The 144,179-nt window shown below is 42.5% G+C and overlaps 4 protein-coding genes across 7 annotated transcripts; 1 reads left to right on the top strand and 3 right to left on the bottom strand.

The window, feature by feature from the left end:
* Positions 1-24,784: 24,784 nt before the first annotated feature.
* Positions 24,785-24,946, bottom strand: LOC137758957 (small ribosomal subunit protein eS27-like). Its single transcript, XM_068534906.1, has one exon. The coding sequence runs from the start codon at positions 24,944-24,946 to the stop codon at positions 24,785-24,787; it is 162 nt and encodes a 53-aa protein (XP_068391007.1).
* A 24,947-nt stretch (positions 24,947-49,893) lies between these two features.
* Positions 49,894-68,406, bottom strand: BNIP1 (BCL2 interacting protein 1). The gene is made up of 6 exons (XM_068534630.1): positions 68,283-68,406; positions 65,450-65,542; positions 61,265-61,356; positions 57,657-57,758; positions 56,728-56,846; positions 49,894-50,522 (listed from the first exon to the last, which is right to left on the bottom strand). The coding sequence occupies exons 1-6, from the start codon at positions 68,364-68,366 to the stop codon at positions 50,326-50,328; spliced, it is 687 nt and encodes a 228-aa protein (XP_068390731.1). The 5' UTR covers positions 68,367-68,406; the 3' UTR covers positions 49,894-50,325.
* Positions 68,407-76,840: 8,434 nt separating this feature from the next.
* On the bottom strand, positions 76,841-134,230 carry CREBRF (CREB3 regulatory factor). Of its 4 annotated transcripts, none has more exons than XM_068536371.1 (9): positions 134,125-134,230; positions 108,516-108,712; positions 106,329-106,454; positions 103,761-104,847; positions 95,747-95,941; positions 93,909-94,098; positions 92,620-92,693; positions 84,186-84,308; positions 76,841-78,198 (listed from the first exon to the last, which is right to left on the bottom strand). In XM_068536371.1, the coding sequence occupies exons 2-9, from the start codon at positions 108,522-108,524 to the stop codon at positions 78,083-78,085; spliced, it is 1,920 nt and encodes a 639-aa protein (XP_068392472.1). In that variant the 5' UTR covers positions 108,525-108,712; positions 134,125-134,230; the 3' UTR covers positions 76,841-78,082. The 4 variants fall into 4 exon arrangements, with proteins under 4 accessions (XP_068392472.1, XP_068392473.1, XP_068392474.1 ...); XM_068536372.1 differs by lacking the exon at positions 134,125-134,230 and adding an exon at positions 132,597-133,124; XM_068536373.1 differs by lacking the exon at positions 134,125-134,230 and adding an exon at positions 111,377-111,561.
* Positions 91,646-92,150, top strand: LOC137758602 (small ribosomal subunit protein uS12-like). The gene has a single exon (XM_068534629.1). The coding sequence runs from the start codon at positions 91,664-91,666 to the stop codon at positions 92,093-92,095; it is 432 nt and encodes a 143-aa protein (XP_068390730.1). The 5' UTR covers positions 91,646-91,663; the 3' UTR covers positions 92,096-92,150.
* Positions 134,231-144,179: the final 9,949 nt, after the last annotated feature.

Raw genomic sequence — 144,179 nt, 5'->3', positions numbered from 1 at the left:
TTACACTCGTCTACAGTAACATTAGAGAGAAAAAAAATTTTTTCACAACGTTATACTGCTACGGTTTTTCTATGATGCCTCCCTCTCCGTCTTTGTCATCCTTCAGGGACCAGCTGAGTGACCCCAAGGTCTCTCACAAACGGATAACAATGGCTGGCTGGCTTTGGGCTCACCGAAAGCCAGGACTCCCGGGCTAAATGCTTACCGGGGTTCTCTAATCTAATCCATCTTAATTTGCAAGCCAGGAAGCTGAGGACCAAAGGTTAAGGTAATGGTCAAGGTCATACATTCCCTAAGCGCGGAACTGGGAAACCCACCGGGCAGAGGCTGAAGGGCGGGGGTGGGGGTGGGCGTGTTTAAGAACCGAGAGCCCGTTCACGTCCCTCTTCAAGATGCAGCGGGACACTGCTCCCCGCCCCGAGCGAGCCTACGCTCTCACCAGTGGGGTGAGGATCTCAGGCTCGGTATCCAGGCTCATTATGGAGTCAACTGTAGTGCGCAGAGCCCTGGCAAGCGGCACACGGCTCTCGCCAGCCGAGGGTGTTGGGTCCGGGAGCCAGGGGGACGAGGGTCTAAGGGTCATTACTACCTTAAACTAACGACGCCCGCCTTCCCATAGCGATCCCTTCGCAAATCAAATCGGCAGTATTTGTTTTGTTTTTCAAGTATTCCATAAACGAAGCGTGCAGAGTGAGAAAATTCAACCAGGACAGAAAAGTGAGAAATGCTGGGGGCCTCCGAGGTGGCAAAGCCCGCGGAGATTAGTGCGGTGCAGGCAGACTCCTCCGCATGCCCGGAGTGCCAGGGGCGCACCTAGGGAAATAGTTATACTTAATAATTTTTTTAAAAAAATCAGCCACCCACCGCGGTTAAAAATTAATGAGATGATAAACCGTGACATTAAAAAGAAAGAAGCTGGCTCCGCAGGCTGGGGTGGAGTGGTTCCCTCAAGAGCAGCGCCGTCCTGCACAAGCCGGCGGACCAGAGCACCGGCTGAGGGTCCCCAGAACAGAGGCGGGCCACCACGCCTCTCCCCTTTCCGCCGAGCTCTTGCCCAGAAGTCCTCTCGCTTCCTAGCGTTATTCCCAGCGAACAGACACAGGTTTGGCCCATTTTATTTTATATAGATTCCCCATTAAATCGATGTCATGCGGTGTATTTCAATACCTGTATTTAAACGAACGCGCAGAACACTCAGGGTTCCCTGGAACTTTACGACTTGACAGCGGCCGGGAACCCTGGCTGCTCCTTGGCAGGCACGCCCTTCATGGGCCTGCCCCTCGCTTCCTCTGGGAGCTATTCCCGGCTCAGGCCGCGCGCGCTCCACTGCGGGAGCCAACAGCCCGGCAGCTCCGGGTCTTGCTGACCTCCCCGCTAGACTGGGCTCATGGAAAAAGGGACCAGTGGCTTAGATTTCATTTATAGCTCATGGAGCTTACTGCGGTACGAGCACTGTCCTAGCTCTTTACAATAAACCCGGGACTTCCCTGGTGGCGCAGTGGTTAAGAGTCCGCCTGTCAATGCAGGGGACACGGGTTGGATCCCTGGTCCAGAAGATCCCGCATGCCGCAGAGCAAGTAAGCCCCTGGGCCACAACTACTGAAGCCTGCGCGCCTAGAGCCCCTGCTCCGCAACAAGAGAAGCCACCGCAATGAGAAGCCCGCGCACCGCAACGAAGAGTAGCCCCCGCTCGTCGCAACTAGAGCAAGCCCGCGAGCAGCAACGAAGACCCAAAAAGTACAATAAACCCATCTAATCCTATTTTACACCTCTGAGTTCTGCTGAGGAAATAGATGAAGAATGAATCTTAGGCCCAAAGAGGAGGAGTAACTTGCCCAAGGTCGCACAGCTGATTAATGCCAGAGCTTGGTTTCAAACCCAGGCAGTCTGATTCCGGAGCCAAGAGCAAGGTAACATCTCATCCCCAGTTCAAAGAGGAGGCACAAAAATGTCTGTCAGCCATCCCACTCCTGGGCGTATACCTGAGAAAACCATAATTCAAAAAGAGACAGGTACCCCAATGTTCATTGCAGCTCTATTTACAATAGCCAGGACAGGGAAGCACCCTAAGTGCCCATCGACAGATGAATGGATAAAGAAAATGTGGCACATATATACAATGGAATATTACTCAGCCATAAAAAGAAACGAAATTGAGTTATTTGTAGTGAGGTGGATGGACCTAGAGTCTGTCATACAGAGTGAAGTAAGTCAGAAAGAGAAAAACGAATACTGTATGCTAACACATATATATGGAAGCTATAAATAAATAAATAAATAAATAGAAAATGGTTCTGAAGAACCTAGGGGCAGGACAGGAATAAAGACGCAGACGCAGATGTAGAGAATGGACTTGAGGACACGGGGAGGGGGAAGGGTAAGCTGGGACTAAGTGAGAGAGTGGCATGGACTTATGTACACTACCAAATGTAAAACAGATAGCTAGTGGGAAGCAGCCAAATAGCACAGGGAGATCAGCTCGGTGCTTTGTGACCACCTAGAGGGGTGGGATAGGGAGGGTGGCAGGGAGACGCAAGAGGGAGGGGATATGGGGATATATGTATACATATAGCTGATTCACTTTGTTATACAGCAGAAACTAATACAACATTGTAAAGCAATTATACTCCAATAAAGATGTTAAAAAATGTCTATCAATTGATTAAAGAGTACAGTAATAATATTAGCTAACAATTCTTCAAAGATTTCTAGGTGCCAGGCATATCAAGCATATGAGGTAAGCACAATTACTTCTCACTGAGGGCAGAAGAGGAGACTGAGGCACACAGAAGTGGCCCACCCCAGATCTCACAGTGGGGAAGCAGGGCAGCTGGGATTCCAGGGGGCCCATCTGTCCTCCTTGCACCACTCTGCTGCTTCTCAGGAGAGCTTACTGCAGAGGTGGGTAGGAAGTGAGCAGGCCTGGTAGGCTGGTCACCCGGAGCCACCACGTACTCCCCACCCTGCTCCAACCCACAGCTGCCAAAGATAACAGTGGGGATTATTGCCTAATATCTGTTCTTGCTTCCTTTGTGCCAGGCACAAGGCTAAGTGCTGAACCTGCAAATCTCATTCTGTCATTTCCCAAGGAGGAAACTGAAACCCAAAGGAGTTAAGGACATTGACTACCAGAGGTCACTCTGGTAGTGTGGCCCGGGGAATCCTAGACAGGAGTCTAGATGGCTCCGCTAGAGCCCTGGCTCTTTGAACCACTCTCAGCAGTTCCCAAACTTGCCTGAAGACATAAACTGCTGGAGGCTAGGACAAACCCAACCAACCCCCTGCCTGCCCCAGCTCCCCTGAATTGGCCTCCCTGGGGACGTTGCCTGCAAAACCGCGTTTGTAAACAGGTGATCCTCATCATCTGGCAAGTTGGAGAACTGCATCTTTCCCAGAGGCCCCAGATCCTTCAGGCTCCTCTCCTGATGGCCTGGGAGAAACTGGAGTCAGATTTCCCCTCTCCAGGCCCTGCTTGTCCATCTCAGGGTCTCTGTGTGTTTGCTGGGATCCAGTGGCTACAGCACAAACCCAGCAGCCTGGGGACCCTGGGAGGGGGGAGGGGGGCAGAGGGAGGGAAAGAGGAGTGGGGGGAGGTTAGGAGAGGTACTCTGGGACCCACTTGTCTTGACCCAGACCACAAAACCACCCCTGTGGCTTATGCAGCCCAGTACCTGCCAGCGCTGCATAGAAGAGAAGATGAATTTGGGGGGACTCTTCAGAGACAGTCTATCTGTTCTGCCCAGATCCTAAGCTCCCCCGTGAAGCCCCACAGGAAGGTGAGTAGGGGCGAACCAGCCTCCATAGGGGTTTACAGGGTGCCAAGCTTTCATCTGGCCCTCTGTCTACAGGAGGCTTAAAAGGTTTTTGTTATTTACCCTGTTCCACACTTAAGAAGCAGCCAAGCTGAATTCTAAAACCAAACCCTCTTCTTTCCAGCACACCCCAGCTAACCCTACCCCACCCAAACTCCAGCCTACAGAAATCTCAATTGCTGCTCTGGCTCACATTAACTCTGCCACTCACCGCAAAGAAGTTTCCTTTGTCCTCAGCTTCTTAGGGGAGGTTTGCCACACAAGCCTGGCACATTCCTGCCTCAGGGTCTTTGCACTGGCTGTTCCCTTTTCTTGGAATGACCTCCCCAGATATCTGCCCGGCTGATGCTTCATCTGTTTCAAGTCTTTACTCAAATGTCACCTTATCATGAGGCTCCTATTTAAAATTGCACCCCCTGTGGAGAAAAGGGAACCCTCCTACACCGTTGGTGGGAATGGAAATTGGTGCAGCCACTATGGAGAACAGTATGGAGGTTCCTCAAAAAACTAAAAATAAAGTTGCCATGTGATCCTACAATCCCACTCCTGGGCATATATCCAGAAAAGACAAAAACTCTAAAAGTCGAAAAGATACATGCACCCCAATGTTTGTAGCAGCACTATTTACAATAGCCAAGACTTGGAAGCAACCTGAATGCATATATATATAATAGAATATTATTCAGCCATAAAAAAGAATGAAATAATGCCATTTGCAGCAACATGGATGGGCCTAGAGGTTATCATACGAAGTGAAGTAAGTCAGACAGAAAGACAAATACCGTATGATATCACTTATATGTGGAATCTAAAAAAATGATACAAATAAACTTATTTACAAAACAGAAATATTCTCACAGACACAGAAAACAAACTTATGGTCACCAAAAGGGATAGCTGGGGGGCAGGAAGGGAGAAATAAATTAGGAATTTGGGATTAACATATACACACTACTATATATAAAATAGATAAACAACAAGGACCTACTGTATAGCACAGGGAACTATATTCAAGATCTTGTAATAAAGTATAGTGGAAATGAATCTGAAAAAGAATGGATATATGTATAACAATCACTTTGTTTGCTAACACAACATTGTAAATCAACTATATTTCAATTAAAAAAAAGAATTAAAACAACTGTAAATACAATATTTATTGACTATAAGATGAATTTATTTTCCTAATTTTTCATTGCACTTTCTTCAAGACAAAGTCCCAGACTAATTTTTCCTTTTTTTTTTTTTTTTTCTATAATTTGTTTTCACATTTTGTACTCTATTTTAAATAGCCTTTTTTTCTGGCTTGAGTTTTCTTTAGAAAATGATCATCCCCTGTTTTGTCTTAGGACAGAACTTTCTCTTGTAGTCTTGTATTTGAAGTTCCTCCTTTCTATCTGGTGAACTCCTACTCATCCATCAAGGTCCATGTCATATGGCCCACCCTTTCTGAGAGCATCCTCCACTGTTAGATAATGAACTTTATAACTTGGTAATCACTGTTGTATCTGATTCATCTCTATGCCCACAGTGCTTAACAAAGAACATGCTACATAGTAGGTGCTCTCATCTGACAAATGAATGATTGAGTAAGTGAATGAATAAAGCCTGCAGGTGGGAAGCAGTACACCCACAGATTCATCATCTCCTGTACTTCTCTTCTGTAACAGTCATGGCATTTGTAAGTCCTGTTGTAATTCTCTCTTCACTGCTAAACTGTGGGCTCCATGTGGGAAAGACAGTGTTTGTGTGCTCACCCTGCACAGAGGCTGATCATAGCAGGCATGTAATAAATGTGCACTGCCTGAATGAACAGATTTATTTATTTTGATTTTCAAGATAAAGAAATGCACTTCTGGAAACAGAATTTTAAAATATGCCTGTTCGCAATTACTCATCACCTTCCCAAACCCCCCCTCCTCTGCTCCTCCCTGGCAGCCGTGAAATTCATTCAATACATACTTACTAAATAGTGCGCAAGGCACTGGGGAACCCCCCAGAGAGTAAGATCCCTGCCATCATGAGTTTCAGTTCTGGTGGGGGGACAGACAATAAACAGATAAATTCATATGTAAGACCATTTGAGATTGTTATCAGTATTGAGAAGAAAATTCAGCTGGGTGATATGACAGAGGGGGCTGGGGGGTGGAGTAGCTAAGGGGGAGGGGGGAGAGGTGTTTTAGACTTTGTGGTCTGGCAAAGCCACGCATTGAAGGCAATGTTTAAGTTTTGAATGTTTAGATGCAGCAGCCATGGGAAGATCTGGGGAAGAGAGTTCAAGGCAGAGGGAGCAGCTTGTGCAAAGGCCCTGAGGTAGGAATGACCTTGGCATGTTCAAGAAACAACAAGTGTGGTCAGAGCTTAGTGAGCACTTGGGTGGTTAAGTGGGTGTGTGGAGGAATATGACATGGGGTTGGAGAGGTCAGCTTCGTAGGCATGGGACAGATTGATTTATTGGTTATAAGTCTCCACTCCCCTGTATAGTATTTCCACCCATACCCAAACTTCTCTGACTCTTGACTTTGAACTTGCCCATGGGAATTGCTTTGATGAATAGATGTTAGCAGATATGACACAGGCAGAGGCGTGACATGTGCTTTCAGGGTGGGGCTTGCTCTCTTGTGTTTCTGCCATCATCATGGGAAGAGACTGCTCTGCCAGCCCACTGGTCCAAGGAGGAAGAGAGACACCTGGACGTGACCTATGGGCCAATCCCCCAACCTCTGCCAAACTCCAGCCAACCCAAAGATGTGTGAACAAGAAAACCTGATGTTTTCAAGCCATTGCATTGGTGGGCAGGGTTGTTTCACAGCATTATTGTGGATGCAGTTAACTAATAGAAGGCCATTGCAGGAGGTGGGAGTGTAGTTCAAGGGTAATGAGAAGCCAGCTGGGGATGCTTCCTTCCACGGCCCGTAGATGGCGTCAGGTGGGCGGCCATGAGGGCAGTTCACTCACTCTATTTGTCCTCCTGTGGGGCACAGAACGTGACTTCATTTCCCCACTACCTTAAAGTTAGCGTGGCCATGTGACTTGTGAGCAGAAGAAATATTAACATGTCACTTCCAGATGAAAAGCTTTAGGAGCCAGAATACTGTTCCATCTGTCATTCTTCCTCTGTCAGGGCAGCCAGTAAATCTCGTCCAATTCCCCAGACTTCGCTCCACTTCCACTGCTCCCAGCTTGGTCCGGGCTACCATATGTCTCACCTGGGTGACCACAGTGGCCTCCAGCTGGTCTCCTCCTTTTCACTCTTGTTCCCTGTGTTAAACAGAATAATGGCCCCCAACGATGTCTGCGTCCTAATCCCCAGAACCTGTGAATGTGCAAAAACAAAAACAAAAAACAACCAAAAAAAGACAACAAAAAGCAAAAACCCTTGCAGATGTGATTAAGTTAAAGGTCTTGAGATGGGGAGGGTATCCTGGATTCTCTGGGTGGGCCCCATGTAATCACGAGGGTCCTTATAAGAGGCCAGACAGCGAGAGTCAGAGGAGACGTGACGATAGTAGCAGAGGTTGCAGCAATGCAGCCAGGAGCCAACGAATGCAGGCAACCTCTAGAAACTAGAAAAAGTAAGGAACAGATTCTCCCTGGAGTTCCCAGAAGGAATGCAGCTCTGCCAACACCTCGATTTTAGGACATCCGACTCCGTTACTGTGAGGTAATAAATTTGTACTGTTTTAAGCCCCTAAGTCTATGGTAATAGAAAACAAATGTACTTCCCTACAGTCTGTTCTCCACTCGGCAGCCAGAGTGATCTATCAAAGACCAGAAATCGGATGCTGTCACTTCCCTGCACAAGGCCCTCCAGGGGTCCGTCCCCCTTGCTTGTAGGGGATTCTGAACTCCTTGCCTGGGCAACTGGCCTTGCCCACCGCTCCAGTCCTGTCGTTCACTCCTGGTCACCAGCTCCTGCCACGTTGGCTTTTCCTCAGCTTCTTCCTACAGATCTCTCCCTTCTGCCCATGATATTCCTCGCTTCACTTGTAGCCTGTATCTCCTCCTCTTCCCACAGGACTCGGCCTGAATGCAGCTTTCCCAGAGAAGAACTTTCTGAGTCCCAGTCTAAACTGGGTGGTCCCGTGCCCTTTATTTTAGCAGCCTTATTACAGTCTGTTGCTACACGTTTGCAGGTACATTGTGTACTGCCTTCCCTTCTAGACTGTAAACACCACAAGGGCAGGGACTTTGCAATCACAGCCAGTACTTACTGAGCAATTACAAAGTGTCAGGATGCACTTGCCACATCATATTGAATCCTCACAATAATTCTGTAGCTGGACACCGTCCTTACCTTTGTTTCATAGATAAGGCCCAGAGTCTTAGTGCACAGGACACCAGGAGCAAGGGGCAGAGCCAGGACTGAACTCAGGACCCAGACAGGCTGGTCCACAGCCCATTCTTTAATTCACTGGACTCTACTACTTCTGTCTGATTCCTCACTACCTGACACACAGTAGGTGCCCAATAAATACGTGGCAAACGAATGCCTGTTATCTAGAGGTGCATCCCAGGGCTGAGAATGTATGTGCCCTTATTAAAAGAGTAGGAATGCTGGACAGAACACAGCTGCATTGGTTAAAAGAAAACACACAGATGAAAAGCAAAAGATGACAACGCCAAACTATTTGGAGGCATCTATGGCCCAAATGCCCTCTGCCACCTTGTCTCCATTAAGTGTAAAGCTCACAAATGTCAAATCACTATGTAGTATACCTGAAACAAACATAATATTGTAAGTCAACTATATTTTAATTTTTTAAAAAGGTGTAATCCTGCGATAAACCATAATGGAAAAGAATATAAAAAAGAATATGTATATGTATATATATGTATAGGTATATACATATACATACACATATAACTGAATCATTTTGCTGTACAACAGAAACTAACACAACATTGTAAATCAACTATACTTCAATTAAAAAAAAATTTTTTTTAAGTGTAAAGCTCAAGGAGTTTCATCTTGTTAGAACTGAAACCAAGCCGCTCCTTAAAAGTGTTTACAGACAAGGAGAGAGCCACCCAGCCTCACTGGAGAATGATGGCTTTCAAACCTGACGGCGTTTTCCCTCAAGGAAATGCACTGTTTGGTCCTGCAGGAATCATATTCAAAGCCAGAGAACCTGGTTTAAGCACTGCCTTTAGAAGAGGCTAATCATGCCCCTGACTCCCACCAACCAGATGGCTGGGCCATCTTCCCCTGGTGGAATAAGGGGCCTGCTGTCCAAGATGGGGGCTGACGTGAAGATGCCGGAATTCATCCTCTCTGCTCTTTCATCCGCAGCCTCTGGGGCCTGTGGTCCGGAGTCAAGTGTGGGGTGAGCCGCAGAGGCTGCAGCAGGTGAGGCCTCGCCAGCAATTAGCTCCCATGCCCAGACACTTACTCCTTTTTACGTTCTTAATCTTTTTACCAGAAACACTCCGGATTTTGTTCTGAGCTGTTCTGGGAGCATCACCCTCTTCAGAGGGCACTGGGAAGTCAGGTGTTTTCAACACCAAGATCCCCTTGGAGAATGGCCCCCACTGTGAATTAACAAGTTCCAGAAACACCACCACTAGAGAGAATGGGCGGCGTTAACAGAGGACTCCTAAACAACCGGTTAAGAGAGAATTGTTGCAACAAGAGAAAAAAATAGGTAAATTGGACTTCATCCAAATTAAAAACATTTGTGCATCAAAGGGCACCATCAAGGACTTCCCTGGTGGCACAGTGGTTAAGAATCCGCCTGCCAATGCAGGGGATGTGGGTTCGAGCCCTGGTCCGGGAAGATCCCACATGCCGCGGAGCAATTAAGCCCGTGCGCCACAACTACTGAGCCTGCGCACCTAGAGCCCGTGAGCCACAACTACTGAGCCTGCGCACCTAGAGCCCGTGCTCCGCAACAAGAGAAGCCACCACAATGAGAAAGCTGCGCACCGCAACGAAGAGTAACCCCCGCTCGCCGGAACTAGAGAAAGCCAGTGCACAGCAACGAAGACCCAACGCAACCAAAATAAAAGAATAAATAAATTAATTAATTTTTTAAAAAAGGCACCATCAACAGTGTAAAAAGGCAACCCACAGAACGGGAGAATATATTTGCAAATCATATGTTTAATAAGGAATCGATGTGCAGAATATACAAAGAACTCCTACAACTCAACAACAAAAAACAAACAACTGGATTTTTAAATGGGCAAAGGACTTGAATAGACTTTTCTCCAAAAAAGATATACAAGTAAGCCAATAAGTACATGAAAAGATGCTCAATATCATTAATCATAGCGAGATGCAAATCAAAACCACACACACATTAGGATGCCTACCATCTAAAAGGAAAAAAAAAACAGAAAATAAGGGTTGATGAGGATGCAGAGAAACTGGAACACTTGTACGCTGCTGGTGGGGATGTAAAATGATGCAGCCTTTGTGGAAAACAGTATGGCAATCCCTCAAAAGAATGAATCATAGGGCTTTCCTGGTGGCGCAGTGGTTGAGAGTCTGCCTGCTAATGCAGGGGACACGGGTTCGAGCCCTGGTCTGGGAAGATCCCACATGCCGCGGAGCAACTAGGCCCGTGAGCCACAACTGCTGAGCCTGTGCGTCTGGAGCCTGTGCCCCGCAACGGGAGGAGCCGCGATAGTGAGAGGCCCGTGCACCGCGATGAAGAGTGGCCCCCACACCACGATGAGGAGTGGCCCCCGCTTGCCGTAACTAGAGAAAGCCCTCGCACGAAACGAAGACCCAACACAGCTAAAAATAAATAAATAAATAAATAAATAAATAAATAAATAGAGTAGCTATTAATTAAAAAAAAAATGAATCATAGAATAACCATATGATCAGCAATTCCACATCTGGATACACATCCAAAAGAAGAGAAAGTAGGAACTCAAATAGATATCTGTGCAATGTTCATAGCAGTGTTATTCACATTAGCCAAAAGGTAGAAACAACCCAAATGTCCACTGCTAGATGGATGAATAAATGAAATGTGGAATATACACACAATGAAATATTATTCAGCCTTAAAAAGGAAGGAAATTCTGACATATACTAGAACATGAATGAACTTTGAAGACTTCATGCTAAGTCAAATGAGCCAATCACAAAAGGACAAATATTGTCTGATTCCACTCATATGAGGCACCCTAGAGCAGTCAAATTAATGGAGACAGAAAGTAGAATGATGGTTTCCAGCGACTGGGGGTAGTAGTCATTGGGGAGTTGGTATTTGATGGATACAGAGTTTTAGTTGGAGAAGATGAAAAAGTTCTGGAGAAAGATGGTGTTGATGGTAGCATAACAATATGGATGTACTTAATGTCTCTGAACTGTCCACTTTAAAAATGGTTAAAATGGTACAGTTTATGTTATGTATATCTTACCACAATAAAACAAAAAGAAAGAATTGTCCTCCCAACAAATGAACTACAGGATCACCCTTGACATTGTCCTCCTCCTCAGCCCCAGCGGTGAACACATTAAGGGTTACAAAGTTCTGTGTTTACATCCTTGATGCCTGTAGTAGAGTGATTGTAAAATAGCCCCAATTATCCACCTCTCCCCACATCCATGTTGCTTACAATGTGACTTTGCTGCTCCACCCATCAAGCAGTAGAGTCTATTTCTTTATCCCTAGAATCTGGGCTGGCTTTGCGGCTTGTTTAGAATCTCGTGGAATTGGCAGTGTGCCAGTTTTGACCTTGTCCTCAGGAGATCTGCTTGCTCTGCCGGAATCCTGTCTCTGTCATTAGAGAGAGCCAGAGGTAGCCAGCTGGAGGATGAGAGACTCTGTGAAGAGAGCCTTACATAATATTGTAAGTCAATATTATGGGAAGAAGGGAAGAGAATGATTTGCCAGCTCTGGTCTCTCATTGGTGGACGGTTTGCTCCATAGAGTATCAGTTATCCAGCTGAGTTATCAGTTATCCAGCTGAGGCCAATCCCAAACCATCCCACAGCCAGCGGGGCCCCAAACACGTGAGCGAGGCTAGCCAAGATTGGCAGAGCTCGTCTAGATGACATGTAGCTTGCTGCGTATGCATGAGTAGACCCTACCCACACCAGAAAAACTGCCCAGTTGACCAGTAAACTCAAGAGCAATAGTACATGTTTATTGTTCGCAGCCATTCTTGGGGTTGGGGAGGGATGGTTGTTATGCAGCAACAGCTAACTGATACATATAGTACAGAGACCTCAGAGATATTGTGGGTTTAGTTCTAGACTATTGCAATAAAATGAATATGGCAATGAAGTGAGTCATTGGAGTGTTTTGTTTTCCCCATGCATAAAAAAAAAAGGTTCTGAAGAACCTAGGGGCAGGAGAGAAATAAAGATGCAGACATAGAGAATGGACTTGAGGACATGGGGAGGGGGAAGGGTAAGCTGGGACGAAGTGAGAGAGTGGCATGGACATATATACACTACCAAATGTAAAATAGATAGCTAGTGGGAAGCAGCTGCATAGCACAGGGAAGTCAGCTCTGTGCTTTGTGACCACCTAGAGGGGTGGAATAGGGAGGGTGGGAGGGAGACGCAAGAGAGAGGAGATATGGGGATATATGTATATGTATAGCTGATTCACTTTGTTATAAAGCAGAAACTTAACACACCATTGTAAAGCAATTATACTCCAATAAAGATGTTTTAAAAAAAGTTATATTTACTCTATACTGTAGTCTATTAAGTGTGCAATAGCATTATGTCTAAAAAAATCTACATACCTTAATTCAAAAATACTTTATTGCTAGAAAATGCTAACCATCCTCTGACAATGCGGGGTTGCCACAAATGTTCAATTTGTGAAAAAACACAATATCTGCAAAACACAATAAAGCACATGCAATAAAAAAAGGAGTGCCTGTACATTTTTCATCCATTCCCTCTGTCTTTGTTGCTGCCAATAACCTCCTTTGGACTTTGATTAACTTATGTATTTTTTGTTATTAATTTCTGCTTCTTACGTGCTTTAAATTTTTTTTTCTTCTCCTTGAATTGGAAGCATGTAATATTAATTTTTAGCATGTTAATTGTATGACTCAGATCCTCTATATTTTTTGTCTACTTTGTTAGACAACCCCCAATAAAGTTTTGTTAAAGTCTTTCACGAAAATTGTGATTTTTGCCAAATTCTTGTATTTTTGAGAGTTCTTGTGTTGTATATTTAATGGTTTGTTCTTTGGCATACAAAGATTCATAAATGTTACATACTCATATATCTTCACTTCCTATGTGCCACACAATATTCTAATATATTGTTTAATTAATGTCTCAATTTACAAATTAAGGTGCACAGAGAGGTTAAGTAACTGACCATGGTCACACAGGAGAGAAGTAGCAAAGCTGGAATTTGAACCCAAGCAGTTCTGGCTCCAGAGCCTACCACTTAACAACTACACTCTACTGCTCCTCATTGTGATGGGTAGAATTTTTCAACATGAATGACTTTGTACCATTTACTCCTCATTGCCTGAATCTACTTTGTCTGATATTGATGTTGGTTTTCCTTGCATTTCCCTCAGGTTTTAGCCTCGTTCCTCAGAAAGCAGAGCTGAGCTCAAAGTTTACTACTTTGCAATGCAATAGGAGACCAGCTGGAGTGGGGCAAAGGAGGTGAGGTCAAGAAGGAGGGTGAGGTCATGGGAAGGTGGTTTCCAAGCTGGTCACCATCTGGTACCCAGCACAGTTGATCAATGGACTTCGTGGGATTGTCTTCCAGAGGTTGTAAGCACAACTGCATCTCCGGACACCACATGGGGAAGAAGGGAAGAGAATGATTTGCCAGCTCTGGTCTCTCATTGGTGGAGGGTTTGCTCCATAGAGTATCAGCTCCCTGCTTTTCCAGCTTTGCCTGCATGGGGACCAAGTGGTCCTCGAGCATCTCACACCTCAGCAGCAACAGGGAAATCCCAGGACTGGAGGTGAGAGGCGCACAGCGTGGGCATGAGGCTGCACTGCCGGGTTGTGCCCACAGGAATTTGGGTGGAGCTCACAGAGGTGTGACTGGGGTGACCTGAAGACAGGTGAGGCGTATGAGAAGTCTGATACACCTTGTCAGCCATCTCTATTTTCAACTTTCCATGTCATTTGATTTTAGATCTGTCATACTGTTTATTATTTATAAGGGGCTGATTTAAAATAAATAGAATGACCCAAATGTTTTTTAACCTTATCTGAATCTCTGTTTTTCTTTAGAGAATCTAACTTATTTAAATTGTTTTCCTGTCTTTTAATATTCTGATCAGTCTCTCTGGTGATCTGGAAGTTACACATTATATCCACACTTTGCTAAGTAGGTACATTATATCAAATTCACAAACATGACACACGAACTTATTTTTCTCTATTAATGCCCAGAATGAAACAGATTTGTCGATTCTTATCTATGAAGGGTAAGAAATTGAGTGTACTCTTATTTAGTCCTTTCTTCTCATTATTCAAGAATTACATTTGACATTTGCATTTAACATCAAGATTACATTATCAACAAGTATTTAGATTTAATTTCCATTTTACTGCTGACTGCCGTTTGCTTTACACCATATTTTCCTAGTTTTTGTGTCCTCTATTTTATATACTCATTAAATGACAGAATTAAAAATGGAATATCTCGTGTAATTTTGTTTCAGGAAGAGTATGTAGGTGGTATACTTAACTTGGTTTTTAATTATAAAAGCTCTGCCAGCTTGTGAAACGTCAAACAGAATATCAATATACAACTCAGACAAAGAGGATACTTTCTGAGTTCCTGCATGTCTGAAAGTGACTTTATGTTGCCCTTGAATTTGAAAAATTGCTTGATTGAATATGGGATTCTTGGGCTATAATATTTTCCTTTCAATGTTCTGTAAACATTGCTATTTTCTAAGGAAGCAGTCTGACACCGACCCTAGTTTTCCCCCCTTTCTGAGAACCAAATTTTTTCAATGGCTAATGGGCAGGATCCTTTAAATTTAAAAACTTCACCAGGGTATATTCAGACACTGATTAATTTGCCCTCATTTTTTTTTCATAGTTTTTGACCTTTGATAAGTGAAGTATTTTTCAGGTGAGAATTAGCGTTCTGTTATCTCTTTGATTCCTGCTTCTGTTCCAACTTTTCTTTTATGCTTGCTTCTCCTTCCACTGCACATAAACTGATGGATGATGGGTCTCTGGGGGTCTTCACCATGTTTCCTGTGCTCTCTCCCATTCATGTCCTTCCTTCAATCTTTTTCTCTGAGTTTTGGGAGCACTTCTCTTTAATTCCCCAATTCAATATTTTGTAGGACCCAAATTCCTGTCACTTCCTCCGTGACATTTTAAATTTCTGATCATCATAATTTTCACCCCCAGGAATATTTTCCTGATTCTCAGATTCCTTTTCATGACTGCTTAGCTTTGCTTTCCAGAGGCTGTATCCTCTCAAATCTTACTAAGAAGATAAATGAGAGTTTGTTTCCCCTGCTCCCCACACCCGTTTCTTAATTATGTTTGAAGAGAGATAGATAGATAGTTGCTTTTATTTATTAATTTTTTCTTTTTGGTCATGTTGCACAGCTGGCAGATTCTTAGTTCCCCAACCAGGGGTTGAACCCAGGCCATGGCAGTGAAAGTGCTGAAGTGCTGAGTCCTAACCACTGGACTGCCAGCCCAGGAGATATTTGCTTTAATTCCTCCAGGTAGGCCCTTTCTTTTGATCTATTCACTTCTTTCCATATCCAGGTAATTTTGCTGTTTGCTCATTACTATAGGAATGGTGGTTTTGATAACTGCAGTGGAGTGGTGATGGTGCTGGTGACGATGAGGATGGTGGTGGTGGTAGTGGTGGTGGTAGTGGTGGTGATGGTGGTGGTGGTGGTGATGGTGGTGGTGGTGGTGGTGGTGATGGTAATGGTGGTGGTGACGATGGTGGTGGTGGTGACGGTGGTGGTTGTGGTGGTGGTGATGGTGGTGGTGGTGGTGATGGTGGTGGTGATGGTGGTGATGGTAGTGATGGTGGTGGTGGTGGTGGTGGTGATACTGGTGATGGTCGTGGTGATGGTGGTGGTGGACAGGTGGTGGTGGTGGTGGTGGTGATGGTGGTGGTGGTGGTGGTGATGGTGGTGGTGGTGGCAGTGATGGTAGTGATGGTGGTGGTGGTGGTGGTGGTGATGGTGGTGGTGGTGGTGGTGGTGGTGGTGGTGGTGGTGGTGGTAGTGATGGTGGTGGTGATGCTGGTGATGGTCGTGGTGATGGTGGTGGTGGACAGGTGGTGGTGGTGGTGGTGGTAGTGATTGTGGTGGTGATGGTGGTAGTGATGCTGGTGGTGATGGTGGCAGTGATGCTGGTGGTGATGGTGGTCAGGTGGTGGTGGTGGTGGTGGTGGTGGTGATGATGCTGGTGGTGATGCTGGTGATGGTCGTGGTGATGGTGATAGTGGACAGGTGGTGGTGGTGGTGATGGCGGTGGTGGTGATGGTGATGGTGGTGGTGATGGTGGTGGTGGTGGTGGTGATGGCAGTGGTGATGGTGGTGATTGTGGTGGTGGTGGTGATGGTGGTCTCACCCCAGGGTGTTGTCAGTCTTTATTGGTTTCTGCAGAGCTGCCTTACCTTGATCCTATAGGAAATGTTCCTGAGGACTGTGGTCACCTGGTCTCTCTCCAGCTGGGCTTGGCCAGCATGGGGGTTATTCCCCTCCCTAAAAGCTGCCCAGCCAGCCCAGCCCAGCAGTGTCCATCCTCTTACCGCCACAGAGCCCAGCCTTGGGTGGGAGGACCAGCCACATCCTATGGCCACAGGCAAGCAGAGCATGTAACTGAAACAAGAAGTCCTGTGGGACATACAAGGATTTGTCTGGGGAACCACGGGGGTGGGGGAAGGGCAGGGAGGTCTTTTTCTGGAAGGGGCCATGGGATGGTAGAAAAAGCACTGGTTTCAGCACCCGCTGACCTACGTTATTATCCCAGCTTTGCCATCATGAAACCTTGGACAGATTGCTCCACCTCGCTGAGCCTCGATTTTCTTGACTGTAATATGGGACTAATAATGCAGGTTCTCAAAAAATGTTACTTTCCTTCCCCACTGTCCATGAGTCTCTGTCTCAAGCAGGAGGCTGGGCCTAAGGCAGTCTCAGTCTGAGATTCCCCACAGACAATCCCAGGCCAGTAGAGTTGGAGGTGAGGTATAGTGTGGTTAGAACACAGGCTTTGGACACAGACAGCCCTGAGCACTGCTTACCAGTTGCATGACCTTGGCCAAGACACTTCACCCCTGCTGCACCTTGAGTTCTTCTGCATTGTTGGGATAATGCTGTCCTACCTCATGGAGATGCTGTGAGTGGACACTGGGACACGGAAGCACTCACTGAACGGTGGTTGTTAAAGGACTTGGGAATCCTTGAAGTGGATTTTTATAATGTGGTTTGAACGGAAAGACACAGTGTTTGCTGTGTCTGCTCACTGGCCAGGAACCAGCTGGTCTGACTGCTTCTTGCAAGAGGGATTGCCAAGGGCACACATCCCCTCTGCTGTCACAGTGTCCCTGGTCACCTTGGCCCCATTCAGAGTAGGCACGATAGGCCTGGAAAGGGGCGAGTTAACAACCCTCGCTTGGTCATATCTGACCATCACACAGTTAGAAAGGAAGGGGCTGGGGGCACTGCTTTGGTGTTGTTCTATATATACCCCCCATTGGCCTGTCTGTGGGACCGGGTGTGTGCTAATCCCTGCCCAGCGCCTCCCTGGCTCCCAGGGGCATTGTTATCACTGGACACAGACACCTTATCTCCTGGAAGGCTCAGGCGGCAATTTGCTTTCAGGTTGAAACCTCCTCAAATCAATATCGGATGCTTTCTATGTGACAGCCTGTGGCTGCGGCCACTTCCCTGGTCCCCACTACTTTGGTCTCTGCCCCTCCAGAGTGGTTCAGAGGAGCTTTTGGAAACTTTTAACCCCTCCAACAAGTCATCATTCATTCATTCATGCATTCATTCATTCATTCATCCATGTACTCAGTCAATGTTTATTGAGACATTGTGTTGGGGGCCGTGGATATAAGCGCTAGTAAGAGGTATATAAGGACGCTGCCCCTCCTGGAGCTTACAGTGAAAAAAATAACGACAGGGTAGTGAGTGCTCCTCTATGAAGAGACGGCAGAAAAATATTAAAAGGGGGATCGCCTTTGGATGGGGTGGTAAGCTCACGATGTAGCTGATGCATTGGGGTCCCCAGAGGCCCCCCCGGGGGAGTAGTGTGGGTGCGCCACTGGTAACTTGGTGAATCCCCCCAGTCTTGGTTCTCCACCCCCCTTCCTGCTGGCTCAGAGGTTCTTTTTAAAATTTATTCTTTATTGAAGTATAGTTGATTTACAATGTTGTGTTAATTTCTGCTGTACAGCAAAAGTGACTCGTTAACACATGCACACATTCTTTTTTATATTCTTTTCCATTATGGTTTATCACAGGATATTGAATATAGTTCCCTGTGCTATACAGTAGGACCTTGTTGTTTATCCATTCTCTATATATGATAGTTTGCATCTGCTGACCCCAAACTCCCAGTCCTTCCTCCCCTACCCACCTCCTCCTTGGTAACCACAAGTCTATTCTCTATGTCTGTGAGTCTGTTTCTGTTTCATAGTTAGGTTCATTTGTGCCCTATTTTAGATTCCACACATAAGTGATACCGTATGGTATTTGTCTTTCTCTTTCTAACTTACTTCGCTTAGTATGATCATCTCTAGTTGCATACATGTTGCTGCAAATGGCATTATTTCGTTATTCTTTATGGCTGAGTAGTATTCCATTGTATATATGCACCACATCTTCATCCGTTCATCTGCTGATGGACATTTAGGTTGTTTCCATGACTTGGCTATTGTGAATAGTGCTGCTGTGAACATAGGGGTGCATGTATCTTTTTGAATTAGAGTTTTGTCTGGATATAAGCTCAGGAGTGGGATTGTTGGGTCATATGGTAAGTCTATTTTTAGTTTTCTGAGGAACCTCTATACTGTTTTCCATAGTGGCTGCACCAACTTATATTCCCACCAACAGTGTAGGAGGGTTCTCTTTTCTCCACACCTTCTCCAGCATTTGTTATTTGTAGAGGTTTTTTTTAAAATTTTTAATTATTTTATTTATTTATCTTTGGCGGCGTTGGGTCTTCGTTGCTGCGCATGGGCTTTCTCTTGTTGCGGTGAGCAGGGGCTACTCTTCATTGCGGTGCGCGGGCTTCTCACTGTGGTGGCTTTTTTTTTTTTATTGTGGAGCACGGGCTCTAGGCGCACAGGCTTCAGTAGTTGTGGCTCACGGGCTCCTAAGAGCGCAAGCTCAGTAGTTGTGGCGCACGGGCTTAGTTGCTCCACGGCATGTGGGATCCTCCCGGACCAGGGATCAAACCCGTGTCCCCTGCATTGGCAGGCGGATTCTTAACCACTGCGCCACAAGGGAAGTCCATTTGTAGAGTTTTTAATGATGGTCATTCTGGTTTATCAGCATCCCAGGAGCAGATCCTTATTTCAGAGGTTGCCTGAGCTGTTATGGGTTGAATTGTGTCCCCATAAAGATATGTCAAAGTCCTAACCCCCAGTACCTCGGAATTTGACCTTGTTTGAAAATAGGGTCATTTCTGATGTATTTAGTTAAGATGGAGTCATTAGGGTGGGCTCCAGTCCAGTATGACTGGTGTCCTTATCATCTTCCCCTTATGAGAAGGGGAAATTGGACACAGAGATGGGCATACACAAGGGAAAATGATGTGAAGACACAGAGGGAGAGGACAGCCATGTAGCAAAGCAGGCAAGACTGGAGTGATGCCATCTACCAGCCAAGGAATGTCAAAGATGGCCGGTAACTACCAGAGGCCAGAAGAGGCAAGGAAGGATTCTCCCATAGAGCCGTTAGAGGGAGGTGGTCCTGCCACCTTGATTTCAGACTTCCAGACTCCAGAACTTCGAGACAATAATTCTCTGTTGTTTTAAGCCACCTACTCATGCACCAAGTCCTTACTGTGCAATTATTATGTGCAGACACTGTGCTAGACACTAGGGATACATCAGGAGGCCTGGAGACCAAGGTGGGAGGTAAGCTGGTGAATGACCTGGGGCAGAGGTGGCAGGACCAGGGCACCGTCATGGAAAGGTGTTTGTGGGTGAGACTGGAGCCAGAGGCAGGGGAGGTGAGGACCCATTCTGCCTGATGGGCAAAGCTGGGGTACTGTGAGATGGCTTCTGGGGCAGCCCTTTCCTATCCTCTGGGCTGTGGTGATCACCAGGTTATTTATCTCAATGGACACAACACAGTAGATGAGGCTTCTGCTTCAAGAACCACAGTCCCATCCAATAGTTAGGCCTCCCTGAGATTGCCCCCCCATGACATTGGTTGGAGTTTGGGGCATTCCCAAAACTCTCCATTCACAGTTACGAAGATGTCACTAGTTTAACCCAGATGTCACACAGGGCTCACCCAAGGCCATCACGTTGGCGTTCTGTTTGCAAGACACAGTGTGTTTGCCTCAGTCCCATCACTAAGCCCTATTCTCACATTTTAACTGCATGCCTTGCCCTAGTAAAAGCATCTGAGGTTAAGATCCCTGGCTTCCTCAGATTATCGATAGTGTTCCAGTTATCTATTGCTGTGGAACAAACTACCCCACGCTCAGTGGCGTCAAACAACCACCATTTAACTCTTCTGTGGGTCAAGAATTCAGACAAGGCACAGTGTGGATGATTTGTCTCTGCCCCATGATGTCTGGAGCCCCAGCTGGGAGACTGGAATGGCTGAGCTGGGATGACTCAAAGGCTGGGCTCAGCTGGAACTGACAACCCAAGCATCTACACTGGTTTCTCCGTGTGGATTGGGCTTCCTCACAGCATGGTGGCCTCAGGGTGGTTGAACTTCTTACATGGCCGCTCATTCTCTCTCTTTTATCACCTAACCCCAGAAGTCATACAGAATCACCTCTGCTATACTCCATCGGTCAAAGCAGTCCCAAGCCCTCAGAGATTCAAGAGGAAGGACACGGAGCCTGTGGACATAGACACAGACCCCCTCCTGCAGAGGACAAGTGTCAGACAATCTGCCGCCATGTTTCAAAACCACCAGTCAATGACATCCACTAGATAGGAAGCCAGACTTCCCTCAGATCAAGGGACACCTTACTTGACTGACAGCTCCTGGCCCTCCCCTCAAGCACAGGATGAGGTCCAAACCCCTTGGCATGAAAAGCAAGGTCCTTCATAGCCTGTCCCAGCCTGCATTCTAGCATCTTCCTCTGGCCCTCTGAGCTCTCCCTGAACTGGCCAAATGCTCTCACACAAGGGTGCCACCCACTGGCCAGCACGGACCTGTGGATCCGTGACCCTCAGAGGTGCCATCGAGGCCACGGCTCCTGGGATTATTCTTCCAGAGGCTCCGAGCTCCCCAAGGGGACACAGAAACCCACCTGAGCTCTGGATCCTCAGCCTGAGGGTGATGTCCCTCACCCTCCACTAACGACTCAGCCATCTGTCTTCCTTCCCTGAATTCTGCCCCGCTGGAAGCGGCACAGATCCCCAGCTGGGGCTTCAAAGCCAGGGGGATTGAGTGGCCCTAAGCACGGGAAGTGGAGCTGCTTGCGATTCTCTAGAGTTCCCGCCCAAATTCATAACTATTCACAGGACAACTGAGCCCTGTCTGTGCCCTTGAAAGGGCCGCCTTTGAAGCCGGCAGTGGAGAGCTGAATGGCCCCCCGAGTGGCCACCGCACCCAGAGAGGGGGGAGAGAGGCCACCGGGGCCACACCTGGAAGGGCCACTCTGTTAGAAGCACCCATCGCCACTGGCAGGAGGCGAGAAGAGAGACAGGAGGAACGTACTTCCGCTCTCAGTGACCTCTCGTCCCCAACAAAATGATGACCGCGGGATCAAAGGGGGCTGAGAGTCTAGGGACAAAGACACTTCTCATTTCAGTTGACAAGCTGCAGCCTGATCTTTTCCTGGTGGACAGTGAAACTAGAAGGAAAAGGACCCTCGCGCTTTGGAAGCGGGAGTTCTTCCCTTCCTCCCCCCTTCATTCATTCACTCATTCATTTGTTCTTTCCATCACTGAACACACAGTCACTGAGAGCTCACCGTGGACGTGGCCCTGCTGGGCTCAGCACTGGAGGTTACCAGGTGGCCAGGACACCCCGCCCGCCCCAGCTTCCAGATCATCAGACCAGCCTAAGTTCATGTCCCAGCCCTGCCACTTGCTAGCCGAGTCTCCCTGGGTGTGGAGGGCTGAACGGTGGCCCCTCAAGGATAAGCCCACATCAAATCCCTAGAACCTGTGAATGTGACCTTATTTGGGAAAAGGGCACATGGCAGGGGCTCAGGAAATGTTGGCTGTTTTTTAATTGTTCTGTGCCCCCCACTCCCCTGCCCAGCTATGAACGTATTTTTGGTCTCCAGTGAATTTCTTAGTGGGACTCTGAAAAATAAAGATGCAAGACCGGATTCTGATACCATTTAGACGTTTTAAGAAGGGCTATTCACGCCACCCGCCACCCTGAATTGCCTGCATTCCGTGGTGTGTTGTTTGAAGGTCCTTGGTGTCCTAGACAAGAATGAATTCTAGGGGGATCAGACGAGTCAGATTCACAAGTATATAAACTAAGTGACATTCTGCACTTGGACTCCTGCCTCTGAACAGCACTTAGTGAGTCAGGAGTGAGTAAAATGAACACCAGCAACCAGTGTGAAGTCTTCTTTCTTGATTTATATTCGTCGGCAGTAACTCCTAATGTTTAGACGTTTTTAAAACTTTTTATTTGGAAAATCATTATAGACTCACAGGAAGGCGCAGAAATACTACAGAGGATTCGTGGACCCTTCACCCAGCGTCCCCCAGTGGTGACATCTTATAGAGCAGTAGTCCAACATCTAAAGGAGACCAACCTGGGTATACTACTGTGAACTAGACCCCCCACATTATTCCATTCTCGCCAGTTTTTTACATGTGTTCATTTTTGTGTGTGTTTCTATGTAATTTTATCCCAGGGACAGATTGGTGTCACCACCATCGAAATCAAGGCACAGACCAGATCCATCCCCACATAGGGACTTCCTCGTGGACTCACGGGTTCCCTTCATGATCACAGGTCCCCACACCCCTGTCCCCTGACAACCTCTAATCTGTTCTCCATCTCACTAATTTCATCATTCTGAGAATGTTATATAAGTGACTGACAGAGCACGCAACCTTTTGAGACTGGCTTTCTTCACTATGCATTGCTCTCCTGAGACCCATGCAGGCGGTTGCACGTATCAATAGTTTGATCTCTTGTATTGCTGAGTAGTATTCTACTGTAAGGATATCCTAGATTTTGTTTAGCCCATTGAAGGACATTTGAGCTGCTTCCAGTTTGGGGCTATTAAAACTGCTTTGAACATTCGCCCACAGGTTTCTTTGTGGACGTAAGTTTTCATTTCTCTGAGATAAACGGCCAAGCCAATGTTTAGTTTTAAGCTCCTCTATTATCTGGCACACGTCTGCTAAGGCGTTATGATCTGCCAAGGCTTTAGATTCTGTGTTTTAAAGGACCGGGTAGTTCGTCATTTTTCTAAAGGGAAATCATCTCGTTCTCACATGGGTTTTGTAAATGGGGCTTCTTCCATATAGAATTTGAGTATGAAAGAACATTAATGTGTTCTTTTTATCCAAGAGATAATCATCTATTCTCATAACCAATTTGAAAAGTAGAGAAGAGACAGGCATTGTACTGCCATTCCACTTATGATGACGTTGAAACCAGTGGTTGATGTGGTTTTGTTTTTCATTCTGCCAGCCCTGAACTGTCCTAATGGACCACCCATGGGTTTAATGGCACAGTTGCCCCTAAAGGGGACACATCAGCCACGCTGGCAGAAGTGTCTGTGTAAAGACACGGCCTCAAGCCAGCAGCCTGGGCTGAGCCTGGCCAGGCACCCGCCTCCCTCCTTCCCTCCCAAGCCTGGGGGCCCCACTGTGGCTGTACCCCCTGGTTCTGTGCACCCAGAACATAAGCCCCTCCAGCCCCATGGCCCTTTCCCATCTAATGCAGTGGGCACTCTGCGGCTGGCTATGGTCTGGCGTCCAGGTGGCAGCACCGCCTTGGCTGCAGCCAGCATCTAGCCCAGACCAGCATCTAGCTCATCTATGCCACTGAGGCTCACGGTGGCCTCTGGGGCACCGCAGGGCCACCATCAGGGCTGCGCACACATCTGGGCTCCCTAAAGTTGACTCATAGACCAGGGGTTCCTGTGGCCCAGGAAGAATGCCAGCCAGAGAAAAAGAACTAGCAAGACGGAAGCCATGATCTTTTGTAACCCATCCCTTTGGCTGTATTCCATCCGTATTCGCAGAAGCTGCCTGCCCCAGAGCAGAATGTATAGGAGGACCTTGTTTCGTTTAAAAAAGAAAACAACTCACCATATCACATCAAATCTAAGATGCCCTAGATTGTAAGACCACCGCTGTTTTATGTACCACAAAGAAAGAAAACGTGCTGCCATTTAAACTACACGTGGTTGACTGTAAGACATCCTGAGTTCAGAGATGCTCACGGTAAAACCACGTGCATCTTGGAACTGATGGAATTCAGGATACAAAAATTAAGAAGCACCTCCTGGAATGTTAACAGCTCATTCCTCTGCCTGGAGCACCCCGTGCTCACCTGGGTGACTTCTATCTACCCTCAGAGCTCAGCTCAGGTACCTCCTCCCCAGGGAAGGTGCCCCAGGACATTTTGGACTCTATTCTGGGAGCACAGAAGTCGCAAAATGATGGACTGCGTGTCAGTCTGGTGCAGAGATGTATTCTGTTTGGCCCATGCAGGGGTTTTTTTGTTTGTTTTTGTTTTGCCCATAATCAAAACTTTTTTGAAAAACTGACACTAAAATAGGAGAGTGTTGTTGTGTATACCTTAAAAATTAAACGTAATTATATTATCTTGGTAGATTAACTAGAATTATTGAACTGATAAGTCTTTCTGTGACAGAACACAAATCCAGGCAGCTGTGTGGATCATTGGCGGTGCTTTCTTCTACATGAACACCCTACTGTGAGTCTGGCCTTTCCTCCTGTCGGCTGGCACAACACTGTTGAACAACCTACACAAAGCACCACCGTCTGAGCATGGCTGAAAACCGTGGTAATCTTGCAGCAACCTGGACATTTCTCATCCATAAGGTAAGAACTTAGACTTTGAACCAGCCGTTTCATTTTGTTTTTTCTTCTCCTCTTCCAAGGAAGGATGCAGTAAATCTCTAGCCAAAGGCACGTTGATCCTTTCTCAAGCCCAGCCCGTCCAGATCTCTAAGGCGACACCCCTAGCAAGCAGCATGCAACCCAGAGCACAGCATCAACTTCCGTGATCCCTACAGGGTGTTTTTGTTTGTCTGTCTTTTGGGTTTGGGCTTGCTTGTTTGTTTTTTCTTAATTAGCAGCTAACATCTATAAATCAAGAGAGTTACAAAAAATTCAAGTATCTGGCTTTTCTAGGAAAACCTAAAAATGTGACATCACTGGGCCCAGGTCCCTTGGGCCTGAAGACGTTTGCGTTATGAGCCCTGCCATGGGCTTTGAGGGTTTTGAGGAAGGCATGGCATGAGCTTCTGAAAGAGAGGGGCTGACGTGTGGCACTGATTTAATGAGGAGGCCTGAGCCAGGCAGAGGCTGAATGTAGAAGTGGAGGCCTTGGTGTCTGACCAGGGAGAAGAGATGAAGACGAAAGAGACAGGAAACAGGCTGAATTTCTGGCCCAGGCACTGGGGGCCAGGGAGGATGGGGGAGGCTTCCAGGTGGGGATTAAGTTGCAACCAAAGTGGGCAACAATGGGGTTGGTAAAGTCTTTGACACCCAGCTTTTTTATCCTTGGTTACTGGTCCCATTTAAGCAGGCATCCCTAACCCACCTTCTGTGGTCAGGTGGGGTCCAGTGATGAGGCCGAGGATCAGGCTTAATGTCAAGAAGAGACAAATCCCAGGCTTTGGGGCAATGTTAATCCCAGCTCTGGGGAAGACCAGTTCACAGTCAACTGAACAAGTGGTGGTAAGAGGAAAAGTAAGCTGCAAGGGCCAACGGGCTGCTCTGGGGCCTGGGGTCTTTGCAGGGGGAGGTTTTTTGCTTTGGAGCCACACTGATGCAGAGGGCTCTTCTCTGAAAGCCTTGCTGGGGAGGGGGTTGGCCTGCCAGTCTCACCCTCTTAATCTCAGCCACCTCCAATACACAGGGGCTGTATCTTTAAGGACACTTGGAGTTGCAAGCGACAGAAACCCAGAGTAGAAGTTAATTTTTGGCTGACCTAAATAGGAAGACCAGAGATACCTCCGGTTTCAGGACTGGTTGGATCCAGGGGCTCAAATGATATCAGTGGAATGCTGTCTTTCAGCTCTCCTCTTGAACAGGCTCCCCCCAGAGATGGTCACCCTATAGTTTCAGGATCCCTTCCTACAAGCTGATTGATCCCAGAGGAAGAGAATGCTTCTATCTGGAGAATTCCAGCAAACATCCCAGGACTGATGCTCAGTGGCCTGGCTCTGGTTATGTGAGCCAATCACTCTGACACTAATTGTCCAGGTCACATCTCCAACCCTGGCACGGGGGTTGGGTGAGCTCCGCCCTGACCAGGTAGACTGAGAGTGGGCAAGGGTGGTTCCACAAAGGAAAATCCCCAGATGAAGGCAGACACAGCAGATGCTACCACAGGGCATTTGCCTCTCAACCCTGAGGCCAGAGGAAGGGGGACCTCCCTTCCCTGCCCAAGGGAAAGGAGTGTGGGAATTTCTCCCAGACCATCTCCTACCACAACCAAATAACCTCCTCTGTGCTCAGCTAGACCCACTTTCCCTACCCTTAAAGAAAGGGGGCAGGTATTATACCTCTGGGTAGCCTGGGAGCACCCCTGCCCTTGACTCGGCTCACACCTATTTTATGTCACTGCAAAAAAAAACTAGGGAAGAAAGCAATTTTGAGTGTGTTAAAGTACATAAGGAGAAACATTAACCTTGTGAGTGGAGGCTTGCAAGTCAGAAGGGACTGGATGTATTTAGGTCAGAGGATTGAGAAAATTCTGGATCACTAATGTTATCTGTTCAAAAGTACCTCTGCTATTTGCTTTCCAGGATTTTGGTTTAGAAAATGGTTAGCAATTTGGTTTCAGCTGCTGCCACATTCCTCCTAGGCCCTGGGATTACACAACCACCTTTGTTCCTGAGAATAGCTGATGGCAACACCTATAACTTGCTGGATAGAAGTGTTTGAAGTTAGCATGATATGGAGTAACATGAGCAGCAGGACTGAAAGATGGATGTAAATATTATCCCTGAAAGCTCACCTTCCGGTGTAAATCCATTTTCCAGAAGGAAGATGTCCGCAATCTCTTTTCCAACCGGGGGTGAGTCAGTGTCCCCGCTGGGAGGGAGCTGAAGTTTCCGTGAAATGCTTTCCTACCTGGGAAAGACACATGTGAAGGGAGCAAACTTTAGAATGGCTTGCCCTGCTTCCACCTTGTTCAGCACAGCAAACTTTAGAAGTCAAGACCCTACTGGTCTAAAAACCTGCAAACCACCTAAATGCCCAAAAAGGAATGGAGGTGGGTCAAACCATCAGGTTCATTCACTTATTCAGTAAATATTTATTGAGTGCCTTTTATGTGCCAGCGATTATCTCTGGGTAGGAAGTTTGCCGGTGATTTTTTTTTCTTCTGTAGAATTCGTCAGTGTTTTCCAAATTTTCTCAAATGAGCCTGTATTGCTTTTATCATCAGAAAAAAATCAGGGATCATTCAATAAGGACAAAATCAACAAAAGGAACTCATGCTCTGAGACCAGTCTGGCAGCATGCACCAGTTACCTACTGCTGTGTAACAAATCACTCCAAATGTAGTGGCAAAAACCAACAACATTCATTCATTGTTAAATTCTCTCGTGGTTCTGGGGATTGTTGGGGCTCAGCCAGGCATTTCTTCCTCAGCGACTCACGTGCATTTGCAATCAGATGGTGGATGGTGCTGGAGTCATTTTGAAGGCTTCCTCACTCACATGTCTGGCATTGGAGACTGGCTGTTGCTGGGACCTCAGCTGGGCTAGAACACTAGTAAGTGGGTTTCATGTGTGGCCTGGGCTTCCTCACAGCATAGTGGTGGGTCCCAATGGCGAGTGTCCTGAAAGAAAGAACCAGATGGATTCTACATTGCCTTATGAGCTAGCCTCCGATGTCACACAGTGACACTTCCACTGCAGTCTTATTAGAAGCAAAAGTCACGAAAGTTAGCCCATATTCAAGGGGAGAGGACTCAGACTCCACACTATGATGGGAGGAATGTCGAGAAATATGCAAACATTTTTAAAAGGGATTGCACAGTGTTTTCCTGAAACACAGTTCCCAAGAACCTCTGCAGTCTTCCAACCCTAGCAGCCATCCTACCCACCACCCCGTGAGCCTGTCTTACCTGTCTTCTCAGCATCCCTAAACCCCACCTTGGACCCTCTGTTCTCAGCAGAAGACCTGGTCCCCTTATGAAAGGGAAACCAGAGACAGCAGATGTCCCCACACATACCTATTCTTAGGGCTGAATCTGAACCCCCTTCCCAAGGTGACCCCTCTCCCCTCACCTCCCCCATGACCTCAGCCAAACTATTGGTCCATTCTTTCTCTCCCTTTTCCTTCACATTCTTGGAATGTGCTCAGTTTCTTCACCTTAAATAAGCCAGTCCCTCGGAGCCTGGTGGAGGGAACCATACAGAAAGTTGTTGCAATCAGCCAGCCCAGGTCAGATCAGGGCAGTGGGCAAAGGCAGGAAAGGGTAAGCCAGAGGAAAGTCTCCTTTGGAAATAGAATGGTCATCCCCTCAGAGGTGATGGTACAGGGATATTTTTGAACGTGACTTTGAAGTTTCCAGCTTTGGCGTCCCATGAATCCTGGTATCTTTCCTACTAAATACGTAAGACAGAGTTCCCTCTGTCCTCTTAAATCCCCGAGCAGCAAGTGGGCATGTATCCTGCCATGAGGAGTCTGAAAGACGGAGCCTTTCTAGAGAAGCGCAGAGAAGGGAAGCGGCAGGAGCAGGGTTCTGGGGCCGAGAGTGCCCTTCTCAGAGGCTGTGTCAGCTTATCCTCGCCTAGAGGAGAAGGAGGATGGCAGCTGTCACTCACTGAAGATCTGCTGTGGTGGCGTGTAAAGATGTGTACCCCGAGCTCACTAGCTGAGTCAAAACTGGCTCTGATGAACCTGCATGCAGTACCAGCAACGACATCAAAGCTCTGCAGGGACCCAGGAAGAGAATGGAGAGCCTGGCAGTCGTCTTAATGCTTCAGGGTCACAGTTCACGCTCATTAGCCTATCCAACACCCCGTCCAACTGAGTGGAAACGACTTCTTAAAAAGCAGAATAGTTTCTGAAGAAACTGTATGCCTAAGAGACCTAGGAGAGAAGTTGTGACAAAGAGTAATAAACGAATACCAAAACAAATCAGGAAGGGTCATTTGTACTGGATATTGTATGGCATTATTTTGTGTTGAACACAAACGCTCACTTTATGTGTGAAACAGTTGTTTAAATGCCAGATATTATGCCGAAATGTCTGATGATCCCAAAATGCCTGATGAGTTGTGAGGATGGGTGCCTAAGAGTGCATATTCGCAATGATGCTTGGGGAAATCGGTCGGGATTTCTGGATGGACTGAAGACGCAGGACGGTCTTTCCCATTCAGATCAAGGATGGCACAGCCCGTTGCTCTCTGAAGTCCACGACTCAGGATCCAGGTTTCAGGATTGGGGTAACGAGCAGTGCTTGTCCCCACTTACCCACACCCTTGCCAGCACCCAGTAATCACGGGTCTTCTTCGCTGTTGCCACTCTGGTGGGCGAGACATCGTACGTATCCCATCTCAGTTTCGGATCGTGGATTTCCAGTTGAGGCAGAGCATCTTTTCATCCTTTATTGGCCGTTTGTATCTCCTGACTCCCATCAACTGCCCGGGGACCTTTGGGGTTTTTCAGTCCCCAGACCATCTTGCCTTGTACAGAGAGAGACCCATCTCCTGCCTGAGGCCCGCACGCCCAGCCATGCCCTGCCCACCAGGCTAACCTTCAGGGATTCCCAGGGACCCCAACAGGCTCTCCCACAAGCAGCTTCCAGAACGGAGCAGACAACCACATTCTAAGAAGCAGGGCTCTCTCAGCTTCCTGGGAGGAAGTCTGACCCAGGCACCAGGCCGTCTCTGGGCTCCACTGCCTCCCCCAGCAGCCAAGCTTGGGGTCCTTCTGGGCGTGCTTGGGGAAGCGCCCAGTTAAACGCCAGCTGGCGTGGCCACGCCGAGTGGACACCATGTGAGGCATGTGACCGAAGGTGCATGCCACTCACTGGGCCTTCGGGAGAGTTTTCCACACTACAGTGCCACGTGTCATTTGGAAATGCCGAAAGGAGCCGAGAGGCACATTCAGCCAGATGGTCCGACTGTCGTCGATGTGCCCTAAGACCACGTGGCTGCACGCTGCCACAGGTTCCCCGACCTTTAGCGTCACCTTCATCACTGAAGGGCGGTAACCACCGGCATCTGTAAACTCAGGGCCCCTGTGAGTTGGCTCTGAGCAAAGGCTGGGAGTAGGGGCCTCGAGTTCCAGACAGTTCTGGCCTTCTGTCTTGATCAGGAACAGGTCAGAGAAGATAATGACACCTCAGTGTCTCTTACTCCTTAACCGTTTTGGCATGAGAGCAAGTCCCCAAAACCACAGAACCAATCACACACAGACACTTTAACGACAGAGCCAAAATTTTAAAAAAGCAAAACCAACTTTCCCCTAGATTTACTAAACCACTTCTAATTTGCAAAGTGCCCTCATATCCATTTTTTCATTTATCCGCCCCCAAACCCTGAGTTTTTAGTTTCTTTTTATGGCTGAAAGAAGTGGAGCCTCAGAGAAGTCTAGGAACTTGCTCAGCATCAGAAATGTCAGAGCTGGGGAATGTGAAAACAGTCTTTGGAAAACAGTCTGGCAGTCCTTCAAAGAGTTAAATCTAGAGTTACCCCATGATCCAGCAATTCCACCCCTAGGTATATACCCAAGAAAAATGAAAGCATGTGTCCACACAAAAACTGTTACACACAAAAAAATTTTTTTAATCTCAAGATATATTAAAAAAAAATTTTTAAGTATGAACCGGGGCTTTCCTGGTGGCACAGTGGTTAAGAATCCACCTGCCAATGCAGGGGACACGGGTTCGAGCCCTGGTCCGGGAAGATCCCACATGCCACGGAACAACCAAGCCCATGCACCACAACTACTGAGCCTGCGCTCTAGAGCCCACGAACCACAACTACTGAAGCCCACGTGCCTAGAGCCCATGCTCTGCCACAAGGGAAGCCACCGCAATGAGAAGCCTGCACACTGCAACGAAGAGCAGCCCCTGCTGGCCGCAACTAGAGAAAGCCCGCGCACAGCAACGAAGACCCAACTCAGCCAAAAATAAATAAATAAAATAAAATAAAACATTTTTTTTAAAGTATGAACCATGATAATCAATGTTTGTTCAATAAATCTTAAAAATGAGAAGAAAAAAAACTGTTACACAAGTGTTCATAACATATTCATAGCAGCCAAGGAGTGGAAACAACCCAAATGTCCATCAACAGACAAAGAGATAAACAAAATGTGGTCGATCTATACACTAGAAAATTATTCAGCCATGAAAGGAATGAAGTTCTGATAATACATGCTACAACAACATGGATGAACCTTGAAAATATTATGTTAAGTAAAAGAAGCCAGTCCTAAAAGACCACATTTTATATGATTCCAATCAAATGAAAGTCTAGAATAGGGAAATCTATAGAGACAGAAACAGATCAGGGGGTGTTTAGGGCTGGGGGTGGGATAGGGGGATGGAGGAGTGATTGCCAATGGGTACTGAGTTTCTTGTTGAGGTGATGAAATGTTCTAAAATTGACTGTGGTGATGGTTGCACATATCTGTGAATATAGTAAAAACCACTGGATTTTACACTTTAAAAGATGAGTTGTACCGTATGTTAATTGTATCTAAACAAAGCTGTTAAAAACCAGTCACAGCCAAGACTTACCACGTGAGCTTTCAATTATAACTTCATCTCCTCCTTCTACATGCTGCACCTCCAAAGTATTAGCACAACACATAGGGTGCCTGACCGTGAGCCCCAGAGGTATTTGACTGGATGGCAAATGTTCACAAGCACCAATGGTAGCAAACAGGCGGATTAATGGAGGCTGGGAGGAAAGATATATGCACAAAGATATTAACCAAGCATTATTCAAATAGCAGGGGTAAAGTTAATAACTGATATGCACTTTGAACTATGGGATTGGTTAAAAGTATCATGGAGTACGATGCAATCATGAAAAAAATGATGTACTAGATATAATCTCAAAGTCCATCAACAGAGAACAGAGTAAATCATTGACAGTGTGTTCCCACAGTGGAATACACAGAACCATTTGAAAGAATGTGGCAGCTCTGTGAAAAATGAAATGGAAAGATCCCAAGATGTACTAATATAGGTGCAAAAGTGTGTGCACAGGATTCTTCCACTTGTACAAATTATATATACACACATCTGCACATATATTATGTACATACATATGTAAACACACACACATATACTTGAATACAGGGGTAATATTCCAAATATTTAGCAATTGGTAGAGCAGGTCACCACCCAGTTAACATGGATGCTGGCAGATATGCCCTGTTGCTGCATCCCAGCTGAATGCTGAGCCCGATTTTGTGAATGGATACATTAGAACATTTTTGGAAAGAGATGTAAGAAGCTGAAGGCAGTGGTTGTGTATTAACTAGGGAGCTTTTGACTGAAAATAAGATCATACCCAGGGGCACCTTCAAGATGGCAGAGGAATAAGATGTAGAGATCACCTTTCTCCCCACAAATACATCAAAACTACATCTACATATGGAACAACTCCTACAGAACACCTACTGAACACTGGCAGAAGACCTCAGACTTCTCAAAAGACACCCTTGGGCGACCTACCTGCAGAGGCAGGACCAAATCCAAAGCTGAACTCCAGGGGCTGTGCTAACAAAGAAGAGAAAGGGAAATCTCTCCCAGCAGCCTCAGGAGCACGGGATTAAATCTTCACAGTCAACTTGATGTACCCTGCACCTCTGGAATACCTGAATAGACAGCCAATCATCCCAAAATTGAGGCGTTGGACTTTGGGAGCAACTGTAGACTTGGGGTTTGCTTTCTGCATCTAATTTGTTTCTGGTTTTATGTTTATCTTAGTTTAGTATTTAGAGCTTATTATCACTAGTAGATTTGTTTATTGATTTGGTTGGTCTCTTCCTTTATATATATATATATTTTTTTTTTTCCTTTTTCTCTTTTTGTGAGTGTGTATGTGTATGCTTCTTTGTGTGGTTTTGTCTGTATAGCTTTGCTTTTGCCATTTGACTAGGGCTCTGACTGTCTTTTTTTTTGTTTTTGTTTTTTGTTCATATAGTTTTTAGCACTTGATATCATTGGTGGATTTGTTTTTTGGTTTGGTTGCTCTCTTCTTTCTCTCTTTCATTTTTTAATTACTTTTTTATTTTTAATAATTTTTTTCTATTTTAATAACTATTTTATTTTATTTATTCTTTCTTGCTTGCTTGCTTGCTTTTTTTCCCTCCCTTTTCTTCTGAGCCGTGTGGCTGACAAGGTCTTGGTGCTCTGGCCAGGTGTCAGGCCTCAGCCTCTGAGGTGGGAGAGCCAACTTCAGGACATTGGTCCACCAGAGACCTCCCGGCCCCATGTAATATCAAACGGCGAAAGCTCTCCCAGAGATCTCCATCTCAATGCTAAGACTCAGCTCCACTCAACGACCAGCAAGCTACAGTGCTGGACACCCTATGCCAAACAACTAGCAAGACAGGAACACAAACCCACCCATTAGCAGAGAGGCTGCCTAAAATCATAATAAGGTCACAGACAGCCCAAAACACACCACTGGAAGTGGTCCTGCCCACCAGAAAGACAAGATCCAGCTTCATCCACCAGAACACAGGCACCAGTCCCCTCCACCAGGAAGCCTACACAACCCACTGAACCAACCTTACCCACTGGAAGCAGACACCAAAAACAATGGGAACTACGAACCTGCAGCCTGCAAAAAGGAGACCCCAAACACATTAAGTTAAGCAAAATGAGAGGACAGAGAAATACACAGCAGACAAAGGAGCAAAGTAAAAACCCACCAAACCAAACAAATGAAGAGGAAATAGGCAGTCTACCTGAAAAAGAATTCAGAGTAAGGATAGTAAAGATGATCCAAAATCTAGGAAATAGAATGGAGAAAATACAAGAAATATTTAACAAGGACCTAGAAGAACTAAACAGGAAACAAACAATGATGAACAACACAAATGAAATTTAAAATTCTCTAGAAGGAATCAATAGCAGAATAACTGAGGTAGAAGAACGGATAATTGACCTGGAAGATAAAATGGTGGAAATAACTACCACAGAGCAAAATAAAGAAAAAAGAATGAAAAGAATTGAGGACAGTCTCAGAGACCTCTGGGACAACATTAAATGCACCAGCATTCGAATTATAAGGGTCCCAGAAGAAGAAGAGGGGAAAAAAAGGGACTGAGAAAATATTTGAAGAGATTATAGTTGAAAACTTCCCTAATATGGGTAAGGAAATAGTCAATCAAGTCCAGGAAGCACAGAGAGTCCCATTCAGGATAAATCCAAGGAGAAACACGCCAAGACACATATTAATCTAACTATCAAAAATTAAATACAAAGAAAAAATATTAAAAGCAGCAAGGCAAAAGCAACAAATAACATACAAGGGAATCCCCATAAGGTTAACAGCTGATCTTTCAGCAGAAACTCTGCAACGCAGAAGGGAGTGGCAGGACATATTGAAAGTGATGAAAGGGAAAAAACCTACAACCAAGATTACTCCTCCCAGCGAGGATCTCATTCAGATTCGACGGAGAAATTAAAACCTTTACAGACAAGCAAAAGCTAAGAGAATTCAGCACCACCAAAGCAGCTCTACAACAATTGCTAAAGGAACTTCTCTAGGCAGGAAACAAAAGAGAAGGAAAAGACTTACAATACAAACCCAAAACAATTAAGAAAATGGTAATAGGAACATACATATCAATAACGACCTTAAATGTAAATGGATTAAATGCTCCAACCAAAAGACATAGACTGGCTGAATGGATAAAAAAACAAGACCCGTACATATGCTGTCTACAGGAGACCCCCTTCAGACCTAGGGACACATACAGACTGAAAGTGAGGGGATGGAAAAAGATATTCCATGCAAATGGAAATCAAAAGAAAGCTGGAGTAGCAATTCTCATATCAGACAAAATCGACTTTAAAATAAAGACTATTACAAGAGAAAAATAAGGACACTACATAATGATCAAGGGATCAATCCAAGAAGAAGATATAACAATTGTAAATATTTATGCACCCAACATAGGAGCACCTCAATACATAAGGCAAATGCTAACAGCCATAAAAGGGGAAATCGACAGTAACACAGTCATAGTTGGGGACTTTAACACCCCACTTTCACCAATGGATAGATCATCCAAAATGAAAATAAATAAGGAAACACAAGCTTTAAATGATACATTAAACAAGATGGACTTAATTGATATTTATAGGACATTCCATCCGAAAACAACAGAATACACTTTCTTCTCAAATGCTCATGGAACATTCTGCAGGATAGATCATATCTTGGGTCACAAATCAAGCCTTGGTAAATTTAAGAAAATTAAAATCATATCAAGTATATTTTCTGACCACAATGCTATGAGACTAGATATCAGTTACAGGAAAAAATCTGTAAAAAATACAAACACATGGAGGCTAAACAATACACTACTAAATAACCAAGAGGTCACTGAAGAAATCAAAGAGGAAATCAAAAAATACCTAGAAACAAATGACAATGAAAACATGACGACCCAAAAACCTATGGGATGCAGCCAAAGCAGTTCTAAGAGGGAAGTTTATAGCAATACAATCCTACCTCAAGAAACAAGAAACATCTCAAATAAACAACCTAACCTTACACCTAAAGCAATTAGAGAAAGAAGAACCAAAAAAACCCAAAGTTAGCAGAAGAAAAGAAATCATAAAGATCAGATCAGAAATAAGTGAAAAAGAAATGAAGGAAATGATAGCAAAGATCAATAAAACTAAAAGCTGGTTCTTTGAGAAGATAAACAAAATTGATAAACCATTAGCCAGACTCATCAAGAGAAAAAGGGAGAAGACTCAAATCAATAGAATTAGAAATGAAAAAGGAGAAGTAACAACTGACACTGCAGAAATACAAAGGATCATGAGAGATTACTACAAGCAACTATATGCCAATAAAATGGACAACCTGGAACAAATGGGCAAATTCTTAGAAAAGCACAACCTTCCGACACTGAACCAGGAAGAAATAGAAAATATGAACAGACCAATCACAAGCACTGAAATTGAAACTGTGATTAAAAATCTTCCAACAAACAAAAGCCCAGGACCAGAGGGCTTCACAGGCGAATTCTATCAAACATTTAGAGAAGAGCTAACACCTATCCTTTTCAAACTCTTCCAAAATATAGCAGAGGGAGAAACACTCCCAAACTCATTCTACGAGGCCACCATCACCCTGGTACCAAAACCAGACAAAGATGCCACAAGAAAAGAAAACTACAGGCCAATATCACTGATGAACATAGATGCAAAAATCCTCAACAAAATACTAGCAAACAGAGTCCAACAGCACATTAAAAGGATCATACACCATGATCAAGTGGGGTTTATTCCAGGAATGCAAGGATTCTTCAATATACGCAAATCAATCAATGTGATACACCATACTAACAAATTGAAGGAGAAAAACCATATTACCATCCCAATAGATGCAGAAAAAGCTTTTAACAAAATTCAACACCCGTTTATGATTAAAAAAAACCCTCCAGAGGGCTTCCCTGGTGGCGCAGTGGTTAAGAATCCGCCTGTCAATGCAGGAGACACGGGTTCGAGCCCTGGTCTGGGAAGATCCCACATGTCACAGAGCAGCTAAGCCCGTGCACCACAGCTACTGAGCCTGTGCTCTAGAGCCCACGTGCCACAACTACTGAAGCCCGGGCGCCTAGAGCCCGAGCTCTGCAACAAGAGAAGCCACTGCAATGAGAAGCCTGAGAAGCCTGTGCACTGCAACGAAGAGTAGACCCCGCTCGCCACAACTAGAGAAAGCCCATGCACAGCAACAAAGACCCAACGCAGCCAAAAATAAATAAATAAGTAAATTTTTAAAAAAAAATCCCTCCAGAAAGTAGGCATAGAGGGAACTTACCTCAACATAGTAAAGGCCATGTATGACAAATCCACAGCCAACATTGTTCTCAATGGTGAAAAACTGAAACCATTTCCACTAAGATCACGAACAAGACAAGGTTACCCACTCTCACCACTATTATTCAACATAGTTTTGGAAGTTTTAGCCACAGCAATCAGAGAAGAAAAAGAAATAAAAGGAATCCACATCAGAAAAAGGAGAAGTAAAATTGTCACTGTTTGCAGATGACATGACACGATACATAGAGAATTCTAAAGATGCTACCAGAAAACTACTAGAGCTAATCAATGAATTTGGTAAAGTTGCAGGATACAAAATTAATGCACAGAAATCTCCTGCATTCCTATACACTAATGATGAAAAATCTGAAAGAGAAATTAAGGAAACACTCCCATTTACCACTGCAACAAAAAGAATAAAATACCTAGGAATAAACCTACCTAAGGAGACAAAAGACCTGTATGCAGAAAACTATAAGACACTGATGAAAGAAATTAAAGATGATACAAACAGATGGAGAGATATACCATGTTCTTGGATTAGAAGAATCAACATTGTGAAAATGACTATACAACCCAAAGCAATCTACAGATTCAATGCAATCCCTATCAAACTACCAATGTCATTTTTCACAGAACTAGGACAAAAAATTTCATAATTTGTATGGAAACACAAAAGACCCCAAATAGCCAAAGCTATCTTGAGAAAGAAAAACGGAGCTGGAGAAATCAGGCTCCCTGACTTCAGACTATACTACAAAGCTACAATCATCAAGATAGTATGGTACTGGCACAAAAACAGAAATATAGATCAATGGAACAGGATAGAAGGCCCAGAGAGAAACCCACGCCCATATGGTCACCTTATCTTTGATAAAGGAGGCAAGAACATACAATGGAGAAAAAGACAGCCTCTTCAATAAGTGGTGCTGGGAAAACTGGACAGCTACATGTAAAAGAATGAAATTAGAACACTCCCTAACACCATATACAAAAATAAACTCAAAACGGATTAAAGAGGGCTTCGCTGGTGGCACAGTGGTTGAGAATCTGCCTGCCAATGCAGGGGACGTGGGTTCGAGCCCTGGTCTGGGAGGATCCCACATGCCACGGAGCAACTCGGCCCATGAGCCACAATTACTGAGCCTGCGCATCTGGAGCCTGTGCTCCGCAACAAGAGAGGCCGCGATAGTGAGAGGCCCACGCACCGCGATGAAGAGTGGCCCCCGCACCGCGATGAAGAGTGGCCCCCACTTGCCACAACTAGAGAAAGCCCTCGCAGAGAAACGAAGACCCAACACAGCCATACATACATACATACATACATACATACATACATACATAAAAAGAATGTAAGCAGACAAGAATAGCATTAAAAAAAATAAAAAATAAAAAATAAATTAAAAAAAAAAGGATTAAAGACCTAAATGTAAGGCCAGATAATATAAACTCTTAGAGGAAAACACAGGCAGAACACTCCATGACTTAAATCACAGCAAGATCCTTTTTGACCCACCTCCTAGAGAAATGGAAATAAAAACAAAAATAAACAAATGGGACCTAATGAAACTTAAAAGCTTTTGCACAGCAAAGGAAACCATAAACAAGACGAAAAGACAACCCTCAGAATGGGAGAAAATATTTGCAAACGAAGCAACTGACAAAGGATTAATCTCCAAAATATACAAATATCTCATGCAGCTCAATATCAAAAAACAACCCAATCCAAAAATGGGCAGAAGACCTAAATAGACATTTCTCCAAAGGAGATATACAGATTGCCAACAAACACATGAAAGGATACTCAGCATCACTAATCATTAGAGAAGTGCAAATCAAAACTACAATGAGGTATCACCTCACACCAGTCAGAACGGCCATCATCAAAAAATCTACAAACAATAAATGCTGGAGAGGGTGTGGAGAAAAGGGAACCCTCTTGCACTGTTGGTGGGAGTGTAAATTGATACAGCCACTATGGAGGACAGTATGGAGGTTCCTCAAAAAACTAAAAATAGAACTACCATATGACCCAGCAATCCCACTACTGGGCATATACCCTGAGAAAACCATAATTCAAAAAGAGTCATTTACCACAATGTTCATTGCAGCTCTATTTACAATAGCCAGGACATGGAAGCAACCTAAGTGTCCATTGACAGATGAATGGATAAAGAAGATGTGGCACATATATACAATGGAATATTACTCAGCCATAAAAAGAAACGAAATTGAGTTATTTGTAGTGAGGTGGATGGACCTAGAGACTGTCATACAGAGTGAAGTAAGTCAGAAAGAGAAAAACAAATACCATATGCTAACACACATACATGGAATCTAAAAAAAAAAAAAAAAGGTTCTGAAGAACCTAGCGACAGGACAGGAATAAAGACGCAGACATAGAGAATGGACTTGAGGACACGGGGAGGGGGAAGGGTAAGCTGGGACAAAGTGAGAGAGTGGCATGGACATATATACACTACCAAACGTAAAATAGATAGCTAGTGGGAAGCAGCCGTATAGCACAGGGAGATCAGCTCGGTGCTTTGTGATGACCTAGAGGGGTGGGATAGGGAGGGTGGGAGGGAGACGCAAGAGGGAGGAGATATGGGGATGTATGTATACGTATAGCTGAATCACTTTGTTATAAAGCAGAAACTAACACACCATTGTAAAGCAATTATTCTCCAATAAAGATGTTAAAAAAAAATCATACCCATCTCTTACAATTCAACAATAAGAAAGCAAACAATCCAATTAAAAATGGGCAAAATAGGGACTTCCCTGGCGTTCCAATGGTTAAGACTCCACACTTCCACTGCAGGGGTCAAGGGATCGATCCCTGGTCTGGTAACTAAGATTCCGCATGCCATGCAGCGAGGCCAAAAAAAGGGGGGGGGGCAAAATTTTGAATAAACACTTCGCCAGAGAAGATATACGGGTGGCATATAAGCACATAACATCATTAGTCATTAGGGAAATACAAATTAAAACCACAATAAATACTGTCATACACCGGCCAGAATGGCTCAAATGTAAAAGGTTAAAATGTTGACCATACCAAGCGTTGGTGATGACGTAAATAACTGGAGCTCACTCACACTGCTGGTAGGAATGTAAAATGCGGCAAATGCTTTGGAAAACAGTTTGGCAATTTCTTAAAAATGTAAACATACACTTGTATGATCCAACCAATACAGTTCTGGGTATTTTACTTACTACAAATGAAAGCATAAGTTTATAGAGACTTCTACACAAATATTTATATCAACTTTTCTTGTTATAGCAAAAACTGGAAATAACTCTAATGACCATTATTCGGTTACGATAAACAAACTGATATATGCATATAATGAAATATTACTCAGCAACAAAAAGGAATGGACTATTGATACATTCAACAACACAAATGAATCTCAAAATAATTATACTCACTCAGTATAATTACACTGAGTGAAAGGACCCACACCCCCAAAATTATATATATTGTATGATCCATTTATATAAAATGATGAAAAATGCCAAATATTCAATAGTGATAGAAAGCAGATCAGTGGTTGCCTGGAGAAATTTCAGGAGCAGTGGAGGAGCAGTGAGGGTAAATAGATCACAAAGGGTCACTTTTGGGGGTAATGGATATGCTTATCATCTTGATTATGGCTGTATACATATGTCAGAACTCATCAAATTGTACATTTCAATTATGTGCAGTTTGTTATATATCAATTTTATCCCAGTAAAACTATTTTTAAAGTAAAAAAAAAAAAAGTTCGTACAATGTGATCCCGTATTTTTTGAAGAAGATGGAAAAGAAAGAAAAAAAGATACATAATCCACTCCCAAGTGTTAATGGCAATTCTCTCTAGATGGGATTATGACTTCTTCATATCTTTGGGAGGACAAGTTTGTTCTGATTAAACATATTTACTAGCTGTCCTGCAATTGGAATATACTGTATTGCTTTCATAATACGGAAAGCCATTCTTGACAAAAGTATGCTCCCTCCTACAAAGGAAACATCCCCCGGCCTTCATAAATTGGGGTGAAACCCCCAAGCTGACGTCTGTGAAGGGCTGACCCTAGGGTGGCTGGAAACTCACATGCACCCCATCACTACCCCTGAGGTTTGGGATCCACCCCGCACTGGCTACCCCTTCTGATCACAGCCCCGTGATTTCCCAGCGGGAACAACCCCCTCCCGCCTTCCACTCTACGGTTGGCGGAAGCAGGGCTGACTCCACCCCTGTGCTGGGCGTGTGACCTGGGCCTGACCAATCAGGTCATCCTGCCCCCCCTGGCTGCAAGAACTAGTGCAGGCAGGACCACCCAGGGATTTTCAGGAACTCTTAGGGAAAAGGCTCTCTCTCTTCTGGGGTTCCAAGCTAAGTGGATGTTAGTCTGAAGCTGCCTGTGGAGGAAGGGGAGACCTGCCATGTCGGGCAAATCCGCCTGAGAATTAAGCCAACATGGAGAGAAACAGGGAGGGGAGATGAAGGGAGACCAGTTCTTAACATCGTTATTAGAGCACCTGGATCCAGCGTGATTAAAGCCACTTTCCGTGTTCTAGGAGCCAGTGAATTCCCACGTAAGCAAAAGCTTAGGTGACTGCCCCGTTCCTGAACTCCCCTTGCCAACCCCAGGTCAACAGGCATCTTCACACCCCTCAACCCCTCCCTCTCCATCCTCCCCTTTAGATGATTTTGGTTGCTGGGTGGGGTCTGCATCAAGGGGGAGCAGCTAGTCCCTCTGCCCCTAGAGCTTATTTGGCCTCCCTTATTCCTGCTGTTGAGAGAATTCCAGAGTCTCTGGAGCCCAATTGCCTGATGGGAACCCTAGATCACCCAGTTCCTAGCTGTGTGACCTGGGGCATCTTTCTGGTCCTTTCTGGGTCTTAATCGCCTCAGCTGCGATAACACTACCTACCTCAGAGAATTCCTGGATTAAATGAAATGATAAGTAAGCACTCAGTAAATTTATTAACATCACCATCACCTGCTGAACATAAAAATCTCACCAAATATTGCTTTAGGATCTCATTATAATTGCTTACCATTAATTTTATTTAGACTACCATTTGCTGTTTCTAAGCAGTCTAAAGAAGTCACTTTGGGCTCCCAGGGTTTCTGGGGCCCTTTCTTGGACACCTATCACCCTCTAGTCTAACTGTCTGGCTCCGGGTCTGTCTTCAACAGAATGCAGTCTCCACAAGGCATGTGGAATCTTACCCCTCTGTCCCCGGCGCCCAGCACAGTGTGTAGCCAGTGTTCACACTCAGTAAGATGGATGAGGTCATTCAGGAAGGCAGCCAGGAGCTTGCAGAGTCTAGCAACTCACACCCCCTTCGTCCTCTCATCCCCTGATTCACAAACCTGTTCAGGTGGAGGCAGAGAATGCGTGGAAGAGCCATCTCGTGCAAACCATGAACACCCTTTGGAGAAACTGTGACATTTCCATCAGAAGCATGCTTGTTTTTCATACCAGTTAAGCTGTCAGATTAAAACTGATGGGCCATTTCCTCATTTTTCAGCCCATATTCCTTTGCTACTTTATGCATTCATTTCATCCAGGAGCACTCTGCCGGCAAACAAAACTGTCAGGGGAGGAGGGGAAGAGCGAAGATGTAAGAATAATAAAAAAGAGAACATTTTACACTGAGCTAATTCTACCCATTGCCTTTTGTTTTTTGGATGGATTGGGAGAGATGACCGATTTGCCCCGGTCTGCTCTGTCCCACTCTCAGACATTTGCCATTTGCGAAACTCCACTCCATCCTTAGTGCTGACTCCTTACATCCTTTCCTTGGCCTAAGCACCATTTCCCCCAAAATAAGGGCCCAAAGAGAAAGGGGAATGGATGCAGTGGCCATTGGGGTTATGGTGTGAGCTCTTGGCCTGAGTTTTGTTCTTTAATCCTCCCAGTGTCACTAAGAGGTCAGTGGTGTTGGCTGTCCCTGTGCTCCAGAGGAGGAAACAAAGAGGGGCGATCCCTGCCCAGGACATAGGGCCAGGGAGAGTGCAATTCACCCAAAGGCCGCAATTTTGACCACCATGCACTATGGCCGGTTGACCAATACCACAGGCCCTGGGGCTTCGCTGTTAGGGACAGAGGAGAGGGGATTGTTAACACCCAACTCCCCTCACCCCAGCCTGCAGCCCTTCATTCCCGACAGCATGGCTGAGACTCCCGCCTGGTATCTCTTAGATTAGCCCCCAGCTATTTTTATTCTGCCCTTGCTTAGGGAAGAAATACAGTTTGGGCAAACCCTCAGGCCGGGGAGACCGCCATTCACCAAGGAAGAAAACAGAGCTTATTTTTACATTTGACTACCTTTTTTAAAGAAATCTTTTTTCCTTAGAAGCATCTTCAAATTGAGTCACCCTGCCAGATCCCCTCCAGCAGGGCCTTTTTGGCCCCTTAAACTCACCCACACAGTGGATGGAGGCAGGACTTGTACCTGTTGAATGAAGTCCTTTTTCCTGGGCTGGAGGGAAGAGGAGTCAAGGGGAGGGGCTTGGTGGAGGGAAAAGGAACCCAGGAAGGGGAAATGAGAGGATGTCAGGGAAGACAGAGAAGCCTGCAGAAGCCCAGGCTGTGTGTGGGAGAGGTCAGGGATGAGCTGAGGTGGAGGGACCTAGGGGACACCTGAATGGAGATGACAGGGGGTGTCCAGAGCTCACCTGAGTGGAGATAAAACTTTGGTATTTTTTTTCTATTTTTGAATTTTATTAAAATATTTTTTTAAATTTATTTTATTGAAGTATAGTTGATTTATGATGTGTTAATTTCTGCTGTTATACATATATATTCTTTTCCGTTATGGTTTATTACAGGATATTAAATATAGTTCCTGTGTAATGCTATTTTTTAAATTTTTTAAAATTTATTTTATTGAAGTCGAGTTGATTTACAGTGTTGTGTTAATTTCTGCTGTACAAAAAGTAATTCAGTTATACATACATATACATATTCTTTTTCATATTCTAACTTTGAAACTCTTGATGATGGTCCTTTAGATGATGGTGCTCTGGGGACATGGATGGATCACGTTGCCTTTGAGAATATGTAGAGCTGGAGAGGGAAGAAGATCTAAGCCAGCATTTAAGGCTGAATAGAAGATGAAGAAAGGGAATTCCATGGCGGTCCAGCAGTTAAGACTCCGCGCTTCCACTGCAGGGGCTGCGGTTCGATCCCTGGTCGGAAACTAAGATCCCACATGCCCCGTGGTGCGGCCAGAAAAAAAGAAGAGGAAGATGAAGAAAGAAGAGGGGGCAGGAGTTGCCAGAGAAGCAAGAGGAAAACCGAGGGAGGGTGGTGTCACAGAGGTGGGAGGTGTCTGGGAAGAAGCAAGGAGCAGCTGGTCAACGCTGAGGAGGTAGGGTGGGGCTAAGTCCTTCAGATCAGCAGCCTGGAGGTAACTGATGACCTTAGCAAAGCTTGCTTTGGGAGAATGATAGTAGTTGAAGCCAGATTGAAGGGACCCAGGGAGTGGGAGGTGAGGAGAGGGAGATGTGTCACAGAAGTCGGGCAGTAAAGAGGAGAAAAGACGGAGCAGTGGCTCAAGGGGGGAAAACACTCTTCTGTGTCCTGTCCAGAGGGACGCCCTCTCCCTGCATAGATCCCCTCCTCCCCACCTCCCTGCACCCAGGGGCACAGACATCACTGTCCTTCTGTATTGCAAGGGTCCCTAACTCCCAGTACTGGTCCGTGGCCTGTTAGGAACTGGGCCGCACAGCAGGAGGTGAGCAGCGGACCAGCAAGCGAAGCTTCATCTGCCGTTCCCCATCGCTCGCGTTACCGCCTGAACCGCTCCCCCCACCCCAAGGAAAAACTGTCTTCCACAAAACCGGTCCCTGGTGCCAGAAAAGTTGGGGACCGCTGCTGTATTGTACTGAAGGGCAGGGGCCTCCATTTCTGTGCAGTCCTTGGGGGTTTAACACACAGGGGAAGCTCGACAGATATCAGATGCTTTGGATGACACTGACAACAACAATGGAGACGATGATGAAAATATAAATTCTTGAATATCAGGAAATCTCCTGTTTGGAGGATTAAAAGAACAGTTAGACTCACCGAGAAGTCTAACTAGTCAGGGCACCTCTTCTGTCTCTGGGCATCCCTCTCAGTCCTGTTCGCTGGTTCCTCTTTTCTCTTCATCCTTATTTCTTCTCTGTTTATACTCAGGTCTCTGGGTGATCTCATCCAACCTCCCGGCTTTAAACTCTATCTGCGTGCCAGAGACTTCCAAATGTACACCTCTAGCCCCAACTGCTCTCCCGAACTCCAAACTTACGGAGACACCCGCCTGCCTGTCACCTTAATTGGGTGTCATCTTGACTCAACATGTCCAAAACCAAACTCCTGATCGCCTTCCTCCTTCAGTTACTTAGGCCAAAAAGCTCACAGTTCTTTGCTCTCCTTCCTTCAAGAATGATATCCATTCCTTCAGGAAACCTTGTCCGGTTGGATTGGTTCTCTCTTCAAAATACACCCAGAATATGACCACCTCTCACCACCTCTACTGCTATCAGCCAGGTGCAAGCCACCATCACCTGCCACCTGGGCGGCTGCCATTGGCCTCCTAACTGGTCTCCCTGCTCTGCCCGTGTCCCCTTCACTTTGTTATCAACATATAAGTCATATGAAGTCACTCCTCTGCTCTAAGCCCCCCGATGGCTCCCTGTGTCCCTCAGAGGCCAATCCTTCCAGTGACCTACAAAGCCACTCATGATTTTGTCCTCCACTGTCTCTCTGACCACCTGTTTTTGTTGTTGTTGTTGTTGTTTTTAATTTATTTATTATTTTATTTTATTTCTAGCTGCGTTGAGTCTTCGTTGCTGCACGCGGGCTTTCTCTAGTTGCGGCGAGCGGGGGCTGCTCTTCGTTGCGGTGCGCCGGCTTCTCATTGCGGTGGCTTCTTTTGCTGCGGAGCGTGGGCTGTAGGCGCGCGGGCTTCCATAGTTGCAGCACGCGGGCTCAGTAGTTGTGGCTCGCGGGCTCTAGAGCACAGGCTCAGTAGTTGTGATGCACGGGCTTAGTTGCTCTGCGACATGTGGGGTCTTCCCGGACCAGGGCTCGAACCCGTGTCCCCTGCATTGGCAGGTGGATCTTAACCACTGCGCCACCAGGGAAACCCTCTCTGACCACCTGTTATTCCTCTCCTGCTCACACTCTGTTCTAGCCACACTGGCTTCCTTGCTATTCCCCACATATGCCAGTCATGCTCCGATTCTGAGGTTTTTTCCCCCCACACCAAGCAATTCTCCAACACCAGCTGGGTGTCCTCTAATTCAAGTGAATTCTGACACCACCTACCTGGAGAGAGCATCAGATCCCACAGGTAAGGGCTCAGTCCTACGAGACCGTCCTCCCACCCCCCACTTCAGACTCCAATCACAAGTCCAGGTTGTCACCTGTGCTTCTGACCAACAGGCTATAGATGGAAGGTTCCCACAAACCCCTCCTCCTTGCATTCAATTAATTTGCTAGAGTGGCTCACAGAACTCAGAGAAACATTTAGTTTACTAGAGCACCAGTTTATTATAAAAGGATATAACTCAGGAACACCCAGATGGAAGAGATGCATAGGGCAAAGTATGGGGAAAGGGGGTGGAGCTTCCATGCTCTCCCAAAGTGCACTACTCTCCCCAGTCTCCAGGTGTCCACCAACGTGGAAGCTCTCCGAACCCCATCCTTTTGGGGTTTTATGGAGGCTTCATTACATAGGCAAGATGGATTAGATCACTGGCCATCGATGATTGAACTCATGATCGACAGACTGAATCTCCATCCCCTTTCCCCTCCCTGGAGGTTGGGAGGTAGGACTTAAGTTCCAATCCACTAATCATGTGGCTGGTTCCCCTGGCAACCAACCCCCATCCTTTGTGCTTTCCAAAATTCTCCTCCTGAACATAACAAAGGATAAATCTATCACTCCTTTATCGTAGGAAATTCCAATGGTTTTAGGACCTCTGTGCCAGGAACACAACGAAGACCAAATATATATTTCTTATTATGAATCACAATATCACAGATGCTCCCACCGTAGTCCTTTGCTCTAGCTGGTCCCTGTGTGGAACCCTATTCCCTCTGCTGTCCACTCTGCTCAAATCTTGCCTCTCAATGTGGCCAACTGTGACCTCCCAACTGAACACTGCAAACCTGCCCTCCTCCCATTCCAAATTTTCATTAGCGGGGGCCACATTTCCCAAAACACTTATTTTCTAACATAATGAATGACTTATTTAGTATGTTAATTTTCTAATTGAAGTATATTCAAGTATTATTGATTAATAATATTAGCTTCAGGTATACAGCATAGTGATTCAGTATTTTTGCAGATTATACTCCATTTTAAGTTATTATAAGATAATGGCTATAATTTTCTGTGCTATACAATATATCCTGTTGTTTATCTATTTTACACATAGTAGTATCTGTTAATCCCATACCCCTAATTTGTCCCTCCTCCCTTCCCACTCCACTTTGGTAACCACAAGTTTGTTTTCTAGTCCGTTAATTATCATCTGCTCATCCTCCCCCCACGTACTACAAGTTCCAAGACGGCAGGGAATCTTTGTTTTGTTCACTGAGCATCCCTAGCATAGTTCCTGGCACAAAGTAGGTGTTCAGTAAATACTTGAATGAATGACCCCTTGAAGACCGTTCTAATACTTTTAATTCCTTGACTGTCGGCTAAGCAAAATGGAGAATATAAGCTTGCCTTACTGTTTAACAGTGAACATTAAGGTGATTCATGAAATGTCTTCCAAAAACTGTACAGGTAAACTTTGTACATTTGCATGTTTTTAAAATATCTGGTATCTTTTAAAAAAGAAAAAGTCCATAAGAGCATTTCATGCGGACGGATGGAAATAGTCTACACATAGCAAGACCACAGAGCAAATGTGAGTACTGCCCCCTCCTGGTTGAACATGGAGGTGTGGCTTTCTGCACCACCAGCCCCACTGGGGACGACTTACGAACCTGGTGGGGTTGCGAGATATGCTATCGATGACATTTCAAAATGGGTCAAATTCAACCCTATTTTCAGACGGAGGCAAGGAATAAAGTGTCAAAAGGAGAATTTCTAGGGAGTACAGAGCCCACACATTTCCATATTGTGAGGAGGATGTTGACAGTTAGTGGGAAGTAGTAAAGAAAAATGTTAAGCAAGAAAATCCTAACATGATCACATCCATCTGCTGCACTTACAGCTGGAATCTGAGTGGGAATTTCCCATCTGTGCTTTAGTCTCAGCTTTAATTTGACTATAAATAAGACACACACATGCACAACTTGCACTGAGCGCCTTTTGGGGCCCCAAGTTGTTTAAGGATGATATTGATATATATATATATATATATAAACTGTGTATACATATACTTTAACTCAGAACCTACACATTAAACTAGTCAGTCTGAGGTGTGCAGCCAGTCTCTTCTAACTTGGTCCCAGGACGATCTGACATTTCATAACTGAGGCCTTAACTGTTGACATCCTCTGCTCAAACAGATCTAAACAGAACTTCTGATGCCCAGGCCAGCTTCCCCTGGAGAACCCGGCTGTTTGCTTCAGGAAACCTCGGGGCCCAGAGGCCTGAAGGTGGCTGGATTTGGGAAGCCCATGGCTCAGTCAGACAGAAGCTGCACTTGCTACTTTACGTTCCTGTGTGATTCTCAAATGGACTCTACAAGCATCTATATAGACTATCACCCCCACTTTACAGGTGGGGAAGTTGAGGCTTAGTGACATAAGGTAACTTGCCCAGGGTCATGTGGTTCCTTAGTGGTAGAGCCAAGACTCAAAACCAAGTCTTTGAAGCAAGGTTCAAACCCACATGTTCTTTCCACTTTCCCCTCTGCCCCCACATTACCCTCCCAGGGCCTCTGGGGCTATAAATAGTGGGGGAGGCTGGGATTTTGTGTGCGAGGTCAGCCAGGCCTTTAGCACAAGGAGACACTAACATCTCCCAGCCTGGCCTAGCCTGGCCCCTGCTATCCCCCAGGCCTCAACAGAACTCAGGCCCAGACAGGCCCCAGCTTATCACTGGCTTCACTCTCTTGGTTATATTTAGCTCTGGACCTCAAAGAGAAAGGTGTGGGCCAGCCCCTGAGACAGCGCACACCCCCAGGCCAGGCCAGGCCACTGTGCGTAGAAAGAGGGTGTCTGCCACATCCTCTTCAGACACTGGCATGAGCCTCCTCCAGGAGGGGGCTGGGTGCACCCTCCTTCCTGAGAGTCTGCGGGATCTTGTTCGTCTTGCTCCTTGAGGGAGGGACCACGGCAGTGTCTGTAACACCCTGCATGTGGCTGTTGATTAATCAATCATTCTTTGTTGAGTGAACAAACCAATGATCCAAATTCATGTTCTAGAAATCTGGACATCAAGACAGGCACATGAATTCCCAGAGGGATACCTTAGAAAACCGAATGCATTTCATGCTATTAAATAGTCAACTTGGGACTTCCCTGGTGGCGCAGTGGTTAAGAATCCGCCTGCCAGTGTAGGGGACAGGGGTTCGAGCCCTGGTCCCAGAAGATCCCACATGCCGCGGAGCAACAAAGTTCGTGCGCCACAACTACTGAGCCTGCACCCTAGAGCCTGCGAGCCACAACTACTGAAGCCCACACGCCTAGAGCCTGTGCTCTGCAACGAGAGGAGCCACCGCAGTGAAGAGTAGCCGCCACTCGCCACAACTAGAGAAAGCCTGCGTGCAGCAATGAAGACCCAACGCAGCCAAAAATAAATAAATTTTTTAAAATAAAAAAATAATTTAGTCAACTTTATTCAAGGAATGGACATGAGTTTCCATCCTCCTCTTTCTCCCCCTTTTCTCTTCCCTCCTCCAGATCTGGCATTAAGGCTGCAGCGGGGGAGGGGTACCCAAGAGGGACATCAAATCCTGGAGGCCGGCCTGAGTGCCCCAAGTGGCAGCCACCACAGTGTGCGACAGCTCTTGGAGTCCCTGTGTCTCTGCAGGTGTCCCGATGACAGGCCTCCCTCCCCTTGCTCTGTTCGCCCCTTACACGCCAGCCACCTGCAGAAGCTCCGGAAGGCGGGGCTGTGTCTCCATCCGACCTGCTGAGTGACTGGAGCAGACTGGGGGGCGTGGATCAGTCTGGCGGCCGGGGCCAGAGCTCAGGAGCATGGCTGGATCCTGACACTGGAACTCAAAGGGCAAAAGCTGGCAGCTCTCAGGTCTTACAAAAATGGAAAGAGCCGCTTTTTCACAATATAGAGAACCGTAGCAAGAAAGAGGGCGAGCGCAAGGAAAATGAGAAGCTTGTCAGTCAGCTCTCGGCGATTATATTTTGTGATGAGCTTCCGTCCCAACTGGATGGTCCCCGACATGGACTTGAATTCTTCATTTGCATCCAGGATAGTCCGTGAAGAATTAACTGAAACAAAAGAAGGAGGGAGCCTGACTAAGAAACTGTACAACACCGAATCCAAAGACTCTGCTCTGCCAGCTGGGTTCCCCGTAATTAACACTGTGCTCGGAAGCAAGTTCCTCTGAGCCAGGGCAAAGGATGGGAACAGAGGCAACGCAGAGGAGCACAGAACAAGGACAGCGCAAGGAGAGGCAGTTCCCTGGGTCCCTTCCAGCTCAGGGAAGGATAAGGTTTGTTTACATACACTGTCACAGGGCCATAACTAGGAGTCCTCCCAACGTGGACATCACCAGGGAAAAGGGCAGAGGACGGTTTCTTTCCTCACCACCAACCTCCGCTTTCTGGAGGCAGGCGCTGCTGAGAAGAACCCCCGGCTGCAAAACTAACACGGGTGACCGTGGACAGGCACTGTGAGGTCTCTGTGGGGGCAGGGCTGGGGGGCAGGACTTGCCGCCTGTGAGGTGCACCTGCCGGGGCGTTTGGTGGTCAGATCTGCTCTTTGTGGGATTGTGAAGGGGCAAGGATGTCCTGGGCCCTGCCACATGCCCTCACACGCGCCAGTCCTGCAGTCCTGGGACACTGGCTGTAGCTTTAAACACATGACACCTGTGCTCCAGCCCCTGTGTGAAACCTAAAAGGAGGCACGTGTCCCTTAAGGCTCGTTGTGCCCACATGTCAAACTAACTGGAGTGTGGGTTTCTGGACCTGACACTTGAGGAAGAAGGTTTCCCTGGCAAGATTCCTCTACAAAGCATAATAGGGCATCATCAGAACATCCACAGAATGAAACATGTTGTCAGGTGAGAAGGACAACATGTGAAATGTTTCCATTTATGTAAGAAAGAAGGGGATAGGTAACATTTAATTTCCTTGTGCTCTGCGTGCTGGAGGGTCTCAGAAGGCTATGAAAGAGACTGGTAACAGTGCGCACCTCTGGCACCAGACCTGGAGGTCACGGGCAGGGGGAGGTGAGAAGGGAGAGCAGTCTTTCTGTTTCCCTCCTGTACTGTCCAGGGCTGTGCAGCCTGGAATGACGGCCACTAGACACATGTGACACCTGAGTGTGTAAAATGTGTCCAATCCAAACTGCCATGTGTCTGTGGGTAAAATACCCACACGATTTCAGAGCTCTAGTGTGGAAAAAAAAAAAAGGAATGTCAAATATCTCAATAATTTTCACTATGAATTGCATATTGAAATGGTTAAGTATACGATTACAATTAATTTCATATGTTTGTTTTTACTTTTTTTAATGTGTCTAATGAAAAATTTTAAGTGAATGTATGTGGCTCCCATTATGTTTCCATGGGACAGTGCTGTCCTGGAGGTTTTTTTCCTTAACCATGTAATTTATATTACCTTTTCACAAAATTACAAGTTAATTAACAGATAAAAGAAATTACCAGAGGAAACAGAGTAGCGTTTTGAAAAACACAGGTTAGAGAAGAGCTAAAACCGATCCTTCTCAAACTCTTCCAAAAAACTGCAGAGGGAGAAACACTCCCAAATTCATTCTACGAAGCCACCATCACCCTGATACCAAAACCAGAAAAAGATATCACAAAAAAGAAAATTATAGACCAATATCACTGATAAACACAGATACAAAAAGCCTGAACAAAATACTGGCAAACAGAATCCAACAGCACATTAAAAGGATCATACACCATGGTCAAGTGGGATTTATCCCAGGGATGCAAGGATTCTTCAATACATGCAAATCAATCAATGTGATACACCTCATTAACAATTTAAGGAATAAAAACCATATGATCATCTCAGTAGATGCAGAAAAAGCTTTTGACAAAATTCAACACCCATTTATGATAAAAACTCTCCAGAAAATGGGCACAGAGGGAACCTGCCTCAACATAATAAAGGCCATATATGACAAATCCACAGCAAGCATCATACTCAGTGGTGAAAAACTGAAAGCATTTCCTCTAAGATCAGGAATAAGACAAGGATGTCCACTCTCGCCACTCTTATTCAACATAGTTTTGGAAGTCCTAGCCACAGCAATCAAAGAAGAAAAAGAAATAAAAGGAATCCAAATCGGAAAAGAAGAAGTAAAACTGTCACTGTTTGCCGATGACATGATACTATACATAGAAAATCCTAAAGATGCCACCAGAAAACTACTAGAATTAATCAATGACTTTGGTAAGGTTCCAGGATACAAAATTAATGCACAGAAATCTCTGGCATTCCTATACACCAACAACGAAAAATCAGAAAGAGAAATTAAGGAAACACTCGCATTTACCATTGCAACAAAAAGAATAAAATACCTAGGAATAAACCTGCCTAAGGAGGCGAAAGACTTGTACTCAGAAAGAAAGAAATCAAAGATGACATAAACAGATGGAGAAATATACCATGTTCTTGGATTGGAAGAATCAATATTGTGAAAACGACTAAAGTACCCAAAGCAATCTACAGATTCAATGCAATCCCTATCAAACTACCAATGACATTCTTCACAGAATTAGAACAAAAAATTTTACAATTTGTATGGAAACATAAAAGACCCCCGAAGAGCCAAAGCAATCTTGAGAAAGAAAAACGGAGTTGGAGGAATCAGGCTCCCTGACTTCAAACTATACCACAAAGCTACAGTAATCAAGACAGTATGGTACTGGTACAAAAACAGAAATATAGATCAATGGTACAGGATAGAATGCCCAGAGATAAACCTACACACATATGGGCACGTAATTTAGGACAAAGGAGGCAAGAACATACAATGGAGAAAAGACAGCCTCTTCAATAAAGTGGCGCTGGGGAAACTGGACAGCTACGTGTAAAAGAATGAAATTAGAACACTCCCTAACACCATACACAAAAATAAACTCAAAATGGATTAAAGACTTAAATGTAAGACCAGACACTATAAAGCTCTTAGAGAAAAACACAGGAAAAACACTCTTTGACATAAACCACAGCAAGATCTTTTTTGACCCACCTCTTAGAGTAACGGAAATAAAAACAAAGATAAACAAGTGGGACTTAATTAAACTTCAAAGCTTTTGCACAGCAAAGGAAACCATAAACAAGACAAAAAGACAACATTCAGAATGGGAGAAAACATTTGCAAATGAAACAACAGACAAAGGATTTATGGCCAAAATATACAAAACAGCTCATGGGGCTCAATATCAAAAAAACAAACAATCCAGTTAAAAAGTGGGCAGAAGACCTAAACAGACATTTCACCAAGGAAGACATACAGATGGCCAAGAGGCACATGAAAAGATGCTCAACATCACTAATTATTAGAGAAATGCAACTCAAAACTACAATGAGGTATCACCTCACACCAGTCAGAATGGCCATTATAAAAAAATCTAGAAACAATAAATGCTGGAAAGGGGGTGGTGAAAAGGGAACTCTCCTGCACTGTTGGTGGGAATGTAAATGGATACAACCACTACGGAGAACAGTATGGCGGTTCCTTAAAAAACTAAAAATAGAAATACCTTATGACCTAGCAATCCCACCACTGGGCATATACCCTGAGAAAACCATAATTCAGAAAGAGACATGTACCACAATGTTCATCACAGCACTATTTACAAGAGCCAGGACATGGAACCAGCCTAAATGTCCATCGACAAATGAATGGATAAAGAAGATGTGGCACATATCTACAATGGAATATTACTCAGCCATAAAAAAGAAATGAAATTGAGTTATTTGTAGTGAGGTGGATGGACCTAGAGTCTGTCATACAGAGTGAAGTCAGAAAGAGAAAAACAAATACCGTATGCTAACGTATATATATGGAATCAAAAAAAAAAAAAATTGGTACTGATGAACCTAGTTGCAGGGCAGGAATAAAGAGGCAGACACAGAGAATGGACTTGAGGACATGGGGTGGGAGGAGGAAGCTGGGGTGAAGTGAGAGTAGCATCGACATATATACACTACCGAATGTAAAATAGTTGGCTGGTGGGAAGTGGCCGCATGGCACAGGGAGGTCAGCTCAGTGCTCTGTGACCACCTACAGGGGTGGGATAGGGAGGATGGGAGAGACGCTCAAGAGGGAGGGGATATGGGGACATGTGTATGCATATGGCTGATTCGTTTTGTTGTGCAACAGAAACTAACACAGTATTGTGAAGCAATTATACTCCAATAAAGATCTATTAAAAAAAAAACACAGAGAAGGGGTAAAAACAAACACTCATGTAACAAAAATCCCTCTCAGCCCTCTTTCTCCATGCCTGCTGCCATCTTGAAAACCTAAGTAAGAACCTGTTAAGTAAAAACCTAATAGGTCTTTCTTTTTTAAACTTTCTTTACAGAGAATTTTAACCATCACAAAAGTAGATAGAACAATATCATGAAGTGCCATGTGGCATCACCCATACACATGAACCACCAACTCCCTGGCAGTCCTGTCCCCTCACGATCCCCATTCAATGCCCCCCACCTACAGTTTTGCAGCAAATACCAGACATCATATCCTTAATGGGCTTTTTAAAAAAAATTGTGGTCCTAAAAGACTTTTGAATTTGTAAGTCATAAAGAAAGGACTGAAAACTGCATTCTTTGACTTCCCTGGTGGCGTAGTGGTTAGGAATCCTCCTGCCAATGCAGGGGACACGGGTTCGAGCCTCGGTCCGGGAAGATCCCACATGCTGTGGAGCAACTAAGCCCATGCGCCACAACTACTGAGCCTGCGCTCTAGAGCCCGTGCTCCGCAACAAAGAGAAGCCACCGCAACGAGAAGCCCGCGCACCGCAACGAAGAGTAGCCCCCGCTCGCTGCAACTAGAGAAAGCCTGGTGCATCAACGAAGACCCAACACAGCCAAAAATAAATAAGTAAAAAAAAAAAAAAAGAACTGCATTCTTCTTTCTTCAACGGCTATCTCTCCTACAAAATGTACCTCAGAAAACATCAGGATCTGTGCACCCTTCTCACCACTTAAATATATGGCCTGTTTCTGATATACGTGCTGGGTGTGGGTGTCCTGTCACCCGCACCAGAGGCAGAAAAGCCCTCGATTCCAAGGCCAGGCCAGGTCCTCCCTCTCACGTTCTCCAAGGCCTCTCCCCAGGCTCAGGCCATGACCCCGGTGCACACTCAGAGGAGGTGACCAGCTGGTTCCGAGCCTAAATGCCCAGAAAATTTTCGAACACAGGGAGTGACCTTGGGGACAAGCTGCTTGCTTTCCTTTTGCTTCTGCCTGTTTTGATAGTACACTGAAAAAAAAAGAAGAGTGGTTCAAAATGACAGATAATTTTTAGGGGTGATAATGGTATTGTGGTTTTGTTTTGTTTGTTTTTTGTTTCAAGAGTCTCTTATCTTTTAGAGAGACATACTGAAATATTTATATGGATGACATCTGAGATTTGCTTCAAAGTAATCCAGATGAGAGCATAGTGAGGACAGAGTTGAAACAAGATTGGCCAGGAGTTGACAACTGCTGGAGCTGGGTGATGGGTTCCTGGGACTCATGTACCAGGCTCTCTACTTCTGTCTCTGTGTAAAATCTCCCAAAAGTATTTCAAAGAATAAACTCTCTTCCTGTTTTCCTACACGGAGGATCCTGGGCAGGGCAGATTCTCTTCTGTGTTATAAGGGAGACATCATGGAAAAGCTGTTGGGGAGACCCAGATGGTCTCCGGAAGCTTCTTCTGTGGCCTTTGACTGCATCTTTTAAAAGGAGCGCTCACAGGACTTCCCTGGCGGTCCAGTGATTAGGACTCCGTGCTTCCACTGCATGGGGCACGGGTTCGATCCCTGGTCGGGGAATTAGGATCCCGCGTGCCGCATGGTGCAGCCCAAAAATAAAGAAATAAAAGGAGTTCACAGTAAAAATAACATTGGGGAGTACAACTGTAAGCTGACGAAATCCTAGCAGACTAGCTGGCAGCCAATAACTGATCATCTCTCTGCCTGGCCAGGGGGGTCCCCAGAGCCCTAGATGAGAAACAGACTCCCAGGCCCCTCCTCCAGCCTTGCCGGCACCCACTCTCCAGGAGAGCCCCTGGGAGTGCTTCTGCACATTTTGATGGGGGTGTGCGGATCTTGTAGTACAACTATAAAAACCGAAAAGGGAAATGAGAGCAGCGTATCCCACTCTGGGTAAGACCAGGCTGTCAAAGGAGTGAGAAGCCACACAGATCAGTAAGCTTGGGGGCAGATGGGGGCAGAGGTGGAGGAGCCCGGGGGGCAGCTTCCCACTGCAGGCCCGGCTTTACCCAGCGTCTGCATGGCTTCCTCGCTCTGCTGGACCTGCTGGGACATCATCCTGCTGATCCCCATGAGGCTCTCTGTGATGGCACTGGACGTCTGGGCCAGGCTCTCTTTGGCGGTTTTCCTAGAAGTCCAGAGTGGGAGGAGGAATGTCAACAAAAGCCCGGCTGCAGGAAAGCCCCAGATTCAAATGAGATCCCATTTTTTCATCTATCGAATTAGTACATATGTTTAAATGATCATAGTCAGCGGTGACAAAGGCGTGCTGAGAGCATGCTCTTAAAGACAGCTGATAGGAACGTAAACTGGTGCTACCTTCTGAAAGCCATCTGGCGATATGTATTAGGAGCCTTAGAAATGTTCACGCCTTTGAACCAATAATCTCATCTGGGAATCTCTCCAAAGGAAACATCCAGAATGTGGACAAAGCCTTACGTACTGACATGTGCCCTGGTGTGTTATTTATAACACTGACAAACTAGAAATATAAACACACACAAGCAGGGGATTAGTTAATATAAGGGCATACTATATACTATTAACATTTTGTTTAAAGAGCTTTTTAAAAAAACATGTAAGTCTTTGTGCAATGATACTAAGTGAAGAAGAGTAGGAGACTAAATTTTATGTACGGTATAATATTGACTTTATAAAAAATATGGAAGAAAAAATAATGAGAGGAGGCAATATATCAAAACGTTTGTAAGTAGTACAATTATGACTTACTTTCAGCTTGTTATTCATATTTTTCTTTATATTACTAATTTACTACAAATAAGAATATATTTCTTTCATACTTAAAAAAATATTACTTATAAAATTAAATACTAATTTTATACTGAAAACAAGAGGGGGTTCCCCACAGTGGGTTTTGCACCTTGCCGATTGCTCTTTACTCTGTCACCAGAGCCCAGAAAGACAAAAAGACAGATACCTTTGCCTGAAGAGGTCTCCTCCCTGGAGAAGTTCTGCTTTCTCTAGGTTGTCGATAGCAATTTTGCAGGTGAGATTTGCCTTCCTCCATGAGGTCTGATTGCTGGAATCAGAAGGGTCATGTGTGAGTTTCTGTTGATGCCACCAGGCTGTCAGTTCAAGTCACAGCAGGTCTTCCTTCCAGCCAGGGAGTGATGGGAAGGCCACCCGAGTTTGGCCCAGGGTCCATCCCCGCCTCCCACCACTTCCTCCTCTTGGTTGCCCCAGCAACTGCTCCAGCTCAGGCTCCAACACCTCTTGTCTGGATCCTGGAGGCTGTCTCTGGGTTGTTTTCCTGCCGCCCATTAACTGTCCCTCTCCCCCCAGGACAGCCACAGGGAGCAACCTGGCCATAGCATGCCTCTGTTTACAGCCCACAGTGGCTCCAGACTTCAGGGTAACATCCAGATTTCCCAGCGGGGCACACGAGGCCCCGTTCAAGGTTATCTCTTACACATTACTGCCTTGCCTTGTGTGCGGCTTGGTTCCGTTCCTCGAGAACCATGCCTCGCTCATCTTTGTATCACCAGTACCCAGAACAACAGTTATTGGCCCATTAGCTGCTCAATCAATATGTGTAATAGGAAGTAGAAAAATCATTACAAGACAGTCTTCTTCAGTATTTCTTCAAGATTTGCTGTTCTTTACAAACCACAGACCAATCATGGACAACACAAACACACTGTATTAGAAGAGTCCAGTCTGACGTGATTTAGTTACATTTTTTACCTGATCTCCTTGTGAGAAACAACTCAAATTTGGTGAACAGCTTCCTGGAGTTTGAGTGGGGTCTTTTTTTTAAAAAATATTTTATTGAAGTTGATATATAATGTTGATATAGTTGATATATAATGTGTTAATTTCTGCTGAATAGCAAAGTGACTCAGTTATACGTATATATATATATTTTTTTTCATATTCTTTTCCATTACGGTTTATCACAGGATATTGAATATGGTTCCCTGTGCTATACAGTAGGACCTTGTTGTTTATCCATCTTATATATACTAGTTTGCATCTACTAATCCCAAACTCCCAGTCCTTCCCTCCCCCACTCCCCCTTGGCAACCACAAGTCTGTTCTCTCTGTCTGTGCGTCTGTCTATCTGTTTCATAGGTATGTTCATTTGTGCCGTATTTTAGATTCCACTTATAAGTGATATCATATGGTATCTGTCCTTCTCTTTCTGACTTACTTTGCTTAGTACGATAATCTCTAGGTTTGTTGCAAATGGTATTATTTTGTTCTTTTTTATGGCTGAGTAATATTCCATTGTATATATGTACCACATCTTCTTTATCCATTCATCTATCAATGGACATTTAGGTTGTTTCCATGTCTTCGCTATTGTGAATAGTGCTGCTATTTACATCAACATAGGGGTGCATGTATCTTTTCGAATTATAGTTTTGTCTGGGTATATGCCCAGAAGTGGGATTGCTGGATCATATGGTCTAAGTCTATTTTTAGTTTTCTGAGGAACCTCCATACTGTTTTCCATAGTGGCTGCACCAATTTACGTTAGAGTGAGGCCTTTGTTTGATGGACTATAAAAAAGTTAACTGGGCTCCTCGGAGAATCAAACTCATGCACTAGAACTCTTACGCAGCTGGCTCAAATCAACTGTGCTAACCCCCGGAATATTTAAAGAGGCAAATGAGAGTACACAAACTGATAGGGTGGTTTTGAATAGCACCTCTATGTTGAAAGTGTTCAAATGAGCTCTCTGATGCCTGACCAGCATCTGCTATGCCGTCTCACACCTGATATTTTAAAAGAATCAATTACATTTTCAACTGTTTACAAAGGAGTTCTGCTGGGCCCTGCAAGGCAGAGATGAATGAACCATAGTGCTTGCCCTCAGGGACTCACATTTACTGGGGAGAAAGACAAGCAAAAATATTTACTGTATAGTGTGACAAGCACAATAACCCAGGTAAGCACAAGTACTGTTTCAACACAAAATCGCCAAAGTATTAATTTACGGCTTTCTCTCCTCTACCCTGGAATTCCACATCCTGAATGGTCACTCACAACTTTAAACCCATGCTGAGGTGATTTTGCTGGTGTTAACTTGCTAGATTTTACACAAGGGGTCTTCTTTACTCAGTGTTTATAATCTGAGTCCCCATGGTGGCCTAGGGAAAGGAAAGCCATCATGACACAAAGTCTCACTGGTCCCCACTCACACATCCCTCCCTCCTCACAGGAGCCTCTACCATGCCCATGTCTTTGTCAGTCCCTGTCCTCCTGAAGGCTGGGCGTTATAAACAGAGCTGCTGTCAGCAAGGATGATGCTGGAGAATTACTCAAATCAGAAGCAAAGCCATAGACAAATACAGATGTGACAGAGTTAGTCCAATTAACAAGGATGAAGAGAAAACCTACAAGGATGGTGACACTGATAGGGACTTCAAAAGAGAAGGATCTGGCTACCAGGTGCTTGGAAAAGTTGATGGGGCCCTCAAGTATTTTTGCAATAACAACCTTCTTTTTGATTGTGGTGCAAACATCAAATGTGAAGGGTCAGGTAGTTTCATGCTATCAGACAATTTTGTTGGATAAGTCCCCCAATTTCAATACCAAGAAATAGCACATACCTTCAGTTATATAATCAAGGATTAGCATATAGCTGCAATGAAAACCTCAATTTTATTTAACATAAGCTTATTTACATATTTTTGTTTCATTTTTTAAGATAAAGTCCCATTCAAAACCTTCTACAGGGCTTCCCTGGTGGCGCAGTGGTTGAGAGTCTGCCTGCCAATGCAGGGGACACGGGTTCGAGCCCTGGTCTGGGAAGATCCCACATGCCGCAGAGCAACTGGGCCCGTGAGCCACAACTACTGAGCCTGCGCGTCTGGAGTCTGTGCTCCGCAACAAGAGAGGCCGTGACAGTGAGAGGCCCGTGCACCACGATGAAGAGTGGCCCCCGCTCGCCGCAACTAGAGAAAGCCCTCGCACAGAAACAAAGACCCAAAACACAGCCAAAAATAAATTAATTAATTAATTAATTTTAAAAAAAAACAAAAAACTTTCTGCATTTTGGTCTGTCTTCTTAAGATATCAATTCTCTTCAGATTAAAAAGAACCTTGTATTACTGGGACTTCCCTGGTGGTCCAGTGGTTAAGACTCCCTGCTCCCAATGCAGGGGACCCAGGCTCATTCCCCTGGTCAGGGAACTAGAGCCCACATGCCGCAACTAAAGATCCTGCACGCACCAACGAAGATCCCGCGTGCTGCAACTAAGACCCGGTGCAGCCAAATAAATAAATATTTAAAAAAAAAAAAAAAAACAACGGACCTTGTATTACAAAAGCAACCATTTTTTGGCTTTTTAAAAAATATAAAATACGATATAATGTTAAATACGCTTTTGTAAACTATGCACAGTCTCACTTACCCAGCAGCCCCTGCTTGCCCCCCAGCTTTGAGAATTACATCTGGTCTGTGTATAAATGGCACAACTGAGTCATTAAGCTAGGTTTATTAGGCAAACCCTGGCACAAGCCTCACAGGGAGCAAGCAACCCAGCCAAGGCCACTAGCAGGAGGCCAGGCCCTACCTACCTGAGCATCTGCTTTTTGTGATTCTCCACTTCCTGGAGCAGAACTTGCTTCTCCGATTCTTTGTCTTGCTCTTTAGCCGACTGCTCAAGCTCCTGTGGGGGGAAAACAGCTCTAAATTAAAATGACTTTAAAAGCTAATACAAAACCGGAGAGCACTTCTATTTCTACCAGTTATGCAACAGCACTTGAAAACCCTCCTAGGGACTTCCCTGGTGGTCCAGTGGTTAAGAATCTGCCTTCCAATGCAGGGGATGCGGGTTTGATCCCTGGTCGGGGAACTAAGATCCCACGTGCCACAGGGCAACTAAGCCCACGCGACACAACTAGAGAGCCCACGTGCTGCAACTACTGAGCCCACGTGCCACAACTAGAGAGAAGCCCACATGCCTCAACTACTAAGCCCGCGCACCGCAATGAAGGGCCCGCGTGCTGTAACGAGAGGTCCCACATGCCACAACTAAGACCTGATGCAGCCAAATAAATAAATTTTAGAAAAAAGAAAACCCTCCTAGAACGGAAGACTTAGGAATGCCAGTTCACATACAACAAACATCCTTTTACATAGATAGCTCAGTCTGCAGGAAAGTAAGGAGCATCCCCAGGACCACAAAACCAGAAGGGGACTAAGAGCCAGAGCGGTCTTCCTGTGAGGGATGTGAGGCTGCCCTGGAGCAGGAGATACACTTCTCTAATCTAGGGCATGCCTGAAAAGAAAAGGAAAAAAATAGGACTATATAGGAGCCTACTGATTCCACTCTGAAATATGATGGAAATACCACACTGCTGTTGCTACATGCTTACTCTCAATCTCTGTGCATATTTCATTTTAGACTGGCGGCAAAGAGGGTTTTAAAGTCCATGTGGGGGGACTTCCCTGGTGGCGCAGTGGTTAAGACTCCACGCTCCCAATGCAGGGGGCCCAGGTTCGATCTCTGGCCAGGGAACTAGATCCCACACGCGTGCCGCAACTAAGAGTTCACATGCCACAACTAAGGAGCCAGCAAGCAGCAACTAAGGAACCCACCTGCCACAACTAAGGAGCAGGTGAGCTGCAACTAAGGAGTCCTCGAGCTGCAACTAAGGAGCCCACCTGCCACAACTAAGGAGCCCACCTGCTGCAACTAAGACCCAGCACAACCAAATAAATAAACAGTTATAAAAAAACAAAAAAAAAATAAAGTCTATGTGGGGACAGAAAATGAAGCCTTGGCCATTTGAGGCCAGGAATTGGAACTGAGAACACCACAAAGCCAGGACCACAAAGGGATACACCCTCAGTGAAAAAGTGAACTAGGAAAATGTCTGTCACCCAGCACAGAGAAAATGTGGAAGCTTGTCCTTTTTTGCTGTGAGGTCTGGCTAGAGGGATACAAAATATCTTCCCTGAGAATATATAACCATGGAGCTACCCTCACACTGATCTAGGATTCAAATTCATACTCCCTGAGTGGCTTCAGAAACTCCACAAGGAGAAATGAACATAAAAGTGCTCCCAGACTTGTGATAATCCCAGGAGACCTGGCAAAAGCAAATGCAAAAACCTTTGAAGAGACTTGCCTTCAATTCAGGCCACACAAAAGTCCCACCAGGAAGGGCTTCTGAAGAGGAGTACTCAGAGCCCAAAATAACCAAACACCAGGACCCAACCGTCCACCACAGTGACGGACAGCAGACCTAACAACCAGCTGTCTGAGACCCCCAAGAACTTCAGATGATGGAACTATCAGACAGACTATAATTAAAGACGTCAATATACCTTGAGTCTCATGTCATATTTTTTTAACTGAAGTATAGTTGATTTACAATATTGTGTTAGTTTCAGGTATATAGCAAAGTGATTCAGTTATATATATATATATTCCAATTCTTTTCCATTATAGGTTATTATAAGATTTGAATATAGTTCCCTGTGCTATACAGTAAATCCTTGTTGTTTATCTATTTTCTATATAGTGGTGTGTATCTGTTAATCCCAAACTCCTAATTTATCCCTCCACCACCCTTTCCCCTTTGTTAACCATAAGTTTGTTTTCTATGTCTGTGAGTATATTTCTGTTTTTATAAATAAGTTCACTTGTATTATTCTTTAGATTCCACGTGTAAGTGATATCATATGATATTTGTCCTTCCCTGTCTGGTCATGTCATACTTTTGGCTTTCAAATTAAAACAAGTTCCAGTTTTAATCAAGCTATTGATGCAAAAACGTAAACTATTAGCTCATTTATATGCTAATTTATTTATTTATATGGTTGTTTATACACTAATAAATGTTTGGAGATGCAGATTAAAACTGGGATGGAGTCAATATTCACTGACCATGTGCAAAATTATTAGGGCCTTACTACGTGCCAGGTGTACACTAGTGGTTGAAGAGCTGATGATCGGGAGGGAGGGACATAACAAATGTGTAAATGTATTGAGGTTATCTTACTTAGTGAAGGACATAAACGCTGGGTGAGCACACAGAAACTTAAACAGAAAGAACAAGGAAATACTTAAGGTGGTGAGCGTGGTTGGAGAGCTGAAGTCATATGAGTTGAAAAAAGGTCTTTTATGGAATAAATTTGCTTTAAAAAGCAAAAATCAGTCCAAATAAATGCCCTTTGACAGAGGACAGGCCAAAAATAAATTATGGCTATAAAAAAAGAACGAGGAAGCTTCCCAATACTGACATGGAAAGATTTCCAATACATATTAACTTTAAAAATGGTACTTTAGGGCTTCCCTGGTGGCGCAGTGGTTGGGAATCTGCCTGCTAATGCAGAGGTCACGGGTGCAAGCCCTGGTCTGGGAAGATCCCACATGCCGCGGAGCAAATGGGCCCGTGAGCCACAATTACTGAGCCTGCGCATCTGGAGCCTGAGCTCCGCAACAAGAGAAGCCGCGACAGTGAGAGGCCCGCGCACCGCGATGAAGAGTGGCCCCCACTTGCCACAACTAGAGAAAGCCGTCTCACAGAAATGAAGACCCAACACAGCCAAAAATAAATAAATTAATTAATTAATTTTAAAAAAAAATGGTATTTTAGTCTGCTACCTTTTAGATGAGAAATGGGAAAGAAATAAGAAAACATTTGTCTTTTTTAGTATCTGAGTAGAGAAACTATGGAAAGATACATAAGTAACATATAAGAGTGGTTACCTATTTGGAGGAGGGGAACAGAGAACAAATAAGGAGGCACACCTAAGATTTTCACTGCACTTTTTCCTGCCTGCCTATATTTACACACATATACGCATATATAAAAAACATGTGAAAGTAACAGCCTTTCTAAATTAAAAAATTAAAATGATTAAATTAGCACTAGAGATGGAGGTGGAAAGAGATCAGCCAGGTTCAGTGACACTGCTGATATCTTAAAGTGAACTCCTTTGACAAAAACTGCATATTGCCAAAATTGCCCTTGAAAATCCCTTAGGAAGCAATGCACAGGACACAGACATACTGTTTTTCAGGGGCCAAACTGCCAGTTTTTCTATCATCTTTGGAACAGACTGTCTTCTTCTGGTAAGCAAAAACAGGGTTATTGGCTGGCATTTGGGGCCATGTCATAAAAAAAGCACAAGTCTTTAAATCCAAGAACCATATGCAGCGAGACCAGGTGCCCCAAGACCCGGACAGGAATGGCCAGATCCATGCCACCCATCTTACCCTCACTCAGGGCACAGCACAGAAACACCTATGCTATTCAGACTGCTACTTTTCTCACTCTATTGTTTTTGGAGACAGCACATATACCCTAGTCGAATTCAGGACTGTTACATATGCATCTGATGTGATTGGAGACTACAGAAATAGAGAGGAAGAGGCTGGGCAAAGTGACAGCACGAAAAAAAAAAACAGGGGACACTGGTAATGGATTGAGGTGGATGGGTTGGAGAGAGCGGTAGAGAAAAGAAAGTAATGCAAGTGACCTCAGAGTTTTCAAGTTGAAAAATTCCCAGGACAATGGTGTCCCTACTATCTACCTGTAACATAGCTGGTAGTGCTGTGCATTCAAAAGTCCCTCATTTTTACCTGGATAGCACGTTAGTACAGTTACCTCCACTGTCTGAACGTTTACTACTCCCCTGTCTGAACATCCACTGAAGGACCTGGACAGCCCTCGAGCAGAGGTTAGTCCCAGTTCCGAGCCCCGTTCATCGTCACCCAGTTTCAGCACCCCAGCTCTGCAGACACTCACCTGTATTCTGTGCCGCAACTGTTGAAACTTCTCTTTCACTTTAGTATTCAGTTCGGTAAGTGCACTTAATGGTCCTGAACAATCTCCAATATCCTAGGAGACATTGAAGAGATGAAGAGGTCTTTCTCAAGACAATGAAATGAAATGACACCAGCTGTACAGTGAGAGAGTTGGCTTACAGCACAACTAAGTTTGGCCTACTGACTGTGATTCATCCTGATCTTTGCTGTTTACCTCTGCAACACAAGCAAAAACATTATAATTTACATTTTCTCATCCCTCTTTAGGTTAATTCTGAGCAAGCAACATAAAAGCATAGATAGAAACAAAATTGTCTTGACTTATTAGTTCTTGAAGTTTAACAAAACGCCACCCAGCCATTATGAAAGACTTAAAGCAGCTTATACATCTGACAAGAATAAACATCCGAAAGAGATACTATAACTTTAGATCTTTCCAACTTGAAAATCAGGATGCTAAATTCCTGGCATCATATGACAAGATTAACTTCTCGATCTAATTTTACAAACCATCTATTATAAATCACACTGTTTACAGACATGTTTGAAGGTAGGTTTAGAATTTGTTTCTGGACATTCAAAATTACCGGGGCCAGGTTTTTTGTTTTTGTTTTTTTGGTTTTTTTGCAAAAGGGCGGAGCTGGTTTTATTCAACAGTCTCAATACAAAAATAACCAAAATGTGTGCAGCAGCGGAATTAGCAAGGACCCTGCCTGACTTCTGCAAGAGTGGGCAGCCCCTTTTTCCCCACAGCCCTGCAGGGGCAGTCAGCTAGTGCAGAGAGCCTCAGGGCAAGGTAGCTGGCAGAGCTCTGCATGGGGGCCTGGCCTTGGCTAGTACTGTCCACTCTGAGCACTTCCATCCTCCCTGTCATTGTAAACACCATGCTCAGATCAGGTCTCCCAATGCTGGGCATCAACCCTGCCCCGCTGTTAGGTCCTCAACAGGACAAACTATCCTGGAAACTTCCTTCCATCCAGCCAGCCAGGAAGGTAGCAAATAAGAGGTGACGACTCGAGGAAGGATGGGCCACCCCAGCATGGTTGGGGGCACTGCCTTCCCCCAACACTCCTAGGTGGGCTGTCCCTGGGCTGACACAGTTCCCAAAGAGGCCACGGCGGCTCCCCAAGGCTGAAGGGAGTTGAGGCTGTGGTGGGCCCAGAGGGGAGCACTGGATTTCATTCCTAAGACCCTAGAGGCCCGGGGAGGGGAGGCCTGGGAGGCTCAGGCGTGCTCCGTGGGGCCGGGGCCACCGGCATGGGAGTGGGCAGGGGCTGCAGCCTGCAGGGGGCCAGCACTGGACGCTGGGGACGCCGGCAGAGGGGATGAGAGGCCATCAGCGGAGTCTGTGTTGAGATCCAGCCTCCAGTAAGCTTCACACAGAGGCAGACCATTAGCTTCGCAAAGACTTGAGCTAGACGAGTAATACTCCTCCTCCAGCTCATAGAGGTCTATGGAGACCTCATCCCAGGGCCAGGTTTTAAAGCAGGCCCTAGAGCCAGATTATGTGGATTCAAATTCTGGTTGTAGCAGTTTATTAGCTGTGTAACCTTGAAAGTTACTGAGTCCTCTGTGCCTCAGTTTCCTCATCACAACATACCCACTTCACAGACCAGGTACCTATGTAAAGGGTTTAGCAGAGGAGCTGGAACACAGTAAGAGTATGCTAAATCTAGCTATAATCAATTGTTCTCATCACGAGAATGCAAATGTTGGAAAATGCAAAAGGGCACTTAAGCAATTTAGATTATGTGAAAAGGCAATTTCATTTGTTCTGAATCTTAAATTTATTTTTCTAGAATTGGCCCAGATGTTTTGTAGTTTACACATGGGAAACGTGAAGTTCAAGAAGTTTAAATGTTTGCATCAAGTTGCCTCACTTGTTCTCTGGATTACTCGTTAAATCACAGTCCTTGCAACATATAATAAGCTATTAATTTGGTTTATTTAGCATCTGATTTCCGTGGGTAGCCTTACTTTCCTTCACCTTTTACGACAGCTAGTTGCAAACTGTGAGTCTACATCGAATGGTTAGTAACATTCGTTGGAAATGGAAACGATCTGCCTAAAAGGAAGGTTTTAAACTTTTGGTTTCTTTTTGCTAAACTCAAGGAACCATTTCTACATTCCTAACTCTCGCCTTGGCCAACTGGTTTACTGCAATACTACCTTCTACCCTTAATTGGCTTAAGGCAAAGGACCTCAATTACCCCATCTGTTAAACGAAAGAGTAGACTCTTAGGTCTTTTCTACAGACTGACTTTCCCTGTCCGGGTCCCAGTTTTGCCAGTATCTGCTTTCTGATCCTGGCAGACTCGATTTCCTCATTTACAACAATCTCAACTACGGTCCAGGTGACGTTCGTTTCACGTAACGAACGGTGCCTCCCATGCCAGGTGACCTTTGGTGCCACGGGGCATCGGACCCAGGGAGCTGGCCAGCAGGGGGCGAGGCTAATGGCTTCCAGGACGCTACCAAAGGATGGAGAGAACGGTATCAGAAGGCGGGGCCAAGCAGGATGACAGGTAAGCTTTGAGGCTGTCGGGGGGGCGAGGCGACGGCCAGAGGTGTGTAGGCGAGAGGCCACAAAGGGGAAGCCTGGTCGGGGCTGAGGGGGAGGGGGTGTCCCGGAATAGGGCGAGCCAACGGCAGCCAAATGGAGTATCAAGGCCAATGGTCAAGGGGACGAAGGGGACGAAGGGGACGGGACCAAGGGGGAAAAGCTCGGGAGTGAGACCGCCGAGCTCACAGAAGGCCAGTGGAGCTTGGGTTTAGGGCTTCTGGACCCCGGCGGGGGTCCCGGGCATTAGTACCTGGATAAGCGCCTTCACCTCCAGATCGAATTTAACAATCTCTTGGTTACAGATCCTGACGTGGACGTCTTGGGGAACCGCCATGTTGGGAAAGCCGGCTACGGGCTGCCGCGGTGCCCAAGTTCCAACGCGTTTTCGCACCGGCTTCCTTCTTCCCCGTCGGGTCTTGCGGCAGCGCCCCCTAGAGACCGGCCTGCGGCGAGCGAGGATGGTAGCGCCGAGTCGTGTGGACTTTCCCTGACTCGTGGGAAAAATCAGTCGGCCTCCTGGTGTGGACCTAGTAAGACGGAGAGAAAGAGAGGAGGGAATTATCAGCAAGGCTTTAACAGGGGCCTCTCTTCCGCCCATCAGTCATTCTAATGACTGCATATTTTGTGCATAGAGGGGGGGAAAAAGACTGGAGGAAAAGTATCAATTGGGATGTCTCTGGAAGGTGGAATTAACAGTTTTTTATATTTCTTTAAACTTTCTTGTATTTTTCATATTTTCTACAGTGAATATAAATTGTGGAGTGAAAGAAAACAAAGACAAATGTTGTTATCATTACTTTTTTAAATGTATGGAATTCAAGGCAGTCTGCTAGGGTACTTCCTGTCAGTCCAGCCCACGGTCCAAGGGATCTTTCTAAAACGCACAACTGATCAAGTCACATTCCAGCTTACACCCCTTCACTGGCTCCTGGTGGTTCCCTTTTGTGTACAATTGGATTTAATAAATTTACCTCGCTGGAGTAGTTTTGATGGATTAATGTAGTTTTGATGGAAATAATTAAGAATAGACCCTCAACAGATGGAGGCTCTTTCATTGTATTTTTCTTATTAACTAATCCAAGTTTCTTAGCTGGACCTCAAGGGCATCAGGTACCCCACCCACCCCTGTCTCCTTCCTGGATTCTTCAAGCTCTTTTTGGACCTGTAGCCTTGGAGGGAACACCCTCCCTTAAGGTGTTCATCACCCCACTGCACCTAATAAACAGGCTGTATATTGCAAGCTTGAGCATCTGCCCTGGCTTGAATCCTGCTTGACAACCCACTTCACATCTCTGTGCTTCAGTCTCCTCAGAGGCTAAATGCTGGTGATCACAGCACTGAGTGAAAGATTAAAAGAGGTAATACATAAAAAGCACCAAGCACAATGTAGTAATGTGGTACATGGTAAGACTGCAATGCACATGACTGCTATTATTATATTACTGACATTTGTGGAGCACTTCCCTTGTGCCAGGTACTTTGTACTAAGTGCTTTATGTGTATCATTCTAACTTAACTCTCACAACAACCCTGTGAGGTAGAGCTATCCACTTTTTACAGATGAGGAAACAGGCACAGAGAGATAATGACTCGCCCAGAAAAAGTGGAATTGCTAGGTCAAAGGATATATGCATTTAAAAATTCTGATACATGCTACCGAATTGCTCTTCAGAGAAGTTGTATCAATGTACACTCCCACCAGCAATGTGGTACAAATGCCTGCTTTCTCACGGCCTCGTACACATGGTGTGTTAACAAACACTGGGATTTTTGCCAATCTGATTAAGTGAAAAATGCCATCTTTCAATTTTCATTTCTTATCATGAATGAAGTTGAGAACTACTTGTATTTATTCTACTATCTGCTTGTTTTTCTAGTAGGTTGTCAGTCTTTTTCACATCAGCTCCCAGAGTTCTTTAGATATTAGGAGGATTTGCCCCTAGACATGAGCTTTGTCTCTTAGTCTATAGAATTTTGACTTGGCTTTTATGGTGTTTTGGGCCTTAAAAAAGTTTTGAGATTTTATTTTTACATTTAGATCTTTACCCATTTTGAAATATGTGTTGGCTTATGGTGTGAGATACAGAGCCAAGTTTACTTTCTCCAGAGGGTTACCCAGTTGTTCCAACACTATTTTCTGAACAATCCATCTTTTTCTCACTGGTTTCAGATGCCACACTTACCATATAAATTAAATATAAATAACATAAATTAATAATTTATATTATTTATAATATATAAATACATCTGAATCTATTTCTATACTTTCCATTCTATTCTGTTGGCCTATTCATTCATTCACCAAAATGACACTGTTTTAATATTAGTTTTATGTGTTTTAATACCTGTTAGGATCGAACACCCCATTTTTTTCCCCATGTGAACTTTAGTTTTTTGAAATCGTATTGGTATGTCTTATTGGGGTGGCACTGAATTGTTCATTTAAATTAGGAGGACTGACAGGTTTATGCCGTTGACTGTTCCTATTCAAGAACTTGGTCTATCTTTCCACTTGTTCAAGTCTTCTTCTGTATCCTTCATAGTATTTTAATGTTTTCTTCAGAGCTTGTACATTTTCTGTTAAGTTCATTCCTGGAGACATTTTAAGATTAAAACCTTTTAAAGAAACTGAGGTTGACATTTTTCAGGTCAAACGTTTTGGATCCTCAAGTAGAAGCTCCCTGTTCAGGACATTGAAGAAACCCAAACTCTGCACGCAGTAGATCGGCCCACATGACCTTGAGCCCCTTTCCCATCATGCTTCTTGCTGGAAATTCCTCTGCAACCAACAGTCGCCAATTGCATCTCCATGAGACAATGAAGAGAAAACATAGTTCCTCTCTTCTCCACCCTCCAACGTACTCCATTCTAACAAAAAAGACTCAATTCTAAGGCCTTCAGCTAGAGGCCATCTTTGAGGGATAGATACAATTTGGCGACCCGCACTCCCCATCACTGACTACTGCCAATGCTGTTTTGCTCCCGTCACCTTTACCTACTGATCCTGAGGCTAGCTTTTGTTTACTGCATCTACTAGGTTCTGGCTTTAGTTCTTTCTGGTTTCCAGACCCTAAGCCCGTTATCTCCCTCCTAAACAGACATCCATCCAAACATTGCCAGTGACTTGGCCAGGTCCCTTACAGAGGAGTATGGATTGTCTCTGAGTGCTGCAAGCAGACTGCCATTTGAATTGGAGTTCTGTATCATCTAAGCTGGGTCTGGGGTGAGTCCCTGCATCTGGGTCTAGTCTCTTTTGTAAAATGGACATGATCACCCACCTCACTGGGCCACAGAGAGCAGCAGGTGAGTTCCCTGATAGGAAAGCACCTAGCAGGGGCTTAATGAATGCCAGCCTAGCCTTCTAGGACTTTCTAATGCCTTCTTCCTATTCTGAACCTTACAGCTGGGATATTAAAGTACTTCCCAACTAATGTTTTTCTCTCTAAGGTGCTCTCCTGGTTCCGAAATCAATGTGGGCAACGAGGGACAATTGAACAACCCATCTCACTGGGTGCTACCTAACAGAAGGTTTAGTTTCCTAAGATCTATACTGGAAGGGCTGGTTCACCCAGCTCCTTAAAGTTCCCGGCCTCTGATAGAGGCTCCTGTGAGGTCAAGTCCTGAAGCAGAACCAGTCCATGAGAGGCTAGGCCCACTTTGCTTCCTGACAGCCTCAGTGTCACTCAAATGAAGCAAAAAGGGCTTCTTCAAGGGACCAGGGACGTCATGCACACAGCCTGTCAATCCTCTTAACATACCCCACTTTATGTGGTACCAGTGTCCTTGCAAATACCTCTGCGGTAACGTACCTAGAACCCTTTGCGTGTTTAACAGCTCTTGTGTTGTTTTGTGGCCCTGTTCACACGTGGCCTCCCTCAGCAGACTAAACGTTAGTGGCGGTCTCTTTAGTCTCCTTCTGGCCAGTACGTAGCACAAGTCTTGGCAGAGAAAATGCTAAACAAATGTTTGTTGGCCGAAGGAACACACTGCTACAGTGGTGTTTACTCAGGTCCCCTGATTTAAAAGTTCTATGTGTATGCCCAGCCTAGCTTGGGGACCTACTTAGAATTATGAAACACACAAACACATACAAAGGCTTAAGTCAGGAGAGACTCAAAATGCCTTCTCTCCCTCAGAGAAATCGCTTGGCCAAAGAATCAAGGAGGAGAAATAAGGATAAACTAAACTATGCTCTAAACTATAAAGAATGTAAATGTTTTTGTCAATGAATAATTCTACGTAATAGCTAAATAAATTAACTAAAGTATTGAAAAAGCAGCCCAAAGTGTTAAAAAAAAAAAATGTTAGCTGTTTGTACACTACACCAAGAGAGGGGCAGCGTGATCAAGAGTCCACTGCTGTCTCTAGTTTGGAATTTTGTTATAGTGGGTTATTCTGAAGGGTGGATGATCACCTTGGAAAGCAACAGAAAAGCAACAGAAAAAGGAAGGACGAAAGCATGAGGCAAACAATTCAAAACCTTTTCTTTTCATCTTTTTTTATTTTAAATTACAAAGGATGTTGCATACACTGATGAATCTGTATCTGACTAGAAGTGCTGAGGGGTTGGAAGGTGACAGAAAACAAAGGCAACGTTTGAAATGCCTTTTCTTCTGAAAAGAAAAACTGCACAACTATTAACCAACATTTAATAGAATAATTTTTAAACAGCTCATGCGTCAACGAGATAAAATTCTTTCTAGACAATAGACAAGACTGAATCCAATTAAAAAGTTTCATAGCTCCAGTTAGGGGAGGGGGGAACAAAACTACAGAATATTTATGATAGCATTACAAACAGGATCCTACGCAACTATGCAAAAGAGGTCGCCACATTGTATGAACAAACACTTTGAATTCTTGCCCTTCCGCTCTTCTCTTGTGACGTCTTATGTGCAGTCAGCCCTAGTATCACTGTTAACCACAAATGCTAAGTTATAGGACAAAAACCTAGGAAAAGAAGGTTAAAAAAGAAAAAGAAAAAAAAAAAAAGCAGGCAGTGGAATACAGTGTCATAAAAATGTGGTGAAAAGGCAGATACAGTACACACATATACATTTCTGTTATTTGGTTCTGAAAAAAACAAAGGGCGAAGGGCAAGACACAGTAATCAGTCCCGCTCACATCCACCCATAATTTAATTAACTACACCATTGTGTTTACATTGTTATGAAAGAGGCAAACTTAGTTCACCCGAACTTGGCACCTTGAAATACCCAACTTTGACGTTCCTCACTAGTCACCAAGTCATCAATTCCAAAATACTATTCGGAAGTAGTTTTAAGGTTCTATTCCCTCACCACTACCCCCAAATCTCTCTTTTCTAAAGGGAATGGCAATTTGGCATAATTCAGTTCCTAGGTGTAATTTCTACAATTTCAGTCAGTTTACTAAGCACGAGGATTATGCTTCAACACATAATCCCACTTGTCTATGGAAGTGTAAAACTGTCAGTAGTACATTTTCATCATCTTCCCCCAACATGCTTATTCCTTAAAACGAAACAACCATTCCTACAGTTGACATTCATGGTTACATCCCAATGTGTTTGAAATATTAAAAAAAACATGGAGTCATCTTCTCATAATGCCCTTATTAAGATTACAAAGATTACAAAAGAATCCACAAGTATTACGGCACTGTGTGAGGCTTATTTGTCATGATCCGAGGGAAGAACAAGACTGCAGTTCTGTGCAAAGTTGTGGAAATGGCCTTAGTTCCATGGGAAATGGTATTCCACAATAGACTTCACTAGAAGGATAATTTGAAACTTTAACACTGAAAGCATAATTCAATGCGTTCTCAAAATTCAAGTTTCAAGATTTGGAGAGATGCTAACATTCTGTTACATAATTAACTAGAAGATACCTGAACAGAATTTTAGGAAGACTATATAAAGAAAGGGAACATAAAGTTTTTGTTAATTCCTGCTGAAGGCAACTTGATTTCGTTTCTTAGGAAGTTAACTAACTCTTAGCAGCTAAAATATTTTTAAATGTATGGAATAAAGAAAAGCACATCCATTCTTGACATTTTGGTGAATAAACTAACAGCTTTATTAATGAAGGCAAACATCAGATAACTGTATGAATATTATATATAAAAAAAGAAATCCAGACTAACAGCATTGTATTTCAAAAGTACTGTACTTCTGTTTCTTTTAAAGAGACTTGTCATCTGTTTTATAAAACAAACAAAACGAGTACTCTTCTCCTAAAAAATTCTGGAAAAATGAAAATAGTCAATTTCAAGCTGATGAACTGAACATACCTTTCTTTAAATGCAGACTATTGCTAAGGAGCAAATGAAGTCAAGCATCAGAAAGAAGATGTATGACAAATTCATGAAAGTTAGGAAAAAGGGATGTAGTGAAATTACTGCTAATCTCTCCCCCTCATATTCAAAGACCATTCAAAACTGGTCTTTCATACAAATATAAAATAACAATAAAGAGAGGGAATTTGAAACCATACCCATCTGAAATCCTTCATGATGTTTTTATAATAGCTCTGATTCTCTTACCAAAAAGGTCAAAGTGAAAGATTTAGGAAGTGAAAGGGAATGAAGATGTTTTGTTTTAAATGTACAAGTAAGGCACAATATAAAGCCACATCATAATCTGTCATGAAGGATATAGGAGAGGACAAGAATCGTACATGGTACAGTAGAACAAGCAATCATATTGACTGAAAAAGTGTGGCACCCAATTCAAAACTCAGACAAGATCTTAACAAGAACAACTGGACAGCATGCTTTCGTATGGAGACAAACTCTATAAAGAATCCAGTGTATCTGAAAAGAGGAAGAACGTTTTTTGTTTTTTTAAATCATAGTAGTACTAGAGTCAAAGTTTATAATTGCTTTGGGAACAATGGGTTTATTTGAGGTGAATTCACAATGCCTTCACTTAAAGTAAGATTCTGGACTTCATTATGAGCTATCTGTATACCATGTATGAACACAGAAAACCTTTAGAGAGCTCTTCTCTAATGATCTTCACCCAAAAATACATGCCACAATTTTCAAAAACAGAACACGTACAATTGTTGGGGTTTTTACGTTACCCTTATAAGATTTGTTTGTGTGATACACTAAACGTATATATTTTAATGACAATAGAGGAAGCAGATTATTACTGGCATTAAAGTACAACCATTTCTAGACGGTTTTAAATGCCACAGAGTCCCCTGGTTAAAATGTAAAGCTGCACAGCTTGCCTATGTCATCTTTATGATAAAGTTAAAACAGCAAGAGGATTTAACTTTCACTCTACATTTTACTGCCAGGTTTTTATTTAGATCAAGTATCGCTGCAGCATTCTGACCAGCCCAGATTTAGCAGCAAATGGCAGGAATCATATAAAATGCAATTTTTTTTTAACAAAGTGCTTTTCTAAGATATACATACATATATAAATAGGTACAAAATAAAGTGTCAACATTAAAAAGCTCAACTATTTAAAAGCTTTTACCTATTTAACTTAAGTAGTACATATAAAACACTGAAATGCAAGGATATGGAATCTACTAAACAGATTCAAAGTCTTTTTTTGAAATGCAAGACCAAAAAATCAAATTCTGGTTTGCAGACAAGAAAAAGGTATAAAAAACCAGAATTCCTAACAGAGCAGCTAGAAAGGGGCAATTTTATAAACCTCATCAGCTGAATCTCTATCATGAAATGATTTTCACCTGATTGCAAAACTGCCATATTTTGGAACATGTTTCAATTTCCCAGACACATTCTGTCAAAACTTCATATACCTCCAAGTTACAAACCTGTGCTTTGCCTTCTCCCACCTAAAAATGAAAAACTTTAAGCAATTAACTTACATTCTATTAAACCATTAGATCTAAGCTTATCTGTTTAGTGTGAATGCACTAACCAGGTACATTTCCACCAAGCACACAGGGTAATCTTGTGCATCACAGTTCAGCTAAGGTGTTAAGACAGTCCTTCTTGGAGTTTCTTTTTCATAATGTCAAAGAAGCATGAAAGCAACATTGCTCACTTGTTACTGTGTGTTTTAGAATCAAACAAACCTTTATAAGCTATAGCTTCGTATGCTATCACTTACAAATGGGAAAGCGTGGTGGGGAGGGAGAAAATAACAGAAAAGGAAACACACTGTATAGACAAAACATAATTAAAAATAAATTCTCCAAGGGGTAATGGAGAAATAGTTGGAGAAATAGATACTTTCCCAGCAGCTAGGTCGGAAATTTTTGGTATTTTTTTTTTTCTGGCTAAATAGGATTTTTTTTAAGGTATAATTTTTAAGCTACCAGTTTTCAGAGTTCAAAACACAAGATCTGAAAATAAAACAGTAAGAGAGACAGGACGGAAAGATCTGTAGGGAAGGTTTATAACGTCGCCTTGACATAAGAAATGTCTCATCAAGAGGTAAAGCTTTAACATAGTTAAAACACTGACTAATGAAGCTGTTTTATGTGAACAAAAAAGAGCACCTAAAAACTAAATGTGTTAATATTTCTCAGTTCTAGAAACTATAGAAGAAGAGTAAGTCACATGTTAAGTTTGAAGAAGCTAGTTTGAAAATACCTGTACAAAAATATAAAAATCTATAAATCTTTGTTTTTGTTTTAAGCTTGTGTTGATCTTTGAAAATATTACATGCACAATAATACATCAACTGGAAAAGTGGCAACTAAAGAATTAGATATATTTAGCTTTTTTCTGTCTTTACATATATATATACATAATACAATAAAAATAATCTGTATTTTGGTTGTTTGGTGGAAGTATACTACAATAAGCTAAATAAACTTTTTAATTTTCAAGGTCAAAAACTATTTTACCAATAGCTTACTAAAATGAAATATATTAAAATTTCCTACAATAAGTGCAGAAATAAAAAGACTTATAGACACCTAAATGGCCACCAACTTATCTACTATGGAAGCGAACTAGAGGAACAGCAAAATAATATCTGTATGTGTGGATGCTCCTTCTGTAGATAATTGGACCCAAACAGAAATAAAATTCACAGTTCAGTAAGATCCCTAACCCTGACCTTTTCGTTTTTCTTTTTTTTCTCCTTTTTTTCATACATTCATACAGTATCATGTAAGCTGTGCAAAACTTTACTTAGACTGGCAGTATGCCATATCAGTTGCATTTGTCTTTGGTACAAAAAATAAAACAATCGCAATAATGTGCAAGTATTTGTCTTCTTCCGGTCAAGTACCGAAATATGAGTTTTCTAGAGCCATCTTTTTTTTGTTTGTTTTTTTGTTTTGTTTTTTATACAATACACAGACTCTGTGGCATATATCTACATTTCAACATAGTCCTATATACATTCAAAAAATTTGAAAAAGAGTTGGAACAAAAAAACATTTAAACCCCATAATTTTTCCATCTATATATCTTGTTTTTCCTCATTAGGGTTTTCATCATACAAAATATTACCAGTTTTATAGTTTCCCCAAAATACAAGGCACAAAGAATATGCTTTTTTTTCTTACTTGCACAGACATTATATATATATATTTATATATATATTTATATATACCATATTGAGCTCGGAAAATGAACATCTAATATGGCACATGGGCATGAGTGCTGGGTTGTGCCATGTACAAGTGAGATTAATGGTTGTGGAAAATTAGAACAAAAAGCAATAATTCTAAAAACAATCTAAACTGACTGTTTAAAAAAATGCTTCCTCAATTTTTTTGTGTGGCTCAGAGCATAACCCTGCCACAATATTTGGCATTTACTATTACCTTCACTCTTTCAAAATGTTTTGATTTAACAGATTTTGCAGTCTGTATCTAAACATCCACTTAAATGTATGAGTTTCAATTCTGATGCCAGTAGCAGTTTTAACCAACGGTTTATGCTCTGAAAATGTAATAATCAAGTATTTTGGATCATGCTTCACTTATGCTACTTAGTTCTTAAAACAATGTAACCTAATTGTAAATGTTTACATAATGCTAAACTGACATGCAAAACAGAATGAAAATTTACAATGAATAACGTGACAAACACAGACATTTCTGACCAGTGGTCCAATGAGGCTGATTACACTTTTGACGTTGGTATCCTTAGTCCTACAAGGCCTCCAGTGGGATTGCCTTCCGCAGTTTTCTCTAACACTTGGTTAACAAATTCTGAGGTTTGCCCAGCAACTGGGAGACCTGAAGAAAAGAATAATAGGCACACTTAGACACATATGAAGGTGAGGAGTAGGAAAATCTGAGGGTCAGGGGTGACTCTCAGCTAGACACTGGTCCCAGATGAGTGTTCTGCCGTTTGCTACTGCAGCCCAGAAAATAATTCTACCCACCATAATTAGAGCCTACAAGATTAGAAGGATCAAACCACCAGTCTCTTCCAACTGCTCCAACCTCACTACATCCCATGGATGGGCTTCACCCACATGACTGAAAATATATACCTGAAGCATGTTTTCATTCATTTTTATAATGACTGTATCAATTTTACGTTCCTTTTTCTTCATTTTAAAGAAAAGTGGATAAATAAGCAAACTTGGAAGAGAAGAAGGAAAGGTGGGAGACACTGCAGGTATGTTGATTTTTTCATCTTCCTCATCCTCTATAGCTGAGGTCAAAGATATTTGATATATTGATTTTACGTAACAGAGATGTACGTGTTTTAAATGTAATACAAAAATGAGCAATTAAAGGGGATGGAAGCAGAAAAATACTATGCAGTAATTGCTCATAAGAAGTCAAAAGATACTGCAAAAAACAGAGAACTGACACCACCTTAACCATGTGATCAAAATCAGCCTGACCAATAATGGGACAAACTGATACTGTTTCTTGACTGACATAATGAGAAGGATATATAACCTACAATGTATTCTTGCCAAGAAAATTTAACTGTATCTAATCACAGTTCAGTAAGATCCCTAACAGATGAATTCAAATGTTGGGACATTTACCTGGATTTTTTATGGAAGAAAAAAAGCCTGGGAGACTGATCTAGATTAAAGGAGACAAAAAAAAAAAAAAGACACAACTAAATGCAACTCATGATCCTTAATTGGATCAAAAACAAACAAAAAGGTTATAAAGGGCATTACTGAGACAACTGGGGAAATTTAAATATGGACTCCATATAGATGTCATATCAATGGAAGTTATACCAGTATTGTGTCTAAGTAAGAAAGTGTCCTTGTTCTTGAGAAATACATGCTGAAGTAGTAGTTATGGATGAAGAATCATAAGTTTATAAGTTACCCACAAATATTTAGGGAAAAAAATGTACATAGAGGCAGAAATAAAGCAAATGCAGCAAAATATTAACAGCTGGTGAATCTAGCGGAATGACACGGAGGTGTTCACTGGACTCTTTCTTTCTACTTTTCTTGTAGGATTGATATCTTAAATGAAAAGTTGAGAAAAAAATTAAGTATACATGTTATTAGCTAAAAAGTGAACCTGCAAGACAAAAATGTAGAGCTTGAAAATAATCAGAGGACACATACAAAATGAAACTATAATAATAATGGATCATACAGTGAATGACATGAAAGGCAAGAAAGCCATATGAACAAATCCTAACAGCTCTTTTGACAACAGAAATAAAACCAAACATACATCAATAAATAAAAATGAGCTGGGACTTCCTTGGTGACACAGTGGTTAAGAAGCCACCTGCCGGGCTTCCCTGGTGGCGCAGTGGTTGAGAATCCACCTGCCAATGCAGGGGACATGGGTTCGAGCCCTGGTCCGGGAAGATCCCACATGCTGCAGGGCAACTAAGCCCGTGCGCCACAACTACTGAGCCTGCGCTCTAGAGCCCGCAAGCCACGCCTACCAAGCCCGCGAGCCACAACTACTGAAGCCCACGGGCCCTAGAGCCCGTGCACCACAACTGCTGAGCCCGAGCTCTAGAGCCTGCGAGCCACAACTACTGAGCCTGTGCACCACAACTAGTGAAGCCCGTGAGCCTAGAGCCTGTGCTCCGCAGCAAGAGAAGCCACCGCAAATGGAGAAAGCCCGCACACAGCAATGAAGACCCAAAGCAGCCAAAAAAAAGATAAAATAAAAGTGAGCTAAACTCATCCATTAAAGAAAAACTCCTAGACTGACTAATAAAGAAAATCAAACTACAAGTTACATATAAAAATCTAGGAGTGAATTTTATGGTATGCAAATCGAAATTAAATTTAAATTTTAATCTAATTAAGATCTTTTAAAAAGAGATGTCTCTCATATAAAGTAATTCAGAAAGACTGAAAATAAAAGGGAAGGCTACCAAGCAAAGATAAATAATAAGAAAGCTACATTCATGAATTGTAAGATCAGACAAGATTGAATTCAGGGAAAAAGCTGTAAACAAGACAAAAGATGTGTACTTCTTGATGATAAAGACTATAATCCATAATGAAGGGGATGTAACGTACAGCATGGTGACTGTAGTTAACAATACTGTACTGCATATTTGAAAGTAGGTAGGAGAGAGGATCTTAAAAGGTCTCATCACAAGAAAAAAATATTTTGTAACTATGTATATTGACGGATGCTAACTGGACTTATTGTGGTGATCATTTTGCAATATATAGCAGTATCAAATCAGTACATTATACACCTGAAACTAATATAATATTATGTCAATCACACCTCAAAAAAAATTAGAAACAAAATGAAAAAATTAACTCCTGAAATTAAAACAAATCTAAAAGGAATATAAGAGCCACAAATAAACACAACAGATAACGCATTTAAGAGAAACAGCAGTGAAAAGGGAAAGAATTTTAAAATAAGAAAGAAATTAAGAGATTTTTTTTTTTTTAATTTGAGAAAAAGTGAATATACTTCAGAAAATACTGAAGATAGGCAAAGAAGATCCAACCCACAAATAGTAAGAGTCCCCAAAGAAGAAAACCAAAGCAAGGGAACAAATCAAATATTAAAAACATATGGACTTCCCTGGTGGCACAGTGGTTAAGAATCTGCCTGCCAATGCAGGGGACACGGGTTCGAGCCCTGGTCCGGGAAGATCCCACATGCCGCGGAGCAACTAAGCCTGTGCGCCACAACTACTGAGCCTGCACTCCAGAGCCCGCGAGCCACAACTCCTGAAGCCCAGGCGCCTAGAGCCTGTGCTCTGCAACAAGAGAAGCTACCGCGATGAGAAGCCCGCGCACCGCAACAAAGAGTAGCCCCCGCTCGCCGCAACTAGGAGAAAGCCTGCGCACAGCAGCAAAGACCCAACGCAGCCAAAAATAAATCAATTAAAGAAATTTTTAAAATAAATAAATAAATAAAAATAAAATAAAAAGATCTGAAGCTACTTACTGAAAGAGCACAGAGTGTATATGAGAATATAAACCTAAAATGGCCAACTCCAAGACATGGTCTAGTAAAATTACTAGGATTTAAAGAAAAAGAAAAAAATCCTGTTGACATCTGGGCAAAAATAGCAAACGGCATAAGGGAAAAAAATTAGGCAATTATTAGCTTTTCAACAGCAACACTTTATGCCAGAATAAAAATGGAGAAACATATTTAAAATACTCAAGGCAGGAAAATGTGAGTCAAGGATTGTATCTGGTAAAACTGACAGTCAGGCACAAAGGGAAAACACAAACTTACCAATATATAAGACCTTTAAGTTAAAAAATAAAAAGGCAGGAAGAATTTTTTCTTATAACATTAAATTCCTCTCTCTACCTAACAAAGGAAGACAATGTAGAAATAAAATTCTTTTAAGGAAAAAAATTCAAATGTTTACGACGTAATATGGTAACATCAACAACTAATACTTACTAAGTACTGAGCATTTGTGTTCAGCACTATGCTAAGTGCTTTACACGCACTCTTTCCATTTAATCCACAATCCACACAACTGTCCACATTTTATATTATAGATGAATAAAATTAGGTTGAGGGAAGTGAAGTTACTCCCCTAGGGTCCTCAGGTAGTAAGTGGCAGGGCCAGGACTTGAATCTAGAACTGATTTCAAATATTCTGATTTTAACCATTATGCTAAATGAGCTTTTGTTTTTTGAAAACATATCTTAATTTCTGCACATGACCAGTGGGTATTGCTAGAGCCACAGAGAAACCACTAGCATTTTGTATGTAAAAAGATAGGAAACAAGGCATGCGGAACCTAAAGTACCTTAAGATAAAGAAAATGTTTTAAGGATGAAGATAAATGCTCAAAAGAATCAAATGTTACACAGAATGTCAAGAAAAAGAAATTCTCAAGTAAGTCTACTGGATGAGGCAATTAGTGGGCCACTTGGGAACTATACAGTTCAGAAACTATCTAGAGATGAGTGTCAGATGACAGGGCCAAGTGATGATACACGGGTATAGTGCAAGCACTTGCAACTAGGAGAACTTACTTCTAGCTCCTAGTCCTGCCACTCGCTGGCTGTAGGACTTGTGGCAAGTTACTTAATACATTGTTGGGCTTCCAATTCCTCATCTGTAAAACCAGGATAATAATACCTCCTTCACAGAACTGTGGAAGTAAATCACTAAACAACCTGAGTAGACAGATCCTGGATCATAGTAAGTACTATATAAATGCCAGCTGTTTATCCCTTCCTAGACTAAGGAATTCTTTTTTCTCATCTCTTAATCTCTCTTTTAGATCTTCTCCTTTGGCCTTTAAACATGAAAGTTGTCAAATTTCATGAAATTGTTGGGTTAAAATCTATATGCATTGCTAATTGTACTAATGATTCCAAATTGCCCTACAGAAACACTAGTATATTTTACATTCAGTATGAACACAACGCTGACAAGAGAAATTAATAAGTCATTTCAAAAACCATAAGAAACTTACTAAAGGCATGGAGGCATTAAATGTGTATTTATTTTCAATTAAAGAAAATGCAATGATTTGGGTAGCAGGTTTGGTATACAGGAGCATTTCTGTATAAGTAAAAGTAAAATATTCTTGCTCTCTCTACTGCATCTAAGCATCTTGATTTCTTCATAGCAGTTACCACAATGTTATTATTATTATTTTTGGTTTTCTATTCTTTGCTTTCCATTTTTAGACTACAAGCATCTAAGAAGAGTAGTAACCAAGTCTCTACTTAACCCCTGTATCCCCCAACACCTGGCAACACAGTAGGCATTGAAAAAATTTTGTGGAATGAATGAATTTATAATAAGTGGAAGTCAGAAAAACTGTCTTAACAAATTCTAAGATATTTACAATTACAAAATTTTTTTAAAGTATAGTGTTTGGCACTCTAAAATTCAGGTAAATAACTAATTAATGATTGAAAAGTAAGCTCTAATTCTTTTAAGTGACCTGATTCAATATACAGTCAGCATCCTGGGGAAAAATGAACTGGAAGAAAATTCTCAGGTAAGTGAAATTTACTACTCTACGCAACGACTATGTAAGAACCAGTTTTTAAGAGACAGTCCTAGAATAAAAACTGTTAAACAAAGAACATATAATATAGCTGAAACAATTTTATGATGCTTCAGGGTTTTCACGGCTTGTGTTATGCTGTAATGCCCTTGGGATGCTACTGATCATAGGGTGATTTGCTCCTACGGCAGCCAAGCTCCTGGGGCCTCTAGGGTTTGCATGTCTTTGTCTACATTAGCTACCTCTACCCTCCCTGTCAGGCATCACTCTGCCTGACTTCTGGATGCCCGCCTCTCTCTTCCTCCCCATGTGGTATATAATCTGTTCAGGGATGGAAAACCAGATAATCAAGTCTGTTAGAATCCTGTGAAAGAGTAAAACAAATAGGTAAGAACCTCTATTGAAGTATATACCACAGGCTTGACAAGGTCAGGGATCTTTATTTTCCCCACAGAAGGTTAAAGTTGCTAAAAGTTTACCTTTCCTAAGTGTTAAAATAGTTCAGTGATGAAGTCTAAATAATAAATTGGGGGGGCAGCGCAACGCTCACCTGCCCACTTGTAAGCCTAGTAAGCGTCCTAATAAATCATTTCTTGTCTATCAATCAATCAATCAATCAATCAATCGTGGTAACCAGGAGAACATGTTTATGAATGCTAACTCTCAAAAGACAAATCTTCTCATAAAGGGAGGTAACTACAATGAGAGCACTTGAGTTTTTCCTTAAAAGAATTTTGAATATTCCCTTGAATCATACACCTTACACTGTACGTTATTATTTGTTATTAGTTTATCCAGTATTCTTCTTACCAAGAGTATCTTTAATGAGGATTTCAAGCTTCTGTCCCATGTTGGGTCCTCTCTCCTCTCTTGGATTCTGTACTCGGTTTACAATCTCTTGCTTGATGGAGTTGATTACAAACAATAAATTATCTGTAAGATAGAACAGGACAGTTGGAGCATGTCATTAACATGGAAGAATTTACTTTTAATTATGTAATAACAGATACTCAATTAAAAATGAAGAACAGGGCTTCCCTGGTGGTGCAGTGCTTAAGAATCTGCCTGCCAATGCAGGGGACACGGGTTCGAGCCCTGGTCTGGGAAGGTCCCACATGCCGCGGAGCAGCTGAGCCCGTGAGCCACAATTACTGAGCCTGTGCGTCTGGAGCCTGTGCTCCGCAACAAGAGAGGCCGCGACAGTGAGAGGCCCGCGCACCGCGATGAAGAGTGGCCCCCACTTGCCACAACTAGAGAAAGCCCTCGCACAGAAACGAAGACCCAACACAGCCATAAATTAAAAAAATTTAAAAAAAAAGACTGCCTGTTAAAAAAAAAAATAAAATAAAAATTGTTGATGATTTAAAAAAAAAAAAAAATGAAGAACATAGAAGAAAACACTAAGCAGTGATGGTTGTAAGCTTTCTTATCCAAAGAGACTAATAATCAAATGATGTGCCACTTCTGATAACAGATTGTAGACATGTATCAGTGTCCACTATCTTGTAAGCAATTTGCCCTACTTGTCTTCACAGCTATGACAGTGCCTGGTATATTGACTCATAGGGTCTTAGTAAATGTTTATTAAATAAATCGAACAAAGCCCTTCAAAGACAAAGCTTTAAAAACAAATTTCCCGGGCTTCCCCAGTGGCGCAGTGGTTAAGAATCCTCCTGCCAATGCAGGGGACACGGGTTCGAGCCCTGGTCCGGGAAGATCCCACATGCCGCGGAGCAACTAAGCCCATGCGCCGCAACTACTGAGTCTGCGCTCTACAGCCCGCGTGCCTAGAGCCCGCGCTCCACAACAAGAGAAGCCACCACAATGAGAAGCCTGTGCACCGCAAACGAAGTGTAGCCCCCCTCACCGCAACTAGAGAAAGCCTGTGCACAGCAACAAAGACCCAATGCAGCCAAAAATAAAATAAATAAAATAAATAAATTAAAACAACAACAACAAATTTCCCCACCTTAAGAAGCTTTAAAAAAAAAAAAAGAGCAAAGTTAACCAAAAGTAAATAAGGAGGGAAATAATAAAGAGCAGAAATCAATAAAACAGAACACAAACACACAACAGAGAAAGTTAACAAAGCCAAAAGCTGGTTCTTTGAAAATATCAACAAAATTGATACCCACTCCCGCCCTCATCCCCATCCCCAGCTAGACTGCTTGATCACCTCCACCTAGAATGAAAAAGGGGTTATCACTTCAGAATACAGCCATTAAAAGGATAGTAAGAAAATGCTATGCTAACAAATTCAAAAACTTGGATGAAATGGACAAATTTATTGAAAATACCACTTAACAAGAAGAAATGGAAAATCTGAACAGCTCATTTCTAATAAAGGAATTGAATTTATCAAAAAGTATTGCCCAAAGAAAACACAGAGGGCTTTAATGGAAAATTCTATCAAATGCACAATGAAGAAATAAAGTTAATTTCATCAAACTTTCAAAAAAAAGGAAGAAAGATCATGGCTGAATTCATTCTCTAAGGCTAGTATCCTCAAATACCAAAACCTGACAAAGACATTACAAAAAAAGAAAATCACAGACTAATATCCCTCTTGAATATAGATATAAAAACCCTTGACAAAATATTAACAACAGAATCCAACTTAAAATATCAGAATAGAATCTTACAAAGTATTTTCAATAGACTCTAATATAAAAAGGAAAATACATCATAACCAAATAGAGTTTATTCCAAGAATGCAAGGTTGGTTTAATAAAAAATTAGTTAATATAATTCACCATATTAACAGGGGAATATGTGATACATTACCAGAATAAAGGAAAACAATGTGATTGTTCCAATAAATGCAAAAAAAAAAAAAAAAAAAAAAAAAAAAGGAAAGAAAATGACAGTATTCAATATCTATTCATGATAAATGAAACTAGGAAAAGAAGGAAACTTACTCAAAATAATAGAGAGCATCTCACCTACAAAAAAGCCTACAGCTAATATCAACTTAAAGGTCAAAGTTTCCCCTGCAAACAAGGCAGTCACCACTTCTATTCAAATGTCTTAGACATTGCAACAAGGCAAGAAAAAGAGTTAAAAGGCATAAAGATCACAAGGGAATAAATAAAGCCATTTCTATTTGCAGATGATGACTGCTTAAATAGAAAATTCCAGGGCATCTACTGGAGTTATCTACTACTGGAACTAATAAATTTAGCAAGAAAATAAGGTATAAGAGTAATGCACAAAAATTCATTTTATATACTACCAAGAAAGAATTTGAAATTTCAGAAATGAGTCCATTTACAACAGCGCCAAAAAATATAAAATACTTAGAAATAAATCTAACAAAAGATGTTCAAGCACTCTACATTGAAAACTATAAAACAAGTCAGAGAGATATTAAGGAAGACCTAACTAGATGGACAGAGAAACCAAGTTCATGGATAGGAAGCCTCCATTTTGTTAAGATGATAATTCTCTCCAAACTGATCTACAGATTCAAAGCAATTCCAATCAAAATTTCAAGAAACTTCTTTTGTAAAAAGTGATCAACTGATTCCAAAATTTATATGGTCATGCAAAGGACCTAGCAAAGCCAAAACAACTTTGAAAGAGCAAAATTAGAAGACTAACAAGGACTAACACTGCCTGACTTTCACAGTCTACTACACAACTACAGTAAGACACTGCATATTCACATAAAGATAGACAAATAGATCAATGGAACGGAATACGGGGTCCAGAAGTAGACCCATACATATAGGATCAACTGATCTGATAAAGGTGCAAAAACAACTCAATGGGGAAAGGAAAGTTCTTTCAATGACTGGTGCTTGATCAACTGGATATTCATATGGGGAAAAAAATTCAACTCTTAGCCTACACCATACATAAAAATTAACCTGAAAAAGATCTCATAAACTTAACTGTGAAACCTAAAACTATATAAATCCTAGGAGAAAATATACAGGAAAATACAATTTTTGGAGTTGGCAAAGTTTCTAATTAGAACACACAAAAATGTAAAATAGAAAAGGAAAGACTGACAAATCGGACTTCAACAAAATTGAACATTTGTGCTCTTCGGAGGATGTCAGTGCGAAAACAAAAAGGAAATCCAAAGACTAGCATAAAATATTTTCAATACATATATCAGACAAAGAGCCTGTATCTAGACTAAAGAACTTTTAGAAGACAAAATTTTTAAATGGCAAAATATTTTAATAGACACTTCACATATACACACAAAGCGTATGAGTAGCCAGTAAGTACAGTAAAGATGTTCAACATCATTAATCAAAGAAATACAAATTAAGACCACAATGAGATGCTGCCACATACCACCCATTAGGTTGGTTGAAAGTAAGAAGACTGACCTTGCCAAGCGCCGGCAAGGATATGGACCAACCAGAACCCTCATACACTGTTTTTGAGAATGTAAAATGGTACAGCCACTTGGAAAAGAGTTTGGCGGTTTCCTGTACAGTTACTCGTAGGTATTTAACCAAGAGAGATTGAAATATATGTCCACCCAAACACTTGTACAGAAATATTCACGGCAGCTCTGTTACAGCAAAAGCAAACAACCCAAGTATCCATCAATAGGTGAATGGATGAAGAAACTGCAGTATAGCTAACACAGTGGAATGCTACTCAGCAACGGAAAGGATTTAACTATTGACACAGATGACGTGGAGAAATTTTAAAATAATTATTCAGCGTGAGAGTAGCCAGGCAAAAAAAGAGAATGTATGGTAGGATTCCATTAATATAAAATTTTGAAAATGTAAACTAATCTTCAGTGACAGAAAGCAGATCGGGGCCACTAAGGGATAGGAATGGAGGGAGGGTTAGCTTACAAAGGGGCACTATGAAACTTTTGGAGGTGATCAAAGTGTTCATTATCTTGATTGGTTTCACATGTATATATATATGTCCACACTAACCACATAATACTCTTTAAATACGTAGAGCTACTGTACTTCAATTACACCTCAATAAAGTTGCAGGGGGGAACACATCTCCAATTTCAACACACAGGATTCCTATGGTCTGAAATAAGTCTCTACTACTTCAGACACTGATTTGAAATCAGTGATGTGTTATTCCTAACCTTGTAACACTTAGAAGAGACCAATCTAGACTAATATTGAAGAGGGAAGTCAGAAATAACTGGGGGTGGGGGGGTGGGGAGGCAGTTTAAAACTACATGCAGGGACAATATATATAAAACGTGTCACTAAACAAGGAAAGCACAGCTGACTCCCTAAATCACATGAAACAAGAAATTTATGCTTCTTCTCAAATAACTGAGAGAGAACACCATTTACTCAAATATAAGTAAGGACATTTACATGCAGGCTGGACTTCTGAGAAGCAATGAGGTTCCCCCATCTTCAACAGGTAAAGTAAATCAGGTCACTTTTAAAAAGAAAGAAAAAAAAAAAAACCCACTGTAAAATCAAAACTGAAACAGAGCAGAACAGCTCTTCTCAACCTGGGCAGTGTCCATGCCAGGCCACTGTGGGGAGGGAGGGCAGAGGTGAAGGGTTATAACAACATCAAAAACTTCTGGGTGAGGAAGCGGAGGCATCTGGCTCCGAAAGTGAGGCCAAACCTTAAATCTCTAACAGATCCCTCCTGTTTTGATTCCATGTTCATCCAAGAATCTTCCAGTTTTAATTTTCTCATGTAGCTTGCTTAGGTATAAAATATGTCAATCAGGATGAACGTCAATCCTCTTAGTAGCTTTACTTTTCATTCTGAGTCAAGAAATCTACCTTTGACTCACGGAGGAGCTTCTTGCGAGCTTTGGTAGAAGGAATCAATAGGAGGAGGAGGAGGTTCGCTTGGAAAGGACGGGATAAGTAGCACAGTCCTGGGCCCTGAAGCTAGTCCTTGGAACGGTGCTAGTTGATGACAAATTTAAAAGGATAAGGACAACAGAGTACATTTTTCATAAAGCTAACTTTACTCTGAAATTATGCCTGTCTCAATTTTCTAATGCTAAAATATTCTTCCTTGTATGAAATGACAGCAATTGTAGATGATGTTCCTTTTAATGTCCTCATGTGGCAAAATATAAAGTTGGCAACACTATGGTTCCCAAGTCCCAAAATCTTTTTCTGATGTCACCGATCTGTAAATCACAAATTCTAGAAACCACTGGGTCAATAGATAGGTAACGGATAAAAGTGTTCCACAAAGCAGTCACAGAGTGACTCCCAGATATTTAGAGGAATCAAGGGCACCATTCCCTTGAGAGATGTATCAGAAACTCCGGGAAGAACTTTCAAACTACATGTGGCAAACTACACAGGAGCATCTCATTGCTTCTGAGATGTCTTCTAAACCAACAGTCGAAGCCGCTCTTCCCCAGACTGGAGAAGAGAAGCTAGTAAGACAGAAGTGGAAGAGAAATAAATGAATGAGAAGATCCTTTTCCTCCATGCTAATTGAGAAGAAAATGCTACCTTTTAAAGACAGGCCTTCAAATGTAAAACAGATAGCTAGTGGGAAGCAGCCACATAGCACAGGGAGATCAGCTCGGTACTTTGTGACCACCTAGAGGGGTGGGAATGGGAGGGTGGGAGGGAGGGAGTTGTAAGAGGGAAGAGATGTGGGGATATATGTCTATGTATAGCTGATTCACTTTGTTATAAAAGCAGAAACTAACACCATTATAAAGCAATTATACTCCAATAAAGATGTTAAAAAAATAAATAAATAAAAAATAAAGACAGGCCTTTTCCTACATGAAAATATCTAGAGGCTTTAAGCTAGCTTTGGAAACAAGAAACAGTTAAGGCCATCAAAAACTCAATTTGAGATAGAACAACACATTCAGAAATACACATATTCCTGGCCCTTACCAATTCCCCAATTGTTCCACACCCCAGGATATATTTACATCACAGACAGAGCAGCATGTGTGCGTGCGCATGCATGTACATACATACGAATGCAAAAATACATGGCCACACAGATGTACATCATTATGGATACATTTATTAACTGAACAACACACAGATATATGCCTACATGTGTCCAGAGAAAAAGAGACCAGAAGGCTCCCAGGAGCCCACCACATTTCCCTGCAGTGTGAGTCAGCTGGGTTCTAAAATGAAGTATGAATGTCCATGACATTGCAATCAAATATATACTCACAGAGCTCAAGGTCAAAATGCTTCAATAAGCAAGAACGAATAATAGGAAAATGGGCAGATCTCCATTCCAACAAACCAACTATTGTTTTACCTAATTCATCTACCTTGATTAGAATTCCTGTGTGGTCATTAATAAATAAAACCATCAGTTCCTTTCACAAGTTGTAAGCATCACAGTTGGAAATCCTCTTTCTGTCCTCACAAATGGAAACAAGATAACCAAGATAAAGGATTAAGAAAAAACTCCACAACATTTATTGAGCACTTATGTGCCAGACATCATGCTGGACTTAAGAAAACCTCTGGAAACAAATAATAATTGATCATTTAGCCACTGTTCCACTTTCAGATACAATTTAGCCCAAGAGCAACACAGTGAAGAGGACAATTTTAGAAGCAAAGGAACATATGAGCTCTTATGCTACCAGGCTTAAGGAAGTGTAACAGAGCAAGGGGGAAAGAAGGGGTGGTTCTTATTAAGAAGATCTTCTTATTAAGAGATCTTATTAAGAAGATCAAAGGCAGAGCTTTCCAACCCGCTAGTTCGCTGTAGAAGGGTTCCAGGTGTATGATCGTCTCAGCCCAAAAGGGCCTCCTCCCATCAGAAGCCTACTCTGTTATACTCCAGGATGCCTTAGAGATGATAGTTTTCTGCATGTGCCATGATGTGAAAGATTGGGAAGCACTGATCTAAACCAACGGTTCCCAAATACGTACTAGGATGGTTGCATAAGAGTAATCTGGGGTAGGGGCTTCCCGGTGGCGCAGTGGTTAAGAATCCGCCTGCCAATGCAGGGGACACGGGTTCGAGCCCTGGTCTGGGAAGAGCCCACATGCCGTGGAGCAACTAAGCCCGTGCGCCACAAATAGTGAGCCTGCGGGCTAGAGCCCGTGAGTCACAACTACTGTGCCTGCATGCTACAGCTACTGAAGCCTGCGTACCTAGAGCCTGTGCTCCGCAACAAGAGAAGCCACCACAATGAGAAGCCCGCATACCGCAGCAAAGAGTGGCCCCCGCTCGCCGCAACTAGAGAAAGCCCATGTGCAGCAACGAAGACCCAAAACGCAGCCAAAAATAAATAAATTAAAAAAAAAAAAAAAGAGTAATCTGGGGTAATGTTAAAAATACGGGCTCAGGCCCGTGGCGCCGGCAGGATGGGCAAGTGTCACGGTCTTTGTACTGCCAGGAAGCTCCGTAGCCACCGACGAGACCAAAAGTGGCATGATAAACAGTACAAGAAAGCCCATTTGGGCACAGCCCTGAAGGCCAACCCTTTTGGAGGTGCTTCTCATGCCAAGGGAATTGTGCTTGAAAAAGTAGGGGTTGAAGCCAAACAGCCAAATTCTGCCATCAGGAAGTGTGTCAGGGTTCAACTAATCAAGAATGGCAAAAAAATCACCGCCTTTGTACCCAATGATGGTTGTTTGAATTTTATTGAGGAAAATGATGAAGTTCTGGTTGCTGGATTTGGTCGCAAAGGTCATGCTGTTGGTGACATTCCTGGAGTCCGCTTTAAGGTTGTCAAAGTAGCCAATGTCTCTCTTTTGGCCTTATACAAAGGCAAGAAGGAAAGACCAAGATCATAAGTTTTGATGATGAAAGCAGGATAGTAATAAATTTCCATATGCCAAAAAAAAAAAAAAAAATACGGATTCCTGGGTTCTACTTGCATAGATTACAGTTCAGAGTATCTGGGAGAAGCCTAGAAATCTACAGTTTAACATGTACACACACACGATTCTAATGAACAATCACATTTGTAAAACATGTTTCTAAACTATCCACTCAAAGGTTAAAATATATATTAGTTAATAAAATTGGCTAACCCAGCACACAACTGTAAAATGGAAGTCAGAGATTAACATGGTCACAAGAGGTGAGCTCTTTAGGATAGAGGTGAGATTTGGCTTGGTGAGCCACAGGTAGACATACTAAGAGAAGGACGTGAATGAGTAAGAGTGAGTATATAGCTTACTGAATGGATGAACAAAAAAGAGGCTGGCCTAAAGCTGGGCAGAATACAGGGAAAGCAAATAACAAAACCAAAGAAAAAGAGAGTGGTCAGCAAGGTAAAAGGAAGTTAATCAAATTGTTAAAAGTGTTGGTTTACCGTATTCTGTGTTGAGGCCCCATAATTTCACTTTATTAGCTTCATACTGCGCTTTTTTCTTTAACCGACAAGCCCTGTGAAAGGAAGGAGCAATTAGCTCACTCATTTTTTTACAGGGAACATTCAGAATATACTTCTTTTTGCTGCTGTCAGACATTTTCTAATAGCAACCAAAAATCACTGCCTACTGATATTTGTATCAAGGGCCTCAATCATCACCCCAAAACATACAATATCATCATTTATCCAAACTGATTTTTTGAAGTTTCAGCATAGATTCAAAAATAAAGCTATGGTTAGTATACCAAAATAAACAAACAAAAACGGACAATACCAAGTGGTGTAGAAGATGTGAAATAAGTGGAACCCTCGTATGTTGCTGGAGGGGATGTAAAACAGTACATACAACTACTTCGGAAAACAGTAAATATTGTTTTAATTTACTTCATTACTTTGGAAATAGCTACTTTGGCAGTTTCTTATACAGTTAAACACACACTCTCGGGAATTTACCCAAGAGAAATGCAAACTTATGTTCACATAAACAACTGCAGATGAATGTTTATGGTGACTTTATTCATAATTGCACAAAATTAGAAACCACTCAACTATCCCTCAACTGGTGAACAGATACACTGTAGTGTATCACTTCAAAGGACTACTACTATCAATACTCCTCCACACAACAACATGATGAATCTCCAATTCATCCTGTGTGATATCAAAGCCAGACTCAAAAGGCTGCATATAATATGATTCCATCTATATTCTAGAAAAGGCACAACTGTAGGAACAGAAAACAGACTGGTGGTTGTGAGGAGTTAGGGGTGAGAGAGGGAGTTCACTTTTACAAAGAGGCATAAGGAAATTTTTTAAGGCGATAAAAATGTTCAATATCTTGACTGTGGTTGTGGTTTACAGAATTGGATATGTTTGTCAAAACTCACAGAAGGATACACTGCAAGTGAAGAATTTATCAAGTAAATTACACCTCAATAAAAAAACCTTACTGCAAAACAAACAAAAAATAAAGAGCTATGATAAAATTTTTCATTTTTATACTATACGGCACTTGAGTTCATTCACCTCTCCCCTTTAAAAACTTCTTCCATGAAGCATAAATACCATCATTTACTTTCAAAGGAAAAATTATAATACTCTCATTGTAGTATTTATAAAAGTATATTTCTGAAAAAAGGGCCGAGGGCCATCTCCTCTATGAAAGCTCACTGAAGTCTAATCTCACCTCCTAGACTTCAATCACATGAGTAAACATGATTACCATTTACCTGGAAGCCAGCTTATTTTTTTCCTTCCTTGACCTTGGCCGGGCTGTTAAGGGAAGCTCACTGACTGGAGTCAGATCACTAATCACCTTATTCAGTTTCCGTAGTTCATTGCCTATCTGGAGTAGTTTTTTAGGATTTGGAGTCAGGTCTTCCACATCCGTTCTCCGTGACTTCTTTACTGCATATTTGCCTATAGATGGTTTAAAAGAAGTTTAAGTGAGATCATTTTATTTAACAAGAGATACATTTTATATAGCCATATTTAAAAACCCATCTCTCCCCTCCCCCCTTTTGTTTTCAGAGGCCTGAGCATGTGAACAACCTACGCTAGAAGGGCTGGCCTCTTCTCCTTCCCACTTTGTGATGGCAAGAAATGGGGGTAATATAGCACAACTCCAGCCTTTTCCCAACTCTTCTCCACCTTAAGGTTTCTAGCCCTGGTATGATGGATTCTTAATTATCTGCATGGAAGTAATAAGCATCTCAAACCTCAGGACTGGAGTCCAAGTTCACCTGCACACAAAAATCAGGGCTAGGGTACAGTATATGGTCAGGAACGAATTTGGAAATTTTACCCAAACCAAGACATTTAGGCTGCTATGACTGAAAATTTGTCAGACATATATATTCCTGTGTTGGACCCAAAAGTCCAACAAATAAGGATTGCCTTTTCAGAAACCACGTCTTCAGTTAGTTTGATAAATAACATTACAGGAGACTCAAGAAGACTTTCCCTACCACTGCAGGCAAGAGGAATGGCTCTGTCCTCTGAACTACAATACCCTGAACAACTTTCCTAGTACTCACTACATGCTACCTGTACCTATTTGTTGGACTCATCTTTTCATTTCTGGTAGAAAATTGATCTGAAGTCAAAAATTAGGCCTTTATTCACTGAAAGATAATAGAGTACAGACCTGGGTGCCAGCGGAAAGGGAAAATGAGGCACAAATATACTTCTGATACAACTTCTGTGTCAAAAATGCTTAGCAACTTATATCTGTAGCATGAGCGACTACTAAACTGTTTACTGAGCTCCAGCCTACTAGTGCCCCCCCACCTTCTCAGTACAGACTTTGGATTAAGGTAAAAACATCTGTGGAAGAAATTCTACTCAATTACTTCCTCCTGGGTTCACAGTTCAAAACCTGGCCTACCTAAGATTATAAGCTTCTCCTGACTCTTACTATTCAATTCTTCCTGCTCCATTCCTTTTCTCCACAATTGTTCTTCCTTTCTTTTCCTTTCCCTCCTCTTTTCTCTCCACCACCGTTTTGATTCCAATCTCCCTGTTTACATTTAGGCCTGGAGATTGGACAAAAATGAAAGACAGAGATGCTAGAGCCCATACTCTTCTTTCCCAACCCTTCTTGCTTATGGCAACTGTGACAGGTCAGGAATCAGCAGGCTGTTGGGTCATTTCCTGGGTAGGATATATAGAACAAGAAGTGACTAGAAATCATTTTTACACAAGCTTTCCTCCCTGTTTAGGTGATGGCTCTCAATACTGGTAAGAGCTATTTGTGAATGAAGAGCAGTCATAGCAAATACAGCAGCTCTACTGTTCTACTCTCCAATTTGCTAGGAAGGGTTGAATACCTACATATAATGTATAATGATTAAGCATTATGGTTTACTATCTCTATTTAAAAGTGACATGAAATATCCAGGACTGACGGTTACCGAGACTTATCATGGTGATCATGGTGTATGCAAATGTCAGATCACTATGTAATACACCTGAAACTGATATAATATTGTACATCAACTATATTTCAATAACAAGAGAAAGGAAGGGAGGGAGGGAGGGAACCTATATGATCACAATCCCCTCTTACCATGATGTAAGCCATTCTTCTGATACATGTTACTTGGCAAGGTATCTCTGTTCCATTCAGATGGCCTTAGCATCCTCTCTTGCTGTGATGGTGTGAGTTGTTCACTATACTCCCAGAAGTACCTTCTTTTACCTCTCTTCCGAGAGGTAATTGAAGTCATCTCCTTCAAGTCTTCCACAGAATCATTTTCATAGCCTTAAAAAAAGAAAGCACCCCCCCCCCGAATTTTTTAAGTTCCATAAATTTCAATAAACCAATCAGGACAAACAAAAAGATCCCCTCTATTTACCACCTGACACATTTCCTTTCATCAAAAAACAGTATTAACATGTCAAAGATAATAAACCAAATCTATAAAATAACTTTTAATGTAGAAATCTCTCAATTCAAAATATTTAGAGATTAATAAACAGAGATAACTACACTGTTTATCTTCCTTAGGTTTCTCCTTGGTTAGTATATGACACTTCTTTTGTATCTTCACATAAGATTGAGAGAATAATGAAATATAGCCACAGGAAAACAAACAACCCAATCAAAAAGTGGGCAGAAGACCTAAATAGACATTTCTCCAAAGAAAACATACAGATGGCCAACAGGCACATGAAAAGATGCTCAATATCACTAATTATCAGAGAAATGCAAATCAAAACCACAATGAGGTAATCACCTCGCACCAGTCACAATGGCCATCATTAAAAAGTCCACAAACAAAAAAAAAAAAAAAAAAAAAAAAGTCCACAAACAATAAATACTGGAGAGGGTGTGGAGAAAAGGGAACCCTCCTACACTGTTGGTGGGAATGTAAATTGGTGCAGCCACTATGGAGAACAGTATGGAGGTTCCTTAAAAAGCTAAATACAGAGTTGCCATAGGATCCAGCAATCCCACTCCTGGGCATATACCCGGAGGAAACGCTAATTCAAAAAGAGTCATGTACCAAAATGTTCATTGCAGCTCTATTTACAATAGCCAGGACATGGAAGCAACCTAAGTGTCCATCATCGGATGAATGGATAAAGAAGATGTGGCACATATATACAATGGAATATTACTCAGCCATAAAAAGAAACGAAATGGAGGTATTTGTAGTGAGGTGGATGGAGTTAGAGTCCGTCATGCAGAGTGAAGTAAGTCAGAAAGAGAAAAACAAATACAGCATGCTAACGCATATATATGGAATCTAAGGAAAAAAAAAAGGTCATGAAGAACCTAGTGGCAAGACGGGAATAAAGACACAGACCTACTAGTGAATGGACTTGAGGATATGGGGAGGGGGAAGGGTAAGATGTGACAGGGTGAGAGAGTGGCATGGACATATACACACTACCAGATGTAAAATAGATAGCTAGTGGGAAGCAGTCACATAACACAGGGAGATCAGCTTGGTGCTTTGTGACCACCTGGGGGGGGGAAAGGGAGGGTGGGAGGGAGGGAGATGCAAGAGGGAAGAGATATGGGAACATATGTATATGTATAACTGATTCACTTTGTTATAAAGCAGAAACTAACACACCACTGTAAAGCAATTATACTCCAATAAAGATGTAAAAAAAAACAAAAACAAAAACAAAAATACACATGCACCCCAATGTTCACAGCAGCACTATTTACAACAGCCAAGACTTGGAAGCAACCTAAATGTCCATGGACAGATGAATGGATAAAGAAAATGTGGTGTATATGTGTATGTGTGTATATATATATATACACACACACATACATAAACACACACACACACACACACAAACAGAATACTACTCAGCCATAAAAAAGAATGAAATAATGCCATTTGCAACAACATGGATGGACCTAGAGATTATCATATTAAGTGAAATCAGACAGAGAAAGAAAAATAAGTATCATATGATATCACTTATATGTGGAGTCTAAAATATGATACAAATGAAGTTATTTATAAAATAGAAGCAGACTCACAGACATAGAAAACAAACCTATGCTTACCAAAGGGGAACGTGGGGGGAGGGATAAATTAGGAGCTTGGGATTAGCAGATACAAACTACTATATATAAAACAGATAAACAACAAGGTCCTACTGTATAGCACAAGGAACTATATACAATATCTTGTAATAACCTATAATGAAAAAGAATATATGTATGTATAACTGAATCACTTTGCTGTACACCAGAAACTAACACAACACTGTATAAATCAACTATATTTCAATTAAAAAAAAAAGAAATATAGCCACAGGAATGTTAAAAGTACCATTAGTTAACGGTACTTAGACACTATACAATTATTTTTAATGTCTTCCATCTAATATTTATGCATCTGAAACATCCCCAGACAGAAAGCTGTGTGCATTTCTGGGATGGTATCCTATGAGGCAGAATTCCGTGAGGCAGCAGTGGTCTTCTTCCTACTTCCCACAATACCCTTTTTGTAAAAGTACAAAAATGACAGCTCTCACACAGGCTATTCAAATAAAAACTTATATGCCTATTTCTAACTAATATTTTATTGGAAGCAATTTGCATTTACTTCACTTTTTAAGAAGTTATTTTCCCTACTAATAGGAAGTTTCAGTAAATACTTAATTCTGAGCTGCTAGAACTACTGGTCAGACCCAATACAGAATAACCTATACATCTAAAATACCCTCAGAGCATGCCCATCTTAGAGGTACTCCACCTAATTAGTACTAGGTACATGGGGCAATGGAGATGGGCTGTGCACGGGGTGTGTACAGCCCTAAACCTAAGGTAGCAAGGAAAAACTGGATGGCGATGGCCAAGCAAAATGACCACTTTCCCTCCTAAAAACATGACTCCTCTGGAACTGACACTAAGAAAGTGATGACATCTGCACATTTTGGAAATAAAATAGAATTTTAGAATTTTACCAGGTTTTCTTCACATTAAGAATTAATTAGGGGGCTTCCCTGGTGGTGCAGTGGTTGAGAGTCCGCCTGCCAATGCAGGGGACACGGGTTCGAGCCCTGGTCTGGGAAGATCCCACATGCCGCGGAGCAACTGGGCCCGTGAGCCACAATTGCTGAGCCTGCGCGTCTGGAGCCTGTGCTCCACAACAAGAGTGGCCGCGATAGTGAGAGGCCCGCGCACTGCGATGAGGAGTGGCCCCCGCTTGCCGCAGCTAGGGGAGGCCCTCGCACAGAGACGAAGACCCAACACAGCCATAAATAAATAAATAAATTAAAAAAAAAAAAACAAGAATTAATTAGGAACATGATTCTATTTATTTGACATTGTGGGAAAGGCAAAAGTACAGGGACAAAGTGGTTGCCAGGAGTTGGGGGTGGAGGGAGAGGCTGACTATAAAGGAACGGGAGGGAAATCTGGGGGGTGATCAAACTGTTCCGTACCTTGATTGTGGTGGTGGTGGTTTCATGATTATGTGCATTCGTCAAAACTCAAAGAAGTGTACACTTAAAGAGGGGTGAATTTTACTGTTATGCCTCGATAAACATGACCTTTGAAAAAAGAATCAATTCAGAGAGCAGAATGATTTCGAGGCAACAGTAAAGACAAGCTTTTGTAGCACTGCTGGCTTAACAGCATTATAATGCTCATGTAGTACTTTAAAACAAAGTAAAAAAACACAAACAAACAAAACAACAACATGGCAAGCAGTGTGACAGAAAACCTTAGTTCTTCTTAAGAAATGAGGCACAGGCTTCCCTGGTGGCGCAGTGGTTGAGAATCCTCCTGCCAATGCAGGGGACATGGGTTTGACCCCTGGTCCAGGAAGATCCCACATGCCGCGGAGCAACTAAGCCCGCAAGCCACAACTACTGAGCCTGCGTGCCACAACTACTGAAGCCCGTGCACCCTAGAGCCCGCATGCTGCAACTACTGAGCCCACGCACCCAGAGCCCGTGCTCCACAACAAGAGAAGCCACCGCCTGAGAAGCCCGCGCACCACAACGAAGAGTAGCCCCTGCTCGCCGCAACTAAAGAAAAGCCTGCGTGCAGTAACAAAGACCCAACGCAACCAAAAATAAAATTTAAATAACTAAATAAATAAAAAAGAAATGAGGCACAAGTTAAGTGACACAATCATTTTCAGAAATCTGATTTTTGAAAATTCTGTTAGATACATAAATAATTTTTTCTTTACTCGTGTTAATGTATCACTTTAAAGGATTTTATCTTATTCCAGTTATCAACCTAGCTTTGGAAAAGGTGCAAGGGCTACATGCTTCTGCCAGAAATGGCCTTTTTAAAAAGGCCTTTGCTCCATGAGGCCAAGCTAAAATTACTGGCTCACAAAGACGACCCTAGTATGGCTGGGAACACCTCAATACAGGCAGCACCAACCCAAACACTCCCATCTTCCTATGAATGTCAAGAACTGGCGTCCCACATTTAAGTCTACCCCAGCCCAAAGTATAAGGGAAACATTTTCACATACAGCTTCCTCAGGCAACCCATCCCCTGACACTTTATTTGATATGCTCCCTCAGGTGGCCTAGATTTCTGGCAAAACACTGTCTCTCTCATTTAACGTACTCACGTTATTTCACTCACAGATGTTTCATTTGAGGCTTCTAAGAACTGGGTAGGAAGAGGTTATTAACCCTATTTACAAAAAGAAACATGCTCATGGAGGGTTTAAGTGATTTGGCAGAGCTGGGACTGGCTCAGGCCCCATGACTCCAGCTCCAAATGGACTTCCCGCTTTGCCTGTGCCTACCCTACCTAGTTAAATGGTCTAAACAGATTTTTTTCCCCACATATATTCCATGTTAAATCCAAAGAGTCATTAGGATTTTGATTTCTTCTCTCCCACCCAAATTAATAACCAGTTTTATTTACTTACATATGTTCAGCACTTTCCCAAAAAAAGTATTTAAGGGTTATCGGTTTTCTTTGACCTAATATTTTAGTATTTTCTAATAGCATACACCATGAACTCACAATAACACACACACACACACACACACACAATGGATTTGTTAAAATCATCTGCCTTTCAATACAGAGACTACTGTGATCAAGTAGAATGCAGGAAAATTATATTCCCAGATCACCAGTCTTGCATTTAAGGTGATTAAATATTTCTCGAAGTGTGTTCTGAGGAACACTATTACTATAAAATATATCTTCAATCCCGAGTGGGTTCTGTGGTCAAATAAATTTTAAGAAACTCTTGTCCTGAATCTTTCTCTTGCCAAGTCACAGTACACAGAAGATCAGAAGACCGAGAAATCATGACAGTAAATAAACCCACTCAACTCTAAGTTGCATGAAGATAAGGATCATGTCTGTTTTGTTCATCTCTGCATAGCCAAAAATCTAGTACACACAGTGCCTAACACAAAATTAGGCACCTCCCCACAATTTTTTTTAAACAAATGATTTGTTTAATGTAACATTTCCCATGGAGCCTTTTCCATTTTCTTTTCATTTGCTGGATCACCATATTGATCTAACTCATTCCTTTCTGACACAGTTACCAAAACATAGTCAAAAAGGCCTAAAATTCTGATCACACATCTTTGGTTAGTGCAGATTACTACCATTAAGCTGGTAAAGTCAATCATGAAAATCCTTAGTAGGGATTACAAAATAAACTCTCATTCTGGGGGCCTAATTCTTAGCCTTACAACCATGTAATTCCATGACCCCAAACAGTTGTAGCCTGTCCACAGAATAGGCTCTATTAAAACTTGGGAGCAAGTCCAGAGTAGAGACTGAAACTCCATTTTACACCTTTCCTGGAGCTTTGTAGGCTCAGGCACTGTCGTAGCCAACTGCCAAGAAACAGCATCAAGGGAGCTAGTCATCACAAAAGGGCCTTTGTAAACTGCTGCAAATTAAACCAATCAACCCACTCTAAAACTAGCACTCTGAAGAAACTATAACTATCCCACTTTTCTGCTTCAAAGAATTTCTTCTTGCCTCTCACCAATAACTCACATTTGTATTCTTAAAGTCACTTGTTTAGCTCTTTCTTCCAAGAAGAAGGGAAATTTTCATTAGCAAATGTGAATAAGCCCCCAAAATACCATAAAATATCATTGATTTGTGGATAAAGCATGTCATTCGTTGACATTTGTGAGAAGTGTCCAAGTAATACTAACCAAAGAGGTTTTACTTCAAGTCAACTGGAAGTGAGTGAATTAAATGCCATCCAAACATTTAGCATTGTTAAATAGTGCCAAGAGGAGGGCTTCACCCTGCCAAATGCCAGCTAACACATCTCTGTTTAAAGCACTGTTGGTTGCTTAACACCAACAAACTCACAAATCAGGGCTCTCCCCCCCACCCCCGACGAGAGTCAAAAGGCTGAGAAAATGGAAATGAGGGTCAACTTATCAAGTGGTTTCTCTTCATGGACCTACTCATCTCTCAACACATTTATCCACGTGAAATCAAGTCTAAAGATCAAGGATGAACTTAAACTGGAGTTAAAAGTCAAGGAAAAGCAGGAATTCCCTGGCAATCCAGTGGTTAGGACTCCACGCTCTCATTGTCGAGGCCCAGATTCAATCCGTGGTCAGGGAACTAAGATCCCACCAAAAAAAAAAGTCAAAGAAAAGCAAAACTACAACCAGAAGTGGAATAAACAGTATAGTCCTCGCCTGCCTTGCTTGGTGATAGTGGGATTTACCGACTCCCTCAGATTTATATATTCCTTTTAGCACCAGCTGGTAAAGGCATTTTCTTCCCCACACTTTCCACTTCCTAGTTATCACCCTAGTTATCACTCCTTGTCTCAACCCTTACCTTCCCTCCTACCCTAATTCTAAATATGGGACTCAAAACAACAGGACTGACCGGTCAGGTTTTAAGGACCACTCATGGAGAGCACTCTGGTCTCCCTGTGGGAGGGAGCTATATAACTTACTGCTAACTGCAAAGATAGTTTGAAACACCTCAAAGCAGATTTCATTAACTTGTTGAGAGAAAAGTTTTCCTGCTAAGTAGAAAAGACAATTGTTCTGTCTAGACTATACTGAGTGCTAAAGTAAACCAAAGAAAAGGCATAAACCCTTTTCCTCCACCTTTTCCTTACTTGAAAATCCACTCAAGTCAAACAACTTAATTGTATCAAATGCATAAATCATTTGTGCAATAGAAAGATTTCACTAAGAGGAAAGTCTCTGGGCAATAATATGCTTCACTGGCTACAATATAGCTACTATGGCTGAAAAACCTTTCTGAAAATTAAATACCAATGTTTATACTGCCCAAAATCCCAACAATGAAAGGGCTCTCTTTGACAATTTATATTTTTCTTAATAACTTGGTCTTTTATGTAGAAGTTATAGTACCAACATTATTTTTGAAGAAAATAACTTTCGCTTAAATGTGAAGATCTTCACTTCTTTGTGCATTTAACTGTGTGCCACTTGGCAACACCATTTTCATAAATAAACTGCACAAGCCAACAGTGGCAAGAGCCCAACCATGCACATGCTGAAGTGAACCAGTTCCCCACAGGTTTCATTTTCTTTCTCCCTTTTTTTTATATGCACTGTATATAAATAGAGCAGAGACTCCTTCATGCTCATTAAATTATAGCATGTATTTTTCTTCAGTGGAAAAATACTGTGCAAATGAAAGATGCAGCAGACACAAAGAAAAAGCTCTCTTTTACATTATTCATTAAGTAGGCTTTGTTGGTTATTAGGGATGAGTAATATAAACCATCATTGCTTGGTTCACCATTCTAGGGACTCCAAACACACCTCAATTATAACAGAGGGACACGTGCAGAAATAGGAATATTTTTTAAACCAATCAATTTTGGCATCTTTGCACAGCTGCTCAAGAGAGTGACAGATCACTTAACATAAGATAAATTAAGAAGAAGCCCTCGAGGAATCAGCATATGAACTACACATGAGCAAGAGTGATTATTTTAGAGCTGTTTGAATAGATAAAAGCAATTACATATCCAAGTCAAGATACTAAGTCATTTAATCCCCAGACTAAGACAAAGAAAGCATCCACAGCAAAACTTTCTATTTCAAGAGAGTAGCAAAAAGTCAATTCAGTAAGCCTCCAAGCACTACAATACCTGGTTCAGAGAAAGTGTCACTGATGTCATCATCCTTGTCATCTTCATAATCCTCTTCCTCTTCTTCCTCTTCCTCGTTTTCAGAAAGTTCGTGCTCGCTGCCAAATCCTTCATCATGGTCCTCATCGTCAACATCTTCCTCGTCCTCCTCGTCTTCTTCAGGACTGCATTTGGTTGGCTGTTCACCCAAGTTGTCGGACACAAAAAGGGAATAATTGTGCTCTTCTTTTTTCTGGGATGAATCTGAGACCGATGTGCTGGCAGAAAGGCTGCTACTCTCTCCTGCTGCAATCGACACAGGCCCCTCCTGGGGCAGGGGACTGAGTAATAGTTCCTGGGTTTCTTTAAAAGGCAAAGCTGGAGTGGCATGGCCCTGCAGAGGCTCCGTCCCTTTTTTCTCTGGTCTTTTGGCTACGGCTCCACAGTAGCAGGTGTTCTCCTTTGCTGAATCTGCATGAACCTGGCTCAATAGAGGCCGGCTCTGCTGCACTGGGTTGATCTTTACCTTTGCCTTTTTCACATAGTCTTTACATTCAACATGAAAGTTCACTTTTTCATTATGATACATGTTGGTCTTCACCATGATTTGTGTGCTTGAAGTGGGTTTACTTGCTTTTTGGACACAGTCTGACAAAGGGACCTCAGCCTGAAGAGTCTTAGAAGAACACACAGGAGCAGCTGCTCTGCTTGTGATCTTTTTACCAGGGAATGATGAGGGCAAGGGATTTTGTTTGACACTGAAAAGTGAATCAGGGTAATAAAGGGAATCAGAAACAGACTGAGAGTCCTCACTATTAAGCTGGGCCAAAGTTGGAGTTTTACTTATGACCTCTTCATCTTGGTAAGGGCTAGAAAAGTCATCAAGACCCAAGTAATCCACTTCTTTTGTTCCCCAGATGTCACAGCTGGTTAGTTTGGTGTACTTCGTTAAGTCTTCACAGTATGTATCCCACTGTTCCCAGTTTGAGGTTAAAGCACCCTCGTTATCCAGGACATCTGTGAAAGACTCCAGATTTTCAATGTCTTTGCAGTCCTCCAAAGAAAGGAAGTTGTCTCTAGGATTTTGCTGGTAGTTCATCTCTCTATCCTGAGAAAGGTTTAAAAAAAAAAAAAAAATCACATACCGTAATTGAGGAAAGAGTTATTTACCTCCATACTCACTTTCATGTATCAAATTGATAAATCAGTACTCAACCTCTGGTCTGCTTTTACGATAAAGACTACTTACATGACACTCTACCATTCCATTTAATATCATTTCCTCGGGCAAGGAAAAAAAAAAAAGGGAAAATATGTCCCCTGAGAAACTTAGGTATGGTTCAAGGGCTCTTGAACTTCACTGTAAACACTCTTCCCGAAAAAAAGTTTACATTTCCTGATCTTTAACTTAGAAGGATTTTGGGACCTTCTCAGAAACAAGCTTCAGTTATAAAGCAAATAACGAAGGCCTTACCTTCATCACAGAATATGTCTTCTTAAGTGAGAATTTAAACATAGAGGTGAAGAGCAATCCAAAGAGAGGTGCAACTCAGCCACAGAAAGATAAGATCTTTGGTAAGACCTGGTAACAACTCTTGGGCATGGGAAAGTACTTTAACTCCTCATGAGTATGATATTCCTCATGAGTAGAGAGATGATTTTTTAAATGTCAGTAAGACTATGCAGCCATTAAAAGGAATGCAGTTAAGCTCTAATGTACTAGGATGAAAGGCCACTTACCACGTTTTTATGTTAAAAAGAGTTAAGTTACAGAATACCGTATCAATGATATGTCATCCAATTTTAAATATTCATATATTTATATATGCATAGAAAAACTCTGTTAGTGGTAATTATCTCTGGGGAAAAGGTTTGGTGGGTGGAGGCTCAGGAAGAAAATGAGGAAATTTTCAGTTTTCCAGTTTGTTTTTGTTCTGTTTTGATTTCTCCATTTGTTTGTGGGGTTTTGGTTTTTTTTTTTTTTTTTTTTTTGGTTGCATGTATGTCTCTGTGTGTTTTAACAGCTTTACTGAAGTATAGTTTACATACCACAAAATTCACCTCTCTTTAGTGTACAACTCAATAATTTTTAGCAAATTAACAGATTTGTGTTAGTTTTCCAGTTTTTATATACCTCCGTGTTTCTTAAGTTGCATGTAATTTAAATTATTCTTAAAGTCTTTTTCTTAAGAATCTTAAGTGTCTATTTACCTCGAGAATAAATGATTAGTATATTCAGATGTTGCTTGGAATTGCTACCTTTGTCTCACATTCTCTGTGTCATCTGCCTTGCTCAATGTTATCATTCCTAAATATCCCAGCTGCAAAGTCCTTTAGCAGTTAGGCATATTAAAAAGACGGCTTCTATCTTCATCGTCAAAAACTAAACTTAAGGATATTTAGATAACCTTTCCTCTCACTATTTTCAATGGGTTCACACACCTTTCTAAAATACCAGACTGACAGTGACAAGAATAAAATTTGGCCTGATTACATCATTTTTTCTTTTTAGACATTTATAAATAAAAAAAGTATACAACACCTTTACCTCAAATCGATTAAAGCAGAATCCAAGAAAATGTTACTTACCAGTTCATACATGAAATCTGGATCTGAACTGTTTGCTAAGAGATCTGTGCTCATCAGAGTCTGTTCTGAAAAGGTGTGGCTTCGAAAGGCATCCCCAAAAGGCGGATCCATTCCGCTTACACTAGGCTACAACAGAGTGATTTTAATTTTGGAAAGTTAATGACTGCTTCGAGACCAGTTTATTACACACAAGCCCCACCCCCACACCTACTAAATAATTATCTTCAAAACTATTTTGTATTTTTTCCTGCTTTTTAATTTTAGTACATTTGAAATATCTAACTAACATTAAACTATGGACTTATATTAGGAAAATAACTAAGATGCATCAAACATTGGAAAAGGAATAGACTGGAAATTGTTAATTATACCTAACTTCTAAAAACTAAAGCTTATTTAGCCACCAGAGTCAGCATGTAGTACCTAATGAGTACTTTTATTTATTAGCTATGTAACATTTCTTCAAATCCATCTCTAACAACACTCGCTGTTCTAACTCCAGAAAGTGGAGAATCCCCTGCCATTTCTTGGGGTCTGCAGAGGTAGCAAGACAGTCTCTATACTCCTAAATGAGATAGCAAGACAGTCTCTATACTCCTAAATGAGTTCAATGTCTTATTTCCCAAAACAAGTGGAAGACCATTTGGGCATCTCTAGTCCAACAAATGCCTCCAGGAACGTGATGGAGACAGGATCAGCCAAGTATCAAAAAATCTGCTGAGTGAGGCCAGTAACTGGGGCATGAACTCAGTAGCCTTAATCCTGATCCCTGAGAAGGGTACAATTTCTATGATAAATAAGAAAGGGAGAAAAAAAGACTCGGCACCCAGAGTTGATGCTCCTTCTTTTCTCTTCATCCCCCCTTTACCATTTCAAGGTCTAAACAAATTACTTCAGAGTGAAGTTTGGGCTAGGACTACTAAAGTGACCCAAACAAGTCTAAGTCCTCACTTTGAAATCTAACTTGGATAAAAGAAGAAGATGGGAAAGAATACAAATTCCCTGTCTGCCTTTTTGTTCTTCTCTTGCAAGTTTCTGGCAAAACTTTAAAAATTATATTAGTCTACTTGCTTATATTTCTCTATTCATATACCTTCTACCTACCACAGACTGACCCCTTTTCACACACTCTTTCACCATGTTTTCCTTCATGGGTACTTCCCATCCCATTCTTTTCTTTCTCTAATTTTCTGCAAGCTTGCCAGGTTGCAAGCTCAAAGTAAGTGTTTTATAGACCTAAATTCAAGTATTCAATAAATAGCGAATGAAACTTTGAATGGGAAAGAACTCAAAATGGGTATCTGCAGTCCACTTGGTATAGTGGTTGGGGTGGAGGGAGGCCACCGGTCTTTTTACTACCAGCTAGCAAACCCCCTTTCTTTGCCTCTGCTGCCTGCCTCCAAATCACTGGACCATCTCGGCAAGTTGCTGATTTCCCGAGCTCGAGGCACAGTTCTGCCTGGCCCCACATAAAGCCACCTTAGAGTCCCTGCCCTTTCATTATTTCTAGGTTTCTCCCCAGCATAAAAAGGGGAGGGATAAGACCTAACCACTGGAGGGGGAAGGGGAGAAGTTTGGATATGCAGAATAGGGACTAACAGGACTTCATTTATTGTTCCAGTGATTGCCTCAAACCAGAACTGAGCAATTCAAAATAGTTACCATAATATATTTATATTATGGTAACTATTTTGAATTGCTCAGTTCAAAAATAGATACAGTCATCCTTAGACACGTTCTGTGGGAGGTAGAGGTATATATGTATATGTGTGTGTGTGTGTGTGTGTGTGTGTGTGCGCGCGTGTGAAAGAGAGAAAGGCTGAAGTCCCTCACCATTTCCTCCTAACTGAATTCAATGGGCATGAAGGGAAAGGAACAACTGGGAAACTAGAAGAAGATAGAGGGGATGGAAATGGGCTTTCTGTGGCAGATTAATTTTCAGGGGAGTTGGTTTAGCCCCCATAAAAGCCAGCACCCTCTGCTACCTTCTAACCACCTTTTTCTTCACATTGTTCCCTGTGTCAACCTTGCTAAATTTCAAAGCTATAGCAAAGGAAGGACATGTATTCAAAACCAGTTGAGATCAGAAGCAAAATGTCTTTAAGAGATAGTATAGCAAGTTGTGTTAAGATTCAGAGAACTTACTGAACCAACTGCAGTGGGAAAATATAAAACTCTGCACCTTACCTGAGGCATTTCCAAGCCCAGATCCTGTGAGTCCGATCCCAAACTTCTTTTTTTTCTCGTTTGTAAATTCCTTTCCAGCTTTACTTTTAATTTCAAGATCAAAGATGATTTTCACAATAAACAGCAGGTTTCCCAGAATGCCTTCAATTCAACTGCTTGGATCACTGTTGTTGTTTTTTTAATAATTCTGTGCGAATCTGTCAACAACACAAAGTAACTTCACTGAAAGCCACTAAAAACAAGTTTACCTTTCAAAAATAACATTAACAAAGAACACTTTAAAGGAATAAGTACTGTGATTGTACTATCAAGAATTTGGCCATTTTTTAGTACCAACTATTCTGAAATTCACCATCCCTCCCTCTATTTGTTTCTACAATAGGACTGGTCAATAACCAACTGGCACTATAAAAAAAAAAAAAAAAAAAAAAAAAAAAGCTGACAAAATTAACATAGGCCTGGGACTTCCCTGGCAGTCCAGTGGTTAAGACTCCATGCTTCCAATGCAGGGGGCGCAGGTTCGATTCTCTGGTTGGGGAACTAAGATCCCACATGCCCCGTGGCACAGCCAAAAGGAAAAAAAAAAAATTAACACATGCCCATCTTCCTGTGATCTAAAAATGTATTTTACTTAATGTTAAAATAAACCTCCCATTCGCTTCATGTTTTGTATGAGAAAACATAATGTCTCAGCAATTCCATCTACTGTATAATCATTACCGCTAAGTGAACCTACATTTTATATCTCTCATAAATCTACAAGAAGAGGAATGAATATGTATCACCAATAACAGAATTTAACATATCCTCTACATTACATAAAATCACGGTCATAACGGTATATGCAACATTACTCTTTGAGTTATAAGTGAAATCTGTCCTTGAAGTAAGAATTATTCCAGTAAGCTCTGAACATGTGTATCTTGAGAGGGGAAACAGGGATAAGGACTACTTTGCAGAGTGGTTTCAAGGGTTAAATTAAATGACTGCAAGTCACCTGGCACAGGGTCTTGACTGTGGTAGAAACTGACAGGTTAGTTCCCCTTTCCCTCCTCTGTGAAGGCTTTAATCAAGAAGAACTAAACAGCTATACCCACTTCATCATCTCTTCCTAGATAAGTGGTCCTCAAAGTGTGATCCCAGGACCAGCAGCATCAGCATCAACCTGGAAATCTGTTACTAATGCAATTAATTCTTGGGCTCCAGACCAGACCTACTAAAGCAGAAATTCTGAGAGTAGAGCCCAGTAATGTGTTTTAACAAGCGCTCAGGGTGATTCTGCTCCTCTCTAAAATCTGAGAAACTCTGCTTTAAACTGAACTCCTTGCTCTTATTCATTCTAGATGCAGTATCATTTCTTAGACTGATGTAAAGAGCCAATTTAAGCTACGCTGCCCTCTGTAGTTAACACATTCTCTGGCATAGACCTGTGAAGTGATACATCAATTTCAGAGACCTCTTGCTGAACGAATAAGAGAGAGTCAACAAGGACGCAATAATTGTTCTACTCAATTAGATTAATAAATTGACTATCATCTGCATTTCCTAGATCTTTGCTGGGCTCTTCCCTCTAGTGGGCTGTCATTCTCAGTGCACTGTTCTAGCCTAGGAAACACCCTCAAGTGCCCAACCTGGGCCCAGAAACAGAATTAACTATGTGTCTCAATCCAGTGCTACAGTTTAAATGGACTGATGCCTGCTTGTGCCAAAGGCTAGTTCTGGCCCAATTCCTCCTTGGACATACTGCCGACACGTACTCTCAGTCCTAACTCTTCCCATGATTCCTGTGAGAAACAAGGTCAGTTGCCTTTTCCAGACCTATTACTTAGACCCCCCCCCCAAAAACCAAATTATTCAAGTGATGCATTCAACAAAGTGGACTAGTATAATCCTGGTCTATAACCTTGGATCTGGGAGAAAAGTTTGATACTCTCTAAAACCTGAAACTTATCCTTTCTAGCAACAGGGTTGAAGAATCAAGAAGAGATTGAGTTCTCTTCTACATATATACTTTGGCATATATTTATTGGCAACCACTATAGACACCATGTACCAACAGCTTGGTTTATCAGGAAAACACTGGACAAAAAAAGGGCTAAGTTCTAGTCACTGCTCTCACTTGCAAACTCGACAATATTGGGTAGGTCAATCTTTCTAAAACTCATTTTTCTCATCTATGTAAAGAAAATAATATTACTCCTGGCTACCAAATTTCCTAAGCCATAAAACTTCCATACAAATACAAATATTTGTGTAAAACATTATTTTAAACACTTGGCATCGAAACAAATTTGTCAATGCAGTTAGCAAAAAGAGCACTTGTTTGGAGGACAAGAGACCTGGATTCCAGTTTTGATTCCATAATTAAAACTAAATAGGAGAGTGGCCAAGATGGCAAAGTAGAAGGACCTTAAGCTCATCAACTCTCACAAGCACACCAAAATCACAACAATCTGCAGAACAATCATTGTTGAAAAAGACTGAAACCTACCAGAAAAGATCCTCTACAGCTAAAGACATAAAGATAGAACCATGAGACTGGTAGGAGGTGTGGACTTACAATATAATCAAATCCCATATCTCCCAGGTAGGTGAACCCCAAACTGGAGAATAATTATATTATAGAGGTTTCCCCACAGGAGTAAGAGTTCTGAGCCCCATATCAGGGCCCCCAGTCTGGGGGTGTGGCAACAGGAACAGGAGCCCCTAGAGCATTTAGCTTTGAGGGCCAGCGGGGCTTGATTGCAGAAGCTCCACAGGATGAAATAAGACTTCATTCTTAAAGGGGGCACACAAAATCTCACGCACACCAGGACCAAAGACAAAAGCAGTAATTTCACAGGAGCCTGGGCCAGACCTACCTGTTGGTCTTGCAGGGTCTCCTGGGAAGGTGGGGGGCAGCTGTGGCCCACCCTGGGGACGCAGACACTGGTGGCAGATACATGGGGGAGGCTAATATATTGGCACCAAGACCTGGTCGCACCCAACAGCCTGTAGGCTCCAGTGCTGGGATACCTCAGGCCAAGCAACAAACTGGGTGTGGACACAGCCCTACCAGTCAGCAGACAGGTTGCCTAAAGACTTCCTGTCCACAGCTGCCTCTAAACACAGCCCTAAACATGGCCCTGCCCACCAGAATACAAAGACCCAGCTCCACCTACCAGGAGGCAGGCATGGGCCCCTCCCACCAGGAAGCCTGCACAAGCCCCTGGACCAATCTCACCCACCAGGGAAACAAACAAAATTAAAGAATACAATAACTGAAATGAAAAACACACTAAAAGGAACCAACAGTAGACTAAATGAAGGAGAAGAATGGATCCGTGAGCTGGAATACAGAATAGTGGAAATCACTGCTGCCAAACCAAAAAAAGAAAAAAGAATGAAAAGAAATGAGGACAGCTTGAAACCTCTGGGACAACGTCAAGCATGCTAATATTCACATTATAGGGGTCCCAGAAGGAGAAGAAAGAGAGAAAGAACCTGAGAAAATATCTCAAGAGATAATAGCTGAAAACTTCCCTAACCTGGGAAAGGAAATAGTCGCCCAAGTCCAGGAAGTGCAGAGTCCCATACAGAATTAACCCACAGGGGAATACACCACGACACACTGTAATCAAAAGGACAAAAATTAAATATAAAGAGAGAATATTAAAAGCAACAAGGGAAAAGCAACAAATAACAAACAGGAGAACTCCCATAAGGCTATCAGCTGATTTTTCAGCAGAAACTCTGCAGGCCAGAAAGGAGTGGCACAATATACTTAAAGTGATGAAAGAGAAAAACCTACAACCAAGAATACTCTACCTAGCAAGGCTCTCTTTCAATTTTGATAGAGAAGTCAAAAGCTTTACAGACAAGCAAAAGCTAAAAGATTTCAGCACCACCAAACCAGCTTTACAACAAATGCTAAAGGGACTGCTCTAGGTGGAAAAGAAAAGACCACAACTAGAAACAAGAAAATTACAAAACAGAAAATCTCACTGAGAAAGGCAAACATACAATAAAGGTAGGAAATCATCCACACACAAAGCTAGTAGGGAGGTTAAAAGATAAAAGTAGTAAAATCTGGACTTCCCTGGTGGTGCAGTGGTTAAGAATCCACCTGCCAATGCAGGGGACATGGGTTCGAGCCCTGGTCCAGGAAGATCCCATGTGCCGCGGAGCAACTAAGCCCGTGCGCCACAACTACTGAAGCCTGTGCGCCTAGAGCCCATGCTCTGCAACAAGGGAAGCCACCGCAGTGAGAAGGCTGTGCACTGCAAAGAAGAGTAGCCCCTGGTCGCCACAACTAGAGAAAGCCCATGCACAGTAACGAAGACCCAACGCAGCTCAAAATAAATAAATAAATAAACAAATTTTTAAAAAAATAGTAAAATCATTTGTATCCAACAATAAGCAGTTAAGGGATACACAAAACAACTAGATGTAAAATATAAAATCAAAAACAGTAATCATCAGGGGAGGAGAATACAAATTCAGGGTATCTAAAATGCGTTTGAAATTAAGAGATCAGCAACTTAAAATAAGCACATATAAATACAGACTCCTATACAAAAACTTCATGGTAACCACAAAACAAAAATGCATAATCGATATACATGCAAAACAGAAAAAGAAATCCAAACATAACACTAAAGTTAGTCACCAAATCACAACAAGAAAACAAAGAATGGGGGGAAAAAACCTACAAAAACAAATCCAAAACAATTAACAAAATGGCAATAGGAACATACATATCGATAACTACCTTAAATGTAAATGAACTAAATGCTCCAACCAAAAGACACATACTGGCTGAATGGATACAAAAACAAGACCCATGTATTTGCTGCCTACAAGAGACTCACTTCAGATCTAGAGACACATACAGACTGAAAGTGAGGGGATGGAAAAAGGTACTGCATGCTAATGGAACTCAAAAGAAAGCCAAAGTTGCAATACTTACATCAGGCAAAATAGACTTTAAAATAAAGACTGTTATAAGAGACAAAAAAGGACACTACATAATGGTCAAAGGATCAATCCAAGAAGAAGATATAACAATTGTAAATATATATGCACCCTACATAGGAGCACCTCAATATATAAAGCAAATGTTACACAACAGTGTTACACAACAGTGGGGGACTTTAACACCCCACTTACATCAATGGATAGATCATCCAGACAGAAAAGCAATAAGGAAACACAGGCCTTAAATGGCACATTAGACCAGATGGACTTAGCTGATACTTATAGGGCATTCCATCCGAAAGCAGCAGAATACACATTCTTCTCAAGTGCACATGGAACATTCTCCAGGACAGATCACACGCTGGGCAACAAAAGCAAGCCTCTGTAAATTTAAGAAAACTGAAACTGTATCAACCATCTTTTCTGACCACAACACTATGAGGCCAGAAATCAACTACATGAAAAAAATTGCAAAAAACACAAACATGTGGAGGTTAAACAATACACTACTAAACAACCAATGGATCACTGAAGAAATCAAAGAGGAAATAAAAAAATACCTAGAGACAAATGAAAATGAAAACATAACAATCCAAAACCTATGAGATGCAGCAAAAGGAATACTAAGAGGGAAGTTTATAGCAATAAAGCTTACCTCAGGAAACAAGAAAAATCTCAAATAAACCACCTACCTTTATGCCTAAAGCAACTAAAGAAGAACAAACAAAACTCAAAGTTAGTAGAAGGAAAGAACGCATAAAGATCAGAAGAAGTAAATGAAATAGAGACTAAGAAAACAATAGAAAAGACCAACAAACTAAAAGCTGGTTCTTTGAAAAGATGAACAAAATTGATAAACCTTTGGCCAGACTCATCAAGAAAAAAGGGAGGGACTTCCCTGGAAGCGCAGTGGTTAAGAATCCACCTGCCAACGCAGGGGACACGGGTTCAAGCCCTGGTCTGGGAAGATCCCACACGCCGTGGAGCAACTTAGCCCATGCGCCACAACTACTGAGCCTGTGCTCTAGAGCCCGCAAGCCACAACTACTGAGCCCATGTGCCACAACTACTGAAGCCGCGCACCTAGACCCCATGCTCCGCAACAAGAGAAGCTACCACACTGAGAAGCCCACGCACTGCAACGAAGAGTAGCCCCCACTCGAGGCAACTAGAGCAAGTCCACACGCAGCAACAAAGACCCAAAGCAGCCATAAATTAATTAATTTTTAAAAAGAAAAAGAAAAAAAGGAGAGGGCCCAAATCAATAAAGTCAGAAATGAAAAAGGAAAAGTTACAACCAACACCACAGAAATACAAAGGATAAGAGACGACCATGAGCAACTGTACACCAATAGAATGGACAACCTAGAAGAAATGTACAAATTCTTAGAAAGGTACAATTTCCTAAAACTGAACCAGACAGAAATAGAAAATATGAACAGACTAATTACCAGTACTGAAATTGAATCACTAGTTAAAAAACTCCCAACAAGCAAAAGTCCAGGACCAGATGGCTTCACAAGCAAATTCTACCAAACATTAAGAGAAGAGTTAACACTTACCCTTCTGAAACTATTCAAAAAAATTGCAGAGGAAGGAACACTTCCAAACTCATTCTATGAGGCCACTATTACCCTGATACCAAAACCAGACAAAGATATCACAAAAAAAGAAAATTACAGGCCAGTATCACCAATGAACATAGACGCAAAAATCCTCAACAAAATAGTAGCAAACGAAGTCCAACAATACATTAAAAGGATCATACACCATGATCAAGTGGGACTTATCCCAGGGATGCAAGGATTTTTCAATATCCACAAATTAATTCAGTGTGATACACCACATTAACAAACTGAATAAAAACCATATGATCATCTCAGTAGATGCAGAAAAAGCTTTTGATAAAATTCAACATCCATTTATGATAAGAACTCTTCAGAAAGTGGGCATAGTGGGAACAAACCTCAACATAATAAAGGCCATATATGACAAACCCACATCTAACATCATACTCAATGGTGAAAAGCTGAAAGCATTTCCTCTAAGATCAGGAACAAGACAAGGATGCCCACTCTCACCACTTTTATTCAACATAGTTTTGGAAGCCCTAGCCACAGCAATGAGGAAGAAAAAAAAAAGAAAAGAAATAAAAGGAATCCAAATTGAAAAGAAGTAAAACTTTCACTGTCTGCAGATGACATGAAGATACAGATACATATGCAGATACATAGAAAATCCTAAAGATGCTACCAGAAAACTACTAGAGCTCATCAGTGAATTTGGTAAAGTTGCTGGATACAAAATTAATATACAGAAATCTGTTGCATTTCTATACACTAACAAAGAAGTATCAGAGAAATTAAGGAAACAATCCCATTTACCATCACATCAAAAAAAAATAAAATACCTAGGAATAAACCTACCCAAGGAGGCAAAAGACCTGTACTCCAAAAACTATAAGACGCTGATGAAAGAAATTGAAGATGATACAAAGAGATGAAAACATATACAGTGTTCTTGTATCGGAAGCATCAGTATTGTTAAAATGACCATAGTACCAAAGCAATCTACAGAATTCAATGCAGTCCCTATCAAATTACCAATGGCATTTTTCAGAGAACTGGAACAAAATTTTTTTTAATTTGTATGGACACACAGAATACCCCAAATAGCCGAAACAATCTTGAGAAAGAAGAATGGAGCTGGAGGAATCACGCTCCCTGACTTCAGACTACACTACAAAGCTACAGTCATCAAACAGTTTGGTATTCGCAAAAAAAAAAAACCAGATACATAGATCAATGGAACAGGACAGAAAGCCCAGAAATAAACCCACGCACTTATGGTCAATTAATCTATGCCAAAGGAGGCAAGAATATACAATGGACAAAAAGACAGTCTCTTCAATAAGTGGTGCTGGGAAAACTGGACAGCTACATGTAAAAGAATGAAATTAAAACATTCTCTAAAAGCCATGCACAAAAATAAACTCAAAATGGATTAAGGACCTAAATGTAAGACTGGATACTATAAAACCCCTAGAGGAAAACATAGGCAGAACACTGTTTGACATAAATTGCACTGATATTTTTTTGGATCTGTCTCCTAGAGTAATGGAAATGAAAACAAAAATAAACAAATGGGACCTAATTACATTTAGAAGCTTCTGCACAGCAAAGGAAAACCATAAACAAAACGAAAAGACAACCTATGAACTGGGAGAAAATATTTGCAAATGATGCCATCGACAAAGGATTAATTTCCAAAATATACAAACAGCTCATACAGCTTAATATCCAAAAAACAAACAACCCAGTGTAAAAATAGGCAAAAGATATAAACAGACATTTCTCCAAAGAGGACAGACAGATGGCCAAGAGGCACATGAAAAGACGCTCAATGTCACTGATTATTAGAGAAATGCATATCAAAACTACAATAAGGTGTTACCTCACACCAGTCAGAATGACTATCATTAAAAAGTCTACAAATAATAAATGCTGGAGAGGGTGTGGAGAAAAAGGAACCCTCCTACACTGTTGGTGGGAGTGTAAATAGGTGCAACCACTATGGAGAACAGCATGGAGGTTCCTTAAAAAACTAAAAATAGAGTTACTATATGATCCAGCAGTCCCACTCCTGGGCATGTATCTGGAGAAGACTCTAATTTGAAAACATACATGCACCCCAATGTCCACTGCAGCACTATTTACAGTAGCCAAGACATGAAGGCAACCTAAATATACACTGACAGAGGAATGGATAAAGATGTAGTATATATATATATATATATATATATATATATATATATATCTATATAGATATATAGATATATAGATATATATACACACACACACACACACACACACACACACAATGGAGTATTACTCAGCCATAAAAAAGAATGAAATAATGCCATTTGCAGCATCATGGATGGACCTAGAGATTATCATATTAAGTGAAGTAAGTCAGACAGAGAAAAAAAATACCATATGATAATCACTTATTTGTGGAATCTAAAAAAATGACACAAATGAACTTATTTACAAAACAGAAATAAACTCAGACATAGAACACAAACTTATGGTCATGAAAGGGGATAGCAGGGGGTGGGGTAGATGAATTAGCAGTTTGGGATTAACATATACACTATTATATATAAAGGAGATAACCAACAAGGACCTACTGTATAGCACAGGGAACGATACTCAATATCTTGTAATAACCTATAAGGGAAAAGAATCTGAAAAAGGGTATTATACATACATGTATAACTGAATCACTTTGCTGTACCCTTGAAACTAACACAACACTGTAGATTAACTATACTTGCATAAAAAAAAAAAAACCAAAAACTAAACGGCCTTATGAATTAGAGCATATTAGTTAAATGTATGCTTTAGCTCCCAGACTGAGGAATTACAATTATTATCCCTTAACTATGTAGTAGAGGTGTTATGAGAATTGAATGAAATATTAAATTAGGATGTAGCAATGAACTAAATCTGAAAGGTGATTATTATCAATAGGTGTATTTTGCCAACACATTCTTTTCTCCCACAGCTATTCCAGCTCAAAAACTCAACATCTGTGACAGCTGTTGGCAACAAAGCTGTATATTTTATTTATTTTATTTTATTTTTTAAAATTAATTAATTAATTTTTGGCTGCACTGGGTCTTCATTGCTGCCCACGGGCTTTCTCTAGTTGTGGCAAGCGGGGGCTACTCTTCGTTGCGGTGCACAGTCTTCTCATTGCGGTGGCTTCTCTTGTTGCAGAGCATGGGCTCTAGGTGCACGGGCTTCAGTAGTTGTGGCATGTGGGCTCAGTAGTTGTGGCACACGGGCTTAGTTGCTCTGCGGCATGTGGGATCTTCCCGGACTAGGGCTCGAACCTGTGTTCCCTGCATTGGCAGGCAGATTCTTAACCACTGAGCCACCAGGGAAGTCCCCAAAGCTGTATATTTTAAAGACACCAATTCCCAAAAAGAGGGTATCCACCATATAGAGGGTTGAGCTCGCTCTCCTGGGATAAAGGTCCTTAGTTGCTTCTCCTAGTCTCTTAGGTGGCAGCAAACAGGATGGGGGAGGGCCAATTCTACCCCAAGCAGTAGAACCTCCTTTCAGTGATAAACTCTCCCAGTCTCTAAAACTAATGACTAAAGGTCACAACACCAACTATCCTCATCCTCAACACTTTGCACCCATTTTCCAGAAATGCTTGGTACTGTTGCAAACATTTATTGTGAAACAACCAAGAAGAGCAAAATTCCCCACCCGAAAGTGGAAGGGAAAAAGAATAAGGACTTCTACAGCAGTTACCATTACACAGAATCTTCCATAATGACACACTGCTCCAAAACTACCTCCTAGGGCTTCCCTGGTGGTGCAGTGGTTAAGAATATGCCTGCCAATGCAGGGGACACGGGTTCGAGCCCTGGTCCGGGAAGATCCCACATGCCGCAGAGCAACTAAGCCCGTGCGCCAGAGCTACTGAGCCTGCGCTCTAGAGCCAGCGTGGCACAACTTCTGAAGCCCGCACGCCTGGAGCCCGTGCTCCGCAACAAGAGAAGCCACCGCAATGAGAAGCCCGTGCACCGCAATGAAGAGTGGCCCTCGCTCACCGCAACCAGAGAAAGCCCGCGTGCAGCAATGAAGACCCAACGCAGCCAAAAATAAATAAATAAATGAATTAAAACAAACAAACAAAAACAACTACCTCCTATACCAGGGAGCCATATACAAAAGGCACATTAATACTTAGATGGCCAAGTGACACTGAGGAGGAAGGTGTAACAACATGCTTTTTGGGGATGCCTTCATACTTCTGTGGGCTCAAGAATATCCATATTTTATTCAAGGTTTTTGATATTAAAGTACATAAAAAGTTAATGATCTAATTTCCCAATGTGTGACCTGAGAAATATTTGTCCCTAGGAATGTTACATGGTTATTCAACAAAAGGGTTGTGAGGTTAGGAAAGCACCACGTTAACCAAACTGTTATACTGCCTTTATGCAGAATTTCTTGGAAACTTTAAGATGCTAGGTGCTAATGTGCATTATAAATCCCCAATAGGTGAACAGAGCAGATCTCATTTCTCAAACTTATTTGATCAAAAAATCCTCCACCCTGCCCTCAAACTGACCTCAAGGACTGGTAGTTATTCCGAAAAAACAAAAACCCAACGACAACAGCTAGGGGAAAGGCTAAATTAATTCCCCTAGTTACTACTTTCTTATTCACAGCTCTGGCTCACCAGTCCCAATACAGTTTTGTGAGCCTTTCAAGGGAGAGAAGACTGTGGTCCACCAGAAACAATATTTACCAATAGATTTTCTGTACCTGGGCTCATTCAAAACTATTCAACAACAGCTCCTAGGGGCAGGAAGACACTGAAGTAACAGAGAACTACGTCTCTAAAGCAATGAGATGGGGCAAATGATTTATTTATGAGCAGCAACGGTGGTACCACCTGAAGAGAGCCACAGCTTCAGTATCTTTCATAGCCCTTTCCACCAGGTCCTACCCTATGTTTTTTTGGTTCTCCGTTTGAAAATATGTTGAGGCTTACTATGTACATTAGGCAAGGCAAAAGATCAAGTAAAATGATAGGAAAGGTGAAAGGACTTCTTACAAAGGTTCATCCCCGGGACTGCTCACAACACTAATCCAAACTTTAAAAGCCAAATCCGAGAGCTGACTGGTGTGGCCCAGGCAGCTCACACATATCCAAGGGCTCCTAAATTGTGCCCCTCCCAAATCTGAGGGTTTCAGCTGATCCCTAAGAGTCCACATATTTTACAAAAACAAAGGTTGACATCAAGAAAAATATAAACCGCTTTATAAATAAAAATGTCTATGCAAAAGCAGATACTGCATATGATGGCTAGAATCCCTGAAGCTCCTCTTTTATACGTCACTGCCTTAGGCCACTGCTCCCTTTTACTATCTTGAGGGAACTGGTTTCTCACAATAGTAAGCAGCACTTCTGAATCATCAGAGTAGATGTTAAAATTTTTTGACATACCCATCAGGATGGCTATCATCCAAATAAGAGAAAATAACAAGTGTTGGTGAGGATATGGAAAAATCAGAAACCTTGTGCATTGCTGGTGGGAATGTAAAACAATACAGCTGAGAAACAGTTTAGTAGTTCCTCAAAAAGTTAAACACAGAATTACTACATGATCTAGCAATTCCACTTCTGGATATATACCCAAAGGAGTTGAAAGCAGGAACTCAAACAGATACGTGTACACCCATGTTCACAGCAGCATTATTCACAATAGCCAAAAGGTGGAAACAACCCTAGTGGTCACTGACAGATGAAAAGATAAACAAAATGTGGTATATACACACATTGGAACATTATCCAGTAATAAAAAGGAATGAAATTCTGATACATGCTACAACATGGATGAACCTTGAAAACATTATGCTAAATGAAATAAATCAGATAGAAAAGACAAATATTATACGATTCCACTTATATGAAGTACCAGAATAGGCAAATTCATGGAAACAGAAAGAGAAGAGAGGTTACCAGAGACTGGGAGAGTACAGTTTCTGTTTGGGGTGGTGAAAATATTCTGGATATTTCAGAACAGCGGTGATGGTTATACAAAACTGTCAATGCACTGAATGCCACTGAATTGTACACAATATGGTTTAAATGGCAAATTTTATGTTTACTTTACCACAAGGAAAATTTTTATTATTTTTTTTTTTTGGCTATGCCGTGCATGGCTTGCAGGATCTTTGTTTTTGTTCCCTGACCAGGAATTGAACCCGTGCCCCCTGCAGTGGAAGCACGGAGTCCTAACCACTGGACCACCAAGGAATTCACCACAAGGAAATTAAAAAAAAAAAAAAAAAAAAGCTTGTGGTACGACAGGCCAACACATTTATACTGTTATATATCATGGTTTATTTTGATCTTTCCTAAACTCTGCTGGTTCATGTTCATCATTTCTTTCAGGTGACAGAATTCTTGGGTTCTCTCTCTGTAGGTGGTAATTGTCCTGACCCCTAATTTAAATCAGTCATTTCTCCTGAGATTTAATCCCCAAGATGAAAGATAGGGAAGGGGGGAGGGAAGGAGGAAGGACCCCCACACACTCCATCCAAACTGCTATACTTCAAATGTCCCACTCAACAATTCCTTTCCTTCTGAAAACTACTCAGCAAGAGTTGAACAAAACAAACCTTCAGATGCTTACTAAATCAAGCCACTACCTGTTTCATGGTACAGTAGAAATCAGAGATCCCCAAATCTCCAAACCATTGAGGAGGAAGAGACTGACTATGCAAGGAAGGCATCAGAGAAAAGGCGGGGGCTGCGTTCTCCCTTCATCATGTAATATACATCCTGTGAACATGACTGCAAACAAATCGCTACTCTCTGCCCTTCAACAGCAGTTCTCTAGACTCCAAAATTTGAAAAACAAGTAAATTTCAATCTAGATGGTTATCTTAATTAGATGTTAATACAATCGGGATATGGATCCTTCTGCCATAACACCTTGTGAACTCTTTATCCCTGGGTCAACCCAATAGTCTCCTTTTATCCTCACACTCAAGAGTTTAAAAAATAAGGGGGTAAATTAGGTTGGCCACAATATTTTAATTAAATAATTAAAACCACATTTTTCTGAGGATCCTGAGGAGCTAAGAAAATATACTAAATCTCAAAAGTGATCTCTCCTTGGAATGCTGTCTTAGATAAAGACACAAGCCCTCTCAAAGAGAATTTTATTCCATTCTTTTCCAAAGGCTTTGGCCCAACGTTAATCTTTGGGCTACAGAGACAACACACAAGAGCTTATTTAAACCACTTTGGGAACCAATAAGAAAGATCATTAAAGCAGGTTTCTAGATCAGCATGAGGTGAATGGGAAGAGTTTTTATTTCTGAAAACTACTGACGGTTAAGATACTAGTAGGGTCTTTCTGCAGCCTTGATACCTGGCAAGTAAGTTGTTCAAAGCACAAGAATGAGAGCATGAGACAGTTTTAGATAAAACCAAAGAATGCATTTCTAACCCCAGCCACCTTTGATTACTCCTGGCAACAAATATTCACAGTTTATATCTGATGTAATTGTTTACAGAAACACTGCTATACCTTGTCATTTAACAAAACCTGGTGACGTAATTAGGGTTAGCATTAGCATTATTAGCACCCCCCCACCCTCTGTCTAACCACTTGTACGTTAATTTAAGAAGTTCAGCAAGGATGAGAGGTGTCCAAGGTCATCCAGTAAATGGATGCCTCTGTGCAAACCTATCATCACAAAGACCATCTCTACTCTCAGTGCCTCAGAAGTCTTCTCTAGAGGACTCCCGAATCTACCTCTTCATCCTAAACACACCAGTTCACCATCCCTACCATCTGAGATCCAGGTATTTCCCTGGATCACTTGCATCCCATGACCTCGGACACAACATGCCACCTCCCCACCCAAACATTCCTATTCTGCCAATAGTATCATCACTCTCAGACATCCAGGCATGTAACACTGATCTCAGCCTTGACTCTTTCCTTCCTCCTCCCCACTTGCTTTGTTATTAAATCATGCCAGTCTCTTTATCAAAAATACACTGACGACTTACCTTGTACAGAGCATGCATGTACCTGTCTGACTTTGCCTTTCCCACCTTCTCAACCCTTGCTTGGACCTCGTCATTTTCTATTTACCATCCCAATATTTGCCCTGCATATCTTCTTGCTTCCAGCCTCTCCCTCTCTCCAGTTCTTATGCCCCATTATAAAATTATTTTCCCTAAACTACCACATCATATTAGCACTGTGTTCATAAGTTTTTAGCAACTCCCGTTATCTCTTGGATAATATTCAAAATACTCAGACACAAGGAAACTATCTTTCCAACCCCATCTTCCACTACTCTTTGATAAATATAACATTAGTATTTGGGCTTACAATTTTCCCCCAAATCCTTGAAGTACTTACAATCCCACTTCACTCTACTGAAGATGTCCAGCAGTGAGACTCCAGCTTTTCATGCCTTTGCCCATAACATTTTTCCTCTTTCTCCTCCCCAACCCCTTGCCTCTTCTACCAGAGACTGTAAAATTTTTGAGAATGACCATTACATCTCATGTCTGTTTCACTACAGTGCCAAAAGCAATGCTATGCCCAGCACAGGTATGCAGACAAGAGTTGACTGACAGCAAAGAGGAAATCTCCTAAGACCACAGGTCATTCTGGAAAAGGAGTCAAGAGGTGCGACGTTCTTCATGTAGAAAGAGTACATTACAAAGAAGTCAATCATTCAGTACATATTTATTAAGTATCTTTTAAGTGCTCCAAAGTATCTTGTACAGGCTTGTTAATTTGAGTCTTGAACCCCTGTAGTATCGTATAGTAAAAATATTTAACACTGTACTCCTGAATTTTCTTTTAAATTTCCAGGAACAGTAGTGTTTGAATTTCAGTCAATTTTAAACACCTGAAATAATTTTTGTCTACGGAGGAGAGGGTAGAGGAAAGAGTAGGATTAAAACTTATTTAAACCAACTGAATCCAGGCAGTGGACTAATACATTTCTTTTTTTTTTATTTTATTTTATTTGGCCACGCCACGCAGCATGCGGGATCTTAGTTCCCTGACCAAGGATCAAACCACATCCCCTGCATTGGGAGCACGGAGTCTTAACCACTGGACTGCCAGGGAAGCCCCTGGACTAATACATGTTGTACTATTCTCTTCCTCTTTCGCTCTCTCTCTCTCTCTCTCTCTCTCTCTCTCTCTCTCATACACACACATTGTTAACTAAGACAAAGTACTTTATCCAGGTTAAACATTGGAGTTTTAAAGAATCATTTTGTTTTCTGAGCTGTTCTGCAAAAATCTACAAGATGTAAAAAGGGAACAGTACAATTAAAGGTAGCAGCATAAAAACAGCGGTGCACGTGAGATCACACTTGAGCCGTCCAGCAAGATTCCAGGGAAATAGCCATCATAGAGGACACTGGGGACATACCCTAACAACTTCAGTGCTCTTGTTATCAGGGATCTGGACCCTTCCTCAAAATTTATTGTCTCCTCTCTCCCTTCTCAGAGTTGATGCTTTTCACAAGTAGCATGAATGTATACTAGAGACAATTTTGAAATTCCCTTCAAATTCCTTCCTAGTGTGAAATGGGCTATATAAACCACCAGCTCAGGACTATAGAGGTACAGAGGCTGTGGTGCAGGGCTACAAAGAGGTTGTGAATACAGTTTTGCGGTCATTTCTTTCAAAACTGAGAAAGGCTGGCTGCCTCTTTGGCTCCAATACTCCTAAAGACTTGCTCTTTGAGAAACAAACTCTAGATTCAAGATAAAAGGCTCTGCTTTAAAATTGAGTATTTGGAATTTCATTCCAGATTCTCACTTGCCTTCTTTTATTTGTAAATACAAGAATTCCCCCTCTTACTTTGCAGGGATATTGTGATTCATGATAATATGTAAGGAATCTAGCCCTGGCACAAAACAGACAATAAATGGTGGCTCTTTTTTGTTCCCTGATTCCTTCGTCAGTGTAAGATGTTCCTGGGATGTGGCTGCTATTGAATGTATAAACCTAAACTCAACTCAGAATCCTAGATTGTCTGAATTCCACACTTAATTATCACAAAAACCCAACTGCCTGGAACTAGGGTGAATAAAGGATATGCAGGCAACACAGGTCATTTAACACCCTCGCTCCAGCTTTATGAGGGTGAAATGTTCAACATGCTGGTTTAATCAGCAAAAGAATCTTTGGAGTCACAAAGTAATTCATAAAGTTGCAAACCAGTCATCTCTATACACAGTAAAGAATTGGTGGATAAATTACATGGGAAAAGGCTTCTTCAGAGAAATTACTGCTCTTATTGTTCAAAAAATTACATACAGTTTATCTCTTTTTTTATAGTATTTATACTGGCTTCACCAAAGAGGCTGAGGAACTCGAGGGAATGGATTTATACAAAATTTATCTTTGTACTCATAATACCTTACACAGTTTCTAATGAACACACACACATACAAACACAGTTTAATCTATACTATACTTGTCTCAACAGGGTTCAGAATAAATCAAAGGAGGCAGACTATCCCAACTGCTGGGAAAACATAGCTTTGAATAGAATCAGCAGCTCTCAGAAGAGAAATACAAAGAGTAAAAAGAATCTGGTCCCACCCTTCCATTAGACACTCATAATTCTTATATCCCCCTACAATCAGAAAACAGAATAAAATTCATTTACAGTAATTCATCTGTTTTTAACTTGGGATATAGAAAATCAGCAAGTTATTATTCTAAGCTATAAAACGAATGTAACAAGGTCCTAATAAGTTCACTCTACCAAGAGTATGTACATTTTAAAACAAGAGACAAAAAACTGAAGGCTTTGTTTTTTTGGCCATGTTGCACGGCTTGCAGGATTTTAGTTCCCCCACCAGGGATTGAACCTTGGCCCCAGCAGTGAAAGCACCGAGTCCTAACCACTGGACCGCCAGGGAATTCCCAGAAAACTGAAGATTTAAAGCAAAGATCTCAAACTGGATTGCAGCCACAAATCAATGCCTACATATGAGTTCTGTTCAGCCCACACGTTAGTGTTTTGAAAAAATTAAATTTTAACTGCCAGCACTTAAGTTGGAAATTTCATACAAAATTTCTGTATCCTGTTATCAAATGCCACTCCCTTGGGGGAAAAAAATCAGACCTGACAACATTGGGTACATATTCTCAGGAAGATCACTTGAATTGAAGTGAGAGTTATCGCTTGAAACGGGCCTGTGCTTTCCGGCTTGCTCCAATCTCCAACCAGTCCCATTTTACAAGTAGGGAATCTTAAACATTCTCAAAACCACAGAACTAGCAAAAAGCTTGTTTGTGAACACAGCTAACTCCAGGACTTTCATACTTAACCATTTTGCAACTCGACCTCCAAATGAAAGGGAATGTGAAAACAGGTATTTAAAAGAACTGTACATGAACGTCTATTGCAGCTTAATTCACAGTAGCCTAAAATCTGGAAGCAACCCAAATATTCATCGATTGGTAAATGGATAGACAAATCGTGGTACATCCGTATAATAACAAGTACTCAATTGATAACTCGAAACAACATGAATCTCAAAAGCATTATGTTAAGTAATAGCAGTCAGACTTGAAAGACAACACATTCTATGATTGCATTTATATGAAATTCCGGAAAAGAAAAAACTACAGTGATAGAAAGTAAATCAGTAATTGGGGCCGGGGTGAAGGGGGGCATGAGGGAACTTTTCGTGGTGATGAAAACGTTCTATATCATGACTGCAGAGGAGGTTAAATGATTGCATACATTTGTCAAAACTAAAAATTGTGTAAATTTATGTAAATTATACCTCAATAAAGCTAGTTCTAAAAAGAGGTGTTCAGAAAATGCTATAAAACTAGAGAAGAGTACTGCCATCTCTACCGGGGAAGGTCGGGGAAGTTTCAGGAAAAGGTGAGATTTGAATTGGGTCTCATCACAGAACAAGTTTAAGGCACATGAGAAGTAAAAAAACACAAGATATAACTAGTAACATTCTGCACTGTAGCCTATGAGAAGTGACATCTCCGAATACAAAGGAAAAGGCTTCGAAAAAGGAAATTCATAGAGATGGATAATTAGTACCTAGATAGGTATCAAAGACAAGTTGATCTCACAAGATTTCCCAAGAGGGAATCAACTCAGACATATATTGCTGTTCATATGCAAAATAAACAGTAATGTGAAAGAATTTTCGTTTTCTTTTTAAATAGAGCAAAATGAAAAGTAAGACTCAAAAAAGGGAAAGGAAACCTAAAGGGAGTAAAGGAAGGGATGGCGGCAAGGAGATGAAGTAAAGGTAAGAGACACACTGGGTCAGAATCAAAGGTACCTGGTGACCACAGATGAGAAGACAGAAGAAGGGAGGCATGTCAGACCTTGATGAGGGGCTAAAAGAAAAACTAAAAACTAGGGGGAGGGGCTTCCCTGGTGGCGCAGTGGTTGAGAATCTGCCTGCTAATGCAGGGGACACGGGTTTGAGCCCTGGTCTGGGAAGATCCCACATGCCGCGGAGCAACTAGGCCCGTGAGCCACAACTACTGAGCCTGCGCGTCTGGAGCCTGTGCTCCGCAACAAGAGAGGCCGCGACAGTGAGAGGCCCGCGCACCGCGATGAAGAGTGGCCCCCGCTTGCCACAACTAGAGAAAGCCCTCGCACAGAAACGAAGACCCAACACAGCAATCAATCAATCAATCAATCAATCTTAAAAAAACAAAAACAAAAAAAAAAACTAGGGGGAAAGAGACCAAAGTCAGAGCTACAGAGACCTGACAGTGCAAAGCAGGCCCAAGAGAATTAAAGGACAAGGGAAAGCTTGTTCTTTCCTCCTAAATCTCACAAAGTAGTCCCTTCCTCTTCCATCTCCACCTCTGCCTTAGTTGAAGCCTTCTCATACCCAACCCCACCCTACACATCTTGTACACCTTTTAGACTTCCCTGACTTCCTTCACTAGTCTTCAAACCCAGTTCAAATGCCGTCTTTTCTGGGAAGCTTCTCCAACTTGCCCAGGCAGAGTTAGTAGTCCATCTTCCATACTCTCAGGACATGTTGTTCTAAATACTATAATGTTGAACTACAATATCTGTCTCCTCTACTCGTCTATGGGCAACTCCAGCAGAGGATTCAGCAGTAAGGATGTAAGCCCTTACTAAAAAGCAGTTCAAAAAGCTATAAAGTCTACCTCATCTTTTACAACACAAGTAGGATGTTTGAAGCCTTGCTGTTTAAAGGGTACAGTGAGGGAATTCCCTGGTGGTCCAGTGGTTAGGACTCGGTGCTTTCACTGTCAAGGGTCCAGGTTCAATCCTTGGTTGGGGAACTAAGATCCTGCAAGCTGAGCAGTGAGGCCAGGAAAAAAAAAAGTGAATCTTTTCAAGTACAGTGAATCTTTCAAACAAGAGTACATCCACCCTGCCCCTTGTTTCTCCCTATAACATCAAGGACATGTTAAGTTTTGTTTTCATAATGCTTTAAATTTCTTGGTGAATGGCAAACATATAATAGGGAAAAAGGCAAATTGTACCAGGAATGGTGTGTAGCAAGCAGTCAAAGGAACTTCCTCTACAAAACAAAAGGGGCAGCTTAAATTCGCCAAGACAAAACATTATCCGGAAGAAAATAAGTGTTCAACAAAGAATCTGAAGAAAACTGAAGAAGGACAAAAAATCAGCAAGCTCATGACGCTTTTGTCAGAAACTTGTCAACGTCAACAATACCCAAAGATAAATAACTGAAAACATGACTTTGTAACAAAAAATGTAAAAGTGGTTTTGGCGTTAAAAGGACAGAATGACAGGATGATCAGAGTTGCTGGGAATTAGTGGGGAGGAGAGTTCCAATATAGATTTTAGAAGGAATGTCATGAACTGGCATTGAAAAGGTATACTGTCATGAAAAGGCACACAAGGCTTGGCTGGCAATGGAACGGGACTGCAGTCACAAAGTACCATTTTCTCCCTCCCTCTCTTTTCTCTTTCAAATCAAAACCGCAAGTCCTGAGACTGACAACCTGCGACAGTGACTAAGCGTCACCCGCTGACAGGGCTGGGGCCTGGAGGCCCCTGGAGGGGGTGGCCTTGGCGGGGAGATGGCCTCTCCCAGCCGCCCTGGGGCCAGGCTGGCTCTTCTGGGCTTCCAGGGAAGTTCCATCCATCCATTTTCAAAGATGTCAAACCACCCTTCTTCCTTTGGGGCCTCCTATCAGGGCCAGACCAGGGAAGGCTATTTTCTATTCTGGGGGATTGTTGTAATTTAAATGATTGTTTTAATAAAAATTCTAAGTTGTAAAAAAAAAAAAAAAAAGGGCATACTGTCATGAAAAGGCATACAAGGCTTGGTTGGCAATGGAATGGGATTGCAGTCACAAAGTACCACTGCAGTCCCCTGCATCAAACTCCCTCCACATCTAGCCTTCCCCATTGGGGTAAATCAGACTTATTAGCCAGAATGATTTTACAGTGCTTCTCCCCCAAAGGGACCCTGCTACATAGATGAATAATTATCCCAAACAGCTAAGAAATAAGAGGTTTCACTCACATTTGCCAAACACCCAAAGACCAAGTGTGCCAAGAGCTAATGACAAATCCAAGGACAAAGCACAAGGTCTTTTTTTGTTTTTTGGGTGTGTGTGTGTGTGTGTGTGTGTGTGTGCGCGCGCGTGCGCGCGCGCGTGCACCTGGAAGGAATATTCAATGAGTCTAACTAACGGAATGTACCTGAAAAAAATTAACAGAAGAATTCAAGGGGTTTTTAGACATCATCGAAATAGCTTCTCTATAAACTTTCTTACAAAAAAGGGTCAATTTTAACATGAAGACTTCTTGTATGAGCAGATGGTGATTAATTACTCCCTTCCAACTCAGAAAGCCCAACATCTCTACTAATAGCAGACTGACTTCATTGCCTTCCAGATAAGCAGTGTTTAGCGATTCACTCATTTATTTAAGTAGTTCAGAAGCACTAAAAGGTGTGAGGCCCTGGAGATACAGAAATAAGAGGCAGACTCTGACCTCAAGTTGCTCGCTGTTAAGTGGGTAGAGAAATGCTGTAGGGTGGGGAAAGTCCTAATAAAGAGAAGCTGAGAGGCAATCACTAAGAGAAAGAAAATTGAATCCAGATTTGGGAGGCGGTTTCAAGCGGCCTGAAGCATTAGCATATTCAAAGTACAAGAGTTTGAGAACACAATAACTAACAATTTCCCAATATCCCTCTGTGAGATAGAAAAACATCCCCACTATTAACAAATTAATAAATTGAATTACTCATAGTCACCCAGGCAAACATAGGTTAACTAGAACTAGAAACAAGACTGAAGGCCACATGACGCTTTTCAGCTTTAAGAGGTCAATATATTCTCTTTCCTGAATTTTCATGCTCACACTTGAAATCCAGTTCAAATCAACAAGACTGGTGAAATATTACATAAAAACAAAACAAAAAACTACACATGAAAAAGTATTTGCCTGTGTAATATTTTTAGTTACGGCATCTCCGCTTCATTGGGCACGTAGCACCACCTGACATTTTCCAAGGAAGGGGAGGGGCGGCAACCTAAAATTTTGGGGGTCTTGTTTGAAAAAGCACCCCACCTTATTTAGGTAATTCTAGAAACATCTCAGGCAACAACACAATCAATGTGGCTTCCAAATTAACTGTATGTATATATGTGTGTGTGTGTGTATGTATATATATATATATATATATATATATATATATATATATATATATATATATATATAAGAGCTAAGTGTGTTATCTATTCACTTGACCAACTTCTCTTCAAAGAGCTGTACAGTTTTGTTAGGAATGATGTGTTAAATGCACTTTTAAACCTCAATAGGACCATACCCTTGAATATACTAAGGTTCTTAGATACCTCTTAAAGCCAAAATTTTTTTCAATCACAATGCATCTCTAAAATAAATAGGACTTAATAGTCCAACATTTGCTTTAAATGGTTTTTCAGGAAAGCATCTATTTGCAAATAAAATAAAAATATAGAATACAATGTTGCCATGTGCTCTTACTCTAAAAATTCTTCAAGGCAGGAGATATGTACATTCTGCAAGTGCTCAAATATTACCCGAAGTTCATGTTTATATATGCTGCAATAAGTTAACATCTAAGTACTTAAAACCCAGAGACTGATGTCTTGGAACATGGGCTGACAAACAAATTACAGCCTTCAAATACAGCCTGTTCTTATAAATAAAGTTTTACTGGATTATAGCCCCAAACATATTGTCTATGGCTGTTTTCATGTTACAATTTGCAGACCTCAGTAGCTGTGACAGACACTACATGGCCCACAAAGCCTAAACATTTACTACTTGACCCTGTACAGGAAGTCTGTACAGGTTACCCTATCTTAGAATCATTAGCACCAATGATCTGACAAATTTATGTCCAGTCTAAGAGTTTATCTACCCTGAAAGACAAACTACTGAATACGGTGAAAGAGGATTCGTCCCCAAAACATCCAAGTACAAACCCACATGGAAACAAACCTCTGCTGAATCACTGAAAGTCACGTAGTTGTCAATCTTGACTAAAAACTAAACTTTAAAAGCGAACAGTGAATTTAGTTCTCTTAATCTTTTAAAACTGTGCTACATTAATAGAATCAATATGCAAACTCACTGTATTTTCATTGTCACTTGTAGTTAGTTAACCACCACAAGGAGCCATAATTATTCTTTTATTCCTTACACTGGCATCCAAGAACCCACACATGTTAAACTAGTAAACCAGATGAGACATAGTTTTTGTAAAAGTTTGTTTCCCCCTGTCATGACAGACAGAAAATGGGATAGTAAGTGGAGGATCCCAAATCTCTTCTTCTGGATATATTTAGCCTCTTCTATGCTTACTAGTCTAAAAATTCCAAATATGCTTTATCAATCATATAAAAGAATTACATCCAAATAAGTCCTGTTGGATCTATTTACCATTCTTAGAATAAGAGAAAAAATAAGATATTTTTGTCATAAAAATTATATTTAATAGCTTAAGTCTATCAAATAATCAGGGATTATATTTTTATATATCATTCTTAACAGAACTGTGAGTCAATCATATCAAATTAATACAGAAATCGATTAACAAAATAGGAGATAATGCAAATTCCTAAATAAAAACAGTCAACTCTTGAATAGCCCCTGCACGATATACCTAAGGCATGTTCCTAACCATAAGTGTTTAACCAAAGATGCATCAACAGCCTGGTACCCTTGACAATACCATTGCAGTCACAGATTGTAAGGTGATGTTAACATAAAACTAAATTAAGCATCTAATACGGCAGACAAGATGCCAAAATAATCGTGAAGCAAATAAAGTAAAATAAGTGATTTTCTAATCACTCATACCATTTCCTCTTTCATCTTTGGTGTTTCTCCTAGCTATTGTGGATTACAAGAAAATGGGGAAAAAAATATTTAAAAGTACAACCAAGTGACAAACAGTTTACCACAAATCACAAGATTTACAAAGAAATCTTATTTTTTGCTTTTCTTAAAAGAAATAAGTCAGATCTTGATCCTATTTCTCACCTGCAGGGTATTCATTCGCAAGACAGAGTCCTAAAGAACCTTCAAACCTAAATAATTTTCTCATGGCTCAGTTTTCTCATGAAGCTAATTTAAGTGAGCTACCAATTTATGTAAGCAGGAGGGGCAAATTACTACTAAGCTAAGGCAAACACGAGGGGCCTGATCTTTAGAAGGTATCCTGATGAAAAAACGGAGACCCCGCCCAGCCCTTAACTTTCTCGGCTTTTCTAGTCCTGGCTTCCTCTGTGCAAAATCCAGAAAAACATAACTTCCTTCTCACTGCTTCTATCTGAGGCCTGGTGCAGAAATTTAGACCGCTAGTTATCCAAGTACCTTCTTAAAGCTCAAGCTCGCTCAGAAACAGCAAAAAGGTTTGCCTTCTTGGGTTAAAGGAGGGCAATTACAGGGTTTGGCGGCCGGGTTTGTCAGGAAGCGAAAGGCCGAGAAAGAGGGCGAATCCAGAGACTGAGCTCCATCTACTCCCAGGAACCACCCCCAAGGGGCGGCTAGACTGCCCTCGGTACTTCCCTGCCTCCTCTGCTCGGGTGGGGAGAGCGGTGGGTCGGGGTCAGGCTCCCCTGAGCTACTTCATCGTCCGATATGACTCGCCTTCGGACACCCGAAACGCCCCCGGCCCGGCTCCCTTGCCCTTTGCCCTGTCTCCTCCCCTCTCAGTGACCCCCCACCACCGGTCCCCTCCCATCTAACATGGCCGCCCCACCCGGCCCACCCCGGCACAGCCTAAATATTTGGGGGCCCGCGGCACCGCCTCCCCCACTCTCATTGGCTTGGCAGCCTTCGTCCGCCTGCTCCATTGGATAGGAGGGCCTGCCACTCTGCGCAGAAAGCTCCGCCTCCCAGCCGCTTCAAGCTGCTTTGAGAAGACATATAAACAAATCCCGGGAGGGAGGCCCCCTCTCGCCAGTCTCTGGGGCGGGGACGGGAAGGGGGAGCGGCCACCCTCGAGACAACCCTGCCTGGAGCCCCCCAACCCCCAGCCCGCGCCTCCTCGTCTCCTGTCAGCCTGGTTCCAACCTTCGTGGCCCCGGCCCTTCCTCACACGCCCCTCTCACTCGTCCTCCCCCGCCAGCCTCGCCTCCCCTCCCTTTCCCGGCCCCTCCCACCCGCTCGCTTCTCTGACAGGCCGGTTGCCGGCAGCCACGGCCCCGGTCTCCGAGGCAGCGGTGAAGGGCCGGGCGGCCTGGTAGGGCGGACGCCCGGCACTGCCCACCCCTGGCCTAGCCTACCTCCCGCCCGTAGCTCCCTCTACCGCCGCCCCGCGCTTTTATATAACCGTCCCGGGCCGGGGGTGGGGGAGGGGAGCCAGAACCCCCGTGACCGGCAGGCGGCAGCCTGCGGCCCGCGCGCCCCCAGACTCTGCCCTGGTCCTGGCCCCCGCCCCGCGCCGGCCCGGCCCAAAGCCCCGGCGCTGCCACCTCCTAGGCCAGCGGCCCTCCTCCGCCCCCCGCCCGGCTCGTCACCTAGTCCTGGCCCCTGCGGGCTCCGGGTGGCGGGCAGCGGAGCTCACCTGCGAGTGTGGGGGTGGCTCAGGGGCTGGGTCCGGTTCCGCTGCAGGGGCCGCGGCCCCTCTCCATGCTTCCTCGGGTTTGTTTTGTTTATGTCCTTCCTGACGGGTTCCCGGAAATCGCGTGACTCGCCCCCCTCACGTGGGCCGCGGCGAGGAGGAGGAGGGAGGCGGAGGCCCGCCGGCCTCGAGCCAATCGCGAGGCGTCCTGCAGCCCGGCCAATCAGGAGCTCGGCCCGGCGAAGCACCCCTATCACATGACGCGGGAGGGGCGGGTGGCCGGGAAAAACCAGGAAGAGGGGGCGGAGCGGGGGCTCGGCGCCTGCAGCTGCATTGTGGGCGTGGGCCGTCTCTGATAGCCAGCTACCCTCACGTTTCTCGGCGCTGTTCGTTTACAAATGCTTTCACGTCCTGCCTTCTATCTAATCTTAGAACTACGCTATGAGGCCGGAAGTGCCCGTATGCCCATTTTACAGTTTAAGTTCACTGAAACTTGAAGGAATCTACGAAAACAGAGGGCATTAACTTAGGAGGGGGATTGCATCCACTTTCTGTTTTATGAATGTCCTTCCCATCTGAACCTCTCAATTCACTGAGAAACTGACCTTGCCTTCAGTCGTTCGATCATTCTTTCAACTAATATTTATTGCGCACGTTTGCTCCAGACGTTGGAATCAACCAGATTTCGTGCACCTCTCAGACAGCGATCTGTACACAACCGTACAAACAGAATGCTACCAGAAGCGCCTCGACAAACAAGCCTTCATAACACATGGACCTGAGTGTGTGTGTTTCCTAATTCTATTAATAATAACACGCAGTGCTAATATACCAATTTTTCAGACGGGGAAATTAAGGCTCAGAGAGGTTAAGTTAGTTGCTCAAGGTCAGGCAGTTTGTAAATGACCCAGCTGGGACGAGAACCCAGTTCTGTCATCACAGCCTGCGCTTGCAGACTGTTCTTTTTTCTCCTTAAGGGCACAGAATTCATATTCTGAGCACAGAAATCTAATTTTAGTAAGCATAGGGAAAGGAGGATTGGGGAACAGAAATGCTTGACTAGATTCCTTTAGGATGCCAGTTTCCTCTTAGGAGTAATTGCCTTTGAAAAGGTGGCTCCTCTTTGCACACATATAGAGAAGTAGTAATGTCAATGTCAAAACCATGGACTTTTGAATCAGAGAGTTTTATAGGTCATAAGCTTCAAGAGGACAAGGACCAGGTTCTATTGTTTATCCTCTACCTTTCATGCCTGCCACATAGTCATTAAATACTGGTTGAATAGCAACCTGGATTTGAAACCTTGCTCTACTGTGTGTGAATCAGCACAAATTATTTAGCCTCGTGAGGCTCCACTGTAAGCAGCTCATGGGGTTGATGTGAGAACTGAGTGAAAATAATTCGTATAAAGCACTTACCACAGTGCTTCAAATATAGTGAGCACTTAATGAATGATAGTATGATTAGATTGTTTCAAGGACATTATTTAGAAGATCCACAGCAGACTAAATACAAATAAGGATAACTCTAGACTTCAGCAGTTAAACAGCTACTAAAATAATACTTTTGTACACCATATTAATAGATAAGTATATGTAGATACCAAAGAGGACAGTAAATCTCACCTCTGTATCCTTCAAAATGCCTTAGGGTCTCAATACCCAATGAAGGAATGAGTATTTTCCCTATTGCACAGGAAGTAGCAGGACTATAATTATTTTCCTAAGTCTAACATACCACCTTCTAATTTTCCACATCAACTGGAATTTAAAAATGAAACCCCAACAGAAAAACTAGCTTGGGAAGTTTGAGCCAGGTTCCTCTCACTCATTCATGAGATTCATGCATTAAATCTCTGCAGGTCACAGATAATCCTCTCTCGTAATACTATATTTGGAAAAACTCCAGCAGATGGTTAGCTTTTCCACTGTTACTGCCCTTTGAACATAGGTATTTTCACCTCCTCTGCTGGGCAACAGTTTCTTGGGCTCAAGGACCACCCAGATTCTTCTCCCAGCACAAGACTCTGCCCATTGAAAGCACTTACTAGTGAATTACGTTGTATTCCCGCCTTTGTATCTTCTGTTGTCTTGGAAAGGACAGACTTTTGGCTAACAGAGACCTTTCCATCAAGGCTTATTAATGACTATATCCTGCTCTGAAGTGAATGAAATCACTGACTCCTAATTGATTTCTGTTTCTCTGGGCTTTATCCTGCCAGATTGTGCCACAGTCAAAGTTGGCAGGGAGTTAGGACTCTGGAATAGCACTGCTTTGAGTTTCAGAAGGCTCTTCTTGTTCTAGCCACAAAGCAGTAACCAACTGCCATGACCACTTCCAAAATGCTTAACTTTGATACTGCAGAACCATTTACATACTGGGATAGCCTGAGTCAGAAAAATATGTTTTACCCAAATATGAGTCAATGGGGTAAAAAAGTAATACTTAGGACTCCACTGAATTCTTAAAAATAATTTTTATTGCTTGATTAGGTAACATGTTTACACTGTACAAAATTCAAAAGGTACAAAAAGTATTCAGTGAAAATTAAATCTCTCTCCCACCCCTGTTCCCTGGCCACTCATTTCTCCTTCGCAGAACCAACCATGGTTACCCACACTCTCTGTATCCTTCCAGAGACATTGGAAATGCAGACATTTCACCCACTTTAAACCTCGATGTATTTGAAACACTGTTCTTGGCGCCAAGACCTCAGTTGGAGCTCTACCACCAACTATGAGACCCAGAGTGAGGGGCTCGACCTCTCTGGGTTCCAATTTCTTCACCAGGAGGAACTGAACTAGAACTGGATGTTCTCTATGGTCCTTCTAACTTTGAGTTCTCCTGAAAGCATTAAAATAATTGCCACAGGTCCTAACTTTCCTTTTGACCTAAGGTTTGCACTGTGTGTAGTTTCTCATTGGAGCACAGACTGAGCCCTGCCTGCTGGTCACGCACATATCTTCTAAATGAGTGTTTTCCTTTTGAATCTGTGTTTTCTTTCCAGACCCCTCTGGACCTGTGTGATATGTTAAGATTTCACAGCTTTAGAAGTGAGATTAATTAACTCAAGATTAATCAAGATCTCCAGGAAAAGCTGTGTCCTTCTGACACTTTTGAAAACCAATTTTCTTCCTGAGAAAACTGGAGCGTTGCTGAGGGTGAATCTAAAAGGGATACTAATTGATGCTTGGCATTTGGCACCCATCCCTCATTCATCCCTCCTAAAAAATATTCTTTGGGGGAAGAGAAAAGATCAGTTCTTCCCATCGCCTCAACCTCTCAATAGGATGCAGTGTTCTTTATGTGACAGCTCTGAGCTCCGGTTTCTTACTTCTCCCCGGAGGCACCGAAGTTCAGCCCCAAGTGCACTTCCCTAGTCGATCATTTACTTATTTCCCCTGAATCCTCCTTCTCCAAACCCAGACCATGCCTGCCACAGGATAGGAGCTTGTTAACTGCTTGTGGACGGAAGGCACAGATTAACCTCCAAATCCTATTCATCCTCCCTGGCTGAAGACCCCGTATCTTTTATGAAGTTTATTTCTATCATATCTATTTCTGCCCTCATTAATCTCCTTCCTTCTTCCACCCAACTGAGCACTTAAGGTACTTACTGCTTTGTATTATTCGTAACATGTGTGTTGATATTATTTCCTCGAGTAAATCAAGGGGCATAAACACTAATACATCCTTGAATTACGGAGAATGCCAGGCACATCATTAGACAGCAGATTCAAGCCTGATTAGTGACAGATAAGGGAAGAGAAAGCAATAAAGAAACTGACATTTGTTGAGTGCCTAATGTGTACAGGAAGACACAGCCTCTGCCCTGGAGGAACTCAGAACCTGGTGAAGGAGACTGACTTGGGAAGCTGACGATACAAGAGTTTATAAGAGGGGAAGCCCTGACCTGGTTGTTAAGAACATCACACGTGTTTCAGGGCCACTTTCTTGCTAACTGATTTGGGCAAGTTCCTAATCCGTCTATCCCTTGATTTCTGTCATCACCTGCCTCACAAGTTGATTTTGAGGATGAAATACATGGCCTGATGCCTAACGGGTGCTCAACAGTGTTGGTCTTCCTCTCCTCTACCTTCCAGGGAGGAATGTGACCGGAAGTTTCTTGGAAGAGAAGCAGCAGCAGAGAAGGGAAAGTGGCATGGCAAGAGAGGGCAGCAAGCAACTCAGACTGTTTTGGGATGCCATTATCTTCCAAGGCAGCATTCCTGTCAAAATTGTTTTGTCTGTTTCACTAAGACTGAAAATTTCCAGGACATCTAGTAGTTCCTGTGGGGTTTTGGTTTTTTGGTTTGGTTTTGGTTTTTTGTCAGCGCTGAGCTGAAGATACACTGTTAGTATCAGCCACTCTGAGAGCTAACCAGGAAGCCAGGGAGTGAGAACAATCTAGTATTTGTTGTAGGAAAGACTCCCAAAGGACAGGTACAATAAGACCTTCTTGTTGGGGAGGCCAGAAATAGGACAATAAAAACAGAAAGCGGAGGAACAGATTGATAAGAAGTAGGAACCAAGACCTGAGCCAGATAACAGTTTGTTGAACTACAAATAGAGGCACATTCCAAAAGGCCCAATCTGGTGTAAAACTGTGAAGCTGGATTTCTAAACACAGGAAGTAAACAGTCCAGAAAGGTCACTAAAGGAAAGAAATAATAATAAAAAGTTCAGAGAACTGAGGGTGAAGTTAGGGGGTCCTGTGTATCCAAGGTCCCCCCACCCCATAAATTCACAAGGTCATAAATTTCCTTCATGCTAGAGCAAAACCAGGGATGGTGCTCACCAGTGTTGAGTTTTCAGCTTGTTTTCACAAGGTCCAGCCCAAGAGTGAGATGCATAAAATAAATGGGTGCAATGTACCTGAATTCACACTCCAGTCACAGTGAGACATAGAGCACATTAACAAACCTGAATGCCAGCTGTGGACTCTATCTTGTGTTAAGAGGGCAGTACTAGGAGGAAGCCTCATTAATCTACCCCCATAAGTCAGTGCCCATCTAGGCTCCTGCAGGGCTGCTGGCCTTTCCATACGTATCCTAAGGGCACCAGCTCCCTGCAACCTGGGAGGTGCACCCGCCACTCAGGCTTACGTCAGGATTCTGGCGGCAGGAGTCCTGGTGAGCTGGCTACAGCTCCTTCTTGGTGCCCTGATAACCAGTCAGCTTGACATGAAGAGGCTCCTTGCCCACTTACCCAATCACCTCTTCCCAGTCTGGCAAAAGAGGAAGTCGCCTTTGGGGAACTTGGGAGTAGCAGAGGAAACTGAAGGGTGAATCAGGACAAAGTAAGGGGTGGTTCTCCTTTCCTCCAAACAAAGGTTCAGGCTCCTGCCAACTCCATAAAAGAAGGGAGGACCAGGTTGGTGGTTTTCTTCTCTCCTCTGGTTGGGGAACAGAGGAGTAGGGAGTATTAGAAAGGAGGGAAATGTACAATACTGCTCGTTGCCCTGCCCCAACCCAATTATACTCTGGTGAGGCGTAAGGCAACACAGGTAAAGTCCTTAGAGTCTGGCACACAACAAGCCTAAGTGAAGGTTAGCTATTGTTGTTATTATTAATAACAATGGCTCTTAACTTCCCTGGGGGTCTGATAAAAGCCATAGACTTGCTCCCCAGAAAAAAGCGCACAAGTATACACACACCTAATTTTGCAGGTGATTTCAGGGGATGTGCAGATATTTGTGTAATACTCTGATTAGGACCCACCGTGGTCAGGACACACTCCAGCCTACAGAACAGCTACATAATTTGCAGGTCCGAGTACAAAATGAAAATGCAGGGAGCCCTTGTTCAAAAATTATTGAGAATTTCATGACAACGAAAGCAGAACATTAAACCAGGTGTGGGACCCTTCTCTGCATGGGGTCCTGCTTGACTGCGCAGGTCCCACACCCAAGCAGCTGGCTCACCAAGACCTTAGAGCTCTAGGTCAGACCGCTGTACCTTTGCTTTAAGCAAACTCAGTATCCCAAGAATGGAATTTACAAAATGTGCATTTGAAAGCTGGCCACCCATAGGGCTCTTATTGAGCAACTACTTAGGGCAAGGTTGTAGAGATCAAACACTTGAAATGAACAAGCCAGAGATCCTGCACAGCAAAGCTTTTGCAGCCTGGGGGGAAAGACCTGTAAATTACACAGCTGTGATGACAGGAATCAGCCACAGTTGCTGTGGGAACCCAGAGGGGGCACAATTTAGGAAGGGAGGAGGTAGGAAAGCGCCCCCAGGGCCTGACTCGGGGGTCAACACAGCAAGATGAGAAGGGTGCGAGGTGTTCTAGGCAAAGGGAGGTGAGAGAGGAGACGATGCTTTGCCCAGACCTGCACTTTCTGTGCATGTGCTACATTATGCCCGAAAATTCCACTTGTGATTCTGCTTTTCAGAAATGCCGGCGGAGAGCAGGAAGCATGCCCCCTCCCTCAGACATGCAGGTGTAGGTATGGGCTGCTCCTCTACCGCAGGTACCATAGAAACAAACCATGGGGAAGCAGCCAAGACTGCAAGACCCCAGAAGGGTCACGTGAGGAAATTTACCCTGGGACAAAATGCCACGGAGGCTCAGCAGCAGCCCGGGACCTTGCGATCAGACTCCTCTGGGTTTAAATCCTCTTACCTCTATGTAGCAGCTTGTGGCCTTGGGCCTCAATTTTTTTATCTGTAAAATAGGGATAATCGTAGTATTTACCTAACAGGGTTGTTATGGGGATTAAATACGTTAATATATGTGAAGCATTTAGAACGTCTTGCTTACCCAACTGCTACATAAGTGCTAGCTATTATCATTAGCAATAGGACTGATAACAATGAAGGAAAAAACACAAACTAAAAAAAAGCAGTTGCAAAAGGGCTCCCAGATCTCAGAGATGGGAAGAGGCTTGGGTGTGGGTGAGTAGGAAGGTTGGAGGCCCTGTAACCATACCCGCTGAAGGGGCAAAAAAAACCTTTGGAATGAGATGACCTTTGATGTATCATAAAGATAGACCTCTGGGTGGAATTGGCTAAGTCACGTAACCTTTGTTGACCTCAATCTATCCAACTGTGGAATAGGAATAATGTGTCCCACTTACTTCACTGGATAACATATGTGAAAATATTTGGTAAGCTGGAGGTGAAGGTGGTGCTATTGTCTAAGCCACAGGGTTTACTAATGATGTCATTTATAGACAGAATCCTCTTCCTCTGCCTACCCCTTAAGAGTGGGTGCTTCTCAGGTCTCCAGCCTAGACTGCTTCTCAGCCCCCATAACCACACCCATAGCTTCAGTAATATCCATGCCGGTGCCTAGCATCCCTACCTCCAGCCTGGTCCTCCTTCCCAACCTCCAGGCCCATGTAAAAAGTGCCCACTAGGTATGTCCATGTGGATATCTCAGGCACCTGCAAACTCTCATTGTCCATGACTGGTATCATCATGGCTCCGTATCTCAGTGAAAGGTTCCATGGTCCAGCCAGCAGGAAACCTGGGTGTAATCCTTGACCTCTCCCCCCACCTCTGACATCCATCAGCCATCTGTATGTGCTAATAAATATGGCCCCAGAGCAGCTACTTCTCTGACTTCATTTCACTCCTATTCCCATAATCCAGGACACCTCTCCCTTTCCTCAACTCCCACAACTTCATCACTCATCGGCCTAGAACACCTCACTCACTCCCGTTTGCCTAGCTCTTATTCATCCTTTGGGTTTCCCCTTAAAGGTCATTTCCTTTAAAAAGCCTTCCTCCACCACTCGTTGAGGGTTCCTAGCTCTCTTACCCAGCAACCTGTACTTGCTAAGATACTGCACCTACACTGAGGTCCATTGCTAAACTCTCAGCTCGAGGAGATCACAGGCTGAGTTTCTTCCGCTTACTAGTGTCTCAAGCAGGTAACATCAGGACAAAGAACAGGAGCTGGAAATACTTGTTGAATGTTGCTGAAAACCTTACATGGCTTGCAAAGTCACACTTAGCTTCTTAAATGACACTTCCCCAGACACAGCACTTACTTTTACAAAACATCTGCTCCTTGCGTTCCGTTTTGGGGTGGCGCCCACAGCAGTACCACACTTTGGACAGTGGAAAGAAACTATGGAAACCATGTCAAAACCCTGATGGCAACTTAAATAGAAGCTTGGCTGGATTCACGTGGGTAGCAGTCTTCGTCGTTGAGCATCCTCAGCTAGAATACTCCTGTTTTGGAGTTGGCCTGGGAAGCGGGGCCGGGGAGAAGTAGTGGGAGGTGGGGAAAAAAGGGCCAATACATTTCACAAGGAGGGGGTTTGAACTGAAACAGCAACATAGCCTGAATGAAAGACTTGCTTGGAGCAGTTGGGAGTGGAAGAACAGTGGGGCTTTTTCTACCCGTGTGGGACCCCAGAACATTCATACCCCAGGCTTCCACTTTTCTATGCGGGCAGAATCAAAATCAATGCTCCCTTTTCATTTCACCGCGCGGTCACTGTGAGCACCTATACAGAGGGAGGCTGGCGTTTTATAAGCTGAACGCTCTACACTCCATCCTGCGCAGTGCAAACAGTTAATCAGAACTGCTGTGTGAACTCGCGGATTTTCATTGATTCAGAATAGCTTCAGTGTTTTAATAAATCTAGCTGACTTCATTTCCCTGGGCCCTGAATTACTCTTAAAATAAAAAAAAAAGTGTGTGTGTGTGTGTGTGTGATATAATCTTTGAAGGAAGTACTAATACTATTCTGACAATGTTCCCCTGCAAAACACCATTTTTCCCCTGATTATAAAATAACATGCTCTCTGTGGAAAATTTGGAAGTACACAAAGTTGTAAAAGACATAATCACAATCAACATTTTGGTCCATTTCCTATCAGGTTTTTTTCTGTGCATGTAAGTTTGAAATCCTGTGAGTTTTTTTCCCTCTTAACATAATATCCTATTATCTTTTGTTATTAAAGAAACTTATTGTTTCTTCTTTTTGCTCAAGTATCACAGCTTCATTGGAGAAAATGCTGAAAAGGAAAAAGAAAATTAAAATCATTTGCAATTACCATCCAGAGGCAATGTTAAGAGTTCTGCTGTTTGTCTTTTCAATCTCGTTTTCCAGGCATATATTTTGGGGAAAAAATTATTAAATGCACCAGGATATTCCTTTATTTGGATGCAGTATGGCTTATGTAAGAATCTCCTTTTGTTGAACATTAAGGCTGCTTTCCATCAATTCTGCTACAAAAAATATCCTTCACGACAGCATTTTACATTGCGCTTTTTTCCTTAGAAAATTATGGATTTTCTACAATTAACTTCATACATTCAATTCTTGAGAGAAAACTGAAATAAAGGGACAGGGGAAAAAGTAATACGTAATTTTCACTTCAGAGTCCATCTCCATTTTAAATACATTTGTTCTCCAAACAGAAGAGAGCTCTTGCATAGAGGGGTGGGGTGACGAAACCATTCTAAAATGCCAGATAGATTTTTTTTTTAATATTTTAATTTTTTTAATTTTATGGCTGTGTTGGGTCTTCGTTTCTGTGCAAGGGCTTTCTCTAGTTGTGGCAAGCCGGGGCCACTCTTCATCGCGATGCGCGGGCCTCTCACTATCGCCGCCTCTCTTGTTGCGGAGCACAGGCTCAGCAATTGTGGCTCACGGGCCCAGTTGCTCCGCGGCATGTGGGATCTTCCCAGACCAGGGCTCGAACCCGTGTCCCCTGCATTGGCAGGCAGATTCTCAACCACTGCGCCACCAGGGAAGCCCCAGATAAGATATTTTTTAATGTAATTGAAATATAGTTGATAAAGGAGCAACTGACTTCAAATTTTTGGAAGATGAAATCCAGGGCCAAATCTTCCATGAGTCCGAGCAACAGTTTAAAATAATTTCTCAATTCTAAATTTCCCTCCACATGGCAGAACACCTACCAGTGCTTAAAAAAAAAAAAACTGGCCTGAAGAAATAAAAAGGTGCCACTTCTGAAGCAACACCAAAGGAAGATATAATAAAAAATTGTTGGGTCAGTGATAAGGGTACAGACATCATATGTTTAAAGAAAACAACAAAAACAATGTTAAAAGAAACCAATGACCCTTGAACT

Source organism: Eschrichtius robustus, chromosome 2 (assembly GCF_028021215.1).
Source record: "Eschrichtius robustus isolate mEscRob2 chromosome 2, mEscRob2.pri, whole genome shotgun sequence".
Classification (NCBI taxonomy): Eukaryota; Metazoa; Chordata; class Mammalia; order Artiodactyla; family Eschrichtiidae; genus Eschrichtius; species Eschrichtius robustus.
The sequence above is the reverse complement of the archived record's forward strand: the minus strand, read 5'-3'. Positions and strand labels throughout refer to the sequence as shown.

Bases quoted from the DNA above. Each gene is read 5' to 3' on its own strand.
- LOC137758957 (XM_068534906.1), bottom strand. From the start codon at position 24,946: ATGGATGAGAAATGTCCAGGTTGCTGCAAGATTACCACGGTTTTCAGC.
- BNIP1 (XM_068534630.1), bottom strand. From the start codon at position 68,366: ATGGCGGTTCCCCAAGACGTCCACGTCAGGATCTGTAACCAAGAGATT. The intron at 61,357-65,449 runs GTGAGTGTCTGC...TTCCCCCCACAG, and splicing joins AGTTGCGGCACAGAATACAG to GAGCTTGAGCAGTCGGCTAA. The intron at 50,523-56,727 runs GTAAAGCCGGGC...CTTTTGTTTCAG, and splicing joins GGAAGCCATGCAGACGCTGG to TTAATTCTTCACGGACTATC.
- LOC137758602 (XM_068534629.1), top strand. From the start codon at position 91,664: ATGGGCAAGTGTCACGGTCTTTGTACTGCCAGGAAGCTCCGTAGCCAC.
- CREBRF (XM_068536371.1), bottom strand. The intron at 95,942-103,760 runs GTATTGTAGTGC...TCTTTTTTTAAG, and splicing joins TGACACTTTCTCTGAACCAG to GCTATGAAAATGATTCTGTG. The intron at 94,099-95,746 runs GTAAGAGGGGAT...AACCATCTATAG, and splicing joins GAAGAATGGCTTACATCATG to GCAAATATGCAGTAAAGAAG.